Source organism: Callithrix jacchus, chromosome 2 (genome assembly GCF_049354715.1).
Source record: "Callithrix jacchus isolate 240 chromosome 2, calJac240_pri, whole genome shotgun sequence".
In the NCBI taxonomy this organism is placed as follows: domain Eukaryota; kingdom Metazoa; phylum Chordata; class Mammalia; order Primates; family Cebidae; genus Callithrix; species Callithrix jacchus.
Genome location: NC_133503.1, coordinates 124,280,584 through 124,424,762, shown reverse-complemented (window position 1 = coordinate 124,424,762; position 144,179 = coordinate 124,280,584). Strand labels below are relative to the sequence as shown.

At 34.8% G+C, this 144,179-nt stretch overlaps 1 protein-coding gene, 1 long non-coding RNA gene and 1 other non-coding gene across 3 annotated transcripts; 2 read left to right on the top strand and 1 right to left on the bottom strand.

The window, feature by feature from the left end:
• Positions 1 to 83,422: 83,422 nt before the first annotated feature.
• LOC144581581 (uncharacterized) lies at positions 83,423 to 141,364 on the bottom strand. The gene is made up of 2 exons (XR_013532590.1): positions 140,682 to 141,364; positions 83,423 to 83,624 (listed from the first exon to the last, which is right to left on the bottom strand). It is a non-coding gene; the product is annotated as an uncharacterized LOC144581581 (long non-coding RNA).
• Positions 140,357 to 143,967, top strand: COX7C (cytochrome c oxidase subunit 7C). The gene is made up of 3 exons (XM_002744779.7): positions 140,357 to 140,545; positions 141,754 to 141,897; positions 143,034 to 143,967. The coding sequence occupies exons 1-2, from the start codon at positions 140,471 to 140,473 to the stop codon at positions 141,868 to 141,870; spliced, it is 192 nt and encodes a 63-aa protein (XP_002744825.1). The 5' UTR covers positions 140,357 to 140,470; the 3' UTR covers positions 141,871 to 141,897; positions 143,034 to 143,967.
• Positions 142,872 to 142,934, top strand: LOC118151938 (small nucleolar RNA Z39). Its single transcript, XR_004740330.1, has one exon. It is a non-coding gene; the product is annotated as a small nucleolar RNA Z39 (small nucleolar RNA).
• Positions 143,968 to 144,179: the final 212 nt, after the last annotated feature.

Here is a 144,179-nt window from a genome sequence, read left to right as displayed (position 1 = left end):
GTAGAAAACACTTGACAAAGGCAAGTCGAGCCTAACCACACTTTAATAGAGACTGTAAAAAGTTCGTGATCTGGCCAAATCTCTTGGAGTGCCATTTGCCCTTTCCGTAAGCCCATCTTGCCGCTTCTGTGTACCTTGCTTCTAACAACCTGCAGCTGTGATTCTCTTTAGAGACCTGCCTTTGAGCCCCTGGACCACTTTCTCTCTCAAGCACAGAGAGCTAGAGATGCCCAAGAGTGAGTTTACGTTATATCCCCAGGGTGGCCTTAGCGAATGGCCAACTACTACAGTAGACAGAAAGCCTAAGGACCTTATTTCAAATCAAGACAGACTGTGAAGGCATAAGTTTCACTTTAAAGTTTCCCCAGGAATCAGACTGGGGTTTTTGTGTGTGTGGGTGTGTGAAATTATACCTCTGTTTGGCTTCCTCTGCTTCCCTTTCTTGATTCTTCCATCGCTTTAAAGATTTCTCCTGGATCATTTCCTTAGTCAATCATTAACAAATCCTCCTAACAAAAGCTGTCTCAGTGTCAGTTTTTGGAGAATCTGACTCCAAAGAAGGAGACTGTGAAAATTTTGGTTGATTTTTAGTAACTTTGTACATTTCCTCATACCTGTTATTTTTGTTGCACTCACCTTCCTTGTCCTGATGTATTTCTCAATGGTGAATGTTAATTTAAAATAAATAAATAAATAAATAATGAAAATCAGTCAGATAGAAATTGGAGATGTTAGAAAACATACCATACTTTGTACTCAACTGTACCTGAGAATGGGGAAAGGAAGAGTGGAAGAACCAAATCTCAGAGAAGACAGTGCAGGGAGTTAATCAGAAAAAAAAAAAAAAAAAGTCATCTAGCTAAATGCGTAGGACCTACAAAGTAGAGGCAGTTCATGTGGTCTTGGTGCAGCATTGCTATGTGGCCAGAGATTTCATTGGCTGAAGTTCTGTCATGATCCTGTTGAAAAATGAATCAAGGAGAAGAGGTCTGCAACATGCCAGAAATCAGGCATCTAATAATTTGGCAGTCGCTCATAAAGATGATTATGTAGAGCTAGAAAGGACCTAAGGGACATTTACATCTATTTAAATGGAATGCCCCAACATGCCTAAATTGAATGGAATTGTTCTTTCCAATTTTCACCTTATGTTTTCTCATATTTAAAATAACTTATTTTATCTTTAGTTCAACATTCATCTAATTTATGTAACTCAATTTCACTAACATTTTTGAAGGCCAGTGAGTGTTGGAATTGGTGGGTGTGGGGCAGAGTACAAAGGGAAGGATATGATATGATTTTTATCAGAACCTGAATCTCCTTACAAATCTCTGATAGAAATTACCATAGAAATGTTATTTATTATTTGCTACAGACCTACAAAAAGCAGCTAGAGACAAATAAAGATTAAAAATCACCCACAAGAGAACAAGATCAACTCATTGACCTGGCATCCTTGGAAGAAATTCAAATTTTCAATGTCTTAGTGAATACACTCATGCTGATACAGTTCCAGTTCTAGTGAATATTCTCATGTAGATACAGGCCCATCTGAACGGGTAATACATCAAAGGCTAGAATCTGTCAATGCCTCTACTATTATGCTAGCTTGTTATGATTGCTCTGTAAGAGTTTGAGAATCAACACACTGCCATTGGCTGGTTGCAGATAACACAGTATAGTTTGTATTATATGTCCCTTATGCTAAAGAATTCACAATCAGGTTCTTGAATGTATTTCAATTGGTTGCAATGCTCAGTTGGTAATATTCATGTCACATATACATTATATTTTCTAAGAAATATAGACATTCAAATTAATTTACATCTTAGCTACTTTGAGCATTAGAGATTTTCACTCATGATTATAATCAAGTACTTTACTTAAAAGTAAAATTATTTTTATGTAGGTGATGAAATATAGGAGGAATATCTTTAGCACATAAGGAATCACTTTCCCATATAATTCATAAATACTATCCAGGAGGACTACTTCCTTTCAAGGAAGAGTTTATCAATAATTAATAATTTTCTCCTAAGTTAAAAATGTTTTATATATTCAAAAAGTAAAAAAGAATAGAAAATCCCTGAGAAAATACTCAAATATATAAACTTACATAAAGTGAGAAAAAAAGACTCAATCACCTCTAGAAGAAAACCCTGATTGACATCTGGATTTGTATACTTCAGTATAATTGTCCAAATTCATTTGTGCATTATTTTATATTGTCTATATTTTTGTACAAGTCACTGTTTTAAAAAAAATAATATATTGTGGTCATTAATCCACTCTCATTATGTATACAGGTTAACTGTCCCTTTTCACAATTGCATAACACTTTATCGAAGATTATCTTTTATTTATGGTCTTCTAAATTATTTCCAATATTGTTTTTAGATATTCAGTGTATATGTGTGCATGTATGAATGCATAATGTATATGTATATGAAATAAGCATATTCACAAAGGTAATGTTCTATATAAATGTAAATCTATATTCTTATATCTTATCTAATATATATGTATTAATATATGTATACATACTATATAAAACATATATACAATCTAAGTTTTGTTCATTACAACATGCCTGTACACATATATGTCTTGCCTCTCTTAAAATGTCTTTGAAGCATATTATAAAAAGCCTAATTGCATGTCATCAATAAAGATACACTTGATTCTAGAACTATATATATATATTTACTTATGTAAAGAAAAATACTGCTTTTCACAGATATATATAATTACAGTTAAATAAAGCAAAGAGCAAATGATTTCTAAAGAGCCTTGTTCAAGGAGAGTAACAACAGATTCTCTGCAAGATAATAATCCTCTAAATATGTTTATTTCACTAAGTACCATGATTTACACATCTCTTGGGTAGTGCACTTACTTATAATAAAGAATAAATCAGATCAAAATTACTGTAAATCAAGTTTCTGCAGATGAATTTCTCTAGCTGTAGAAATGCTAATATGAGCACCTGCTTCATTTTATCAAGATGGTTTGCATTATCTACAGATGTTATTTTTCCAGTGCACACTATTTGAGAAATGATTGTGACTGGGTGACTGTCACTTTGACTTTGGAGAAGCCACACCACCTGTTTACTAGAAAAATACACACAAAAATATTTTCTTTTAAAGGAATAGCTGCAGAATAAATTTTGAAACATCAATGTGAGAGTAATAAATCATACTTTATGCAAAATTAAAATATATAGAAGGAGACTATGAAAGCCATATGTTTAAAAAAATTAACATTAATGGGAAAAATGACTAATGTTAAAAAAATAGCTAAAAATAGGAAGTCAAATATTGGGAATATTTTTATTATTATCATTTTGAGTTGCTTTCAGAAAGATTCAATATAAGAAAGCCTTCATCTAAATTTATCTCTAATTCGGCCATTTTTTGCCAAAAGAAATTAAAATATATCAAGGAAATATATAAAAAAGATTCACTTCATACATTTTTTCATATTTAGTAAAAGATTAATATTCGAAATGTAGAGATTTTATGTGTAATGTCATAACCATAGATTAGAATTAAGAAATCTGCCAATGTTGCTTAATTTTTGCATATTTTAAACAAATACTTACTAAATAATAATGATCATTTGCCCTGTGCATAAGCAATAGTGTATAACTAAATGTAAGAATTGCCAATTTTCAGAAGTCTTTATACAGCCAGTTGAATGGACCTCATTATATGCCTCATTATATGAAACACATGTATTTCCTTTAGCACCCATCTAAAAATATATGAGATTTCCTAATTTATATTCATTTTAAAAATATCTCTGTATGTATTCAGAATGTTAACACATACGAAGATTTATCCTTTTGAGCCACATTCAATTTACACTCCATCAGATATATACTCATGCTTATGGTTTGAGGTAGGGGTTAAGTTCATTTTGTTTTAATGTGACTATCCAGTTATTCAGAAAAATTGTTAAAATGAATATCCATTTCCTCTGCACCACAGTGTCATCTCTGTCATAAATTATATGACTAAATTTTCAGGCCTATTTCTGAATTTTTTATTCTGTTTTATTTGTTTTCCTATCCTTTTAATAATAACACACTGTCTTAATATTGCATATATAGTTTTGTAGAATATAGTAGTGTAAATTCTTCAACTTCATTCTTTTTCAAGATGTTCTCTGCTATTGTAGACCCTTTGTATCTTCACATACCTTTTAGCATTACTTGACAAATTTTCACAAAGATATCCTTACTGTAACTTTGACTGGAATGGCATTAAACTATACACCACTTGGGGAAGAACTGAGCTCTTTATAACATTGAGTCTACCAATCCACAGCCAAAATATGTTCCTCCAATGTGTTGTTGTTATTTTTTAAATTTATCTCAATACAGTTTGCTTTCTGTTAAAATCCTTGTACATTTGTGTATTTTAAAATTGTTTCTAGATGATTGATATTTTAAATACTATTGTACTAGTATTTAAATAACTAATCATGTTCTTTAAATTTTATTAAACATTTTTACTCATATATAAAGCATAATGTTTTTTGAAAATACTTTTGAACTTACTAATTTTACTTATGATTTATAATATTTTCTCTGTAAGCTGTTTTGATGTTTTTCTATGCATATAATAATTTCATCTGAAAATAACCATTTTTTTTTCTTTCTTATCTCATGTTTCTTTTTCTTGCTAGTACTTACTATACAATATTAAATAGAAGCATCAATTGCAAGTATCTCTACTTCCTCAAAAATCTAATTGGATAGCTTTTAATATTTTACTATTAAGTATTTTTGCCATGATATTTTTGTGGGTACTCTTTATTAAATTAAGGAAGTCTCCAATTATATCTGAGTTGGTAAAAATATTCTTATCAATGAGTACTGAATTATATTAAAAGTTTTTTCTGCATTCATTGGGATAAATATATGGTTTTTCCCCTTCAGTCTGTTAATCTGGTGAATTATACTAATTGTCATTCAAATACTAAATTAAACATCCATTTCCAAAATAAACCACTTCAGTTATTATTTATTATATTTTATGTATTTCACATTTACTTAGGATTTGATTTTGTTAAAATTGCATACATATTAATGAAAAGCATTGGTCTATAAATAGTCTTTTTGTAATAACTGTTCCAGTTTTCAAGTCTTCTTAAAAATTGAATATTACAAATAAATTTCAAATCCTCACTGCCATGACTAGAAGAGTAATTAATATATAATTTTTATATAAATAACATGTAAGATGGAAATATAATTTTTAAATAGCATATCACATGAGATTATATATGTCAAACTACATGTAGAATATTGGCAATTGCATGTAGATCAAGAAAATTATCAGTTTTTACCAAAATATAAAACAGGATTTTACACGATCAAAAAAGTATAAAGAAATTTTCTCTAAAGTTGTGTAATAGTGTAGTAAACTGACAGAAAAAAAACAAAATGTCTTTAAAAATACAGTCAGCCCTCTGTATCCATGGGTTTCACATAGTGGATTCAACCAAACATGGATTGAAAATATTTGAGAATAAAGTGGATTTTTGTGTCCATACTGAACATAAACAGATTTTTGCTGTCATTATTCCCTACACAGCACAGTATAACAACTATAAGCATAGTATTTACACTGTATTAGTTGTTATAGATAATCTAGGGATAATTTAAACTATACAGGAGTGAAGACTGTATGCAAATACTATGCCACTTTACATAAGGAACTTGAGTATCCAACGATTCTAGTTTCTAGAGAAGGTCCTGGGACCAATACGGATACTAAAAGACGAGTGTACAAAGATTCAGAGTAGTGCCTTATTTTACATACCCCTCTATATGTACATACCGTAAAACCAGAACACATATCCTCCAAACCTAATTCCTTAGGAAAACTCTAATTATTTTTGAGAAACACCAGAAATAATAAGATAAGCTGAAAACCTAACCAGTTTGTATTATAGCTTGTTATGATACCCTTCTGGCATATGGCATGTGCTCAATGGATATTTGCTGGATCAGTGAATGGTTTTTGAACACTTGGCTCATGTTAGGTATCATATTTGTACTTCTAGAATTGAAAACCAGTATGGCCTACAATATTTTGATATAATTTTCTTTCCTCTGGATAAAGTACACATGCATATTATCTCCAATGTGCACAAGCATTTTCCTCTATGAAACTAACATTTTGCCCTCAAACAAGGAGTTTTTTATTCAACACGAAGACCCATATATAATTTTGACTCATAGATATATGAAGTTCTTCTTTATGTCCTAACTACCAGGCTTTTTAAATTTGTTAATCCAAATAGTTTCTTATAAAATATTTCCCACAAAATGCCAAACATTATTATGTTTACCTATGTGTGTTTTTAAGATGCAAGATATGTTGAAAAGTCTTCTATTTCACAGGTTTGTAAATTGTTAAAGCACATTCTCCTATTATCTGAGAGTACACACATTCCTATATCTATTAATAGAAATATATATCTTGTGAAAATTTAATGTAGGGGACTAAATATCCAGCACCTTTGACCGTAAAATAGCCTGTTCTTCCATCTTAGCACCTTAAACAAAATATCTTCCTTTCATTCTGCAAACTGTCAAACCTCAAACCCCTTTTGTCAGGGCTTGAGGATAGATACCTGATGAAATCTATCTCTCTGGGTTAATGCTACTATTTCTAAATGAAAGTTGAAATGATGCCTAATAACCAATACTGAGAGAAATAACATAAGATCAATACAGTGACTTTTCTCCATCAACTTATCAATATAAGAGTTAAGAGTCAAGGTTCTAAAATAATAATGTTTGGCTTTACATTCTGCTCTTCCTGGAATATGGCAAATTGCCTTACCTCTGTGCACCTCAGTTTCCTTGTTTATAAAATGACAATGATAATAGTTACTAGTTGTAAATATCTATTCATAATCTTCTATGCACCAGCACATGGGATGTGGCAATCAATGAAAGAGATGTAATCAACTGCATTTTGTTCATTACAACCTTGTCTTCTTTCCAGTACTGTTGAAATCAGACATGACCATCTGAGATTCTTTGCCTAATGAAATGTAAGTGGAAATAGCATATGTTACCTCTTGGTAGAAACTTTAAGCCCAAGTGAGCAATACATCACATTTTCTTTTCCCAGCCTCTGTGATCATGGAGGCATGTTTTGAGACGAAGTCTCTATATTCATGAGGTTTTATATGACACACTGTGTTGGACCTCCTACAGATTGATGATGTACATATCACATGAGTGAAAAATAAACTTCATAATTTTTAATTATTGAGATTTGGCACTGTTTGTTACCCAGCAACAACTAACCTACTCTATTAAAACAAAGATGTACATCCTTGAGGAGCACTCATTCTAGGAGAGATAGATGATGGGGAAAAGCATAATAAAGCAGGTAAGGAGTGTTAAAATTAAAAGAAGAAAGCAAGTGTGGAGGAAGCAGTTGTAGAACTAGAGAGGCCAACTAATTAATGAACTTAGAAAAGCATCAGGTGCACAGTAAGCACTTGATAAAAGTTAAATGTTTTCATTTTTATGTTATCTACATTTAATGCATACATTTGTTGACTACATAGTACTGTTGTTTAACCTTTTTCTTCCCATTACTTCTCTGAAATCTAAAGCAAAACTTCTCAGGCTGTTTTACAAGTTAGGACAGATAGCATTATATTGCCGGGGTTCTAAACCTTCCTTATTTAGCTTCAGGATATACAAGTCTTATTAATATTAGGTCTTAAGGTACCAATGCTACCAAACGTGTGCTATTGGAAGAATTATTTTTAATACCACTGAGAAAACCCAGATGCAGCATGCTTGTTAATTCACACAACACATTTATCTGCTTCGCAGGTACAGCCTGTGAGGAAGCTTGGCATGTTAATGTTGCTGTAATGCTCCTTTTCTCATCCAACTGTCAGTGGGAATACTGCATGCAATGGCAAAAACAGTGAAACAGAAAAGACATTGCCTATGCTAGATTTGCTCTTCCTTGTTTTATCTAAGCTTTAACAGGAAAGGCTTTGTAATAAATATTTAATCATCTTCAAAGTGATGTTTTAAAGGGAATATATATTTTATAAATTTATTACAGAAATCACTTCCATAAGAAAATAATAGCAGTAAATAAATTACTTCTAGATAGTGAAAATAGGATATTTAAATTAAAAAAGATCAAGTGATAGCTGTGTTTTCCTCAATTTTACAAATACTTAACCCTATCATCTTAGAGAACTTGTCAAACTCAGATGAAATGAAGCAATAAGCAGGTAAAGAAAATTTACTTAGAAAAATTCTAAATAAATGGCTGTAATCATGATGAGAGTCAAGTTAATTAATAAGTGAACAAGGCCTGCTATTTGATTTAAATGCACTGTTTTATTTGATTGGTTAAATTTAAGTTAGAAGAGATTGCTGTGAAGTAAGAAATATTGAAACAACCATGCTTATTTAAGTTTTTCTGATGCTGTTCCTTCCAAGTATTCATTCCAAGAATTTATTGAACTTGGACGATTTACCAGACATTATTGGAAAAGTTAATAAACAAAACAAATAAGGTCTCTGCTTTTGTGGTGCTTTCATCCTAGAGAAGAGGAGACAGAAAATAAAGTGACTATAAATGACTGAGATTATTTCAGGCAGAAATGATAATAAGAAATAAAATGTAATTTATGATATCAAAGAGTAATTACTTGTTAAAACAGGCTGAGAAAAAAGGAAAAGCCTTCTCAGAAACAAATGTGATGGGAGGCTGTTTGATCATAACTCTAAGTTCCAAAAACAATGGAACCTTAGAAAGTTCTGAGAACATAGCATTCCTAGTATAAAGAATAACTTCTCTAGAAGACCCTAGGTAGAATGAGCTCCCTTCAGTTGAAGGACAGAAAGGCCAGTGTGACCAGAATTTGTATCAAATCAGTCTGACTTATAATTGAGAGTGGATTAATAAAATGACAAAAATAGCAAAAATTAGACCAGTTTGGAAAGTACCACGTGTGAGATGATGGTGTGAACTAAAGTAGAAAGTATGCAGGCCAGGAAAACGTGGAAAGATGCAGGATATCGTTGTACACAGAGCCACGTGACTTGTTGAAGGACTGGAGGTTGAGTTCATGAGAAAAAGGAAGATATTGAGTATGCTAATGTAGGCTGGAATCTGAATTGCCAAGTTTCATTTTCTAAAAAAGAAAAAAAATAACTGGATGTGTTAAGTACCTGATATGAATCAAGCATTCTTCTAATCACTTTAAACATTTGGCTCTTTAAAAATTGTCACATAGTCATGTAGTCACTTTAAAAGGTTTAACTCATGTACTCTTTATAACAACTTTATAAATGGAGTACTATTTGATTCCCATTTTATAAATTAGAAAATTGAAACAGGAGAGAGTACTTAATACAAGCTAATTGATATCAAGTAATACAGCCAGTAAGTGTTAAGGTCTTTCACTATAATTCATGGCTTTAACCCATGTAAGGATAAGTACATAGGTCTACCAAACACTTATACTAGACTATTTATAGTGGCAATATTAGTAATAAATAAAAACTGCAACCAAGTACATACATGGAAATAGGGATAAATAAATTGTGGTACTTTCACACAATGGAACACTCCATAGAAATAGTAATAAATGGATAATAACTTACAGACACAGCATTGACTAAAATAATCTACTCCAAAAGAAAATGCAGTAACCTGTTACATAATGACATTTTGGTCATCAAGGGACCCATATATCACGGTGATCCCATAAGATTATAGTAATGTATTTTCAACATACCTTATCTATGTTTAGAGATGTTTAGATCCACAAATTCCATTGTGTTACAGTTGCCTACAATATTCAGTATAGTAACATGCTGTACAACTTTGTATCCTAGGAGTAATAGGCTATATACTGTAGAGCCTAAATGTGCAGTAGACTATACAATCTAGGTTTATGTAAGTACACTATATGATGTTCCCACAATGATGAAATCACTTAATGATACATTTCTCAGAACTTATCCCCATTGATAAGGAAGGCTTGACTACATATTGTGCTGTATTATGCTATTTCATTATATGAAGTATAGAAACAGACCAAACTTTTAAGATAGTATGGTAACTTTAAAAAACAGTATGAGAATGGCTCCTGTGTTGTTGACAATATTTTATTTCTTGTTCTGAGTGCTGGTTACACAAATGCACTCATTCTGAACATTTAGTGTACATGAGCATTCATCTACATTCCTTGTAATTACAATGTACTAAGATGAAAAGTTGACATAAGATAAAATAGATTTCATCCCAAAAATATTATAATAAAAAGAGATCCAGGATCCAGCCCTGGCATCTACAATCCAGAGATGTAAATAGGAATAAGAACCCACAAAACTCACTGAAAAGGTGCACTGCTGCCTATATAATATGAAGAATACTAAGAGGACTGTAGATTGTGTTATCAATTGTGGCAATTGTTGCTGAGAGATGAAGAAATAGGAGGACAGAAAAGTGACCATAACATTTAATATTCAAGATTCTTTCCTAAATTTAATTTTTTGAATCAGTCTGTTTTTTAAGCTGATGTACTGTTACCTGTGTATCATTCTCATATAATTTATTTGTGATCCTAGTAGCAGATAAAAATTAATCTTAATTTCAGGGTTAAAATTAAATTTTAATCTCAAGGTTTCAACTATAAAACTCAACATGGCCATTTCCATACTTCCGATGAAGACTGCTACAAAATCAGAACAACGATTATTAAATGATACCATGAATGTAGCATTATCATCATAAAATGAATAATTTAAACTTTTGATTGTGAGAGAACCTGAAGTAGAGAACTGGGTTACATGGTGCCCTCAATTCCTGACCAAAGCATTTGTGAGATAATAAATGTGTGCTGTTTTAAGCTGCTCGATGTTGGGGTCATTTGTTATGTGTTAATAGGTAACTAACATGTGAGCTATACTCTTTAAAACTTAAAGTAAACAAATAAAAAAATTGCCTCATATGAGACAGAATATTTGTTTTTAAATCATAAACCATTTCTATTGATGAGAATTAAACTGAGAAATTAGCTTTTATGATGTGTGAAATACATACAATATGATGGCATTTTTGGCACTACTGTCATCACTCAGTATACCTGAGGGATTAGTTCTAAGAATCACTTATACAAAAAGTTGTTCACAGTCAAGTCCCAAAGTCAGCCCTGCAGAAATGTGTGCTTCAGCCCTGCAAAAATAAGTCAGCCTTCCTTATATGCAGGTTTTAAATTTCTTGTCTATCATTTTCTATCTGTATTTGAATGAAAACTACTGGCGTTTAAGTGGACCTGTGCTCAAGGGTCAACTATCCTTGCACAAATGTGTAACTTACTGTTAAACTATATACAAGAATATCAACCAATAAAATATCCCCACATATTATTTTCAGTTTGATAAAACAAAATCATCACAGCTACTTTTAATTTCCTTTTTTTGATGTTAGTAGTATGTGTTTCCTAGAGCCATTTTACTTCTCTAAAACATAGATATATGGCATTCTAAAATGATTACATGTTTGTTAAAGATGTGTGTTTTGGAAGGATAAAGGCAGGTAATGATATCCAGCATTAACACTGAAGGGTACAAATCACAAACACACAATTATTTTATCCGAAGTCATGTTTTCTAAGTGGAATATCTCAAATTTAGAGGACTCCGTCATAGATCTGAAAATGGATTGTCACATGTAACTGACCGAGGAGATAAAGTGAATTTACTTGGATTAGCAGGATTAAAAGAAAGCATTCTATCCTTTGTAGAATGGCATATCCTGCTCTTCCAAAGGAAAGTGCTTTAGCCCTTTAGCACCAAATTCCATTTCCTATCTTGAAAAGAAGAGACCACTTCAGAGGATATAAAACCACTCCTACCTTAAAATTTAGACACTTTGCAGTTTTCAAAATCCCAGAAACAATAGTGTTATATCTCTAATAGAACTTCTAAGTTCTTATAAAAGGATATTTAAGGAAGCGAGTCACTCAAAATGGCATTTCAATTTTTACTTTCCTCTGCATATTGATGGGTATTAACTGCATATAAATAAATGTTTTAACATAGAATTATCTGCAATACGCATATGTTTTTAAATTCTGTAAGTGTCTCAAACTTGAAATATGAGTGTATGAGTCAAATTGAAATCTTTTTAACTTCTCTGAAACAAACTACAGATACAAAAATTTTCTCAGTACAACCGAGACCATTTCTCTTCTATTTTTAAGCCAAAGAAAATAAATACACCTACTGATCAAAATTTTAGCAGACAAGCATCACTTACGTGATAAACAGAAGATATGGGCCAAATAGAGACCAATACTAGAAGAGTTACCACCTGTCAATTACCTCTTTCTACATAATAGGTAAATGCTATTTTGTTAATAAAAGCAGGATGAGTGGATATATTAGATTTTTAATACCTAAGCTTACTCTACCTAGGAAATATCCATTCCACAAATTCAGGTAGGTTTCTTAACTGCATGTAATGAAATTACACTCTGGATCCCGGCCAAAAAAAAAAAAAGAAAGAAATTTGTTGGATGGATTTTAAGTATTCAAGGTATTGCTTGGAACTTGTATGGCTAAGCTTGGACCACATTAAAAAATCAGCAAAGAATATGTACAGACACTTCTCGAAAGAAGACATGCAAGCAGCCAACAAACATATGAAATGATGCTCAGCATTGCTAATCATCAGAGAAATGCAAATCAAAACCACGATGAGATACCATCTCACATCAGTCAGAATGCCTATTATTAAAAAGTCCAAAACAACAGATGCTGGCAAGGCTGGGGAGAGAATGCAGCACCTATACACCCTTGGTAAAATGTAAATTAGTACAGCCACTGAGGAAAACAGTTTGGAAATTTCTCAAAGAATTTGAAACAGAGCTACTTAATTCCAGTACTTTGGGAGGCCCAGGCAGGCAGATCACCTGAGGTCAGGAGTTTGAGATCATCCTGACCAACATGGAGAAACCCCGTCTCTACTAAAAATAAAAAAAATTAGCTGGGCATGGTGGCACATGCCTGTAATCCCAGCTACTTGGGAGGCTGAGGCAGAAGATTAGCTTGAACCTGTGAGGCGGAGGTTACAGTGAGGCAAGATCACACCATTGCACTTCAGACTGGGCAACAAGAGCGAAACTCTGTCTCAAAAAAAAAAAAACAGCTACCATTCAACCCAGTAATTCCATTACTGGGTATATACCCAAAGGAAAATAGATCATTATACGAAAAAGACACAAGCACTCATATGTTCATTGCCAGGCTGTTCACAATAGTAAAGAAGTGGAATCAACCTAGGTGTCTGTCAATGGTGGACTGGATTTTCTAAATGTATATATAGGCCATGAAATAATACACAGCCATAACAAAGAATAAAATCGTGTCCTTTGCACCAACATGGATGGAGCTGAAGACCATAATCCTAAGCAAATTAAAATAGAAAAAGAAAACCAAATACTGTATGTTCTCACTCATAAGTTGGAGCTAAACATTGTGCACACATGGACATAAGCATTCAGTGTCCATTGTAAGAATAATAGACAATGAAGACTACTAGAGAGCAGAGGGAGGGAGGGGTTGTGGGATAAAAACTACCTACCGGGTACCAAAAGTGCAATATTTCCATGTAACAAACCGGCTCATATATCCCTTGTATCTAAAAGCTGAATTAAAAAAAATACAGAGTGAGAGAGAGGCATCAAAACAAATGCTGAAGTGAGAGGAGGCAGGAAATGAGATCATTGGCTGTAGAAAAAGCAGTGTGTTCAGGACATGGCGATCGGCCATTACCCACAGTCGCAAGTACACGTGAATTCTGACCATACCCTGATGTTCGTTTGATCAGCTTAGTATTGCAGATCCTGACCTGGAACATCTGATAGGCAGAATTTAAATTACATGCCAATACCTTATCCACCAATGGGCAGAGAATGGAATATGTGACTCTTCTATTTTTGATGCTGGAAAAAGTATACCAAGACTATATATACTAAGGAGTTCCTTATTATAGATAATAGAAAATATGTGAGGCAGACAAAGCAAAAGAAACAAGTTATCAAACAAAAACTAGAACATATTCACTCATCCCTCTTAATACCAATGCAGGATTATGAAGAACAACTTTAGTAACTATCTTTGTTATTAGAATTTTGCTACAGGATTGATATGCGGCAATTGATCTCATTAGGTAAGTAAGTAAGACGCTAGGTAACAATCTTTTTCATTCTAAATAGGTCCTGCTCTTGGGTGGAAAACTGCTTAGATTAAGTTCTCATTGTTAGTTCATCTCAGGCACTTACTGCATACTTTTTTCTCAATGTGCTTGTAAAATTGATTTTAATTGCTAAATATCTAAACATCTTGCTAATAGTAGATTTTTTCTCTCTTTTTAGTATTTTATTCACATACACCACTCTTCCCATATTCTTTTCTGAGCTCCCATTTGTCAACTGTGTTGACCATCTCTTCAGTTTTTTACCCTTCCAAAACCACTGGCAGTAAAATTTTAACTGATTCAATCATAACAGCACTTCTGTTCCTTGCTGCCCACAGCATAATTTTGACCTATACCCATACAATGGAAATAATGTAAGATAGGGCCCAGAAAAGAAATGTCCTTTAAAAGACAGAGATTGGATTCTTGGGAATGGAGAGGAGAATGGGGGAGGGAAAATACAAAGAAAAAAAAGCCCTTCAGCAGCTTCTCTACTTCTGTTTTCATATTAACCTATTAAGCTTATTATATGTTCGCTTCAGTTCAGGACAACTATATTTCATAAGAAACTATGGTCTGCCTTAAGGTTTGTCAGAGTAACGTCAAAAAATTGCAGTCATTCATTGATCAATGGAAAGCAAATGTTTAATTTCAGGAAACAAAACTAAATTAAAGTTGAGTCAACTTTATTCAGAGCTCTCGTCTGAAAAGCTTTAGCAGCCTATAAATTGAAGACTGGATTCATGGAGCACGTTCAAATTATGGAGACTTCTTCCTCATAGGCAATATACTTCAAGGAGTCTTATAAATCATCAGAAAATTTGTGGTCTTTTAGAAACACTTGCTGGAGAGTTTAGTTCTCCTTGTTAGAGGAGGGAAAAGCCTATCAAATCCTGGCTGAAGTTTAAAATAAAGATTTCAATATTGCTTTAGGGTTTAGGGACCAAAGCAAAAAGGAAAAAAAAGTGTTCACATTCAATATCACCTACACATTCAAAAGAAGAAACCATCATTGAATTTAGCTACTGAAGTAAGAAAATATTCTTACTTTTCAGTAGTAATGGAAGTTGGGGTCTCACAGCCTAGCAACTACTAAAAAATTTAGAGGCAAATATCATCCTTGAGAAGGAAAAAAATCCAGTATTAAAGTAAGGAGGGTGGAAGTAATTGTCTAAAAAGACAGCGAAGGGAAAGAAATGTGAAACCTATGAAAGAGAAAAGTAGTTACAATCCATTATCTTAAAAGGCAGTTAAAGTGGAACTGATAATGCATAATTATCTAAAGGTCATATAATCTCTCTCCAGGTAAAAGCTGCAAAACTAATAAAGTCCATCATGTGTCCAAGGTACACACTCCAGGAACATCAAGGAAGGCCTGTCTGTGATGATAGTTCATGTGAGCTATCACCTGTTCTGAATGTCTAGCCCTTGAAAAATAATCAGTACTTTTAAAAAAAAGATGTTTATTTTCATATAAAGATGGTGACAGACAGAAAACCCAAAGGAGTCAAATAACATTTCTATAAAACACATCTAAAAAGGTTTTCATTTCAGCCTTTACAAGGACTCTGCATACATAACCTGGAGGGGATAGGACATGCTTACTTTCAAGCAGGTGTCTCAGAATAGATACTTAGATGCCAGCAAAACAAAATTTCCTAGTCACCTCTGGAGAGGCAATACTTGAGTAATGAAAAAGCAAACTACAAACATAAAGAGAATATGTGAATAAGAAGGGAAAAAATTGATGTTCTCATTTACTCTTTTCATACCACACTATAGAAAAACATTTCGCTTTACTCAGAATCCAAAGAAAGACATTTATCTCAATAGTACAGATGCTTACCTGTTACATTTAGTGTCCATCACATGAACCCTTGAGAATTTATACAGTATTCACTATGTAGATTTAGAAATGTTATAAGAGAAAACGGAGTTCTGAATGTTTTACTTCAGATACATACTAAGTTCAAAAGTCATTTTTAGATGTAGCTTCCATCCTTCCTATGCTCCTTTACAAACTAGAAAGTCATGTTAAATGTACACACCAAAGAATCAAATCAAATTTAATTTCAGGAATATGTGAATCCTCAAAATGCAATGATGCTTCCTTTCCAATGATGAAGCATAATTTATGCAAGCATAGTTTGTACAAGCCAAGGGAAAAACTTCACAGCCTGCTTTCTGCAAATGTATTAGCGGTTTACCTTTTAAACAGCTTCTGGGGTTATTCATGATCCTACAATTTTCTCTAAAAAAAACCAAAGAATATTATTTTCCAAAAATTAACTCTGTTGCTAAAATTAACATACAGTAAAATTGACTTTTGGGCAAACAGTTCTGTGAATTTTCATATATGCATACATTGATATAACCACCATCATGATCAGGACATGATTAGGAAAAGTATTCAACCACCCCAAAATTGTCATGTTATCCCTAGGTAGTCACTTCCTCCTTTCATCTTGATTCCTGGCAGTCACTAATCTGTTCTCTCTTATAGTTTTATCTGAGCAAAAATTGTATGCAAAAATATTTGCTCAGATAAAACTATAAGAGAGAACAGATACACAGTATATATCTGATTAAAAGTTGTATTTTGTTCAGTTATTATGTTTTTGAAATACATACAGGTTAGTGTATGTGTCAATATTCATTCTTTTTAATTGCTGTATAGTATCTCATTGTGTGGGTGTACCACAGTTTGTTTATTCATTCACCAGTTGAAAGCCATTTAATTCCTGCTTTTGGTGGTTCTATGTAGAGCTACTAAAACATTCATCCGCAGAGAACATAAGTTTTCATTTCTCCACGGTAAGTAATCAGTGGTAAGACTGCTGGGAAGCAAAGGTTAACTTTATAGTAAACTGCAAAACTGTTTTCTACAGTGGCTATTTATTTGTATTTTCACCAGCAATGTGTGGGAATTCTAGTTGCTCTGCAACCTTACCGGACCTTGGTATTATCAATAATTTTTATTTTGGCCATTCAAAGACGTATGTAGCAATATTTCATTATGGTTTTAATCTGCAATTTCTTAATGACTAAAATGGTTTTCAATATTTCTCCTGTTATTATATGTCAAGCTCATCTCCTCTGGTAAAGGGTCTATTCAAATGTTTGCCCATTTTTAGGCTGTTATATTTTTACTGTTGTATTTTGAGACTTATTTATACATTTTTAACATAATGCTTTGTCAACTGTAAAATATTCATAAAATAACAAATATTTAACCTAGTCTGTGGCTTACATTGTAACCTCTTAATGTGTCTTAATGTGGCTAAAAAAGCACAGAACAAAAGTGCTTTTTTTGTTTAACATTTTGATTAAGCCTATTGTGTGTGTGTGTGTGTGTGTGTGTGTGCGTGCGTGTGTGTATGTGCATGATTTTGCTTTTGGTTTCGTGTCTAAGAATTCTGACAAATGCAAGGTCACAAAAATGTTGTCCAGTGTTGTATTCTAAGAGTTTTACTGTTATGTTTTACATGCAGTCTATGACTGAGTTTGAGTTAGTTTTTGCACTTAGTTTGAAATTTAAACTAAGCTCCTTTTTTGCATATAGATGTTTAATTGTTCTCAAACACCATCATTTAAAGACTGCACTTTCTTCATTGTTTTGCATTTGTACTTTGCCAAAAATCAATTAATTAATTAATTTTAATATAGCCATATATGTGAGCCTATTTCTGCCCTCTCTATTCTTTCCTATAATCTACACATCTACATATAGAAAATACCACATCACCTTGATTAATTTAATATTACAATGTCTCTTTATTGTATAATTCCTTTATTTTTTATTCTTTTCCAAAATTGTTTTAGCTATTCTGTCCTTTTGCTTTTCTACATAAAAGTTTGAAATCAGCTTGTCTATCTCTACAAAAACAATCAAACATCCTGCTGAGGATTGAATTATGTGAAATCTATAGATCAAAGTGGGCAGAACTGACTTCTTTACCGTATTGACTCTTTCAATCCATGCATACAATATGACTCTCCATTTATTTAGGTATTCTTTGACTACTTTCATTAGCCTTTTGTAGTTTTCAGCACACAAATCCAGTATATGATTTGACAGATTATATAAAAATATTTCATATGAGGGAGCTTTTGTAAATGGTATTTTTAAACAATGTAACCATTGCTAATTGTCCACTGCTAGAATATTAAATAAAATTAATTATTTTGCGTCTCAATTTTATATTTTGTGATCTTCCCAAACTTATTTATTAGTTCTAAGAAGTTTCATTTTGTTTTTTGGTACATTCCTTGATATTTTCCATGTGGACAATCTTGTAATCTGTGAATAAGCATTCCTTCCTTTTTTCCTTCCTTCCTTCCATTCTTTCCTCCCTCCCTTCCTCACTCCCTCCCTCCCTCCCTTGCCTTCCTTTCTTCCTTCCTTCTTCCCTTCTCTCCATTCTCTTGTTTGTCCCTCCCTCCCTTACCTATCTTACCCCCTTCTGTCCTTCCTCTGTCCCTCCCTCCCTCCCTCCCTTCCTTCCATCTTCCTTCCTTCCTTCCTTCCTTCCTTCCTTCCTTCCTTCCTTCCTTCCTTCCTTCCTTCCTTCCTTCTTTCCTTCCTTCCCTCCCTCCCTGCTTCCCTTCCTCCCTCCCTTGCCTATCTTTCCCCCTTCCTCTTTTTTCCTTCCTTCCTTCCTTCCCTCCCTCCCTCCTCCTTTTTTTTTCAATCTATATAAACTTGAATTCTTTTTATTGCCTTATTGCCCTGACAAAAAAAGTCCCAGTGAAATCATTAATATTAGTCCTGATAGTGGACATCCTTAACTTATTCCCAATTTTAGGGTAAAAGCACTCAGTTTTCACCATTACATATGAAGTCATCTATGAAATTTTGTAGACAATCTTTACTGAGTAAAGGAAATCCTCTAACTGCAGATTACAGAAAACTTTTATCATAAAAACGTTGCATTTTCTCAAATGCTTTTTCTGCATATATATTTTTTAGACTGTTAAGTGATAGATTATAGTAACTGATTATTTACATTTAATGAGCCTTGCTTACTTTTCTGAGATAAAGCACATTTTGTTTGGTGTACTATTCTTTTTCTATATTGCTAGATTCAATTTGCTAATATCTTATAAAAAATTTTTGCATTTATGTTTATAAAAATAATTTTAGTTGTTCCTTTAATTTCTCTTTGTCTTGCTTTTTAAATTTTTTATTTAAATACATAGTAAGTATACATATTTGGAAAGTATATACGGTAATTTGATACACTCATAATCAAATCAGGGTAATTGGGATATCTATCACCTTAAATACATTTTTTTTACTCTAAAAACATTCTAATTATCCTCTTCTACTTATTCTTTATGTTCAACAGATGAATATTAACTGTAGTCCCCCTACTGATCTGTTGACCACCAAGTCTTATTTCTTCTAACTGCTTTCTCTAATTTTGATGTTACAGTTATGCTTGGCACATAACATTATTAAGAAAATGTTCTCTCTTCTTATCTGTATAATTGGTGTCATTTCTTCCATAAATAGTTTATAGAAATAAACTAATATCACCTGGGCCTGAAGATTTCGTTTTAGGGGGAAATATTGAGTCAATTTCTTATTAGTTATAGAAATTAGGTTAAAATATTGAGTCAATTTCTTATTAGTTATAGGACTATTCAAATTATCTACTTTATTTTGGATTAGTTATGATAGCTTACGGTTGTCAATGAATTAACTGATTTTAACTAAGTTACTAAATTTATGTGCAAAGAATGGTTGATAGTATTTTTTATACTTGTATTAATATCTGGAGGGTCTACAGGTATATTTCCTCTTTTAATTCTAATATTGATAATTCACGTCTTTACTATTCTCATTTACTTTGTCAGTGTTGTTAGAGGTTTATCACTTTTATTAACTTTTGGAAAGAAAAAGATTGGCTTCATTGATTATCTTTAGTTTTTTCTGTTTTCAATTTCATCAATCTCTGCTTTTATTTTACTTTTCTTCAGTTTGCATTGTTTATTTTTCTCTTCTTTTTACCATTCCCCAAGATGAAAACAAATTATTGATTTGACAACTTTCTTTTCTAAAGAAAGCATGAAATGGTAAAAACTTCTAAGTACTACATAAGCTACTTACCACAATTTTTATATCTTATATATTCATTTTTGTTCAAATTTCTTTAAGAGTCCTTCTGGCCCATGAATTATTAAGTGTATTTTTAAGATATTTTTCTTTTTTAAAAAAAAACTAAGTAAGTTCTGAGATACATGTGCCATTAGTGGTTTGCTGCACCCATCAACCCGTCATCTACAATAAGTATTTCTCCCTCATGATATCCCTCCCCTAGCACCCCTACCATGAGACAGGCCCCAGTGTGTGATGTTCCCCTCCCTGTGTCCATGTGTTCTCATTGTTCAACTCCCACTTATGAGTGAGAACATGTGGTGTTTGGTTTTTTGTTCCTGTGTTAGTTTGCTGAGAATGTTGGTTTCCAGCTTTATCCATGTCCCTGCAAAGGACATGAACTTATTCTTTTTATGGCTGCATAGTATTCCATGGTGTATATATGCCATATTTTCTTTATCCAGTCTATCATTGATGGGCATTTGGGTTGGTTCCAGGTCTTTGCTATTGTGAACAGTGCTGCAATAAACATATGTGTACATGTGTTTTTATAGTAGAATGATTTATAATGCTTGGGGTATATATTCAGTAATAGGATTGCTGGGTCAAATGGTATTTCTGGTTCTAGATTCTTGAAGAATCACCACACTGTCTTCCATGAAGGTTGCACTAATTTACACTTCCACCAACAGTGTAAAAATGTTCCTATTTCTTCGCATCCTCTCCAGCATGTGTTGTTTCCTGACTTTTCAATGATCGCCATTCTAACTGGAGTGAGATGGTATCTCATTGTGGTTTTCATTTTCATTCTCTAATGACCACGATGTTGAGCTTTTTTCCATATTTGTTGGCCACATAAATGTCTTATTTTGAGAAGTACCTGTTCATAGCCTTCACCCACTTTTTGTTGAGTTGTTTCTTTATTATAAATGAGTTTAAGTTCCTGCACTTTGGGAGGCCGAGGCGGGTGGATCATGAGGTCAAGAGATTGAGGTCAACATGGTGAAACCCCGTCTCTACTAAAAATACAAAAAATTAGCTGGGCATGGTGGTGCGTGCCTGTAATCCCAGCTCCTCAGGAGGCTGAGGCAGGAGAATTGCCTGAACCCAGGAGGCGGAGGTTGCGGTGAGCCGAGATCGAGCCATTGTACTCCAGCCTGGGTAACAAGAGCAAAACTCCATCTCAAAAAAAAAAAAAAAGTTCCTTATAGATTCTGAATATTAGCCCTTTGTCAGATGAATATATTGCAAAAATTTTCTCTCATTCTATAGATTTCCTGTTAACTCATAATAGTTTCTTTTGCTGTGAAGAAGCTCTTTAGTATAATTAGATTCCATGTATCAATTTTGGCTTTTGTTGCCACTGCTTCTGGTATTTTAGTCATTAAGTCTTTGTCCACGACTACGTCTTGAATGGTATTGCCCAGGTTTTCTTCTAGGAATTTTATGGGTTTAGGTTTTACATTTGTATCTTTAATTCACCTTGAGTTAATTTTTGTATAAGGTGTAAAAAAGGGGGTCCAGTTTTGTTTTCTGCATATGCCTAGCCAGTTTTCTCAAGGCCATTTAGAAATTAAGGAATCCTTTCCTCATTGCTTGTTTTTGTCAGGTTTGTTGAAGAACAGATGGTTTTAGATGTGTGGCATTATTTCTGAGGCTTCTGTTCTGTTCCATTGGTCTATATCCCTGTTTTGGTACCAGTACCATGCTGTTTTGGTTACTGTAGCCTTCTAGTATAGTTTGAAGTCAGGTAGTGTGATGCCTATAGCTTTGTGTTTTTTTGTTTGTTTCTTTTGGGATAGCATTGAATCTATCAATTACTTTGGGCAGTATGGCCATTTATAATAAATACAGCCATACCAATTTTCTTTGAATTAGTTTTTGTATGGTATCACTTCTTCTATCCCTTTACTTTTAACCTATATACATCATTGTATTTGAAGTTCTATTTATTATAGGTAGCATATACTTAGGTCATTTTTCATCCAATCTGATTAGCTCTGTCTTTAAATTGGTGTCATTTAAAGTTTTTTTTTATTTTTGTATGTTTGCATTTAGGTCTATTATTTTATTCTTCAGTTTTTAGTTTGTTCCTATGATATTTTATAACTTTGTTACCCATTCCTCATTTTCTTTATCTCACAGTCAACTTAGAATCAATATTTTATCACTTCCAGTGCACTATAGAAACCTTACCACTATACATGTCCCATACCCCTTTGCCTCTTATTTTTGCAGTTGACTTCTATATTGTGTCTATATACACTGAAAATTAAACAATGTTATTTTTGCTTTCACCTACCAAATATCTTTTAAAGAACTTAAAAAAGAAGAAATTATTACTGAGACAGCTTTCACTTCTGTTGCTGTCCTTTTATTCTTCATGTTCTGAGTACTTTTCTGCTATTCCCCCTAATCTTTTTATGAAGACTGGGCCTCACTCTGCTGCCCAGTTTGGAGTGCAGTGGTGGGAACATGGCTTACTGCAGCCTCGACCTCCTGTAATCAAGACATCCTCCCACCTCAGCTTCCTGAGTAGCTGGGACTACAGGTTCACGCCACTATGCTCGACTAATATTTTTATTTTTTCTAGAGGCAGGGTTTCATCATGTTGCCCAACTTGGTCTTCAACTCCTGGGCTCAAGGAATCCACCCACTTCAACTTCCCAAAGTGCTGGGATTACAGGCATGAGCCACTGTGCCCAGCCAGTGTTTGCCTTTTGTCCTAGAAACTGCCTTTTAAAAAAATTTTAGAGTAAACCAGCTGACAATGAATTATCTTGGTTTTCCTTCCTCTGATAATGTCTTTTTATGTCATCTTTATTTCTGATTAATATTTTCACTGGATACAGATTTGTGAATTGACAGTTGTTTTCTTCAGCATTTTAGGAATGTAACATTTCCTCCGGCCTTCATAGAATTCTCAGTCATCCCAGCTGAATTTTATCTCTGATAAGTAATGCATTGGCTTTCTCTTGCAGCTTTCAGATTGTGTGAGTACACTTACTCTGTTTTATCTAGAATCGAAACTCTTCAGAGTACATTCTATAGTGTCAATAATCCTATTTAACTTTCTCTTCAGTAATAGTTAACGTTCAAATAACTGATTGAAATGTATTTTTTTCAGTGGTGGTTGCCATTTTTCATTATAGTCTCACAGAAACTTAAGCATATCCACAACTGATACATTAATGACAATGACTTTCTATACTAATGTAAAAATACATAAAATAAACTACCAGTTGGTACCAAAAAAAATGTATAGATTTTTAATTGTGTTACTCTTTCTTTTAGCACATAACAGGCATTTTTATTAACGGCTTAAATAAGTGTGTGATTCATGAGCAATATGACTTGGCAACTTGAGCACGTTTCAGTATTAACAACGCGCTAAGTAAACTACTATACTGTAAAGGCACAAAATGTATTAACTTTTACTCTTTCCTACATTGTCTTTCAATTCAGCACTACGTGAAGTTCAAGAAAAGTAAAAATATGCCATTAAATTACTCCCCAAAGACTTCAAATTAAACAGCTAGAATCCTTGGGATTTAGAATATATCTCAGTATTATCCAAAATGGCTTGTATTGAATCTCTTTTGACAGAGAGGTTCAACTATTACAGTGACCTGCTCTTATCAAGCTGCCAGCTACTGTCAGTATACTCCGTTTTCTTTAGAAATAGTTAGATACAGTTTAACTTGAAACAATTGAAAGCTCTGTCCAAAATAACTTTATAATAACATGTGATCAACATGTTAAAAATGCTTCACAATTGCTAATAATAATAGCAAATTCACAGCAGGTTTTTGGGAGGATTTTGTGGGGATTTTTTAATCAATTCAGCTACAACTTTAAAAATGCATTTTGCTGTCCGAAGAAATTTTGACTGAAAGTAAATGTTTTAATTATTGAAATGTAATATAATTTAAAATGTGGTTTGTAACTAGAGAATTCTCTAATTTTTGCCAGTATACATAATTGTTTATCCCATTTCTCCATTATATTTCTTTGGTTTTAGGAAATATTTATTTTAAAAATCTACATAATTTATTAAAAAATTAGTTTGATGGAGCTCATATTTCCATAATGGGAAATAATTTTAGAAATCATACCATTCTCATCTTAGAGGTGAAAATTCTCAAACTCAGAGACTCAGCCTGCACCATGCAAAAGTCAGGGATCACAGTTCAATAAATCTGCTGGTATTATTTCTATAATAAAGAAATTATTTTATGAATCTCCTGTCCCTCTAAGCCAAATGCACAATACTGCAAAAAACTGATGAAACTTTAAGCTTTCATTTAGCACTCATGGATGTTATGAGAGTTTCTAAATTAGAAAACTCTGCAGAAAGACAATTTACTGGCCATGTGGACAAAGAAAAGGCAGGTCTGTGCCACACATCTTAAACTAAGGTAACTTCCAAATGGATTAAATTTTAAAGGTAAAAATGGAAAAATTAATGTTCTAGAATCAAACATGGCTGAATAATTTCATTTTCTTGAAATGAAGAGTTGAGTCTAACTGTACCTCAAAAATCCACAAACTAAAAACTAAGGAGTAATAACTTTGACTAAACAAATGATAAACATCAAAAGACAAATTTAGAAATATATTCAACTCTACACATATTAAGGGCCATGCTAGCATGGCAGGCAGAATGGCTCTCAAATGAGGTTCCTGTCCCAGTTTCCAGATTCTATAAATATGTTACATTGCAAAAGAAACTTTTCTGATATAATCAGCATTATTTTAAGAAGTTACATTTGTGGTAATTTATTACAGTAGTATTAGAAAACTTATAAAACTATCCAGTATTTAAGAGTAAAGTTTAGCCTGCAGATATAGCTGAAAATATATTAAATAATTTTTGCAAATTTTTGCTTATTGAAACAGTTTGTGACTCTTTCCAGTAAAAGACTGAAAAACACCTAAATGTCCGTAAGTAGGAATTTGTTAAATAAATTGAGTTACATCCAAATTATGAAATACTTCTCAGCTACAAATAAGAACAAAAAAGCTTTTTATACTGTTATAAAAAATATCCAACCTATACTGTTTAATGAAAAATGCAAGCTCATTACTATGTGTGAAAAGATAGAAAAAATTACACCTTTGTTGATATTTACTTGTATATGCATAAAATGCTTTGCAAAGATATAGAAGAAAGTGACAACTATTTTTACATATATCAGTGGGTATTGTCAGTTGTCAGAACTATTTTGTGAGTGTCCAGTCCCTCTAAGACAAATGCACAGTAATGCAAATTTTGATGAAATTTTAAGGGTTCATTTAATACTCATGGATGTCATGAGAATCTCTAGATTGGAAAACTCTGCAGAGGGACAATTTACTGGCCATCTGGACAAAGAAAAGGCAGGTCTGTACCACACATCTTACACTAAGGTAACTTCCAAATTCATTAAAATTTTAAAGGTAAAAATGGAAAAGTTAATGTTCTGGAATCAAACATGGCTGAATATCATTTTCTTGAAATGAAGAGTTAAGTCTAACTGTACCTCAACAATCCACAAACTAAGGAAAGGAATATTTCTCTGTGTATATTTTAATAATTTTTAACCATGCATTGTTATTCTAATGTATATTTAAATGATGATGATAGATAAATAGATGATAGCTAGATTGATGATAGAATACAAAAATAATATTTAAAGTTTTCTTACACTACCATTTGTTTTCTTTCATATATATAACTGCTTAATGGTTGATTCCCTAATAAGGAGAAAACATGTCCTGTCCAAAGGAAGAAAGAAGAAGAGAAAAGAAATTAAAGTAAGAAAAAACATTATTTTTAATTTGTCATTAACATACCATGTTCTGTTATTGGAAATAAAAATTTTGGCTTTCCCAGTTTCACTGGAGCTGTAATACAAATTCATCTTGAAAAGCTAGCAATATTTTCTGAATATCACACATGAATAGATGTGACATACAGAGGCTAATGACACATTACATATTTTTAAAGGAGAGAGGAAGACAGAAAATTAATGACTAAAACAATCAGCATCAAATATTGAAAAGCGTACCAAAAAACAAGCCATTTTTCTTACAGCTGTTCCTTTCCTCCCCTACATTTAGCATCTCTTTTCTCTGATCACTTCCCTCAGAAGCAAAATTCTCTCTCTCTGCATCTCAGAAAATGTGTTTAATAGTAGGAGTCATGAAAGTAAAAGCAGAGTTTGCTAACATGCAAAGAGTAAATTTGAGACCAAGGACATGGTAGAAATCCAGACCTGCTAGTTCTCTGCCAGATTTTTAGAGGGTCTCACCCTAATGCAGGCTTGACTGGTTGGTAAAGACCATATGTGTAGGTCTGGAGTTCTTTCGAATTAATAGGGAAGCATTTAGAATGAGGTGGGACAGTTGATATCCAACAAAATTAGGAAAGTTTTAAAGACTAAGTAATTCTAATTGAGCAATCAAGCATCTTTACAGATTGTTGGGAAAATAATGATAGCATCGGAGACGTGCTCTGAAGATTAATCTGGCAGAGTGTTGCACAATATGAATGGGTTAAGGAAGACAGGAGGCCAGAAAAATTGTAAGCAAGAGCATGAGAGAAAACACTTTTAGATGCGAAATCTATTTTATCCTCTAAAAATTAGTGAGGCCAGTTGTCAGTTGCATTATTTACTGCTAAATCTGATTAAATCCCAGATGCATTTCTTAAAGGAAAGATTAAAGGAAGTGAAATCAGAAGTTAGAACCAAATGAGAGTATCTACAATTTTTCAAAAAATTCATTTCCAAAGGCCATCCAGTTAATTTAAGAAACACTCTGATGCATCCATGGCTAAAACTCCAATATTTCTTATAAGAAGTGTCATTTCTAAAGTGTAATTGCATAACACTTGCTAAAACAGTAATGAAAGAATTTTAGAGCATCCATCAAAGGTCATCGAATGTGAAATAAACAGCATTTGTTTAGGAGTCATGGGACTGTTGTACAGGACATTAGACAGCACTGCCCTCTGCAGTCAAATGTGCTCTACTAGCTGAGCCCTGTAGCATTTGTTATAAACCCACGCCTGAAACCACACAGATATTTTGTCATTTCATTTACTGTAGCCAATAAGCTGACAGCATTACCGAAGTCTCCCACCTGATTACCTGCAAAAAGAATTACTTCTAGTAATGAAAGATAGTAGAATGAAAAGTAAGAAGTGAGGAGGACAAATCCAGTTTTGTTTACTGAATCCTATGTACTAGACTTTGTTCTTGGTGCACAAGATTGGCAATATTCTTGAATCTTTGGTGCTTCAACTCTATAGAAGGCTGGAATCATGCAATAAAGAAGTAATCAAACAGTCAAATAAAAAATAGTTGTAAATTGTGACAAATGCCATGAAATAAACCAATTCTAAGATACAATTTCTGGTAGATCTCATCCAAGGAGGTGATGTATCAATTAAAATCTGAGGGATACAAGAAGACATAAATATATAAAGAGTAGGGAAAAGTAGAGGAAATGGCATATACAAATGTTCTGTGATGAGGAAAGAGAGTAGCATATTCCAAGACCAGAAAAAGACAGTGTTGTAAGAGAATACTGAGCAAATGGGACAAAGCTAACATAAGAGTTAATTGCGAAGCAGAGACAGATTTTAAATATTTTACCTACATTTAGGATCTGGTAAGAAAACAATTTTTTTTTCTAAATGCAATAAGAATCTTTCCAAGGGCTTTGAGTGAAAAATAATTGTAAAGTGGTCATGTTGTTACTAGATCATTTTGGTTGTTCTGTGGTGATTACATTCAAAGGGAGAAGAAAATACAGCATTCCAGCTAGTTTTCAGAGAACTTGTCTATCATATAACAAACTTATTCTACTGCAGTCTTTGTTTTGTAGTGTTAGAAGAGTATTAAGGAAGAAAAAAGTTACGTTCATTTATAACCAATCCATTCATAGCCTTACATTGGTAAACACTTGCCCTGAAATAACATCACTGTCCTCAGCAAAAGAGGATAGTTTAATGACTCTTTAATTGTAACTCATAATATAGGATTAAGTTCAGAAAATCATAGGTGAAATTTCAAACAAGAAGAGTTCACAATGATTTATCACCTTCTTTGAGATGGAAAGGCCTACCATGTGCTAATATTCTGTACTCTACAGATAGGACCTCACATTTGAACATTCATAGATGGTAAATAGCTCCTCTATTATCTTTGTGAGGTCAGGAGGTTGTTTTAACATGAACTATCAATCCCTTTCATATGTTAACATAAGGCATGTTCAAAAATTCCACAAATAACTAGTATTTCTCAACAAAGAAGCCCCTTCTTATTCATTTCTCAGTCCTTCTTATTCATTTGTCCACTCTGATCTAGAATAAGAGAATGGAAATAAAACTACTGATTCTTTTCCAGGAAATTGAACTGTTAATTTACTCAGTTTGAGCCTTTATGATCTTTTCTCCCTGAAGTGGAAAAAAAGAGAGACAATTTTGATCACTATACCTTATTCAGGATCCCTTTTTGTACTTTAAAACAACTCAGCAGTACTATCTGTAATACAGTTCTACAGATAGAAAAATTATTTTCTATAAAAAGTAATACATTAACCATTCAAGTTTCTGGCTGCAGCATTAATGAACAGCTTAAGGACTTCTAGAATTGAATTAAATGCCCCAGTAATTTGAAGTTTTTCAGATTTCTTAGTCTAGGTTTTCATAGCTTACAAGTACCTGTGTGAAAATGAAATCATGAATGGAATATTAACAGACTGATAAAAAGCCTTCCAACTGGTGACACAGAATCCACTGCTACAAATAACTAAATGAGATTAATATTACTGATAATATTCTCTATACTTTGATGCACACCATTATCTATTTCAATTTCTAACATATCTGTCATGCTTTATTTACTTTTATTCTTAAATTAATATAAATAGAAAGCTGGTGCCTATGTAATATAAATGCCTTTTATGTAGCAATAAGTAAAAAATTGGCTCTTTGAATATTCAATTCACTTATCAAATTTCAGAGTGCGTGTGTGTTAGATTAACCAATTCAGAGTCTGAGTAATGATTAATATTTAAAGAATATTTGAGGCCTAACAAAAATATCAACACGTGTACAAATTCACCTTCTTTGCAGAATTGGAAGCAATGATTTATTTCTAGTTTTGTGTGTTTGTTTGTTTGTTTGTCTGTTTGTTTTAGAGACAGAGTCTTGCTCTGTCACCCAGGCTGGAGTTCAGTGATGCAATCACAGCTGACTGCAGCCACTAACTTTTGGGTTCAAGAGTTTCTCTCACCTCAGCCTCCCAAATAGATAGGACTACAAGTACAAGCCATCATGCTCAGCTAACTTCTTAATTTTTTGTAGAGATGGGGTTTTAATATGTTGCCCAACGTGGTCTTGAACTTTTGGCCTAAAGTAACCCTCCTGTCACAACCTCCTAAATGGTGCCCAGCACATTCTTAGTTTTCAATTAGATATATTTAATACTCAAGAATTATCTAATGCTATGTAAGGGTATTTTTTTACCACAAGAGATGGATAAACTATTACAATTCTGTTCAGCCTGGCAAATACTCACTGCATCAAGGTAGGCTGAAGTCAAGCTTCTGAGACTATTGTGGCTTCATTAGCAGTATAATATTTGTTTAAGTTTCCCCTTCATGGTTTCTGCCATTAGAAACTAAACACCATGAAAATGGTTTTTGTAAAGTAACATTTCTTCATTCTTGTATTTTTCTTCTGTCTCTCACCTAAATAATGATTCTACAAATGCAATGTCTCTCTTTCCTTTTACTAATAGAAATTATAAAATGTACTTTTTAAGAGAGCTGGGTGCAGTGGCTCACACTTGTAATCCCAGCACTTTGGAAGGCCGAGATGGGTGGATCACCTGAGGTCAGGAGTTCGAGACCAGCCTGGCCAACATGGTGAAACTCCCCATCTAGTAAAAATATCAAAAAATTAGCTGGGCATGGTGACTGGCACCTGTAATTTCAGTGACTTGAGAGGCTGAGGCATGAGAATTGCTTGAATTCAGGAGGCGGAGGTTGCAGTGAGCCGAGACTGCACCATTGGACTCCAGCCTGGGCAACAAGAATAAAATTCCATCTCAGAGAGAGAGCGAGAGAGAGAGAGAGAGAGAGAGAGAGAGACCCAACAAGTAAACTGAAATTAGGCCTAATTCAAGTTTACCAGGAAAAAAAAAAGCTATAGATCTGGAACCCATTGCTTAATAATGAGCTAAAGGCAGGTTGTAAAGTTGGGGGATTTCATTAAGTATTTCATTCAGATCATGCACAATCATAAGCATTGGAACTGCAGTAAAGTGACAAAAGTCTGTATATCTTTAATGGAATCCATTAATAACTGACATTTATCGAGTACTTTATGGGAAGTCTCAACATCCAGTACATTCCTTGATGGTTTAATTTATTCTTACAAGAACCCAGTTAAATTTCTACTTTTTAAAAATGTTATTTTAAGTTCCAAGATACATGAGCAGGATGTGCAGGTTTGTTACATAGGCAAACATGTACCATGGTGGTTTGCTGCATGCATTATTCACAATAACAAAGACATGCCATCAACCCAAATGGCCATCAATGATAGACTGGATAAAGAAAATGCGGTACATATACACCATGGAATACTATGCAGCCATAAGAAGGAATGAGATCATGTCCTTTGCAGGGACATGGATGGAGCTGGAAGCCATTATCCTCAGTGAACTAAATTTCTGCTTTTAAACTCCCTATTTGATACATGAGAAAATTAGGTTAGAGAGTTTTAATGACTTGCTCAAGGTCCTAAAACTCACAAGTGCTGGGTCAGGGATTTGAAGGTAAGCTGGCTCAGTCTTACTACTCCTTATTTTCTAAAAATATTTTTTCAGCACTTATTATAAGTTTCTATATTTCTGGAGGCATGATGGTTGTTATTCTCCTCCATGATGGAGGAAACAGAGACTAGAGAAAAAAGAAGTAACATACTTAAAATTACGCAGAAGTCCAATGCCAGATCTAAATGTTTAAGCCAAGAGTTTGTCTCTTCAGAATAAAACTGCAGAGAGACTATATAAATACATTCTTAAAGCAGTTAGTCTTAACTTTACTTGACTTTCTATAATAATTATGTATATTTTTTAAAAAAACTATAATATAGAATATGCAGTAGATATTGACCTGTATGATCATTTTGAATATATATATCATTGCGTTTGCTGCAAATCAGAAGCTTGAATTATTCCAGGAGAAGGAAAGGGTAACCTGTGAGGACAGTGGCTTATTTCATATACACATATAATATAACCAGAAAAAGGAGAATCAAAATTCCATATCTGTGCAGGAGCAGGGATGATATGGGAAATCTCTGTATCTTTCTCTAAATTTTGCTGTGAATCTAAACTGGTTCTTGAAATACTCAGAAGATGACAAGTTTTTGCATATTATGTCATCTGCCCAGGTGACATCAATTGTTCTGGCATCAAAGAAAATGTAGAACCATTTGCAACTGTAATTCATTTGTAGAAATAGAGTTGGCTCTTTGCTTCTGAACATTGCTATCTATTGATAGCCTGAGCCTCAGATTCAGGCTCACCTAATCCATACACTATTAGCCCTGAGGTGCACCACATTTATGACCCCTGTGTTACAAACCAAGAAGTTGGAAAGCTAAAGGTCATATTAGACTTCCGTTTGGGCTCTGTCAAAATAAAATCAGTTTGAGTTACAAAAATTTTTAAGTTTATTGTCACACAGAAAAGAAAGTACAGATTGCAACCCGGGAGACTCAACCCAAAAAAGGTGAGTAATTCAACTCACGGCAGTTATAGGATGGCTTATAAATGAAAATAAGAAAGTTTGACACCTTTATTATGATTGGATGTTACAAGCATTGGATGCTTCCGGATGGTAGAGGATTGGTTAAAAGTGATTATCTTGCACAATTTTTCGAAGGCAATTTAGGCCTCATTTATAATTTCAGAAGGACTACAAGAAATATCCTAAGTTTCACTTACATTCTGAAAAATAGGCTAAGTTTTTATTATGTGGCCTACCTGGTCTTGTCTGCTTGGGAAACTCTCAGGCCTGATCTCCATTTTATTTTATTTCAGCAGTTTCACAAGTGATCAAACTTTCACCAAGGGAACTAACATCTACAACAATTGAAATAAGGTCCAGTCAGGTTCCACCTCTGCTGTTTCTGTTTTTATTGGCTGCAGTATCACAATGTCTGGGCCCCGTTTTTTTGAGGCATAGAACATTCATTTTGCTGGCATAGAAGCAGTGGAAATAGTGTGGTCATAGACCTAGCAATCTGGGCAGCTAGTTACTAATTTTTTAAATCCTTGGTCTTAGGACAAATGACCACTTACTGTTGCTAGGTCAGTAACTATGGCAACAGAAGAGCACAATGGTTAGGAATATGAATGTAGGAGCTGCATTGCCTGGGTTCAAATGCCAGCTCTGACCCTTACTTGTTGTGATGGTAGAAAAGTGGTGAGGAACAAATCTGTAGTGAGAATTGATATATTTAAAAAATTTAGAATGATGCCTAGACCATAGAAAGTGCTATCTCTTCTGGGAATAATTCCTTTAAGCTCAACCTAGAGGCTGTATCTCCTCCATCCCTTTACACAACTACATAGACATACAATTTTCTGTATTCAATCTCTTTTGGCTCAAACCAAATAAAGTGCTTTTTACTGCCTTGTATTGAACCTTGACTGATACACGGGCCATTTTCTGTTTCTTCTTGTGTACTGGTTATTACATTACAAAAAAAATTAAGAAATTAGAGGATGTGAGGCAGTTTAAAAGCTAAAGGATATTCTTTTATTTAGTTATAAAGGCAAGTACCACACAAATGTGGGATTTGGATCCACAGAAGTATGTAAATTATTTCTAAAAAACTATTTGCTAAAAGCTTTGAGTGCATTTCTAGTCATGCTTCTTCAGGCACAATACTTTAAAGCAATTGTCCTTAATAGCTCACACCTCTAGCTCTTTTTCTTCTTGTTGCTAAATTGACAATAGACAGCATCCAGAAAATCCTGTTGAAAAATCAGACCACTGCAGTGAAACTTTCTTCACCTCATAAAGTTACTTATTTATCTAGATAATTTATTTCATAATTCATTATTTATTTATCTAGTTCATTTAGCCTTAAATGATTAGAGATTTAAAAGTTTCCAAAAGTTTTCAGTGCTCTCTAGACCCATATATTTCACTGCATAAGCCACATCTCCATTTAGAATTAAATAAGCATCTTAATCTTACCAGGAAGGTCCTTGCTCAGTCTCAACATCCAGTAAATGGTTCTATTATTCATCCAGTTGCTAGAATCCCAAATCCATAAGTCATCCTTAGCCCTTCTTTTCCTCACACTCCAGACAGAACTCATTAGACTTTGCCCTGACTCCCAAAATATGTCTCAAACGAGTTCCTTTTATAACCGCACTCTCAGTAAAGTAGTCAGGTTCAGTGAAGGAAACAGACACACTATGCATTTCAAGGAGAAAACCTATACTGAGTACTGCATATTCTTCAAAAATCCTGAAACCTCACTTGTTGGCTTTGAAATTTCTGACCCCTTTGCCTTCAAAGTTCTTTCCAGTCTTGTATGGCTGGCTCCCTCACTTTGCTACAAATGGTTCTCAAATGGCACCTTCTCCAAGAGTCCTTCCCTGAGAGCCCCTCCTAAAAGAGCACCCCAATCTATCACCCTCTGCATTCTCTAGATTCTTTCATCTCCTCTTTTCTTAGGATACTTGACATAGTATTATATATATATTTTTATTCAGTTGTTCATCTTGCATTTTACTAACTAGAATAACAGTGCCATAAAAAGAATAATTCTGTGGTTTTCACCACTAAATCCCACCTAGAATGGTAAGGAATGTCAGTATGAGCTCCAAAAAATACTTGTAGAAAGGCAGAAATACCATTTCTTCTTTGAGTGCCTTAAGGGTTATAATCCTAATCAGATGTACTCAAATTTTAGATTGCTCGGATCTTCCGCATCACAGCATTAATCAGACAACTGACCCTGGACTATATGTGGTATTTTTATGGCCATTCCATGCATTCTATATAGTAGTCACCATTGCATTCAAGATAAAGCTCAAAAGAAAGCTAAGAAAAGCTCAAAAGGGAATGCTTAAAGTGAGGCATTTATCATTTCTGAAAAAGTTCTTCACATAGACTTAGAGCAGTGAAGAAATATCCTAAAAGAAGGATATCAATCATTGCACTAGATTTAAAACTAAAAGCTCAGAGAATTGTTCCACTATACATTCTATATGAAGTCTTGATAGCTGTGGAAATTAGCTTGTGACTTCAAAATTAATTACTAGCCTTCTTCTGATTTACTGCAATTGTGAATACAATGATGAATAATTTGCATATAGCTATCATGTTATAAGTCTCAGATAGCCAAAAATGGAGGCTCTAATTTTTTCTTTGTCATTTGTTTGGTCTCTAAAATTGCAATATAATATTGAATATTGGGTTCTTTCCTTTAATACAATATTCTTAATATATTTTCATTATTATTAGCCATTAAAATATTATGTTAACTGTCACAAATCCTTTGAATTAATAAAATATATTATTTTGAAGCCCATGTGTAAATACATTTCTTAATTCTATTAATAATTTGTGAGGTATATATTTTTTCCATTTTGCAGATTAAAAATAACACATTGAAAAGTTAAGTGGTTTCCACAAATTCCTAAGAAAAAATAATCTCCGACCATTTGATAATAGTTTTAGTATTTTTTTTCCATTGTTAAAAAAGTCATAGACAGAAACAGACACCCAAAGACAGAGCCCTTCAAGATACTAACAAGACAGCTAAAGACATAAAATGAATACATCACATGAATTGAACTGAATAATAATATAAATGGGAGAGAAGCAGTAGCTACTATTTTGCAGGCTAACTCTGCCACACAATGTGGTAGATCCTTGATGCTAACCTCACTTAATATTGAACACAAAGACATAAGGCATGTAGTGTCATCATCAATTCAAAAATAAGGAGACTTTGCCTCAGAGTTCAAGTTTACATAGATGATAAGCATTGAAGCGAAAACCAACGTCCACATGTATGTGATTCTAAAGCCCATACTCTAACACTGTGCTTTACTGTTTTATAAAAAGAAACACACACACTTCCCTAGGTTTCAGATAATGAGTAGTTTTATCCTTGGATAGAGGTGTCATGGAGTTTTAAATAGTTATATAAACAAAGAATGGAATTGGGGGAAGACAGAACAACAACCTAAGTAGAGTGGTAATATGAACTTAAAAATGAGCACAGCAACTTCTGGAAAGAGTGAGGAGATTAGCATACCGTAGGAAATACTAAATTAAGAAGTAAAGAAAGAAGAAAAAAGATAAGGTGATGGAGGCCTAGAAAATTCAAATAGAAAAATTGACCTTTTTCTATTAAGAACAGGAGATGACTTCCATGAAATTTGTGTATAAAATCAGTCTAACTGAGATTTATGAGTGAAAAGAATACAAGACCAGGTGCACATACTAATCAAGAGACATAGCACAGTGCAAAGGAGAATGTATAGAAACCTGGAAAAATGAGGAACCAATAAAATATGATTTTAAAATACCAAAGACAGCAGGGTGAAGAAAAAGAATGGATTTGCGTTAATACGGTTTGGATGACAAAAAAGCAAATTGAGGAAGTAAGATTTTACTGAATTATTGGAAGAGAATGGAATATCAGGTCTGGATAATGAATAGGCCTTTGTAAACAGAAGAAGAACCTCTTCTTCCCCAAATAAGCCCTGTGAGTAGATGGGCTAATGAACCAAATGGTGATTTTCAGGGGACAAAACCCTAAGCAGAATCCAGGGCATGTTAATTCTTCAAGCCAAAAGACTGGTATTCTATTTCCATCTCTGTCAGTTAACAGCAATGTCAGGGAGCAAACTGGTACCATTTTGTAAAACAAGTTGTTCAAGGTAAATTATCTCAAGGATTTTTTCATCTATTAAAAAATGAAGTCAGTTTGTCTTGCCATCATAAGTAACACAGGACAGCATGATTTATATCAGCACCATCGATCTTTTTACAAAATGCATTTAACATCCCAGCTCATATCATAACATCTGGGAAAAGTGCACAGCTAAGAATTAGCCAGATAAATAAAAAATAAATATAAAATAATATATGTGTGAAAGATTTTTTTGAGACTGTATTATATATAGAATCTTGGTGAGAGAATTTTGCCAGCAAATTATGGCTGATAGGTATCATATGACCTATTTTATAGAGTAACTAGGCTTCATCTGTTGTGTTCCAATACCCATTATCAATAATAATAATGCTACATTCTGATCTCTGTTATTTATATTTTTCTGCTAGCTTTCGATTTAGTTTGTTTTTGTTTTTCTAGTTCCTTGAGGTGTGATTATAGGTTGTTAACTTGAGATCTTTCTATGTTATTGATGTAGGCATTTAACACTCTAAATTTTTCTGTTACGGGATCCCAGAGGTTTCGGTACGTTGTATCTCTATTTTTATCCATTTCCAATTTTCTTTTTGTTTCTGCCTTAATTTCCTTGTTTATCCAAAAGTCATTCCAAAAGAGTGAGTTATTTTATTTCCACGTATTTGTGTAGTCCTGAGACTTCCTCTTGATATTTTTTTCTGTCGTCATTGTAAATGAGAGTGAGTTCTTGCGGTTCTTAGCTCCCATTTATGTTGTTATTAGTTCAGTTAGTGCAATGTATATATTTTATTTCTTTAGCTGTCTTGTTAGTATCTTGAAGGCTCTATCTTTTGTGTCTCTGCCTGGGTCTGTGACTTTTTCTCCAATGGAAAAAAGTACTAAAACTATTATGAAATGGTTGGGGAATATTTTCCCTTATGAGTTTGTGTAAACAGCTTATCTTTTTAGTGTTTTTTTAAATCTATAAAATGGAAACAGTACATACCTAAGTTATTAATAGAATTAAGAAATATATGTTTACACACAGCCTTCAAAATAATATATTTTATAAATTCAAAAGATTTGTGACAGGTTAATATTTAATATTTTAATGGCTGATAATAATGAAATAAAACACATTACAAATATTGGATTAAAGCAAAGAACCCAATATTCAATATTATATTGCAACTTTAGAGACCAAACAACTGACAAAGAAAAAATTAGAGCCTCCTTTTTTTGGCTATCTGAGATTTATAACATGATGTCTATATGTAAATTATTCATAACTGTATTCATAATTACAGTAATACAGAAGAATGCTAGTAATTAATTTTGAAGTCACAGGCTAATTACCACAGATATCAAGCCTTCATGTAGAATGCATAGTGGAACAATTCTCTGAGTTTTTAGTTTTAAATCCAGTGCAATGATTGATATCCATCTTTTAGTATGCTTCTCCACTGCTCTAAGTCTATGTGAATAACTTTTTCAGAAATAATAAATGCCTCACTTTAAGCATTCCATTTTGAGCTTTTCTGGTCCTTTATCCTGAATGCAGTGGTGACTCTAGAATGCATGGAATGGCCATAAAAAATATCACATATGGCCCAGGGTCAGTTGTCTGATTAATGCTGTGATGCTGAAGGTGGTACAATCTAAAATTTGAGTACTTTTGATTAGGATAATAATAAAATATCTAGTGATACATTTAACCAAGAAGGGGAAAGATCTTTACAAGGAGAACTACAAAACGCTGATGAAATACATTGTAGATGATACAAATAGAAAAACATCCCATGCTCATATACTGGAAGAATCAATATTATTAAAATGACCATATTTCTCAGAGATATCCACAAATTCAAATTATTTCTATCAAATCACCTACGTCAGTTTCACAGAATTAGAACAAACAATTCTAAAGTTCATATATAACCAAAAGAGAGCCCAAATAGCCAAAGCCATTCTAACAATAACAACAACTAAAGAAGCCAGAGACATTGCATTACCAGACTCAAAAAATGTTACTATAAAAAATTATAGTAACTAAATCAGCATGCTCCTGGTACAAAAATAGATACACAGATCAATAGAATAGAATAGAGAACCCCAACATAAGGCCACATACCTACACAACTGATCTGCAACAAAGTTGACAAAAATAATAGGGAAAGACCCTACTCAATAATGGTGCTGGGGAAATTGACTAGCCATATGAAAAAGAATGAACTGGACCCCTATCTTTCACCACATACAAAAATTAACTCAAGATAGAATAAATGCTTAAACATAAGACCTGAGAGTACAAAAATCTTAGAAACAAACCTAGAAATAAACTTTTCTGGACTTTGGCCTAGAAAGAGAATTTATAACAAAGACCCCAAAAACAAATGCAACAAAAACAACAATAGATAAATAAGGCTTAATTAAACTAAGAAGCTTTTGCACAGCAAAAGAAATAATCAACAGAATAAACAGGCAACCTACAGAATGTGAGAAAATATTAGCAAATTATGCCTCCCACAAAAGACTAATATCTAGCATCTACGAGGAACTCAAACAAGAAAAAAAACAAACAACCCCATTAAAAAATAAGCAAAGGATATGAACAGATAGTTCTGAAAATAAGACACACAAACAGCCAACAAACACATGAAAAAAAAGTTTAATATCACTAATCATCAGACGGATGCAAATTAAAACCCAATGATACATCATTCTATGCTAGTCAGTGAGGCTATTCATAGAAAGCCAAAAAAACAACAGATGTTGGCATGGATGTGGATGAAAGGGAACACTTATACACTGTTGGTGGAAATGTAAATTAATTCAACCTTTATGGAAAACTGTATGGAGGTTTCTCAAAGATTTACAGAAAGAACTACCACCTGCCACAACAATTCCACTACTGGGTATCTACCCAAAGGAAAAGAAATAATTATATTAAAAAGATACCTACATGTCACAGCAGGTATATATTTATTACAGCACTATTCACAATAGCAAAGTCATGGAACCATGGTAAGTGTCCATCAGCAGTTGACTGGATTAAAAAATGTGAGATCTATATTTATATGTATGGTATTTTTTATGGCTGTATGGTATTTATATGGTATAGCCCCATCTCAAAGTAAATGAAGCCATAAAAAATAATAAAATTATGTCTTGCAGCAACATGTAACATAACTCAGAAGCTGAAAATCAAATACTGCATGTTCTCACTTGTAAGTGAAAGCTTATAAATTGGTATGTATGGACATAAAGATGGAAATAATGGACACTGGAGACACCAGAAGGGGAAAAGAGTGAGAGGGTTGAATAATTGGGTACAATGTTTGCTATTTTGGGGATCAATATACTAGAAGCCTAATCCCCACCATTATGCAATATCCTCAGGTAAAAATCTTGCACATGTACTCCCTGAATCTAAAATAAAATTAAATGGAAAAATAAAAATAATAATAGCGATGCTGTTTTAAGGATGAATCTAAGCCTAAATTCTGCTTACCTTTAAAAAAATAGCACGATTAGTTTGCAATGTCTGCCATGTCTGTGGGTGGGAGATCTATTTATCATTCTGACATTCTGTATATTTTGATCCCTGAGTTATATTCTATATTCTGACTAAAAATACTTTTAAAATCTAACCTGTCCTAATCCAGGGAGTCAACTCTTCTTTAATTCATAGTTAACCGTTGAGTTTCAGTGTTCTAAATACCTACGTTTTTCTTTTTCATTTTTAATAATCATCTTTACCATCTTAAATAGTAATACTTTCTCAGTATGAAAAATATTGTCAATAAAAAGTGACTAGATCTCTGAAAGCAATTGCAACCTTTAGGCTGAATTATGTTTTGGATTATCTATTAACTCTATTTACTCATACTAAAGTGATTTGTATTAGTGTAGAAAACAAAATGTTTCAGTCAGCATTATTTCTTCACAATCTTTTAAAGTTATTTTCCTTGATAGGTTTTTATTTCTAAGATTTACCTATATATCAGAAGTTACAATAATATAGAAAGTTTTAGTATAATCACAATAAAAATATAGATATATGAAAAGTATATTTAGTAGTAAGGAACATTCTCAGATAAAAGTTTAATTATTTTAGCAGCCAAAGAATCTGCCTTTTTAAGCTGAACTCAGAACAGAAAATTTACTACATAAAGCTCAATCTAATTGGGTATTCAGGGTGAATTACTTCATTAAGACTTCAGGATAAAGATATTATTTTCCAGCAGGGTCAGAGGGATAAATTAGGTAACAAAGAAAGTGATTAACTGGAAGTAGTCGTCTTAACTTACTTTAATCATAATTATTATTAATAAAACACCCAATCTACAGGATTAATTTCTCATAATCAATTAGGCTAGCAAAAAAAGGTTTATTAGAAGGTCAGGTATCTAAAGGGTAACATCTTCCAAATAATTATTCAGCAAATATTTATTTAATACCAACTGTATACAAGGTACTGTGGAGAATACAAAGAGCGATAAAACACATTCTCTATCCTCAAGAGACTTAAGGTTATAGTAAAAACCATAAAATTTATAAAAGAATATTTTTATGACTGTCTACTTAGGTGAATATGCCAAAAAATTGGCACAGCTATAGGAGTTCTCAGGGAAATCAGAATATTCTTCATGGAGAAGGTAGTTATTGAAAAGTCTGGGAAACATGGACAGAACTTACTTGTGGAAAATGAAAGAAGTCAGTTTCCAAAGAGAAATAAAATTATTCACAAAGATATAAAAATATGTGAGAAAGATCTGAGATTAATTTGGCCAGAGCCTACGGTTAATGAAAGAACATAGCAGAGGGTAATATAAGAAAGTTTTGATGCAAATTATGTTAACACTTTATACATCTAAATTGCTTCTTATTTAAGAGATCCTAAGAAGCCAATGAAAGATGCTGAGTAATGGAGTTGCAATGATCATAACTGTGCCTTAAGATAATGGCAAAGTCAGGTGGTGGAGGTACAAGAAGCAGGGATTTCTGTTAAGAGACTTTTATAAGAGATTGATGGAGAGAAAATTAGGGCTTGAGTTAGAAAAAGAACATGCAGAAACTGAAGACAAAGTAGTTCTCATCATATGTCATTATCAATAAGAAAAAATATTTTTTAGTCCTCCTTTGTAGGTAGAACAAGAATATAGCCTCTAAGATTCTTGCCCTCTAGCTCTTTATCATCCACAAGATAGTGAATATAATGAAACAGTTCTCTGGTGATTCAGTTATTATAAAAGGCTTAATTTAAGAATGGGAGATTGTCTTTGGTGGGTCTGACCTAATCAGTTGAGCCCTCAAAAGAGATGGAGCTATTCTTATGGAAAGATTCAATTGGGCAAAGATTGTGATACCAAGGAGACCCTCTATTGCTGTACATGAAGTGAAAAAGAATTACAGGGTCATGAATACAAATGACTCTAAGATCTAAGAATGGCTCCTGGCTGCCACCATATGGCAATGTGCTACAACCACAGCCCTCTGACCACAGGGACCGGAAATGGCTAACAAGGCTGGATCAGCTTGAATGCTGATTCTTACACAGAGCTTTCAGAATGGACACAGAAAAACCAAAACTCTGATTTCAATCTGAGCAAGGAATTTAGCCACACCATACCTGGACTTCTAATGTAATAAACAGTTGTTTGTTTAAGCCACAAAGAGTTTGGTAGTTTTTAACACATTAGAAAACTAACACATCCTGAGAAATAATTAAAATATCCCATAATGTGAAGTAGGAAGTGTTTTATATCAAGGAAAGCTACATGCAAAGAAAAAAAATCAGCATAAATGGTCATTAATCCTAAACTAGACCTCTTAAAAAGGTGGAAATTAGAAATTCTCACCTATTTGTGATGTGCTACAAAATAAAAATCATCTGTTGGCTTTGAGAATACTTTGCCCTCCTTTTCTTAAAAAATGGCTTCTTTTTTTTTTAAGTTCATGTGATTTTCCTTATGTATTTCTTTGGTTTTGATATAAATTTATAAAGTCAAAATGCAACAAAATGGTAAAGTAGGCTATATTGTCTCTTGTGCACTCATTTTTATTTAAATCTTCTTTCCTAAGATTCCCTGAGGGCTATGGGCCAACAAGTCTGAGCATCACAAAGTGGTACCTGTACTAGAGCCCCAGCCCAGAATCTCCTCCTCAATTCCCCTAGTAGATTTGGCCTGTACTTTTCTTTTTTTCCAAGATCTGCAACTCTCTCTGGCAATCACACATAATCCGCGCTAAAATGTTTAAGTGCCATTCTTCAAATGAATGTTTTCAATTAATAAGAGCTTTGTGGAAAGAATGACTTTGACTATGTAAATGATTTTAATATTTAAGAGCAGAGACCAAAATCACTGGACAGTGGAAAAAAATACATGAGACTATGGATTATCTGATGGCTGGTTGTCTAAATTTACTTACTTTGCCTTTGAATAGAAGCCTTCACGGTGATTCTACTCATCAATAGATATCTTTAATAGAGTATTTCTTCATCAATATATGAAATAACTAAACAATAAATAGTGCTTTATGTGGCCAAAAAACATGAAAAGTGCTCATCATCACTGGTCATTAGAGAAATACAAATCATAACCACATTGAGATACCACCTCACGCCAGTTAGAATGGCAATCATTAAAAAATCTGGAGACAACAGATGCTGGAGAGGATGTGGAGAAAAAGGGAAACTTCTAGACTGTTGGTGGGAGTGTAAATTAGTTCAATCATTATGGAAGACAGTGTGGCGATTCCTCAAGCATCTAGAAATAGAAATTCCATTTGACCCAGCAATCCCATTACTGGGTGTATACTCAAAGGATTATAAATCATTCTATTGTAAAGACACATGCACACCTATGTTCGTTGCGGCACTGTTTACAAGAGCAAAGACCTGAAACCAACCCAAATGCCCATCAATGATAAACCAAAGAAAATGTGGCACATTGACACCAAGGAATATTCAGTCATAAAAAACAATGAGTTTGTGTCCTTTGTAGAGACATGGATCAATCTAGAAACCATCATTCTCAGCAAACTAACACAAGAACAGAAAACCAAATACGGAATGTTTTTACTCATAGGCGGGTGATGAACAATGAGAACACTTGGGCACAGGAAAGGGAACAACGCTCACTGGGCTAGGTGGGGGGTGGAGGGGAGGGGAGGGGAGGGGAGGGACAGCAGGGGATGGGGATGATGGGGAGGGATAACACCAGGAGAAATGCCTGATGTAGGGGACGGCAGAGTGGGTGGGGGGAGAGAAATGGAGACAGCAAACCAGCATGGCATATAGGTATATGGGCAACTGTCCTGCAGGATGCAAGGTGTGCACATGTACCCCAGAGCCAAAAGCACAATTTAAAAAAAAGGCCTTTTAATATTTGAATTAAAATCTCTGAATCAAAAAATGTTTTTCCTAATCATGGCACCATTGCGGTAAGTGATAAGAAACTGATTTTTAATGCTATTTAGTGGGGGCAACTCGTGCATTATAAACTACAAAACGTTATAAAGGTAGTGAAAAATGTAAATTCTATTTAGATGAATAATCTAGGTTAGGAAACTAGAAAAAAAATAAACAAACCAGTGATAATTATTAACATACAAACCCAGCAATTGCTGGTCAGGAATGTACAAAAATACAAAGCATTTTATTCCTCCGTGTATTTCTGTGTCTACTAGGTAGTCCTTCCTTCAGCAGACTGTGAGAAAGAATCTGTTCTATGCTTGGCTTGTAGTAATTTTCTGGCAGTCTTTGACATTCCTTGGCTTGTAGAAACATCACACTGATCTCTGCTTTTGTCTTCATCTGGCATTCTCTCTCAGCTTGTGTGTGTGAATTTGCCGGTGTATGTAACAAAAAAAAATTCTATATTTTTTCATAAGGACATTAGCCTTATTGGATTGGGGGTCCACCGTACTTCAGTGTAACCTCATTTTAACTGTTCACATCTGCCATGGCCCCATTTCCTAATATGATCACATGCTGAGGATTCGGGTTTTGATATATGAATTTGGGGAGGACATGATGCAACCCAAAACTCACAGGAAACACAAACATGTATGACATGAATTCTGTTCTCTCTAAATAAATTTACAATCAAGAGAAGAACAAAAAACACATGCAAATAAATGCAAGATACTGAGATAAGTGTCATTAACAATCTGAAAGCAATACTTATGAGAACATACAAAAAGAATGATTAGTGTGAATGAGAAACACACCACAGAAGACGAACTCTATCGTTTAAACTCTTTTCAAAGAACAAAATAGTCCTAAAAAGAGAAAGATAAAAGGGTATTTCAAACACAGGAAAAAATATACACAAATGAAGAGAAGTCGTTATCTTTGAGAATCCCAGAGCAACAGCCAGTTAGGGACTCCGGGGTATTGCAGAATGCACCTGGCAAAAGGTGAGACTAAAGGAAGTTGGTGTTCATTTGCTGAGGAATCTTGAGAGACACCCTAAAAAACTTTTAATGTATTCAGTATAACAACTATCGCAATGCTGGAATTTGATGCAAGACCATCAGATATTTTTCAGTGAGAAAATTAAAACTTCCCATTTGTATTTTATTTTAAAATTTCAGGGAATGAGGGACAAAGGATATAAAGAGTTCAGGGAAGTTGTTTTTACTGGAATTACAAGAGCTAGAGACGACACTGGTCTAAATTTTTCCACTTTTCATTTTGGTTTACGTTAATGTGATTTTTGATGCCTACATTTCTAAGGGATTGGATACATTACCTATGTCCCCACAAATTACTTATTAAGAAAAAAGTATAGAGTACTATCACGTCAGGTTCTAATCTACCTAGTTGTGCTATGATGGAGGTGGGGGTCATGGTGCTAGCAGGTTTCACAATGACTTAATGGCAAATTAAATGCTTTCAAATTCATGATTTTTGCAAAGTTTTCACACACCAAAAATTATGCAAGTATATTCAACACATAGTCAGTAATAAGTTGGGGTAGGGTGTGCAAGTGAACCACAGTGAGTAACTCAGGAGATCAGTACCCCAGGGTGGGGCTGGGAAAGTGTTGCTGCTCTTTGCCCAACAGAGCTTCCAGCCACTGATACTGGTGGAAAAGAGTCCTCAGACTTACAGGCAGAAATTCCGCAGGTGCCTTAGCCACAGTTTCTTTGTGGCTTTTATGGCCCTCCACAGCAGTGGCTGTAGCCATTATATCTGCTGCTTTCAGCTTCACTTTCTTGTCAGGCCACAGCAGGTGTTCCCTTATTACCTTTGTCCGCTATACATACGCTTATCACTTTGAGGGGGTCAGCAATTTCACTGTAGGCTGAGTCACTCGTCATAAGTGACTTCATTTTGAGACACTTAAGATTACAAAATATTGTTATATATCAAATACTCACTTTACAGTGGAGAAACTGGCAGATACCACCTTGACAAAGTGATGAAAGTTAACATCATGTATCAGTTATCATTATACAGCCTCTGATGTGGTTCACTGAGAAAATACCACTTTTGCATATTCCTGCCTAAACTCTATAACCTGTTCTAATCAAAAGGAAACATCACAGACAAGCTCAAACTGAGGAATGTTCTACAAAACAACAAACCTGTACTTTAACAGTAAAGTCAATATCTTGAAAGACAAATGGAGCTAAAGAACTATCTCAAAATAAAGAAGACAAAACAGGCAATGATACTCAAACATGGATTGGATGATTGAGCAGGAAAAATAAGAGGTATTGAGATAATTTCAAAGTTTGAATATGGATTGCACATCAGAAAATGGTATTATATTTGTGTTAAATTGCCTGACTTTGATAATGACAAAACAATAACCTGCTTTTATAAAATACAGCCTGAAGTAAAAGGGCATGATGTCACTCTCAAGTGATTCAGAAAAAAATAGGATCTATTACATGTATAAAATGCCACTCAGCTCTTGAATTTTATAGTTGCTAGTGATTGTTTTTGCTGTTATACTTTGCTAGGATGTAATAAACACATGTACCCTGGGTGTTCCATGGGTACTTTGTATACTCTAGAATCCTAGATAATAATTCCACCACTTTGAGTGGCTGAAGCTTCCCTCATCTACACAACCTCCCTACTAATTATTAACCTCTTTTTTTCTATTATTATACCTCACACATATGTTGATCATATTTCATATTAAGCATTTGCACATCCATTTTACCCTCTAGACTAGGGTCTCCTTGAAAATGGATTCTACATTTCATCTAACTTTGTATCACCACTACCTAAAATGAGCCAGGAATACAACAATAATTGCTCCTGAAATGACTTAAGGAGTGACAAGAACTATTTATAATTTTTAGTGATAATTGTAATTGAAATTCTAGGTCCAATGTTTGTCTAGACATGCACACTTTCATTCCAAAACGGTAAGTTAAAGATGTTATCACAAGTGAAATTTAGTACACGATAAAAAGACATATATCTTTTCATTATTCTACCTTTGATAAGTAAATATATTTAAAGTCTATCATTCCTAAAGTGACTTACTTATCTTTGGCAAGTATTATTCTATCAAATAAAAAAAGATCCAGTATTTTTAAAAACATCCAAGCCAGGGCCACTTCATAACATGATAAACACTATATTTACAATGAAATTACTTGGCTCCAGTTGGTTAGCTATGTGTTGTTACTTTTTCAGTTGGAATAAATAAGAAAATTCCCACATGCACCTATAATATGTTTCCAATTATGCTCTTGGAAATCTGATCAAATGATTTATAAAATCCGTGAATTGGAGCTTTCTCTCTTGACATGAATCCTCAATTTCCTCAAAGCTAGAGTGATGGCATGTAATTATTCTGCTTTGCTACTCTGACAAGAAACATATTCAATCATCAATTAGGAATTAGCACACGTATGGTTTCAATTATATTGATTGATCACCAGTAACTTTTTAATACACAATTTAGTTACAGTCTATCATGCCTTGATAATTAAAATGCGCTTTGGTTTGTTGTTTCTTACTGACTTGTAGAAAAACAAGTCAAGTCATAAAATCTTCTTGCATTGTTTGTTATTTAATTCTACTAATCATGAGTCATAGTTTGCCTATATTTAGAGCATTATAAAATCTAGACAAATATTATCACTATCATTACCACTTCCACCTCTATTTATCATTTCTCTACTACACTGTAATTATGAGGAACATTTTTCTAAACTACATCATGGATAGGAAAACATAACTCCTGCAAAAATTTGGTTTGCCTTTAAGATAAGAAAGCATAACATGGGAAACATTTGACACTTTAAAGCAAGTCTTCACAGTTTCAGTATTCTGTTTTTGTACTTGTTCCCCTCCCTTTGATAGTATCCACCATACACCCAACTCAGGGTGTGTACAGGGTTGCTCTACTAATCTTTATCACCAGGAAAAGTGAGAAAACATCTGAATTCACTCATTGTGTCTGCTGACTTATTCAATATACTTGAGATACAAGGATAATGCCAGCAGTTGCACATGACAGGGCAATAAGTGTGTGCCAGGGTCTTAGTCAAATTCTTCACATCTGTTGACTATTTAATTTTCACACTTTCAAGTATCAAGTAGGTATCAGGTTCATCCCACGTTTTGCAGAAAAAGAAACTGAGACTCAAGAGGTGATATATGGTTCAGTTTTACCCAATTAGGGAGTAGCAGAGAGTAAACTCAAGGCCAGATCTGCCTTACTCCATAGTCCACGCTTTTCAAATATATGTTATATTGTCTTTTTAGGTGGAGCAAGATTGCATAAAGGGACAACGGGTCTTAACTCCAGGATGTGGGTGCAGAAATACAGCAAGAGGAGAGACTTGTATTAGTTGAATCCTAACAGCAGAGAAGTCATATTTAGAACATGGTGGGTGTGGGTGGTAGCTATGAGGTTAGAGTGTGGTTGTGACGAATAAGGATTAAGTTTTATGTGGTATCAGATAAAATTTTCAGCACCACTGATTATGAAAATATTGAAGAAATAACACAAAAAAAAAGAGAAGAGCTATAAAATTTTAGCTTGGCTTTGTAAAATTATAATCATCTGTTGTCCATTCAGGCTTAATTACCAAGTAGCACAACAGCAATTATGCATATCATTAAATAGATGCTAGATTAACTTACGTACATTTTACTTGATCAAAGCAGTAAAGTGCAGTTAGCAGTACATTCAGGCTTTACAGTTTGTGGCTCATGTAACATAATAATCTACTCAAAGTTTTAAAATACTAGGAGATATGTTGATTAGGAAGCTTTACAATATCATATTGGCCCATCAATTTTATAATCATATATAAACAGTGGAAATGCAGCTGTTAATCTGGCTATATGCTACATACTCTGCTAAAATATTTCACAGAAGGAAAATATCTTCCTTAATGGCAGAAGGAAAGTCTGGCAATTATCTTTAAACTTCAGCTTTTAACACCGTTATCATGCTATGTTATCACCCCAAATTCAGAATTTATTTTATCTAGAAAAATAGCCTATAAAAATATAATTAAGTTAATTTTGGTTAATGCTATCTGGAAGGTACAGATTCCTGTAGCTATATATACTTCTGTATTTTAAATGTTTGGCTTAATTTTTTAGCTTTATAATAAAATATTGAAAACTGACATATTTGTGCTATTATCAATTGAATGAGGCATTACATTGGAGTAGTTTAAACCTGTGAGCCTGAAGAGCCTTCTGAGATTACATCTTCCTTCTCACACTTCGAACTATGTTCCCTTCATATATCTGGACCACAGTTTCCTCATCTATAAAATGTGCATTAAAAATGGTACTGAATAGTACTTACTGCATAATGTTACTGAGAAGACTGCATGAGATAACCCATTTAATACACTCCACTAGGTTCCTGACACATTATGAGTATTCAAATAAGGTAATCAACTGTTATTGAGTGGCCCCATTTTTCTATTTTTTCTTTTTTTACTTAATCCTTTTTAGGGCTGCCCATTTTACAAATTAAAAACTGGTCAACTGGCAGGTATTTATCTAAAAATTCTTTTTTTTTTTTTTTAAATTCTTAATATATAGCTATTTGTAATATCTTTAAAAAAAATTGGATGAAATCTGGCCATTTCAAAGCTACTACAAACTCCACTGCCTGCTGCCCAAGCCACAGATGAAGTCTGGTGACAGATTCCTGGTGCCATGCATTTGAAGAGCCTTGAGAAATGCGATTAGGACTAGGGAAAGGCAAAGAATCATATGGAGAATCTGCTTTAACGTGAGGTTAAAGGCACACAGGGCATTCAGGTAAAATATTTTTAGGAAACACAAAACATATCTTTATTATTTTTTGTCTCAATTTTATTATTTGCAAATGGAGTGACTTAATCTAAACTGATTTTAAGGGCCATTCTTTCTTTCAAAGAACTAAGTGTCTAAGAAAAACCTAAAAATCTATGAACTGAAAGAAGAAAGACAGTTGTAGATTATTTCACAGATCAGCATTAGAAAGAATTAACAAAAGTTAGAAAGAGGCAGATTTTTAATATGTTACAAAGAACTTTCAGACAACCAAAGCAGAAAACGAGAACTAGATAATCAACTATTAGGGATTTTTAAACACATGAGCAGGGCTTTATGTAGGCAAATGGAAAGATAAGCTCTACCATCCCATCCAAATTCCAACATTGTTACTCATGTTAAATAAAATATTTCTAGCATTTTCTATAAGTTTACTTTCAATAAGAGCTTTTTAAATTTGAGATCCTAGAGCCAGGCAGGGTGTCTCACACTTATAATCCAAGCACTTTGGGAGGCTGAGTTGGGTGGATCACCTGAGATCAGGAGTTCAACACCAGCCTGACCAACATGGTGAAACCCCATCTCTACTAAAAATACAAAAATTAGTTGGGTGTGATGGTGCATGCCTGAAGTCCCAGCTATTCAAGAGGCTGAGACAGGAGAATCCCTTGAACCCAGGAGGCGGAGGTTGCAGTGAGCATTTCCTGAACCCAGGAGGTGGAGGTTACAGGGAGGAGTTTGAGATTGCACCACTCTACTCCAGCCTGGGCAACAGAGCACGACTCTGTCTTAAAAAAAAAAAAAAAAAAAAAAAAACAAATTGAGATCCAGGGGCTTCCAGTATATGGCTTCAGAGGCTAAACTTTATGAAAATTATTTTTAAAATTCTGTGTGTAGGTGCATTTTTTCAGGGAGAAATTGCCTTCCTTTTTATCAGACTTTCAAAGAAGTCAATATTACGGTCAGAGTCATTGATTTTAATAATAATTCCTTTACTGTATAAAAAGCTAGAAATAAAGCTAGCACATAAAGCAAGATGGTTCTAAAAATAGTTGTGTTAAAAACATTTATCTGCAGGATTTTTTTTTTACTAAATGTTTTTTATAAATCCTATTTTAAAATGGATTTATAGATTAGATGTAAAAAATGGCTAGGTAAATGTAGTGATTAAATACCTAATAGTTCTTTAAATCCTATCAGACAAATCAAAGATATATGATGGAAATGTTTCTGGCATCACTTGGTTATCTTACTATGGCTGACTTTCTTATCTGGTTTGGATATGTACTGTAGAAAAAGATTTATGTAATTATTCCTGAATCTTTATATTCAACTCTGAGTTGAATATAAAATTTTTTAAGCTTCATGTAATAAAGATATTTAGAACAGGGCCGGGCACAGTGGCTCACACCTGTAATCCCAGCACTTTGGGAGGCCGAGGCAGGTGGATCACGAAGTCAAGAGATCAAGACCATCCTGATTCAACATGGTGAAACCCCATCTCTACTAAAAATACAAAAAATTAGCTGGATATAGTGGCGCATGCCTGTTATCCCAGCTACTAAGGAGGCTGAGGCAGGAGAATTGCCTGAACCCAGGAGGCGGAGGTTGCGGTGAGCCGAGATTGCGCCATTGCACTCCAGCCTGGGTAATAAGAGTGAAATTCCGTCTCAATTAAAAAAAAAAAAAAGATATTTAGAACAATTTTCACTTTGAATCAATATTGCCAAAAGAAAGCAAAGTGCCAATATGTCAATACTGTTTCTTCTAACATATGTACATATGCGTGTATAATATCAGATATAGAGATGTCTCACCTATGTCTTAAATTATCTGAGAGCATGCAATTGGCCACCTATTTAAAGAGCGTGAATGGAACCAAAGGAATGTTAGGCAAGTAGTCAACCCTCCTGGATATTCCATTCAATTTTAATAACATCACTGGCAATGCAAAGTAAAGACAGTACTGTCAAAGTCAATATCCTATATCTCTAAGTCTACACAACAGCTTTCTCTATGCTAACAGTGTTGAAGCCATCTGTCTGTTTCCATTTAAAGTCCATTTTTGATTCAATGACCAGCTGTTGCATATTGGGGGCTCTGTTGTTACCTCTCTCTCTGCCTCAAAATTAGTATGGTTATTCCAGTGTTGATACTGTTTTTCCTTCTTTTTCTTTTTATATTTCTGATCTCATTGGTTATTATGTCCTACATTTTTTTGCAAGTTGTGGGGTAGATTTTTCACTTCTTTCTTTAGGTTTTGTTGTCCACAAGTCAGGTCTCTGAATGTGTTCACATTTCTAATTTGAGTTAGATGTTTGTTCATCATTTTGCCTGTTTATCTAATTTCTTATATAATAAATATACGAATAAAATTTTCAAGTGTAAATAACCTACATAATAAATTTTAAATTAAAACACTATATGATTCTTCAGGGAAGAGCAAATTACTGTCTAACACTATTTTCTGTTCTTTGTAACTTTAAAGTATTTTTAAGTTCTTTTCATATATCTTGCATACTTCCAGTCCTAGCTCAATGCAAAGTCAACTTTGTTCATTTTTAGTTGAGAAAAGAAAAACTAAATTTAATAAATTAGATTAGATTTCCATCTCATAATTTATTCAGGTTTTATTAATTATTTCCATCCTGGAGGAAAACATTCAAAACCTCTCTTAATGGTTTCACGGTGTTACCACTCTAATCTCGGCATGCTGCCCTTTCATGAAAGATAGATGAATAACAGCTACAGTTTTTAATCTTCTGTTTTGTCATTGACATTGGGGAACAGGTTGGAAACTTCTTTGACAATGTCCCCAAGCTTGCTATATTGTCATGGACAGCTTGAATAAATTAGAACCAGGTTCTAATTTTTCTTACATCTATAAATAACAGGCTCTAGAAAAGGTGTTATTTTAGTTAGAAATCAAAAATAGTAATATTTTATCTCCTGCACCAATGAAGAAATAATAAACTTTCAAGGACACATGCCTGCTTACTATGGTAGTGGCCACCTGAAGTTAGCTACTTTATGGTGAAGCTTTTGACTAGATCGGGACTATGAATTTACACACCCTCGTTAAGAAATAAACAAAGGGTCATATGTCATAGTCAGTAGCAGGAACTTGAATTTTTAATATTCCCTGGAAGCAGTATATCTGTATTCAGTCTGAAATTTCATTTTTATGTCTGAGAAGTATTTTTGGACATTTGATAAGGTTTCCAAAATGCAATATTTGTATCTGCAAACAACTGAACATAAATAAAATGTTTGATATCAAGAAAAAATATGTATTCTGTTACCAGTGTTCATCCTATTCCTTAATCTAGGCTTTTGTACTCTTGGTGAACACTCAGTTCCTCTAACATCTATCCCCAGTCACATCAGATTCTCTCCTGGAGTTTTCATATATCTACATTCTATCTATTTTAAAGGTCAAGATTAAATGTTAGGTCCTCCAAGAAACCTTATAAGCTATTGCAAATAACTTCCTTCTTTGTCCTCTTCATGTATGTCTTGTGGCAGTTTATATTTAATATAATGGAATGTTTGGGTACATATATTACCCCTTTTACGTATTTTAAATTACACGATGAAAGATAACGAGGCTTATCTCTGTTCTTTCTTACATCTAACACAATTATCAAGACTAATTTCTGAATTGAATTAATTACTCAACCTGCACTAAGCCAAGTTTCCTTGTTCTCTGAACCCTCTCCACAAATAAAACTCAATTATTTCTGCTTCAATCATTCAGGTCCTGCTTTTTCCACAAATTAATCTAGTAATAGAATTCATGGTAAAATTTTTAATAGCTGTAAACTATTTCTTTCCTAAATAGACATTTTAATTTTAATCCAATCTTGATTTTTATTAAACCTAAAAGATCCGTAATAAAGGACTCTCAAGTTCAAAAATAAGGTTAATAAGAGAGCTTTTGGGGTTGCCATAGCACCTGTCACATAATGTTGCTTACTGTGTTTCAGGTAAAGCTGTTCCTATTCATATTGAATCAAACTATACTTTTAACACTGTATGAAGTATTTATATGAAGACCACTAAAGTCTGCTTTGAATGATTTCATTGAACTTCATTACAAACAGATATTCATTCTCAAACCTTGGAGTACATAAATTAAATCACCTAGAGTGTTGTTTGTTTGTTTGGGGAATTTTGTTTTGTTTTTTGTTTTTGTTTTTTTGAGACAGGGTCTCATTCTGTCGCCCAGGCTAGAGTGTAATGGTGCAAAGTTGGCTCACTGCAGCCGGCCTCCTGGGCTCAAGTGATCCTCTCACTGCAGCCTCTGGAGTAGCTGGGACCACACGCACACAACACCACACCTGGCTTATTTTTTTATTTTGATTTGTAAAGATAGGGTTTCCCCATGTTGCTCAGTCTAGTCTGGACCTCCTGGGCTGAAGCAATCCCCTCCCACCTCAGCCTCCCAAAGTGCTGGTATTACAGGCATGAGCCACTACACCCAGCCTTGAGTGTTTTCTTTTAATGTAGATTTCTATGTGCCTTCCTTGGAGATTTCATTTTATGGATATTAGTTTTAGGAATGTGATTTCATATACACCCAGTTGATTCTCATGCTGTTAGTCAGAGAACCAGACAGGAAGAAATGCTGCTCTAGATAATCTAAAGACTACTGCCCCAAAGTTAAAATGTATTGCCCAAGAACAATGATAAAGACTTGTTTATATCCACTGATGTGGCCTTATTTTTATCTCATCCCATTCCATAAAATATGAACAGAGTATACTTTAAAATTTTGATGCAGAAAGAAAAGGAGTATATGAAATTTTAAGAATAGAAATGTTAAAAGAAGACAAGTTATGCATTTACCTACCTTTTCATACAAATTTATTCCATAATTAAGAGTAAAATGTTTGAAAGATATTAAGAATATTGAGAACATACACTGTATTAATTGCCTAACTTTATTTATGTTTATGTTCAGTAAGTATAAATTATTTATAAAATTAAAAATGAGATAAAGTTGAATTTTATCTTTAAGAACTTTTTTACATTTTGTATTTCCTTTATAAGATGTCTTATTATAGATATGAAAGAAAAACTCATTAAAAATTGTTTTCAACAATGTTATGGTGACCCTTATGGGGTATTTTGTTTTTATTTGCAAGGGAAAACTAGCACTGTTCCATGACTCAGGAAATTATGAGTAAATAAACGAACAACTGAAACTTTCTGGAAGTCTCATTTCAGTTGCATCAACTATTGTTATTTCTAATCTTAACTGGGGAGATCAAAACACCACACTCTTGCTTACATCTTATTTCAATTTCATAAATCATAGATAAAATCAAAAGAAACATCCAGAAAGTCAAAATTCTTTTCCTTTTCATAGTTCTTCCATTTCACAACATTACCTGTCATGTGAATTCAGTGGAAAATCGATATTTATCCTCTGCTATGTACAGGTACTTGTTTGAGCATGGAGATAAAGTGGCAACAAAAATAATATTCTGGTTCTCATGGAAATTAAATTCTAGTTAGAGAAATAAAGAATTAAATACACATTATCTAAACTAAAATAGAATTGAAAACAAAAGCTATGCAGTTAATTAAGAAAAGTTACATGGCCCAACTCTAGAAAAGGGTCCAGAGGTTACTCTTGATTTGGTCGGTTACAGGAAGCAGTTCTAAGCTGAGATATCGGTACCTAGAAAGAGGCAGCCATGGTATGACCAGAAAACAGAGCATCCCAGATAGAGAAAACAGCTTGAGAAATACACCTAACATGGGATAAGTTTGGTCTGCTTTGTTCCAAAAAGAAAAGGAGAAACAGTGTTTAGTTAAAGCATAGCGTGTGAGGGGCACCTATTAAATAAGGCCAGGAGGTAGGCAGCAGCCAGGTTCTACTGAACATGTGAACCAAGATAAGAAGTTTAGACTTTGTTCTATGAGCATTAAGTCATTAAGGAATTTAGATTTAAAGCAAATGGGTAACATGACAATTTATATTTTAAAATAAATCCTCTTGGCTCCTCTGCAAAGAAACAGTTTAAAAGGGACTAGGTTGGAAGATAAGCAGAAAGACAATAGTGGTTTTAACAAAGCTGATAATTCAGGAGTTAAAAAAAATTAGAGAATATTACTACACACATATGAATGTGTGTATATATGTATATATACATGCGCACACACACACAAATTTTAAATATGTCTGTGTATATAAGTGAGTGTGTGTATATATACATATATATATATAAGACTATCCTAAATTCATAAATATAGGTACATACACACACACACACACACACACACACACACACACATATATATATATGAATTTAGTTAGTCTTTAATTCCTTGAATAAAACACATAATTTTCCATATCTTTCCACGGAATAATATGCAGCCATAAAAAATGAATGAGATTATGTCATCTGCAGCAATATAGATGGAGCTGGAGGCCATTATCTTTAGCAAACTAACATAACAGAAAACCAAACCTCACATCATCTCACTTACAAGTGGGAGCTAAATGATAAGAACACATGAATCCATAGAGGGGAACAGCACACACTGGGGTCTTTTGGAGGGTGGAGGGTAGGAGGAGGGAGAGGATAGGAAAAAATAACTAATGGCTACTAGACTTAATACCTGGGTGATGGAGCAATCTGTATGACAAGCCCCCAAGATACAAGTTTACCTATGTAACAAAACTGCATTTGTACTTCTGAGCTTAAAATTACATTTTAAAATATATACATAATTTTGATAGAGTAGATAGGACCTGAGATGCATAGTGAGGGAAAGACAAGTATAAATCATGTAGATGAGCACCATTCAATAGAGCTTTCTGCAATAATGGAATGTTCTGTATGTCAGCTAACTACTATGGTAGCCATGAGCCATATGTGCCTGTTGAGCACTTGAAATATAATTAGTACAAGTAAGAAACTGAATTTGGAATTTTTAAACTTGTATTAATTTGAATTTAAATAACTGCATGCAACTGACAGCTACCTGTTCAACAACACATCTCTAGATGCTTGACTTGAGCAAATGGATGAATGACAGTGCCATTTTCTGAAGTGGAAAAGAGTAAGAGAAAGCAGATATGGAATGAAAATCAAGAGTTCTATTTGAATCATGTTAAGTTTGAGATGTCTAATGCATATCCATGTGAAAATATCAAATAGAATGCAAAATAAGGAACTCGAGGTTCCTGGGGATATCAGGAATATAGCTTAGGTTTGAGAATTATCCTGACATAGATCATATTTAGACCCTGTGAAACACAATGGGCTAACCTAGAGAGACTGCATAGAATAGAGACCTATAGTATTCTAACATACAGTAAGCAAGTAAAATACAATCCAGAGGAAAGTACTTTTTATTTCTCTGAAATGAAGTCTCGCTTTGTTGCCCAGGCTGTAGTGCAGTGATGCAATTTCGGTTCACTAATACCTCTGCCTCCCTGGTTAAAGCAACTCTCTTGCCTCAACATTCCAAGTAGCTGGGACTACAAGTGTGTGCCACCATGCCTGGCTAATTTTTGTATTTTTAGTAGAGACAGCATCTCACCATGTTGGCCAGGCTGGTCTTGAACTCCCGATCTTGTGATCCAACCGCCTCAGCCTCTCAAAGTGCTGGGAATACAGGCGTGATCCAAGCCCAGCCAAAAAGAGTTTTTAAAATGTCGACTTGAAGAGATTAATGTTAAAATGGCACAAGCCAAACAAGATAAGGTGCATATTTCTTCAAGAAGGGTCCTCTCTTTCATATCAATTTTGGAAAGTACGCTTGACCTAGAAATGTGGAGCAGGTCCAGAGTAGGGTCCAGGGAGAAAAAACCTTAGCCTGATCACCTTAAGGTGGTGAATTTTGGTAGAGATTTGGACCTGTTGCTGAGTCTAAATATAAATGTGTAATGTTCATTTTCTATAGATAATTCTGGAAACATGATGGAGAAACATTTGTGGTTTCAGAATCAAGAAGGAAGCAGCTACTAGAAAATTTAAAACTTGCACCATTTCTCTTTCAGAAATACTACTGTAAATTTCTAATAATAATAAAATCAATCACTTTAACAAAAATGTTGTAGTATTAATTTAAGAACAAATCCTATGAAGGTGAACATCACCCCTGAGTTTGCATTATGCTTTAAAGTTTCAAGAAGGTAAACTGTATACACTAAGAATTGTATCAGATATAAAGAAGATATAAGACCCTTTGAAAATAATTAAAAAGAGGTAAAATGATATTTAAAAAGTAGAAAATAGTTTTATCTTTTACAGATATGTTTTTCTTCGAATTTTTTATAATTTTCTCTCAAGTAATTCAACCTAGGTTTAATCCAAGGTTGTTTCAAGATTCACGATTGTATAATTTTGTTTGAGGTTGATAGAAGAGAGGGATTTTTTACTCTAAGGACTTCTGTATCTGCTTTAATCTGTCTCCAGAAAAAAAAATGCATATATAAAACCAGTAGCAAAGGAAGACAGGCTAAAAACTGCCACCACAGATTAATGAGCTGCATAAATTGCTCTATATTGATAAACTATCATTTGCACATACACAAAACCTTTTTTCTATGGTTGTAAATGAGGGTTCATAATACATTCAGGAGCTGTTGCTCATTTTGGTGCCTCTGTATAGGAAATAACAAAATCAAATCATGTTTGGAGGAAAAATATATCTTATTATCCTTTACTTGTTAGACCACTGATTTTTTGTGAGAGGAGAAAGTCCTCAGTTAGTTATATCCTTCCATGCTACACACACACACACATACACACACACACACACAAACAGATACACACATACACATACACATATTTATAAAAACACATTAATAATTAAAATATAGAGAGAAATATAAATATAAAAGGTAGGTAAATGAAAATTTAATTTCTAACTTTACAAGGTTACCAGGTTTTGAAAGTGAAAACATGGAAGAGTGTTCTCATGATCTCCACAAGAGTGAGCATGAAAAGATTAAACAGTAATACTCCATGAAGCTACAGCCAGAGGTCATGTTTAATTCCATAATGCAAGATATATTTTTCTATGACTCCATCTAATAAAATTATGTTATACATCTGATTCAAATTGGAAGTCCTTCTCTACCCACAAAATGAGTGAAATGAAAAACTCCTGATTATTTTAGAACAACAGAGCAGATTGATCAGGCAGTGCATAAACAGATCAGAAGGAATCAATGGAAGGCAGAGCTATGGCAGGCTTTTGCCAAGTTGCAGAAATGCAGATCAAAGCACAATTGAGAGAGAGAGAAAAGCGATAGGCCCAAGAAAAAGGCATAAAGCCGTGTCATAATCATACGGAAAGTTTTCACAATTTTGAAAGAAGCAAAACTCCAAAAGTCCTGTTGACTTAGACTCAAATTAAAAATCTAAACTCAAGTAATTGGAGGCAAGGAAGCATAGTTTCCTTTACTGTTATAAGAATGTTGAAATAAAAATGGCATCCAAGCAACCCAGTGGTCTGATGTAGTAAGAGACACAAGAAGAGAATCTCTAGAACGTGAATATGAGGAGAAAGAACAAAGCTTTTATTTATTCACATCTGGTTAAGGGTATTTCAGCTTTTTTTATTAAAAACAATTAAAATTTGGTAGTGTTTCTATTTAGATATTTGAATTTTACTTTTAAAATTGTATAAAAATCTGAATATATTATTATTATGTGTGTTATCATTATAGACAATGAAAATGATATAATGATTTTAATCAGGCATCTTCAACTCTATATGAAAGAAGCCTACAGATAGACAAATACATTAGAAGTCCTCCCATTATACAAGAGCCAGAGTCACAGTGTGCCAGTAAATCAAAAGAGATAGTTTTAGTGGCAATTCTTAAAAACATACACCTGGATACATAAAAAGTAATAAACAGATAAAATATCATAAGCATTATATTTTTATTTAAAAACATAAGCAACCATTCACCAACTTGAAATTGCCCAAAGATTAATTGGAATATTGACCAGTCTTTACTACATAAACTGTTTCTAACGCACTCCAATATCCAGTTTCCATTTCTTTACAGTAAAAACAGAGCCTAGGGACATTAGTAAATAATATGAGTGTCAAACTTCTTGTTTTTACTGTTTCTCCAGTTTTTTAAAATAATCACACAATTCTTAGCCATTTACATATATGAAGTCCTTCTCAAAGTATTCAACTTAATTTTCAGCACATTACTGTCCATTTACATACATGTTTCACCAACTTGTGTTATGTTTAACTTTTGTGTTTGTAGTAACAAGCCCTACTGACTTAAACCTGTTAGAGCCAATCTTCATTTCAGTTGATGAGTAATTTTTTTTTGCAAAGTGGAGCATATGCTATGGGCAATGAACTTACAGATCGTCAAGGGCACTAAACGTATGTTTATATGGAAAACATAATTCATCTGTTAAATCAATTAAGAAAAGGTTGAGTAAGAGGTCTACTACAGATGATTGATGGATGCATGGATGGATGGATATATAAATTCCTATTGACAAGAGTCTTATGTAAATAATAGGTAGAAATGGAAAATATTATAGTATAAAAAACTGCCAAAATTTTTAATTTAGAAAAAAAATACAATAGCAAAGACCTGGAACCAATCCAAATGCCCATTAATGATAGACTGGACAAGGAAAATGTGGTACATATGCACCATGGAATACTATGCAGCCACAAAAAAAGATGAGTTTGTGTCCTTTGTAGGGACATGGATGAATCTGGAAACCATAATTTTCAGCAAACTGACACAAGAACAGAATATCATATACCACGTGTTCTCACTCATAGGCAGATGATGAACAATGAGAACACATGGACACAGGTTGGGGAGCATCACACACTGGGGTCTGTTGTGGGGGCCAAGAGAGGGACAGTGGGGGGGTGGGGATGTTGGGGAGGGATAACATGGGGAGAAATGCCAGATGTAGGTGACGGGGGGATGGAGGCAGCAAATCACAGTGCCAAGTGTGTACCTATGCAATAATCCTGCATAATCTGCTCATGTATCCCAGAACCTAAAGTACAATCAATCAATCAATCAATCAATAAAATAAGAATTTTCAAAATTCTGATTCAATTTATTTTAATCTTTTTTTAAAAAGCAGAAAATATGCTGGGTGCAGTGGCTCATGCCTGTAATCCTAGCACTTTGGGAGGCCAAGCTGGTAAATCACAATGTTAGGAGATTGAGACCATCCTGGCCATGGTGAAACCCCATCCCTATTAAAATACAAAAAATTAGCCAGGTACGGTGGTGGGTGCCTGTAGTCCCAGCTACTCAGGAGGCTGGAACCCGGGAGACAGAGGTTATAGTGAGCCGAGATCATACCACTGTACTCCAGCCTGGCAACAGAGCAAGTTTCCATCTCAAAGAAAAGACAAAGAAAAGCAGAAAATACATATGATCTTGCTTTGTTTATAGATCATAAAATTATATAAATGATAAATATAGAAAAGGAGAAATATTGTTTTATTTCTGAATAAATGAATCCACATGTATCTCACAATTTATTGTTAATTTGTGCAAACGTAAAAGGCAATTCAAAAGTAAATTGTGTAACAAGCTTACTACTTAGAATGTTAGGTTTCATGTGATTATTCTTTCTTTCTAATCAAAGTACACACATGCACACAAACACCCTTCCATGGTTGGTTTAGCCTCTTTGAGCCTTTGTGATTAATCAGGGGAATGTTTATTTGTTTTACACGGAGATCATTTTCTCTTGACTGAAGATAGTCCATAGAACAATTTATCTACCTGATTAAAAAAATACTAATTAGACAAACGTTCAGCCCTAGCATTTCATCTGCAATTGGCAAATAGGAGAAAGCCACGGAATATTAAGCACCAAGATATGTTAATAACATTTTATATTCAAGATGCTACTTAGAGTAACAAAGGACAGGATGGGAGTAAAAGTGGTAATTAGTTTATTAACAGGCATTATCAAGCCTGTCCCCAGTTCAAATACACACATATCTAGATTTTTTTTTCCCACCGCTTATACAGGGGAGTAAGATAAATAAGAATACTAGTATCTTTAAGGTATCTAATTTACTATTGACAAGTTTAAAGGTTTTATTCTGGCTCTGAGATGATAAGCAGTGGAGTAAAGAAAAGTTATGCTAAATTTACAGTTAATTCATTTCAATTCTGGCAGTATAACTTAATTCAAGTTGGATGAGACCAGCATAAAGAAAGTCAATTGTTTATTTCTAATCTATAAATTTGGATAGCTCTCATTTCTTTATTCATATATATACCCCCTTCAATCTCTTTATGTAAAATTCCAAGATAAAGTGCTATAGACTGAAGCAAGGACAGTGCACCTGCCCCAGCCGCACATGTATTAAAATGTGACAGCAGCAATTAGTCCAGGTCAGACCTGTCATTTGGTGCTCCAAGTCTCTGACCGAGGTTTATCAACACCCTACCCCCCCAAAAACATCATGTATCTAAAAGTGTGTGTCCCATTTTCCATAGACTAGTAGGATCACAGCCAGAAATCAGAGAAGAAACTTTCCCTTTCCCAAAGGACTAATGGTTTTCTGTCATAAAAGGAAACAAATCTTTAAAAGTTAGAATGCCTCTTAAGACCAAGAAAAAAGGCTTAGCCAACTCAAAGGCAAAGAAAAGCTTTATAAAGCTGCCTGCTCTAGGCTAGAGCTGAACCCATTTATGTCCACCATGAACTCTCAGGATTCTCATGATAACCAAGAAGGTGATGGCCCCTGGGCTCACTTAGATCTGCTGTCTACCTCTCATCTGAAGCCTGTCCCTAGGCTGTGCCTTTCACACATTAGTGTCTGTTAGACATTTGGGTCCCATCTCACTAGATATTATCATCATGTTTTCAGTTTTCATATGATTGTTGAAGCAGGTATAGCCATGAAAAAGAAGCATTAAGTTTAAAGACATTGAAAAACTTAGGCTGTTAAAGAGAGTCTATCTTACTTTTACTCTATAAAGTAAAATAGCAGATAACACCCACACTGTAAATAATTTTCATCCATATGAAACATCTAGTCTCCTTACTAATGCAAAATGAGAACATTCAAAAAAGAGGGTGGAATCTGAGGATGTTACCAATATTTAACAGTCAGTACCATGAAATGAAATATCTTAACTCGTGTGTTAATAAACACACACACCAAATGATTGTTATAATTCACCCATGAAGAAGGACACAATGAACCTTTAAGAAAATAAGGATCCAACAAACTTTCAGCAAAAGACTTTTAGAAACTACATGACACTCCTTTTCTTGAAAGAAAACTTCTTTCACTAAGATAAACAGTCTATCTTGGAATGGATATGTAGGCCTTGATATTCTTTGTTTTAAAATAATAACTTCAGCCTATTAAACTGATTTTCTTCCTACAGAAAGGAAACAAAGCCACCTTCAGTTTGAGATATTTTCCCGAGATCTGCCCGAAACAATTACATTATTCAAAGTTTTCTATGCCCTTATTTGTTTTTATCAACTTGGTCTGTCAAAGCTGTCAAAACAGAGTTGAAGATTCCCACTGCTATTGTATTGAATTCCTCCTATAATGTTTGGGATCACTGGGTTGTTTGACATAGTAGAAAGGGCATAGGCTACAGAAACAGAGCTTACCTTGTCTACTGGTTTATTCTCTGTGAGGTGCGTGACTAGAGACTTTAGTTTTGTAATCAGTGAAAGAGTCTTAGAAATAAAATTTTTGTAAAAATAAGATAATGCATTCATCATAATGCCTGACATATGTTAAACATTCATATTAAGCTATTACCATTACATATGCTAATTATACTCTTTGAACATAAAGGTTTATGAATTTTCTAACTTGCATTGTATATTTCATTTTATCACTTAAAGAAAACCTTTAATCACTATTTGATTGTCTTGAATTTTATCTTGCTTAAAATTAATATTCCCACTCTGGTTCTATTTATTTATTTATTTATTTTGCCCTTAATAATTTTATTGTTAATCTTTCTGTGCTTTTTGATTGGATTATATTCTAAGTGCAATGGGAAGGAATTAAAAGTGTTTAGGTACATTATTTGATTTATATGTTTAGAAAATTGCTCTGGCTGATTGTTAGCAAACGAATTACCAATAAAGAACAATAAGAAACCACAAAACATTTGCACCAGCAAAAAAAAAGATAGCGACTTGGACTAGGACAGAAGTTATGTTTTGGTTAGACATGGGGAGGAGGTCAGGCAAGGAAAGAAAAAAATTCTAGATTAACTGCAGGTTTGTCAAAGTGAGCAATTGGAAGGCTAGTGGTAACATTTATTAAAGTGTGAACCATTCAGGAAGGAATATACATTTAGAGGAAGAAATAGAATCTTCTTTTGGCCATGTTGATTTTGAGGGTTTATTTTTACTTCCTAGACAAATCAAGAGTCAGACCAACAAAAACAAATGTAAATTAAAGATGGAGAACTAAATTTGGCAGTAACATCACTAGGGAGATATTTAGATGATTGCTGATAAAGATGGAGACTCAGGACCAAGCATTCCAATATTTGGTGGTTGAACAAAAGTGGAGCTCTCAAAGGACACTGGAAAAAAAGGAGCCAGAAAAGTGGAATATTCAGTAGTGGGGTATCACGGAAGCCAAGAGAAGGAAGTATTTCAAGAAAGAAGTAGTAAACTGTGTCAAGTGATGCTGATAAGTAGGCTTAGATGAGCTCTGCAATGTGACTATCGAATTGAGACTAAGGAAATAGATATGGTCTTAATTCTAGCAGATTCAGAGGAATTACGGTGAAAGAAGTCTGGGTTGAGAGAGTTAAGTGGAGAACAGGAGTCATTTGAACAGAATGAAATGAAAACATTAGAAAAGAATGAGTAGACCCTTTCCATGTGTTTCCTCTCTTAGATCATTTACGTATCTTAAGTCATCACTTAATTCTTTTTTCTCCATGTCTACCATCATCTTATACATTTTATCCTTATGTTTCACATTCTAGGAAAGTTCACCCCCACCATGACTGATTATATTTTAACATTATTTTTGCTCTTTGGACAAAAAGAGCAGGACCAGGACACACTTTGGTTCTACAACTGAAAATCAAATTATCCTAATATTACTTTTTAAACCTCAACCAGATCACTTTTAACCTCAACTAATAGCCCATAAAACTCATCTGGCTGTAGTACCATCTTAGCCTCTCTTATTTTTGCCTCAGCTTCTATATCATAATGAGCATATCTCGTTTCAAAAATATTTTTTAATTTCCTATTATAAATCATTTCAAAGATTTATATTTCTTCTGAATCTTCAAGATAACTTTCTCTTTATTTTCACCTATGGTAATTTTCCTGTAGGCCGCCTGGTACATCTAGCAAAACGCTATGTTTGACAAGATAAAATAGGCGGGGCTAACTCTTTTGACTCCACTTATTTGTCTATTTGGGGACTAGTTGAAACCCCATGTTAGATCTACAGCCTGTGGCTCCATGTACATGAATTTTAATCTAACTTCTAATACTAACAATTTTCATAATTTTTATATATTTTTAATTGAATTTACCCTAAGTCCAGAATCATAGTATTCTGATTTTGAAAGTTTCATAGAGCTGTTTGTTATTCTGACTCACACTTAAGCAGATGTTCACTTTGGCAGAAATAGTCTATTGTTAACTGCGCATTGTGTGACTTCAAAGCTCCATGTTGGTCATTCTGTCATACTGTCAGTGTCTACTTTTATTTTCAAATGAGAACTGTTATCAGCCTTCTGCAATAAGATTCTTCTTGAAGAGAAAACTTACATTAGCTGTTGAACAGCTCTGCCCAGAAAGAGTCAAATCTGAATTTTAAGATTATACATACCTCCCGAAATCACTGACATACTTTCCTTATCACTGGGGCAAAATTTCAGTTTCTAAAAACAATTTCATAGTGCATAACTTGGGATCCATAGTGACAAGAGAATGCACATCTGCTTAAGAGTATGTATGTATGTGATAAATTTACCAGAGCCTAACAAAAATCAAAGAACAAATTGATAATTGGTATAGAAAACACAAAATGTGCCAAATTGTTCTTCTAAATATTGAGGGAAAGAGGTTAAACATAATGTCGTACTTTACACTAATGAAAATGTCCAGTATATTCTTTTCCCAGAACAAAATAACATGTTAATGACTCTGCTCAATGTCATTTTTGTTAATATGACATCCAAGGAAGCACTCCTCCTGGATCCATAAATTGTGTTCAAGGACAAAGATCAAAACTGTTTATCTCCTGCTTCTCACTGGCGGCTGTAACTGAAGCCCTGTGTCACAGTGACCATCATTACCATAAGTGGCGGCTTAGCCAGTTAGAATTAGGGCTGTAGCCTAACCTCACGGTTTCCTCTCCTGGGGAATAGCAAACCATGTGCTGAAATTTTTTACTACAGCATTCCAGGACTTACAAAATGGAAGACTCCTTTCCTTTAGCCTGACAACTCCTGAATATTTAATTCCTACTTATTCTTTAAAATTCACATGTCATGCTTTCACAAAAGCGTTCTTTTTTTCAGTGAGAGAAGGGAATTTCAGAATCAGTGTAGAGGCGGAGCAGATTAGGATAATAATAAGACCTGAGAAGTAGTTAAGCACAGCGTTAAGAGAAAGGAGATGGGAGTGGTGGTATAAAAATCTTCATCCTAATGTCTTCATTGTGAAGACTGATGATATGGGCCAAGGGACCCGTTAGGCAGATGCTCTAGTAAGATTTTGGACACGGAGCTGAATCATAAGGTCTACGGCAAACTGTCCTGCTTTTCGAGATGGCCGGATATTGCAACATTGTCCACAAGGGGGCAGTAATCCAACCCACCCAGCCTTATTCAGGACTTTGGTATTCCTTAAAAGCACCTTGATAGAGCCTGTCCCTAGCTTCTTGATCTCATTTATCAACCTGTGTGCTGAATGTTTCCTAGTATACTCTCCCAGTGTCTGCTCTATGTCTATTAGCTATTTGATTATTTAAGACATAAGTTAAAATATATGTATTTCTTAATTTATGCTAGGAAATTTAGATATGACAGGATTGATTAATTTAATTTTAGTAACAACTTTCTGAGGCAAGATTATTGTTCCCATTTTAAAGGTTAGGGCATTAAATAACAGTTTAAGTAATGTGCCTAACTTAGTAAGAAATAGAGCCAAGCCTCAAAATCAAGTTGATTTTGCAATAAAGCCTGTTACACCATTTTGCATACAGCCCCATCCGCTCAATTTGACCAAAAGAGAACATCTCTCAGATACATAATAGCTTTGGCCAGTAGAAGAGTTTGCTCTTCTTCCATATTCAGAGAAGCAAAGCAGCTACAGGTGTGTGTGTGTGTGTGTGTATGTGTGTGTGTGTTTAAATTTATAGATCCAGCATTTCAATCTAAAAAAGTATTCCCACAGAATAAGAGAACATAATGAAAATTTTAGCCCCTTTGCAAATATTTCAATCTTAATTTCAATTTCTAATTTTAATTGTTAGAGCCTTGCTAAAATCCATTACTCTTTGCATTTTAAAACATGTTTAATATCATGTATGATATGTATTATATAGCTGTTGGTTGGTTTTTAAAAAGGAGCCATGTATAATAACAATAGGACAGTGAGATAAAAAGTTGTGTTCACACCATGTGTCTGATTTGGGTGAGGTAAGCATAATGAGAATTTCTGCTCATGAGGAAATAATCATATTTGGACAAATGTTGCATTCAGTTATTCTAATATACAATTAAACACAATCAATGTTAATATGTAAAACAGAAGTTTGTGGGTCAAGGCAATTCTTGAAAACTATTTCCCTTATGCTTTAACACTGTGGACATTCAAATGTTAGTAAATATCAATCATGAGAATCATTAGTAATAAAAATAATAGCAATTTTTACTATTAACAGTATAAATAGCTTAATAGTACAGAATTACTCTCTTAGTTTTATTGTACAATAATTACAAGTACAGTGGAAATCCCAGTAATTATTGTATCACTATTATTACATTCCCATCATTAAATGCTTATTATGTGTCTACTAAATATTAATTATTGCCACAGCTTTAAGTGGTAGGTAGTTTTTATCCCCATTTTATAAACAAAAAGCTCAAGACAGCAAATGAATCATTGAAGATCACACAGTAAGTGGAGAAGTCTATATGGTTAACTAATTCATGTGTGGGTGTATGTGTAAAATAAGCGGAGCTTTTACAGAAGTTGGTATTCAAAAAAACTTCTACATTTATTTTGCCTACATGTAAAGCTAGCTCAATCCAAACATATAGAAACGTTCACTGCATTTACAAATATATCACATTTTTCCTAAATGTCATAGTAGATTTTCTGTATAGCATGTCATTCTTACCATCCCATTTGGAATTTAAGCAATTTGGTTTTAATTAATGTAACTGCATGTTAATTTTAAGTATTATTATAATAAATACACATCAGAGAGATATATTATGATTATAAAAGTATTTTGTGGCCAACAATAATAAAGCCAGGCATTAAACACAGAATTTAGAGATTTTTAAATAAAGATCATTAGTTAGGTTTGTCTAGATAGAAAGTGACTAAAAAAATCATTACCTTACAGCTTCCTCTTCACAGTTCTATGTGAAAGGAGTAGGTGAGACACTTCATTTCGTTAAAAATAATACGCTGTCAAAATCATAAAACTTCGCTATTACAACTGACACTAATTGGCATCCTTGTTAGCACTCTCAAAAGAGAGGTCAAAACTGGATGTTCACAGAAGCTGAATTGCCCCTTCTTGTAAGTGGTTCCTCTAGGTTAAACAGAAGAGACATGGAAACCTTAGAAAAAGTTTGACATGTACCTTTATAATAAGAAAAACAGGAGACATTCATGTTGATCTGTGAGCACTGATTGACATCTTGGAAGAGCATTGTATATGAAACTTACAGATAGATGTCTAAGATAACTAAAAAGATCAGATAATAGTAATACAGTTCCCCAGTTTTGTACCCAAAGTCTTTTGTAGAGAATTTCAGAGAGGTTTGTGGAAGGTGGACATTTTATAAGGGGAAAAGAGTGTATATACCTTATGTTATGTAACAGCCCTAAAGGGTAAAAGGCAGCATTCTGTAAATATTTCTAAAGAAAAACAAATGAGTATGCATACCAAGCAAATAAAGAAGGGCTATAAACATCCTCATGTCAACTCAGATCAAAGTTTGCCACCAAAACAATGAGTTCAAGCAAGGTTAAAATTTGCTGCCAAATACATTATGAAAAAAATACTATTTTAAGAGATTTTATAATTTCTGAATTGCAGATTCAGTATTGTAAAATTGTAAAAAAAAATGGGATTATTTGGCTCTAAGGAAAAGAATATTGAAAAGTCATTAAATATAGACTTTATTTGTTAATTTATATTTTCAACAAATGGTTATCAAGCACTACTACATGCCAGTTACTATGACAGGAAGACTGCACTGGCAAGACAAATGTGTCCCTACATTTCAGCAGTGTTTTATGACCAGCTTTATTCAGCTCCACTGAAGCCAGAAAAGAAAGCAAACATTTTAAATGTACCTAAGAAAAATGAAGCAAAATAAAAAATAATGCTTCTCATTTCCATGATTTTTAAATGCAGGAAAATGTTATCAAAGAAGCTTATGGAATCTACTCTCCTTGGGAAATCTTAAAAGCTGTATCATCTGTCTTAGATGATTTGGAATCAATTGAATCAACAATGTGGCTCCTTAAAGCTCCACATCAACCAAGATGCTATACTTCAAAATTAATTTTCCAAACTCTGATTTTTATTAATTCTTATAGTGTAATAGTTTTTTACAGTACCATCAATGCTTACAGAAATCGTTATTCCGCACAGATAGAAACAAATCTGCATAACCACAAATCAAGAGCTGCACATAAATCAACAAAAATCCAGCTAGCTAAACTGACTAAAAGTAAAAAAAAAATGTAAATAGCAGATGAAGAAGTCAATGTATTAATTCTGAATGCTCTCCTTTTCAATTAAGAATTTTATGACAAATGGAAATAAAGCACTATTGTTGCCATTTGAAATATAATAATGAGGACACTGGTGGTAGTGATAGCGTTTTAATATCCACAACCCCGTGACTCTGACAGCCAACAATATAGGCACCTGTGCCGTTGATAATTATATGAAAAAAACATTTTCTATTTTGCATCCTTCTTCTGTAAACATTATCATGCTCTCACTGAGATTTTCAAAGGATCAGTATGTGCCATTTATTAAATAATAGTGTATGTAATAATTACTATAGTTTTCCTAAAGAATTTTTTTCCTCAACATTCAGTAAATAACATTTTCTGTAGCCATGCACAAACAAATGATTAAACCCAACAGTTCAAATGAGTAGTCGTTTCTCAAAGGTAATGGGGAATGGAGACAGCAAACCACGTTGTCATGTGTGCATCTATGCAACAATCCTGCATGATCTGTACATGTACCCTAGAACCTTAAATACAATAAAAAAAGAAGAAGAAGAAGAAGAGGAAAAAACACTTTGGCAAGCATCTTTGTACATACCTTCCTCTATATGGTAGATAAATAAAAATTAGATTTTATTTGCTGAGAATGATCAAAGATGTAATGCAATCATCGTGTAGTGCTTTGCTCCAGCAGGCTGAGATGTGATAAGACATCTTTCCAAATACATACACTAAATATGCTAGAATATGAATTATCCTTGTAGAAAAAATAATGATTAGTACCTCTAGAGCAAAATAGAACTTTTTGGGAATGGGTCAGGTTTGAAGTCATTCTATAAAAAAGATGTTCCCATATAATTGGAAATTGAAACTTTCCTTAGCCTATATTTCACCAGCATAGGAAAATTTGAGGCTGTTTATATTGAGATGTGTGTTCTGAACCACCTGAGAAAATTAAACCACAATAATTCTAAAATTCTTTTAGGCCATTAATCTACCCCTTCTCACTTGTAGGAGAGGTAAAACTAGTAGGACAATAATTTAATGTGGTTTTTTTTACTATGTCACCAAAAAAATTATTTAACCAGTGTACAAGGAAAGTCTATGTAATATAAGCAAGTGGTTACTGTGTTCAGCCATCTTGTTTCTCAGAATGAGCCACCAAAATTCAAGAGCTCACAGGGAGACGATAAAAAGGGACTTCCCAAGACAAATATCAAAGATTGCAAGACCAAGATGATTAATCCTGAACCCCCTAAAACTGTTTTTAGGGGGTTTTTTGACTACCTCGCATGGGTGTGTACAATATTAAAAAAGAGTTATATTCAAATACTATTTAATTTTGTATTGGGAAAAGGTATTTCTTCTGATACTCTTTCTAAAATATATCCATCATTAATAACAACTTGAGCTGCTAGACTGCCTGTCTCTCTTTGTCTTCTATTCTTCACAAAGATAAACATAGGTAACTTCTGACTGATTGGTTTTTGTCTTATCTCAAGTTAACCCAGTAGTTGTTACCTCAAAGAGCCAAAACTACAAAAATGAGAAATGGATTCTGTATGGTATAATAGATTTACCCTCTCTGAAAGCTAGTCTTAGCACATATAAAATAAGGGAATTAATAAAATCTACACCATAGGATTGTTGTGATAAATTATTAAAACAATCCAATGTGGAAAGCTTAGTATAGTTCACAGAAAAAGTTTAGTAAATTTTACAGTTATCAGTATTTTAAAGAATGGCCTGGTATGCTGCATTGCACACACATGGAATGCACTTCTCTTTTACGTAACTGTCATTTTTTCTAACTTAAGTTTATCCATTAAGGGACTATACTGTGTTTCAAAAGCTTTAGACTGAAGATAGTTAAAATTCCATTGTGGTTCCTGCCTTGCAGGAACTGATTTTTTATATGGTCTGGTAACATTTACTTAATCATTATAAAATTTAGTTTTCTTGTCTGTGATATATATAGATATATAGAATTGGGCTCAACAGCTCTAAATTGTCTTCTTGACCTTTGGGATCATTTTATTCCCATGAGAAAGATATTCTTTGTTCACAGTGAACATCATGCTCAATGGGGAAAAGTTGAAAGCTTTTCTATAACAAGGCAAGGATGCCCATCCTCAGCACATCTAATCAACATAGAGTAATGAAAGTCCTAGCCAGAGCAATTAGGCAAGAGGAAAAAAAAAGGCAACCAAACTGGAAAGGAAGAAGTTAAATTGTCTCTGTTTATACATGACATAATCATATACATAGAAAACCCTAAAAACTGTTGGAATTATCAAATAAATTCAATGAAGTTGCAGAGTCAACACAGAAAAATCAGTAGTGTTTCTACACACTAACAGCAATAATCTGAAGCCATTTTTCTAAATCCCATTTAAAATAGCTACAAAAAAATAAATACTTATGAATAAATTTAACCAAAGAGGTAAAAGATCTCTACATTAAAAAGTATAAAACGTTAATGAAATAGGCTGAAGAAGAAAGAAATAAATAGAAAGACATCCCAAGTCCATGGATTGGAAGATTAATAGTATTAAAATGTTCATCTGCCCAAAGCAATCTAGAGAGTCAATGCAATTCCTACCAAATACCAACAACAGTCTTCACGTATAGAGAAATAGATCCTAAAATTCATATGGAACCATAAAAGACTCAAAATAGCCAAAGAAATCTTAAGCAAAAAGAACAAAGCTAAAGGCACTACATTACCTGACTTCAAAATATACTACAAAGCTATAGCAATGTAAACAGCATGGTAGAAGCAAAAAATGAAACCAGATACATAGACTAATGAAACAGTATCCAATGCCCAGAAATTAATCCCTGCATTTACAGCCAAATGATTTTGGCACCAACAACACAGAATAGGGAAAGGACAGACTTACCAATAAATGATATTGGGAAAACTGAATATCCAAATGCAAAATAATTAAATTAGACTCTTATTTCATATCATATACAAAAATCAACTTGAAATCGGTTTAAGACTTAAATGTAAGACCAAACACTATAAATAAAACTACTAGAATAAAACACAGAATAAAAGTTCCATCACATTGGTCTGGGCAATGTCTTTTAGGAAAAGATCCAAAATGCACAGGCAACAAAAGCAATAATGGAAAACTAGATTGTGCCTAACTAAAAAGCTTCTGCACAGCAATGGAAACAATCAACAGAGTGAGGAGACAACCTATAGAATGGGAGAAAATATTTACAAACTCTACATCTGATAAGGGGTTAATATCCAAAATAAATAAGAAACTCAAAACAAGTTGATAGCAAAAAAATTATAACCCAATTAAAATATGGGCAAAGGGCCTGACTAGGCATTCCCCAAAAGAACACATGCAAATAGCCAACAGGTATATGAAAAATGCTCAACATCACTAATCATCAGGAAAATGCCAAATAAAGCCAGAGTGAGATATTATCTCACATCTGTTAGAATGACTATTATCAAAAAGATGAGAAAGGCCAGCCATGGTGGCTCATGCTTGTAATCCGACCACTTTGAGTGGCTGAAGCAGGAGGATGGTTTAAGCCCAGAAGTTCAAGACCAGTCTGGGCAACATATGAGATCTCATCTTTATAAAAACAAGAAAAGAATTAGCTTGACATGATGGCACACACCTGTAGTCCCAGTTACTTGGGACACTAACGTGGGAGGATTGCTTTAGCCCAGGAGGTCAAGGCTGCAGTGAGCCGTGATGACACCACTGCACTCCAGCCTGGGTGCCAGAATGAGACCCCGTCTCTAAGAAATAAGAAGATACACCACAACAAGTGTTGGCAAGGATGTAGAAAAAAGGGAACATTTGCATACTGTGAGAATGCAAATTAGTATAGCCATTAAAAAACTGTATGTAGGTTCCTCAAAAAACTAAAAATAGAACTACCATAAGACCAGCAAGCCCACTACTATGTACATATCCAAAGAATTGAAATCAGTATGTCAAAGAGATAGCTTCACTCTCATGTTCATTACAGCACCACTCCCAATAGCCAAGATATAGACTTCAGTGTCCATTAATGAATAAATGGATTTTTAATGTGATATATATACACAATGGAATACAATTCAGCCATAAACAGAAAGAAATACTGTCACTTGCAACATGGATGAACCTGGAAGACATTACGTTAAGTGAAATAAGCCAGGTACAGGCAGACAAGAGCTGTTTGATTTCCCTCATATATGGAATCTGAAAAAGTTGATCTCATAGAAGTAGAGGGTAGAATGGTGGTTACCGAGGCTAGGGTGGTTGTGGAAGGTAGTTGAGGAGATGTTGGTCAGAGGATTCAAAACTTCAGTTAGACCGAAAGAGCAAATTCAAGAGATACATTGTATAACATGATGACTACAGTTAATAATAAACTGTATTCTTGAAAAATGCTAAGATAATGGATGTTAGTTTTTGTCACAAAAGAATGATAACTTCGTGAGGTAATGCACGTTAACTAGCTGTATTTAGTCATTCCACAATGTATATATACTTCAAAACAACAAGTTGTACATGGTAAATACATACTATTTCATCTGTCAACTTAAAAATTAAAGTGTATATATATATATATACACTTTATTCCATATAAAGCCATAAACTAAGCTGAGTAAATGTATTCCTCAATTCCAGTTTTCTGGATGAGAAGACTTGAATTTATATAGTTTTCTTCTTTTCCACATCTATCTGTAAATTTTTAAATTCTTAGTTATCATGTCTTTACATAAATGCCAAAGTGTCTAGTAATAGCATCTGCACCAATATCACCCTCCTATAAAATGAAATGGGTGCCTTTAATGCTATGTAAGTTGAATATTGAATACTACACAAATCGAATATAATTTTTTACTATAAACTTTATATGATCTGAGTATATACTATTGTTTACAAAGTAACCCATTTTCATTTTCCTCTTTGCTCTTCCCGCTTTTTTTCAGATACTACTGCCCAGCTATGTATCTCGGAAAAGACTAAGTTCCCACAGATGAATCTTAATAGTCTACACCATTGCCCCATCAAGTGATTGGTTTGGAAAAAGGCTTAGAAATGATATATTCAAAAAAAATCTACAGAGTAGTTTCTGGGAAAGATTTTTTTTTAATTCTTAAAAGAGAAACATGAGGGGAAATGTCATTTTACTGCCTTTGGTCGTTACTTTTTCTGTGTGATGTCTGACATTGCAGGAGCTGTTTTGTGATGAAGAAGAAAGGCCGTCTAAAAAAAACAAGAGTGGAAAAATGGAAAAGTCTGGACCTTTCGTGACATTACTGAATAATTGAATTTGTGAACACTACAATTTCACCTATTCTGGACTTCTTGTTATGTGAGATTATAAATGTTCTTATTAAGTCACTTCAAGTTGGTCTTTTCATGACATCTGAAAGCATCCTGCCTAGAACGTAATACATGAGTCAGAAAAGCTAGCTGCTTTAACAAACATTCTAGATTTTAGTGGCTTAACCATAGAAATTGATGTCTTGTTCACTTCACAGTCAGATTTGGGTCAGCAGGGTCTCTGCTGTGTGCAGACATTCACAGCCCCAGCTTTTTTCAGTGTAATACCACATCCTTATACATAGTCTGGTAGGAAAGAAAGAGCATGGAGGCCATACTCCAGCACCTTGACTTTTGCCATATATCCCTACCTAATCTATTGGGAAATGCAGTCAAACAACAGCCCCAAAAGGAAGAGAAAGAGGTTTGGGAAACACATAGTATTGTCTCTAATATATCCAATTACTTTAACAATTCTGATACAATAGATTTTTTTTCCAAAATAATCAGTGTTGGCTTAATCACTTGTCTTAAGTGCAAACATCACCTGCTAAACCTCCTACTAAAAATGTTTACCTTAACAGTGTCAAATTAATGATTCATATATAGCCCATAAAGTCCCCTTATTTTTATCTCATTAAAACTAGGAATATTTTCTCTAAACATTAGAAAGTGATACAAAATGAATGGAATTAATTTTATATCTTTCAAAAGATTGAGCTTTTTTCTGAATGGAAAGAATTCAGTTCAATTAGACTGAGTTTGTAATAAAGTTGATAATAAAAAGAATAACTTGGATTTTGGGCTAGAATGCAAGAGTAAATGCTAGGCTGATTTATTAAGTGAATCCTAGCCAATTGAATTCACTTTCTGTGGATGGATTTTCAAAACCTATAAAGCATCTCTAATAGCACTGCTGATTTGTTTCTCCTTTAATGTTCCTTTGCTATACTGGAATGATTAAAAATTTAAAAGAATTGTTAACTATCCTGTTGACAGTCTCTTGTTTATATCCTTAGGGGTGTGTGTGTGTGTGTGTGTGTGTGTGTGTGTGTGTTCTCAGTTGCCTAATTTTACCTACTATATTTTAGAAATAAAGTTTCTGGTGCAACAGAGCAGTCCACAGATCAATCACAAACACTATCCAGTTGTTGTCAGTAGCCAATATCTAATACTTATGGGAGAAACAAAAACTCAGGAAAAAAGATAACACTGAGCCTCTTGTGGGAGATTTCTCATGTCTGGTGGGTGACAGAGAAAGTGAAGCAAGACCAATCCCATTACCACTAGTTATGCTTCAGCCATTTCAATTTCATTCATTTTGCTTTTATTTCTGATATGCAGAGGCTGTTTGATGAATTCCCTTATGGGAACAGGCAAGTCTTGGAAGAATGTACATTAAAAAGTTATGAAGAGTACATAATTTATTAAATCCAACTCATTATTGGGAACTGTTAGCATACAATTCATTTAATAGGAATCATTGGTGGAGAAAATGACTGTTGTTTTGATCTGATCACATAAGCTATCTAATTTTGCTTGTCTGTGGTGATTTACCTAATCTTGAACAACATGCGTACTCACTTAAACTCTGCTTGCTGCTGGCAAATAGACACATAGGTTTTGTTATTTATTAATGGCAATGGCTTTACATTTTTATTATGTTCTGTAACAAACAGACTCTCCATGTTTTCAGAAAATAATTGAATAATTGAATAGAGTAGCTATACCCCTGAGTGCAAAACGGACAAGAATAGGAAACCATTTTACTGACAAATACCAAGGTCTATGGACCTGTCATCTATTAACAAGCTTCACTTAATGAAACAATCAATCAAACAAAAAAGATGATTGCCTGCCTACTATGCACAAAGAGTAAGCCTTAATAGTGTACAAAAAAATGTCAAGGGGCTAAAAAGACAATATACACATGAAAACAGCTAGCTACAGATAGAAGGCAGCATGTTATCAAACACTAGAGAATACAGACAAATACAAGAGGCCAAAGGAGACGAAATCTCAATGACAAGGGACGGGCAAGGGATAATCTTAATCCTACAGCCCCATGTCTAAACCTAGGCAGAATTTCTGCATGTAATTTTATAACATTATTTTCCAAACCAAATGTGTTAGAACTAACACTTAATGCCAGGATAATTTAAAATACTATATTAAATTTGTTTAACCATTCTTTTATTTAGCCTATAGGAATAGTTACTTTATTTCTAGTTTTTCCCACTACAAAGGTACTGTAATCATCACTCTCACAGTATTTTCCCCCTACAGAACTACGTTAATATTTGCTCTCACAGTATTTTTGCTCTTATCTCTATAGAATACATCCCCAGAAATGGAATTACTGGGTGAAAAGTTGTTTATATATACACACACACACACATATATATTTTATTTTATATATATACACACATATACACACACATATATAAATATATATACACACACAGACACATATACATACAGCTTTTATATACAGAGACACACAGCTATATATATATGATAGTGTGTATATATATATATGTACACAACATATATGTAGACACAGCTTATATATGTATATATACACACACCATATACACACATATATATAGTGTATGTATGTGCATATATGGTGTGTGTATATATACATGTATAAGCTGTGTAAGAATATATATATATACACACATACACACACACATAGTGTTACGTGTGTGTGTGTGTGTGTGTGTTCTTAATACATTGTCATATAGCTTTCCAAGAAAACATTTAAGCTCACTTCTCCCACAGCAAACTCATGGCATACATTTTGCCCACATCATTGTTGAAGGTAATGCTGTTGGTCTTTTGAAGTTTTGCCAATCTAATGGTAGGAAGTAGTCTAACATTGTGACTTTCATTTTCATTACCCCAAACTCTCAGTGAGTTTGGTATCCTTTCACATATATTCAATGACCATTTTTATTTGCTCTTTAATAAAATAATGTTTTCATCCTTTGCCTATTTTTATATTGGGTTGTATTTCTTCTAATAAATAATAAATCTGAAAGCATACTTACAGATTTTTAAATTTTAGTTTTCTGTTCAAAGACAAAAATTATGAATTTATTAGTGTTGCTTATGTTCTGCTTCATACAATGCATGGTGCTAGAGAGCCATGGGAATTACAACATGGTTAAATTTGGTAGTAGAACTGAGATACATATGGAAATAAAATAAAATACATCACATAATTAATAAAATTAAGAAGGAGAATTTGGTTTTTTGTTAATATGTCAAGGAAAAATTTTCAGCAAGAAGAATAGTAGCTTGGATTTAATGGGTTAGTATGATTTTGGTAAATGTTATTTAAAAAAAGAGTAATCTATGTACAAGAAATAATAGATTTTTAAAAGCAAATAAATAATTTAAATACCAGAATAGTTGACCTATGGTCTTGCTCTGTCATCCAGGCTGTAGTGCAGTGGTGCGATCATGGCTCACTATATCCTTAACCTCCTTGGTTCAAGCGATCTTCCTACTTCACCCTCCTGAGTAGCTGGGACCACAGACGTGCACTACTATGCCTGGCTAATTTTTCCAGGTTTTGTAGAGATGTGGCCTCACTATGTTGTTCATGCTGGTCCTGAACTCCTAGGTTCAATCCATCCTACCTCCTCAGCCTCCCAAAGTACTGAGATTATAGGTGTGATCCATCATGGCCAATTGCAAATGCCTTCTAAGTGCAGTAATTTTTAAAAAAAATAATGTAATGCTTCTTGTTAAGAAATACAGGGAAATCTCTGTTTCTTCGTTTCAAATTTAAAATGTTAGCAATCACTTATAGTTGCCACTTATTATGTACAGTCTTAAGCTGTAATTTTTTAAAAATCAGGAAAACCTGGGAGCTACACTAATACTTTACTTCCTGTAAGAACAGTAAAGTTACTAAATAATAGCTTAATGTTATAAAAATTAATACTTCCTAAAACATCTAATTTAAAATGAGAGAAAATCTCTGATTCAATGTGATTGTGGTTATATTTGACTTTGAACATACTGTAATCTATTCTGTGTACTGTCTGTGGATTATTAAATCTACATATAACCCATGTTTCTGAAAAGCCTTATCAGTTATATGAAACAAGGTACTGTTGATGCTTGAACAACATGGGTTGGAACTTCATGAGTCCATTTTTAGATGAATTTTCTTTTGCTTCTGCCACTCTTGAGACAGCAAGACTAATTCCTCCTTTTCCTCCTCCTCAGCCTACCCAACTTGAAGATAACAAGGAAGAAGACCTTTATCATGATCCACTTTCACTTAATGAACAGTAAATATATTTTCTCTTTCTTATCATTTTCTTAATGACATTTTCTTTTTTCTGGCTTACATTGTTATAAGAATGCAGTATGTAATAAATATTGCATGCAAAATATATGTTAATCAACTGTGTTATCAGTAAGGCTTCTGGTCAATAGCTAGTGGTTACATTTTTGGGAAGTCAAAAGTTATATACAGATTTTATTTTTACTACACAGGAGGTCAGCACCACTAACCTCCACGTTGCTCAAGGTACCATTGTAAGAAACAGCAATATCAATGACTCACTTTGAGGGGAGGGAGTGTTACTCCTTTCTCTCTGCTGTACAATTCTAAATATATAGGTACTTCAAAGTCTCCCAAAATAAACATAGAAGTCCCTGAGGTCACCTGACCTACTCTCAAAACAGGTGTAGAGTTCATTTTACCTGCTGCCTTCACTGAGCATTGCAGCCCCTCCCCTATGGTGCCATGACTTCCATCCAGCACTCTGCATTTTTCTTTTTTTAAAAAAATTATTTATTGTACTTCAAGTTCTGGAGTACATGTGCAGATCGTGCAGGTGTGTTACATAGGTATACATGTGCCATGGTGGTGGTTTGCTGCATCCATCACCCTGTCATCTACATTAGGTATTTCTCCTAATTCTATCCCTCCCCAATTCCCCCACCCCCTGCTGCTGTTTCTCCCCTCGGCCCCCAACCCCCAGTCCCCAGTGTGTGATGTTCCCCTCCAATATCCACATATTCTCATTGTTCAACACCCACTTATGAGTGAGAACATGTGGCATTTGGTTTTCTGTTCTTGTGTAAGTTTGCAGAGAATGATGATTGCCAGTTTCATCCACGTGCCTGCAAAGGACATTAACTCATCCTTTTTATGGCTGTATAGTATTCCATGGTGTATATGTGCCATATTTTTCTTATCCAGTCTATCATTGATGGGCATTTGGGTTGGTTCCAAGTCTTTGCTATTGTGAACAGTGCTGCAATAAACATACATGTGCATGTGTCTTTATAATTAAATGATTTATAATCCTTTGGTTATATACCCAGTAATGGAATTGCTGGGTCAAATGGTATCTCTATTTCTAGATCCTTGAGGAATGGTCACACTGTCTTCCACAATGGTTGAACTAATTTACATTCCCACCAACAGCATAAAAGCCTTCCTATTTCTCCACATCCTCTCCAGCATCTGTCGTCTCCAGACTTTTTAATGATCACCATTCTAACTGGCATGAAATGGTATCTCAATATGGTTTCGATTTGCATTTTGCTAATGATCAGTGATAATGAACTTTTTTTCATACGTTTGTTATATGCATAAATGTCTTCGTTCGAAAGTGTCTGTTCATATATTTTGCATACTTTTTGATGGGGTTGTTTTTTGCTTATAAATTTGCTTAAGTTCTTCATAGATTCTGAATATTAGCCCTTTGCAAATGGGTAGATTACAAAAATTTTTCCCATTGTGTTGGTTGCCAGTTCACTCTATTGATAGTTTCATTGATACTTTCTTTTGCTGTGCAGAAGCTCTTAAGTTTAATTAGATCCCATTTGTCTATTTTGGCGTTTGTTGCCATTGCTTTTGATATTTTAATCATGAAGTCCTTGCCCATGCCTACAACCTGAATGGTATTGCCTAGGTTTTCTTCTAGTGCTTTTATAGTGTTAGGTCTCATATTTAAATATTTAATTCATCTAGAGTTAATTTTTGTATAAGATGTAAGGAATGGATTCAGTTTCAGCTTTCTGCATATGGCTAGCCAGTTTTCCCAACACCATTAATTAAATAGGAAATCCTTTCCCCATTGCTTGTTTTTGTCAGGTTTGTCAAATATCTTTGATCTTTGATCTTTGGCACTCTGCATTTTTCATATGCTATTGCTGCTTCAACAATCACAAGTAGGTGCTATTGTTTCTGCCCTGAACACCCCATTTTTCCAGGCAAGGTTACTTCTTGTCTCATGTCTGTTAAGCAATGTTGTTTTCAGCATCTAGCATCAGAATCTCCCACCATCTTCTTCCAGACAACATACACTCCTGTAAGGCACTGCCACCAAAACAATGGAGAGCATGAGGTACCAACACTGTGTAAAGGCTAATGGTAAAGACTAAAATGATGCTTCTCCTCCTTCTTGGTGTTACAGACTCTTATGGGAGTCCCAAACATCTGCTGCCTGTAGTAATGGATCTATTAGTTATTAATTAAAACCCTCTCTTTTGGTAACTCAGATAGGATGAACGCTGCAGAGTGGATGCCAATTATTATAATGCCTTCACTGTAGAACCTAAAACTTCTTCCCCTTTTGGGCAAGATGAGGTTGGGGAGTGTCCAGGATGCACTAGAAGGTCATTCAGCTGGAGCTATGTTGGAGGAGCACCGCCTCAAAATGGTTCTGACCTGACAAAGTGAGGGGGCCCTAACAAGCTTCTGATCCTCAGGAGGAGTGGAAAACCAAGAGTTTTAGGTAAAGTTCTATGTTCAAGTTAGTGAAACCTGCAGTGCAGAAGTCCCTGTGAGCAACTTCCGAAGAACTCCTGCTTGCCAAGAAAGCAAGTCCATTTGAACATCTGTATGCCCAGAAAGCTCTAATAGTGTGTTACAAGAGAATTACCTCATTAAGACCTTTCCTTCAGGATAGTTCTTCTCACTCACCTGCTATAGCTTCAGATCTCAACCCCGGACAGATCAGAAACTGAACCAGAAGGCAAGGATGAAGGAGAAGATCACAAAGCTCTGGAAATATGAAAGATGCTGACAATCCTACCTTTCTGCTATGGACTTCCTTCCTGAAGCAGGCCTAAGCTGGGGGAAGGGAGAAGCTTTGGCTCCACATGCAGGTGTAAAACATTTCAATTCTTAAAATGAGATTATATGGTTAAAATTGCCAGAAAATTGTTTTAACTATCATAGAGTGACCAGAAAAAATTACATAAGATATGCACTAGTCCTACAGAGCAAGTTAGAATGGGTAAAAAAATAAAACATTTTTCTCCTGGAGACCAATATATGTTCTTTGTTCTCAAAACAATAATTATTGAATTTTTACTATGTGCCATACACTCTTCTTAGCCATGAGAATGAAGAACAATATATTGATTGACTTAATATTTAGTACAGCTCTATGAGATCAACACTATTATTAATCCCACTTTGTAGAAAAAGAAATTTAGGTACAGAAATCTGAAATAACTTGTTAAAAAAAACCCTCAAATAGTGAGTGACAGAGTTGGCATAGACTTTTCCCCATAAAAGTCAGTAAAGTCAGAAGCATTGAGGACCAAAGAGAAATTCTGAATTTCAAAGAATGCAATCTTCACTTCCATAAAGACTGCGCGCTGTTTTCCTTTCAAATATAGGCTGCAAGAACAGAAAAAAGCTTATAAAATATATTTTTATGTTATCACAAAGGTTCTACACATATGAACCTAAAATAAATTACCAGTAAAATGGAAAGTTAAGATAAGGACTGGCTGAGCATATTTTATTTATTTCTAAACTATATTTTCTGAATGTTATATAAAGAGGAAAACTGATACTACAGAAAATCAAATTAATGATGTAGAAGAAACTATGAGAAATTTTTCTAAAACATAAAGAGACTGAATAAAAGGAATTTAAATCAGAATAAAGAAAACAAACCATGTGGAGAACAGATTCCCAAAGCTTAATCAAAATATGAAAGAGAAGATAGATCAGAAACAATAATCAAATTAATGAGAAACTTCCTTCATCTAATAAAACTTCATTTTTATGGTCTGAGTAAGTGTTACATTTCAGGAAATCAATAAAAAGAAAACAATATCAAAATATATCTAGTAGAGTTATCACAGCTAAAAGGCAAAAAAAAGAATCCTATAACCACCTAGGGAAAAAAATAATACTAGGTACAAACAAGTAAGATACATTCTGCCCAGATTGCTCTGCAACACTAAATCCCAGGAGACTGTGAGGCAATATTTATCAAAGTTTGAAGAAGTTATCCATGTATTTTGTTTCAAGAGAAACTGTCAATTTATGTATGAAGGCAGAAGAAAGATACTGGGTATGCAAGATGGAGAAAACATTTCCCAGGTGTGTTATCTGACCATACGAATCAAAGACACTCTGAAGGACAAGAATTAAAACCTAGGAATAAGCATGTCATGCCTATAAAGGACTGGTGGTGAGCACTGACAACCAGTTAATCATATTGAGATACTTACAAATGTAATAGAAACTCTTAACTGAAAGCAATTAACCAGGGTCTCTATTCCCCCTTCTAAGTCTACTGATTCTCACTATGTGTTTAGTCTGTTAGAGCTCCCATAACAAAGTATCATGGACTGAGTGGCTAAAGCAACAGAAGTTAATTTGCTCACAGTTCTGGAGGCTTGAAGTCCAAGATCAAGGTGCTAGCAGAGCAGGTTTTCAGTGAGCCTTCTTTTCCTGGCTTGGAGATGTCCACCTTCTCCCTGTGTCCTCACATGTCCTTTTCTCCTTGAATGTGTATTCCTGGTGTCTCTTCTTCTTCCTATAAAAACATCAGTCTTATTGGATTAGTGCCCCAACTTAAAAACCAGATTTAATGTTAACTACCTCCTTAAAAGGCCCTGTCTTCAAATACAATCACAAAGGATGTCATAAGCTTCAGTATATGAATGTGAGGGAGGACACGATTGTTACTATAGAGTTCATAACTAACAGGCTACTCTTAATTCCCACTATAAAACCTACTAACTCTGAATGCTTATTGGGTAAGGGTTACCCTTAGGGCAACAGGTCACCTCCAATTTTGCTTCTATTAAGATGTAAAATGATGAACTGAGAGTCAGCCATGATAAATTTCCAAATAACACCTATAATTACCTTCAATAATTTATCTAAATATTGTGCAGACCAATGGAATGGGTGTTTGAAAAGTCTAGAGAGTTTTTGTATCTAAGACCAATTCTAATGTTTGGAAAATCTCAGTAAAGGAAAATTATATAACAAAATTTCTTTATATAACCAAATTGTATAATAAATTTATATATATAACAAATTATATATATATATATATATATAAACAAAAATATATAACAAAATTAAATAACAAAATTGTGGCTGAAGCACCTATAAAAAAATGAGGGTAAAACTTATAAACATCAAAAAGGATTCTGTTCTCAAATTATTTCAAAAGTGTCTAATTTATTACTTCAAATGAATGAAACAGAAACCAAAAACTATGAATGATATTTTCAGAATGTTGTATATGTAAGAAAGACAAAGTGGAACTACAATTAGCAGAAATATCCTCAAAAGGATGTCTCAATCCTACATCTAAAGATAAAAATGAAATATACGTAGTTTATGTTAAAATAAAGCCTTAATTATATGTGTATTATTTTAATGAGTCAACTTTTTTATTACTCAAGCAATTATGAATCACAATCACGTTATATAAGGATTCTTCTATACTTGTTTAAATAATAGTAGAAATGTGACTATAAATAATTTTAATTAAATTTTTATTTATATATTCATGTAAACAATAGGTTTATAACCCCAATTTTTCTTAAAATTAGGTTACTGGAGTGACTGGATAGGTTGCATAACTTTCCATTTATTTGTAAGTATTATAATCCATGTAGGGGTTTCAGATAATTAGGGGGTCTGATCTAGGAAGATGAGATGACCAGGGACAGTGGCGGACGGAGGATCTACTGGGCTATGCTGGGACAGAGTTTCACAAAAGGGGAACCTTTCACAGAATAAGGCTATTCAGAGGCTAGGCAAAGGGGCCATCACCCTGAGTGGAAGGAGGGCAGGAGAACTACTGGAGAAGAGGGAAATCAGAGAGGGGGCAAACATGTTAGGTGATTTCCACTCAGCAATAAAGCTGAAATTGTGTGGCTCCAAACACTGCAAAGGGAAATAGGAAATTGGGGTACTCTAACCACAAGACTATGTAATCAATGACCCACAGAAGCAGGGTGAGGCTTCTCATTGTATGCAGAGTAGACAGACTCTAAGGCTAAAGGTCTGTTTCTTGGGCTGGGCTAATTTTATAATCTGAGTTTGGTACCAGGGGCTTCTGAGTTAATGTGTCTCAACTGCAATAAAGAAATAAAAAACCTAGGGACCAAAGCTCAATAGCTATCTTTGGATCTTTTATATAACAATTATAATATAAGTAGTATATACTTATAGATATATAAGTATTACATATCCCTATACACATATGTGTATATATAGATACACACTGATACTGTTTCATGCTGATATTGGTGACATTCAACCATGAAACTGCCAGACTAGAATTGCCATTAGTGACCATGAAAAAGAAGGGGTTGAATATTTATTTCCCCCAGTAAAAATAATTCAAATGAACAAAAGCTCTATATAGACAAAATCACTATTTAATCATTTTACCAAGTATAAATGTATATTTTAATGTAATTGCACATAAATTATTTTAGCTTATATAAAATTGCCAAAGGAATGGATTATTGGCATGATTTTCAGAGGAAATTTTAAGTATTTTCTGCTCTCTCATCCTTATTTTTATTCTTCTGCTAGTTAGAGTCACTCTGGCATGGCTTCAAGGGAAAGTCAATTGAAATAGATATTGATGTTACATTAACAGACTCCACAGCTAGCGATGTGAACCATGAATATACCCACATAAAATACAAATGGCTTCAATGATGGGGGGAGGAGGGAAATAATAAATAATAGCTTTAAAATTGTGCAAAATAAAAATAAATCATCATTTCAATAAATTAACAAACAGGACCCACTAGACTTATAAAAATGCAAGGCACTATGCACTTTAAATGAAGTTAATAAAACCAGATGGGGAATATTTTATTAAGAAGCCATTAAACAATAAAATAAAATTGTAAGATAACTGTGGGTTGAAAGCTTGCTCTGAAAGTAAAATAAGAGTAATAAGATGGATTGGGTTATATGTTAGGGAAAGGAGAAGCAAAATAGCTTAATTCAATAAACTATCATTAGGAACCTAGGTGCCCAAGATATCAAGGTGAATACAAAAATGTTTGTTCAAGGGTCACCACATATGGCTAGCCATTGTAATTACCTTAAAGTAATTCAAAGTCTAGTAGATAAGAAATAAAATAAAGTACTATATTGGTCTTCTTCTTCATAATTATCATAGTATCTGTCTTTCCCAAGGCTTTTTGGATATAAAAACTATATTTTCAGGTTTTCTACTGTATTACTAACATTTGAGCAATGATGTTTGCATTCCCAGGCACTCATTAAGCATATGCAAGCATTAAATTGCTTAATAAACAATATGGGAAGAGCGCCAACTTGGATTCTTGTTTTGCCTCAAACATAAAACCAGAGTTTAGCCTAGTAACCCTACTACCTGCATTGTATTTTGCCATGTAAAGTGTTTTTTTTTTCCTTCCTGAAAACTCATTCCAAGCTTAGAGGTCCCCAAACCTCAACACTTTTCTTTATCTGTAGATAGAGAACCCACCTTATGTAGGAATTGGAAAAATGTTTCACAGTTTTCATCAAAGCAAAGGGTAAACTTCTGAGTATAAATCTGAAGCCCAGTTAAAAACCTAGAGAGATCTAAGAGAGTGTGCTGGATAGACTTTAGCCAATCTGGTGTTTCCACTACCCCATTTCAAGATCTCTTTTGGGACTCAGAAGAGATGCCAGAATCCATGTTTCACAAACTTCCCTTCCATATTTGATTCCGTTGCATTTTCAGATGACAGGCACTGGTAAAGAAACTGAATTCCTGCAGGCACTTCCAGCCTGAACAGAACTAAGATGCACAGCAGCTTACTGACAAGTTTTTACAAAGCACCTATTTCACTAATGCAGAATGGGTAAATTGGTGGGAATTTCCTAGGAATTTTATAGTATTAAAAGACTTTCCAGACAAATTATTAAGAACCACCCACTTTGATATTTTGAGCTAAAATCTTGGGTAGAAGTCTTGCTGACCTTTGTTCCCTCAGCTTCTCTAACAGTTGTATGAGCCTCTATTTCCTATATCCTAATCACTTAGTGAATGAATAATTGATTACGTGAGTAATATCAGACAATAAATACTATCTTCACCACTTCTTTTTTTTTTTTTTTTTTCTTTTTGAGACAGAGTCTCACTCTGTCATCAGGCGCCAGGCTGGAGTGCAGTGGCATGACATCAACTCACTGCAAACTCCGCCTCCCAGGTTCAAGCAATTCTGCCTCAGCCTCCTGAGTAGCTGGGACTACAGGCACGTGCCACCATGCCCAGCTAATTATTTTTTGTATTTTTAGTAGAGACAGGGTTTCACCATGTTGGCCAGGATGGTTTCGATCTCTTGACCTTGTGATCCGCCCGCCACGGCCTCCTAAAGTGCTGGAACTACAGGCGTGAGCCACTGCGCCCAGCATCACCACTTCTTAAATACAGACAAAAGCCTAGAGTGGAAGACTTCAGATAATTATCTTTGCATCTATATTAGCAAATGGCAACATTAGTTCTTTATGTAGTAAAGAACCCATCTGTGGTTCATGATTTTACTGGCATTTGCTAACAATGAAATCTGATACGAATGATAGGACTGATTCAAAAAAATTTCTGGGCTCATAGGCAAATAAATTCACATCGTGGTGTTCCTCATCCATTTTGAGATCAAAGCACAATCTGTAAACTTGCTTCTGGTTCAGTGCTTTCATTATTTCAAATGCATGTCATTGTGGTACGTTAAAAGAGACTACTTCTCCTAGCTATGAACACCCTGCTCAGATTGGACTTCTTCACATCTGTACATGGCGCATCTGTATCATTTTTTAGACTCAGAGCCACCTGCCTTGACATAAACTTCAGTTTGAATTCAAGAGACTGCTTAACATTTTTGGCTTTTTCTCTTCTCTATCATTATCTTCTGAGGTTTATAGAAATAAAATTAGGCTATATAAACATACATTCTGACTAATATAAATGTTGAAAGTGTGTGAACTAGAGTAACTCCATCTTAAATAGGAGCTGAGTAAAATGAGGCTGAAACCTACTAGGCTGCATTCCCAGAGGGTTAAGACATTTTAAGACATAGGATGAAATAGGAGGTCAGCACAAGATACAGGTCATAAAGACCTTGCTGTTAAACAAGTTACAGTAAAGAAACTGGCTAAATCCCACCAAAACCAAAATGGCCACAAGGGTGACCTCTGGTCTTCCTCACTACTACACTCCCATCAGCACCATGACAGTTTACGAATGCCATGGCAATGTCAGGAAGTTACCATATATGGTCTAAAAAGGGGAGGCATGAATAATCTACCCCTTGTTTAGCATATCATTATGAAATATCCATAAAAATGGGCAACCAGTAGCCCTGATGGCTGCTCTGTTTATGGAGTAGTCATTCTTTTATTCCTTTACTCTCTTAATACATTTGCTTTCACTTTGCACTGCAGACTTGCCCTGAATTCTTTCTTGTGTGAGAACCAAGAACCCTCTCTAGGGGTCTGAATTGGGACCCCTTTCCTGTAACACAAAAAGAGCTTACTTCATAATTTTCATAAACCATATTTTAAATAATATTTTTGTTGTACCTCTGAATTAGAAATACAATAATTTTTTAAATGCTGTGGGTAGAAATATGAGTGGAAACATTTTGCTGTAGACCTCTCTGTAACCAGGTTCTAAATGGTCTACTCTGGACTGTTGAATGAGTCTCTTAATTGGCCTTTCCACCTCTAACTACTATTTGTCTTCCATTTTCAATTTCTTCCATACGAACTGTTCTACATTCTCTAAGATTATGCTGGGACTATATGGATCAGTTCTGAGATAATGTGGGCAGAAGTGAAATGTTCTTTTAGGCTTGCCTTACAAAAACTTCCCAAACAGTAAGTTAGGTGCAGAGGACCCAGTAGGATACATGGAAGCCCTAGGAGCTTACAGAAGGAGTCTAGGTCTTTGAAGAAGTAGAGCTTCCCCACTGACCTACTGGATTATAAGTAGGAAAAATATATATTTCTTTGTTAAACCATAGATTTTAGAGGTTAATGGTTAAGAGCATATTAGCCTAATCTGATTAAATAAGTTAGCTTAGTCTATTTAATTTCATCTCTGAAACCTCTCTATGGAACAGAAGCTTAATATTTTAGAATTATTTTCTAAGACATTCCTCCAGAAAACTGTTCTAGTATACTCTCATCTCCTTCCTTTCACAGACTTCACATATAAAATTACACTTTGGATTAACTGAACTAACTTTAACATGATCTAAATAATCTAAAATATACTTACCTTTTTATCTCCATTTAAATTACTTTTCTCAAAGATTTGCATCTTGAAATCCTACATATAAATCCATTAAGATGACGAAATTGTCAGAATTACTATATTTTTGTGAATGTGTGATTTGGAGGATACGGAATAAAATAAGGTCTGTCTGGTAAAAATAAATGTATTATATCATACAAAAATAGAAACTTTCATCTGTGAACTAGATTTTTAGCATTTTGATTTTTAAATTATAGATTTCACTTAAAGATATTCTGGTTTCAAATATAAAGCCAAGCCTCACAATCTATTTTATACTCTTAAACCAGTACCATGGTTTATTAGACAAAATATTAAACAAATAGTTGAATGTTAATCCTAATTTTTGAAACTGTCTCTGATTTTCTTTACTGACATGGGTAATGTATTGTGGCTATGGCATTGTTTTGCTGGTTAGTTTTGCCCCAATAAAAGTAAGATCCATAAACAAAATTAAAAACATCCCCCTCTGAAGAGTGATGGTTTATCGTTGTTATAAGATCATGTGGAAAATCTATATAAATGATCTTACACAGCTCGAGTCAGGTTTATAGATAATTATCCTAAGACTTTCTAAAATATATGTATTTACCAATCAGTCAGCATTCTAAAGCATGAAAGTCATCTCCTTTATGCTGTGTAAGAGTTGACTTCATGCATGGGAAAACATGAAGCCTTAAGGCTCAATTGACATTTGGAAGAGACAATTTGTCTACACAGAACACCATCTGTTTATGGTTATTGTCTATCAAAAGAATATAAGAAGCATTATCTTGCATATGATCACACAGAAGTCATTGTTGTACCATCCTCATTGAGTAGCTGAGTAGCAGAAAAATACCACCTGGAAAAAAACATGGAATCTTGATTTCCCCCTTTCAAAGTCAAAGTCATTTCTTGTCAATGCTTAAATTATATGGCAACTAAACAGTCAGTTTTACTTCTTGTTTTCTTTATCATCTGAAATTATTAGAAATGACCAAAAATGGTTTGAGTGTAGTGTCTATCTTTAAACCCCACCTGATATAGTACAGAGTTTTTAACGGACAGTAAGTAGGTAAGTATTCCCTGAATTTAACTGGAGAAACTGATATGGCATCTAAATACAGAAATTGAAATTTAAATATATATATATATATATACACGTATATATATACACACTGTATTTTGACTAAGTGAATTGTTTGCTTCCTATCTTGTTTTGGCATAAACAAAACACAATGAAAATCAGAAAATATGAATGTCTAGTATCTATAATTTTGGACAGGGGCAAATGCAATATAAATCCTACTGTTTATAAACATAAAAGAAAATTTCTTATCTGACTTAGAAAGAAGTTGGACTAACTCTAAAAACCTTATTCCTTTTATATCTGAAAACCTTATTCCTTTTAGATCTTTCTTTCTCTTCACGAAGTCTTGATGTTTTTATAGATTTCTACCCTCACATTAGGTGGTATCAAGGTACTACTCCTTCTCTTTGCTGGGTTAGCATCACAGGAGGCCTATCAGGGAGTCAGGATTTTAGCACTACCCAGTTTTACAAGGCCATCCCTCCCACAGAGTGTAAGATACTCTACTTGAGGATCATAAACCATGCACCCCAGCCCCTCCAAGCCAGTGTAATGTCAAAAGAGGCCTAGTGGAGAGCTGGAATTCCTGCTCCCAACTAGCAATGACAAGGAGTAACTCCTTCCCCACCAAATGTTAATGGAGGATGGATGGAGAAGGCCACAACTGGCAGGAAAAAGGTGACTTGCCTCTTAAAGAGCCCTGCTGTAACACAAGACTTAGATAAGACCTAGAGTTTTACAATATGAAATGCAAAATGTCCAGGCTTCAATTGAAAATCACTAATCATACCAACAACCAGAAAAATCTCAACTTGAAGGCCAAAAAGCTATCAACAGATGGAAACATTGAAATGACACATATGATACATATCTGACAAGATTTTAAAGTGATGTTCATATAACTAACAAGCAATTATGAACATGCTTGAAACAAATGAAGGAAAATGTAAGTCTCAGAAAAGAAATAAAACATTTAAACATGAATGAAATGAAAATTTTAGAAGTGAAGTTCATAAGTCAATAGATATGTCAACAGCATAATGGAGAGGAGAGTAGAAAGAATCAGTAAATTGACAGGAGACATTAGAAAGTATTCAATCTGCACAACAAAGAGGAAGTAAGGAATGAAAATAAAGTCACAGAAAACTGAGCAGCCATAATAATAGATCTAACATTTGTACCATTGAAGTGCCAGAAAAAGAAGCGAAAAAGGGTGAAATTTTTAAAGTACTAAAAGAAATTTGACTGAAAATTTCCCAAATTTGATGAAAGATATAAACTTACAGATTGAAAAAGCTGAACAAACAAACCTTAAACAGGGTAAAGTCAAGAAATCTATGCAAAGGCACATCATAATTAAGCTTCTGAGAATGAAAGGCAAAGAAAAAAATCCTGAGAGCATCCTGAGAGAGATGAGAGACTACATATAGAGTAACACTAAATCAAATGACATTGGATTTCTCATCTGGAATCATGAAGGCCAGAAGTGGCATATTGTTTTTCAAATGCTGAAAGAACTATCAGTGCAGAATTCAACATCTAGTGAAAATATTCTTCAGAAATAAAGATAAATTCAAAGTATTCTTAGATGAAAGAAAACTAATTTGTTTCTAGAAAGCCATACATGTAAAAGCTTGAGTACAACATCAAAAGATAGAGATTGGATAGATGGATAAAATCAATGACGGAACTATATGCTGTCAACAGAAAACTCTCTTCAAATATGACATGTGTGGGTTGAAAATAAATGATGGAAAAATGTATACCATGAAAACAATCAAAATAAGGCAGGAATGGCATCATTAGTATCTCTCAAAGTACACTTCAGCGCAAAGAAAATTACCAGCAAAAGAAAAAGATGTTACATCATAATTAAAGGGTCAGCTCACTCAGAAAATACAGCAATCCTAAATGTGTACACACAAATAACAGAGGGAAAAAAATAAAGCAAAAATGGATAGAACAGAAGGGATAACTGGACAAATTCACAATTATAGTTACAGACTTCAACATACTTCTCTCAACAATTTATAGAACCAGACAAAAAATCAGTAAGGACATAGAACTCAAAACATCATCAACCAATACAATTTAATTGACATTTATAAAACACACCACATAATAACAGAATACACATTCTTTTCAAGTGTTTACAGAATATATATCAACCTCAACTATATCCTGATTTTCAAAACTTCAACAAATTTAAAAGAATTGAAATTCTGTATGATGTGTTCTTGATGACAATCAACATAAACTAGAAATAAATATCAAAAAATGTAAATCCCCAAACACATGAAAACTGAATAATACATGTCTAAATAATCTGCAACAGAATTTCTAAAAGTGCACTGAAGTGAATGAAAATGAAAATGCAGTATATCAAAATTTGTGCCACACAGCTAAAGCAGTGCTAAGGGAAAATTTTATAGTACTAAATATTTATAACAGAAAAAAATGGAAACTTCCAAGTCAATAATCTAAGCTCTCATTTTACCTTTTATGATGTTAGTATTGTCCTAGTACCCAACTCAGACTAAGATAACACCAAAGGAAAAACTAAAACTACAGCCCATAATCCCTTGTAAATATAGATGTAAATTTGAAATCAAACTAATTCACCATATTAAAAGACTGAAGAAGAAAATCACATAATCATATAATTGATGCAGAAAATCACATTAAATACATTTGACAAAATTTCACAGCCATTCATGACAAAAACTTTCAGAAAGTTAGGATTATTAGAAAACTTCTTCACCTTGATAAAGAACGTCTACAAAAATCAACAGCTAAAATCATACCTAAAGATGATGTGTGATACCTAATTCTTAGCCTCTAAAATCAGAAAAAGGCATTGATGCCAACTTTCACCACGGTTATTAAACATTACTGAAAGTTTTATCCAATGCCATCAAGCAAGAAAAGGTAATACAAGGCAAATAAATGGAAAGAAATAAAACTGCCCCATTAAAAGACATTATAATCTACATAGAAATTTATGCTAAGCACAAAAACTTGATCTCAAAAGTTCACGGACAATATGATTTCATTTATATTACTTTCACAAAGTAATAAAATAGAGATAAATAACAGATTAGTGGTTGCCAGGGTTTAGGGATAATGGAGAAGGAAGGGGATGGGTATGACAATAAAAGGAGAACATGAAGGAGATGCTTATCTTAATGGAATTGTTCTCCTTATTGTGGCAGTGGCTCGTGACTCTATATATGATAAATGGCACAAAACTACATACATACATTGTATCAATGGCAAATTACTGGTTTTACTTTGTACTATAGTTACAACCTGGGTCAACAGAATTTCTCTATATTGTTTTGCAACTTTTCGTGAATCTACAAAATACACAGGCAAAAAAAGGGCCACAGACTAGAAGACACTAAGAGTAGTCACAAATAATTTTTATATGAAATTTATGGACTACTATATAAAATTATGTTATATGAAATTTAACAGTGGTGACAAATAATTATATGAAATTTATGAAGAATCTAAAAGTCAATAAGGAAAAGCAAACAACCAATTAAAAAATACACAAAGGATGAAAGGAAATTTCTAAAGGAAGGAAAGATGCTGGAAGACATCATCAATCCACCACTATTCATTAAGCTCATCTCTGTTTCCTGCACATTCAGAAGATCCCATTAATAAAGACATGAAATGCCCCTGCAGCAAGCTTGTCCAACCCACAGCCGTGGTCTGCATGCAGCCCAGGACAGCTTTAAATGGAACCCAACACAAATTTATAAACTATCTTAAAACGTTATGAGATTTTCTTGTGATTTTTTTTTTTTTTTTAGATCATAGCTATTGTTAGTGTATTTTATGTGTAGCCCAAGAAAATTCTTCCAATGTGACCCAGAGAAGCCAAAAAATTTGACACCTCTGCCCAACAGTATTAAGGAAGGGGGAGGACCTCAACTCTGAAGGCAGGGGCTCAGACACTAGACCAAATTGAGGACTGGCCAAAAAACATTGGGTAGGAAGCACCTCCCCAAAGACACACCCACCAATGTGCCATATCAGTTTACCATTGCCATGGCAACACCCAGAGGTTACATCCCTTTTCAAGCCAATGACCCAACAACCAGGAAGTTACCACCCTTATCCTAGAAATTTTTGCATAAACTGTTTCTTAATTTGCATGTAATTAAAAGTGGAGATACACACACACACACACACACACACACACACACACACAGTTGTCCCCAATGTTTTTGGCAGCAGGGACTGGTTTCGTGGAAGACAACTTTTCCACAGACAGGGAGTAGGGGTGGTTTTGGGATAAAACTGTTCCACCTTGGATCATCAGGCATTAGATTCTCACCTAGATCCTTCCCATGCACGGTTCATAATAGAGTACACATTCCTGTGAGAATCTAATGCTGCCACTCACCTGACAGGAGGCAGAGCTCAGGCAGTAAGGCTCACCTGCCCTCCACTCACCTCCTGCTGTGCAGCTGGATTCCTAACAGGCCACTGACCTTATTAGTCATGGCCAGGGAGGTTAAGACCCTCTGCCTCTGAGGGCCTACTCTGGGCACACTATGAATGGAGTATCCCTGCTCAGCAAGGAGCAGTACTTCTGCTGCTGCTGTATGCTGCCACTTCAATGAAAGTTGCTGTCAAACACAACCAGGTGACTCTGGTTGGCCCTTGAATTCTTACCCGGGTGAAGCCAAGAATCCTCCTGGGCTAAACCCCAATTTTGGGGTTTGCCTGTCCTGCATCAGTATAAATGGGAAGTTCAAAACATAGATTTGCCCAGGTAGTTATTATTTGAATTCTTCATTTTATCTTTTTAAAAATTTTCAGACTTCAGAATAAAAGTTATTTTGATCAGAAATTCTTTGAAATATTAAACTTCAGTATATACCATAACACCATTTCTGACCTCCTAGTAGGAAAGTAAGGATCTCTTGCTTTCTAACTGGTTGAAAACAGCAAATATGAAATAAGACCATGTTATTTAATATATTGCATAAATTGTATGTGTAGACAGTAGAGTAAATTTTAAAATAAATGGGGACATGAGAGCAGGAGTAAGGGTGGAGAAGGTAGTTTACAGAGCTCAAAAAAACCCCAGAATAGCCAGGTTATATAGAGTTTAGTAACTCAGACTGACAAGAAATATTTTTAATCAATTTCAGGGAGTCATTTTGAGCAATATTTCTAAGATTTCTGCATCAATTCAACCAAATTACCATCTGTATCTACTTCTGAACTGAAGGGATGTAAACCTTCTACTAAGATGTCAAAGCTACTTTCTATTATAACCAGATATATCTCAGAGCTCAAGATTAATGAAAAAATAAACCTCAGAATAAACCAAAAGAAAAGAAATATTCTATTCAAGAAACTTAAAAAATTTGATTTTTAGTCTAGCTTCATAACACACCTGAGATGAATACATATTTTCTGCCACAGTATATATATATATATATATGTGTGTGTTTGTGTGTGTGTGTGTGTGTGTGTGTGTGTGTGTATGAAGAATGCATACCCAGAAAATAAAGATATGGGCTTTTCAGTGGGAAAATTACCCTCAGGAACCTACTTAGCAGGACTGTCCCTGAATTTTCTGAGCCCTAGAGCAGCTTCCAAATTCAGGATGGTACTCAGGTCACAGAGTTAAAATTTCTTTCCTTACAGTACCTGACTTTTCAGTGTAGTATTTTAGGTTTGCATATCATACATTCAAGAAGTAATCTTAGAAAATTAATGCATTAGAAGAAAGAAGTAGCCTTATTTGGGAAAAAACAGTATTTGCTTTTTGCAATTTCATAAAATTTATAGTTGGACTGTACAGTTTGTTTTATTAGTAATAGTATAAAAGTAAAGATGTTTCAGATATTTTTGATTTTACACATGTTGAAATAAATTATTTCAGCTTAATATGAATTTATTTACAGTACACAATTAGTGAATCTTTAGCAAAATTTTGAAAAAATGAATTTCCCAATATATTTTTATAGTCTAGAACAATTCTTCATTCCAGACTATATCCACCATAAATAAAATTCATGTATAGTATAGCATTTTAAATTTATCAACAATTACTTACAAAGTAAAGGTCCTTCATCATTAATTACTTAGCAATTTATCATTTTCTCAAAAAGCCAGGATGGAAAATCTCATTATCAACTATGGTTTCAAAATATAAATTAAAATCAAAGGATCAATAACAACCATTTCCTTCTCCCTACCTAAATATCAAGAACTTGAATAAATTAAATCATCAATATTAAAGAAATTTAATCACATTCTCTTTTGTTCACAGAAGTGAACAAATGTATATTATTAAAAGATGATTCTCAAGCAAAAGAATAATTTTAAGGTTATCAGTTTTCTACTTTTAAGATTATTAAGTTTATTCCTGTTTATATGCCTTCTTATACCCCTTTGTTCTCGACCTAGTAAAAGTATATTCCAAGAAAGGTTATCCAGATTAATAATACAAATAAATTAGTAGTAATGGACTATTATGAAGGTACTAGTGTAAATAAGAACTTAATAATAAAATGGATATTTTTTATTTTCTTATTCTCTTATTCTATATGTATTAAAACTACCATATTTTCTATATAAATATATGCCTCTTTCCCAATGCAAGGATGATATACTTTTATTTTGTTATTTAGTTTTCTGTCTTTGATTTACACATTTACATTGACATTTTTTAAAACTCTATTTGCTTAAGGTACAAAAAAAACTTATTATTTACTGCAATCTCAAGTGTCAAAGCTAAAGCATTTCAGAAGCAGCTAAGCCAAAAAAATAGATGTGATATTCTCAGACAACAGCAAAGCACTAAATGAATTTCATAGCTATAGCCAAACTTTTCTTTTAAAATAGCAAAAAGATATTTATATCAAACTGCATCATCATAATCAAATACAGCTGAATATTGACTTTGTACATCATGCAATACTTCACAATTGCTACAATATATTAAAAATCAAATGACAGATGTAACGAAATCTACTGCTTGTGTGCCTTCAACTACATTAAGTCTCATCACAAACTGAAAGAAAAATGTATCACATGAGATAAAGAATAAAAAGAACAACTCCAAGGGTTATTACCTTGTCAATTCCTATAAATCCAGACTTAAACAATAGCCATTCTTTTAAGCGAATGAAGAACTAGAATACATCACAGACCAGAGCTGATTTCTTGCTAAGACCTCTCTTTCAATTTGCCCTTCTGTCTTTGTGATCAGTCCAAATTCATGGCCTCAAAATAATTCATACATTGGTGATGCTATAGATTAGCTCTATTTCAGGATTCTTCTATTAGGTTTATATCTATTATGGACAATGCCCATTCACTATTTTATTTGGATGTCTCAGGAGCTCTTCAATTTTAACATATCCATAATTGAACAAAAGTTTATTATTTACCAAGAAATCTAATTTTACCTCCTAAATATTATTTTCTCTATTATTTCTCTCTTTCTGTCTCCACTGCAAAACACCACAGTTTAATCTATTATGATCTGTCATCAACTGTACTGTGACCAACACTCTTCCTATTGGTCTCCCAGACTTTATTCTTGGTCCTAGTCTATCCATTCTTCATTCAACAACCAGAAGCATCGTTTTTAAGGACAAAAATAATAAAAATGACCTTTAGGAAAATAAGTGGTCAAATATATGTTGTACTATTTTCAAATAAAATGACAAGCAACTAGGGAAAAATGAATACAGGTGTTGAAAAAATATCAAACAATAGTCTTGTCAGTAGTGACACTGACAAGATCAGATTCAGTGGAGAGGTAGAAATGGAAGTCAGAGGAAGCAAATGACAGGTGAGGAAATGAAAATACCATAGGAAGACAACCATTTTAAGGAGTTTAAAAACTGAAGCAGAGGAATGGGGCAGCAGCAGCATTAAAATATTGGATCAAGAGAGGAATTTCTTAAGGTGCACAGTAATGAAAAACATTATGGTAAGGGATCCATCATGCCCCAGTAGGACAGAGCAAGGAAGGAAGAAAAAGTCAGGTTTCTATTTTATGAGTGGAAAAATATTTAGATCAGATCTGTAGTTCATAGATTTCTTCAGCCAAAACTTTAGCTCTTTAGGCAACACTGTAGTTAAGAAGGGACAGTAGGCCGGGCGCGGTGGCTCAAGCCTGTAATCCCAGCACTTTGGGAGGCCGAGGCGGGTGGATCACGAGGTCAAGAGATCGAGACCATCCTGGTCAACATGGTGAAACCCCGTCTCTACTAAAGATACAAAAAATTAGCTGGGCATGGTGGTGCGTGCCTGTAATCCCAGCTACTCAGGAGGCTGAGGCAGGAGAATTGCCTGAACCCAGGAGGCGGAGGTTGCGGTGAGTCGAGACCGCGCCATTGCACTCCAGCCTGGGTAACAAGAGCGAAACTCCGTCTCAAAAAAAAAAAAAAAAAAAAAAAAAGAAAGAAAGAAAGAAGGGACAGTAACTGGAGTGATAGTTTCTTGTGTTTTTTTCTCCTCTCATCATAAGGTACTTATGATGTATGTAAAGTATCCAGCTGTTTGAAATCAAGTACTCTAACCAAAAGACATTAGAGAATGGTCACTGTAGGCTGGGCACAGTGACTCATGCCTATAATTCCAGCACTTTGGGAGGTCAAGACAGGCACCTGAAGTCAGGAGTTTGAGACTAGCCTGGTCAACATGGTGAAACCTCGTCTCTACTAAAAATGCCGAAATTAGCCAGGCATGGTGGCAGGCACTTGTAATCCCAGCTACTCAGGAGGCTGAGGCAGGAGAATAACTTGAATCCAGAAGGCAGAGGTTACAGTGAGCCGAGAGTGAGCCACTACACCCCAGCCTGGGTAACAGAGTGAGACTCCATCTCAAAAAAAAAGAAAAAAGAATACTCACTGTTAGTCGCTGTAGAGCTCTGCCAGAGTTGGGACTGCTGCCACTTGTTCCTTAAAAATTCAACAGACTACAGTGAGAGACAATTAGTGTCAGCCAAATGAAGTGTCCAATGACCAAATTTTCTCGAATTTCTGGGTGAAGGAGTCACACTCCTCACATCCACAAGCTTTCTGACATGAAATTATACCAGAATGTGAAAATAAATGTTAGTGGAGCCCCGGAGACCAGTGACAAAGAGTACATGGAAAGATGAAATAAGGATAGCAGTACTAAAGTGTCCCTATTTGCATCATTACATCTATCATGGATTTTTATGTAAAAGCCCAGGCTCTAGAGTTAAACTAATTGAGTTCAAAACCCATGTAGACCTCACGATTACTAGCAGGGTGATTCTGAGCCATCAGTGTTCTGGAAAGGATAATTTTCTTCAAACAATATAACCAAAATTATAAGACTTTGTAAGATTTAAATTAAAAACCATATGAAAGATACTTAGCAAAATGTGTCACATGAAGTATTCAGTGGTCACTACTATTATTATTATTTCCACTAATAAGAATGAAACACAGCAACAGTGAGTTAAATTTGCCAGCCACCAATAGAAAGTGTGTGCACAGAATGGCTAGTGTAGTTAAATCTAAATTTATAAATAAGTAGACTCCCATTCTCACCATTTCTATCAACATCATATAGAAGGCCTTAGACAGTACTATAGATATACAAAATATGTAAAAGGCACAAATATTTGAAATGGTAAATTAAAACTGTCTTTATTTGAAGACAACGTAATTGCTTATATACAAAAATCTAAAGCAATCTATAAAGCAAGTAATGTAGCTAATACATACCTTTATCAAGAACATAGGATATAAATTTAAGATATCACAGCCAATCATTTACTATATATGAGCTGGAAACAATTGAAAATAAAATTTTAATTATCTTTTCATTTAAATCTAAAATTGTAAGTATAAACTTAATTATAATAAATATAAAATGTCATGTAAAACCTGGGAATAAATTTAACAAAATACATGCAAGAACTTTTACTCCAAAAAGAAAAGTACAAATATTTGCTAAGGAAATTAAAGAAAGTTAAACAAATAGAAGGATATACCATGTTCATTAAATATAAAACACAGTATTTTAAAATGTCTATAGATTCAATGTAAACCTAGTGAAAACCTTAATTTTTTAGTATTAGTATGAAAGTAGTAAAAGAATGCTGTAAAATAGAACAGAGAGCCTAGAAATTGATCCTCACCAAAATGTCAATAAATTTTTATCAAAGGAAAATCTTTTCAACAAATAGTATTGTACCAATATGATAAATATATGAACAGAAAAATGAATCTTGACCTAGCACCTCACACCATGCCAAAAAATTATTTGAGGTGAAACATACTTAAAAGCCAAACCTTTAAGGATTATAGTATAAAATGTAGAAAAATATCTTCACATCCAGAATGGGCAAAGATTTACTAGAAAGATGGAAAAAAGCAATCAATTAGATTTCATCAAAATTTTAAAATTTTGCTCTCGATAGACATAATTAAGAAAATAAAAAGGCAAGCCACAGAGTGGGAGAAAATATTCACAGAACTTGTCTAACAAAAACATATATCCATAATATAAAAATATCTATTTATATTTTTATTAATTATATAAATATATTTGTATTACTTTTATGTAATAAACATAAATATTCATTTATAAATTCATTTTGTATATATTATTTGTTAGATATTTCTGTGACCATATGAATATATATGCATGTAATTTTTAAATCCCCCATCTCAATGATAAAATCACAAACCATTCAATAAAATAGAGCAAAAGAGATGTATAAACACTTCATAAAGAAACATAAATGCTCAATAAGCACAATAAAAGTGCTTAATATTACTATTCGTCAGGAAAACCACAGTGAGATAGATTCCACTTCTTATCCATTAGAATGCCTAAAATTCTAAGATATAGCAACAAAGGTTGGAAAGACATTGAAGCAACTGGAACCCTTACGCATTGCTGCTGTTGAGAATGTAAGACATACCATCACTTTTTAAAATTTTTGGCCTTTTACATAATTAGAAACAACTATTACCCAGAAATTTCACTCATAAGTATTTTTACAAGAGAAATTAAAATATATGTCCTCAAAAAGACCTGTGCAAGAATTTTCACAGCAGTTTCTTTCATAATAACCCCATAGTGGAAACCAGCCAAATATCTATCAATGGAAAATGGAAAAATAAATTGTGTTGTATTAATACAATGAAATACTATTCAGACTTCTGAAGAATGAGGTTGTGAACTAGCCATATAATATGAAGACAATTATAACAGTGCAGTTATTAAGACAATGTGGTGATGACACAGAGATAGACAGTGAAATATCTAGATCATGAAACAGGGCAGTCCCATGAGCCAGAACACAGAGTCCAGATCGCAGCCGCTATACTTGATGTTTAGCTGAAGTGGGAAAGGAAGTCAGTATGAAAAGAAGGGAGCAACTCAATAAATGGTACTGGGACAAGAAACATAGAACTAACAACTGAATGTGGCAAGTGGTAAGAAGTGCTTGAGAGAAAATTAAAGCAAGGCAAGGGGAGCTGTCCCAGGGTGGGTGAAGAAGTCATGATTTTACAGGGTAGGCCTCACTGAGATATTACTAGGCCAATGGAAAAAAGTAAATTTCACACCATGTACAAATTCAATGTCAGATGAAGTTAAAGATTTAAATGTAAAAGAAAAAGAATCATAAAAGGAAATGTACAAACATGTTTTCAAGACCCTGGGGCAAGAAACCTTTCTTTAAATCTCAGTAATTGTTAAAAATTTTAAAAATTTATATGTTTGATTATGTTAAAATCAGGAACTTTGTTTATCAATAGAAAACACAAATACAGTGAAAATATAAGACACAAATCCTAATAGTGTACTTGTGACACACAAATACACACATGTAACTGATAAAAAAATTAGTATTAGAATATATCAAGATATAAGTAATTCTTACTCATTTTAAAGGCACAAAAGATTTTTTAATGTGCCATAAATGTAAACAGAGCTTTCACAGAGAGAAAATATAAATGGATAAAAGATGTTCAATTTCATCAGTAATAAAAAAATGAAAATTAAAAAAAAAAAGAAAGAAATACTATTCAGCAATAAGAAAGAAACTGCTGGTACATATGGCAGCATGGCTGAATGTTATAGACATTAAGCTCAACCAAAGAAACCTGACACAAAAGTCTACAGCAGGTAAAACTAAGATATGGTGAAACAAAATATGAAAAACAAAAGAGCAGTTGCCTCTAGATGATGAGGAATACACTGCCTGAAAAGGGGCACAAGGGAACATTCTGGTGTGATAGAAATGTTCTACACTTGGTTGGGGTGATTGTCACACAGGCGTATGTATTTATCAAAAGTCATAAATTATGGTGCACTTAAGGTTTGTGCATTTCCCTGCACATAAACTTTATTTCAATAAACATGGGAAAAATAAAAAAAGCATGAGGAAGGGGGAACTTTGAGGACAGCCATTTAGAATGTAATCTGTTTGGAAATTAGAGTCCCTCTGTTGAAGGAGATTAGTATTGGTGTGACAGTTCTTTCTACTGGATTCAAATTGCAAAGTAATGACTCATCCATTCATTTATTCATTCATTCCTGCACTAGTTTTTTTGACCAAACATCATGTTAGACACCATAACTAGATCTGTGGATATGCAGAGAGGTGAGTTTCCTACATTTGAGGTGCTCAGTGCATTCAAAGGCCATTTCACAAGGGCACTCTGTGACCTCCTCCACACAAGTTTGTGAACATGTATGTGCATGTGTGCAGGCACACACACCACACACACACACACACACAGCTGTTTTATAAAGTTTCTTTTGCAATAATTTTACTTGAGGAAACAAACATGATGTTTCTCTAAAGTGCTAGACAGCCTATATAACCATATTTTTCCTCTTACGTTTTAATATTATAAAACAAATGCAAAGAAAAAAAGAGATGGGATTTATTTTGGTAAAGCATTTCATAGGATATTCAGTCAGCACAACTCGCTTGAACTTACACGCCTGTAAAATATAACCTTTTTACCTGTGCTACCAGCTTACCCTGAACATTTGTGTAACACAGATTACATCACTGTCTTAACATCATTTTATCTTTTTAATATTTAAAATGGCTACACAAAATAGCAAATAATTATATTTCATTGAAGATGTTTAAATTATGTTAGGTAATTGGTTAAAAATGTGATTTATTGAGATAAATATTTTAATTAGATTTTTTTCTCTAAATAAAACTATTTCCCGATATTTAGTTTATATTATTTACAAGGGCAAAGAAAGCAACAAAATATGAACATTGTGTTTTTTAGAAGGCTATATGTATCAAGTGAAGAATTTCTAGAGCCCAAAAGATGCCTAGTGATTCCAGATCTCAGGCATTAAAACTGTCACCCTACTTAAAAATTAATTAGTTGCAGAACATTTAATTAGCCATATGTTTCTTCAGTGAAATTATTTGACTATATCAATTTTATATAACTGTCTTACCAGCTGTGTATATTACATTGCATAAACATTTTTAACTTACAGAAAGATTTTTTCCAAAATAAGAATAACTATAAATCTTCTCTAAATAAAAGATATGGGTATAATAAAAAGAAGTCAACTAAAGTTAGTCACTTTTTAGGTAATTTTGTATGAATATCTGAAAGGGGATATGCTGGTAAAAATCGCTCTATTTTGCTATGCTATTGTTGTGGTATGAAAGATGTAGGTTAATGACACTTTGCCACACTAGAATCTTCAAAGCAAGAAGCACAAAGAAATGTCTGATTGAAATTGGTGGTTGATCACAGGGGAGACATTCATATTTGTAAGTTTTCATTGAGGTAGACAGAAATTATGTGCATGTAAAGAGTAGCTAGGTTGCATGTAAACAGACGTTTGGGAGTTGCAGGCATTAAAGTTTCAAATAAAAAATGATGTTATTAATTACTAACTAGGAAGATTTACACATTTCTCTATTTCAATAAAAAAGTATTCATAAAATAACTTTTATACTACTTGCTTTCCCTTGACATTACATTTACAAAAATGTTTCGGTTTGTTTTCGAAATAATCTGAGATGGTTTTGCATAGTCATTGATTTAGAAATGAGTTAAGCCTAATTACTTTGTAAGATTTTTCATAAGATATATTCTTATTTAGTATGTGTAATTTGCAAAAGAAGGAGGACAGATGTTAGAAGCAGGCGTTTCTTCTAAAATCAGTAAAAATGTTTAGATATTAACCATGATGACATGTTATTATAGAAAGAGCACTGGATTGGGAATCAGAAGACCAAGGTTCTGGTCTCAATTCTCTCATTTCCTATATGATTTAAGAAAAAAAAATTACTTAAACATCCAGAGAATCATTTTTCTCAAATATAAAACAAGAGTGGGTAAAAGGTACAATAAAACATTTTATCTAGTCCAACATTTTACAATTTCTAAGGGAAAACACTAGATTCTTGGAAGATTTCTACATTAACCCTCACTTGGTTCCAAAGTCACATTATACCTCAGGGCCATCTGGAAACATGCTTGTGGCTCAAAGCCTTAAAACTAAATGAATACAGGGTAACTCTATGCCTAAAATATTACAGCCTTTTCTCCAAATTTTACAGAAACATTTAGTGAATAACTATATATTATACTATACTCATTAGTGATTTATTCAGTAAGGATTCATTGATTTTCATTTTTGTTAGGCCCAGTGCTGGATACCTTGCTATGACAAAAACAGACTTGTTAAAGATAAATTTAGTTTTATTTATTTTATCTTAATCTCTTCCTTTAGACAAATAATATTAATAACTTGGATGTATTAGTAATTACTGGGTTTCAAGGCCCTGTATGAAGTATTTCACATATATTATACACTTTAGCTTTCACAACTGTCCTATGAAGAATACTTTTACTTGACAAATTATGGCCCACAGCCCAAATATGATCTTCCCCATGTTTTTATGAAGAAAATTTTATTGGAATACAGCCACATTCTTTCAATAAGAATTGTCTCACCGCATATTCTCACTCATAGGCGGGTGATGAAAAATGGGAACACATGGACACAGAGAGGGGAGTACGAAACACTGGGGTTTATAGGGGGGAAAAAGGGGAGGGCCAGTGGGAGGGGGAGGTGGGGAGGGATTGCCTGTGGAGAAATGCCAAAAGTGGGTGAAGGGGAGAAAGCAAACAAAGCACACTGCCATGTGTGTACCTATGCAACTGTATTGCATGCTCTGCACATGTACCCCAAAACCTAAAATGCAATAAAAATATATATAAAAAAAAAAGAATTGTCTATGGCTGCATTTTTTTCCTACAGTGTCAGAGTTAAATAGTTGTAGAAGAGATCACATGGCCCACAAAATGAAAATATTTGCTACTATGTGACCTTTCACAGAAAATTTTGCCAAACACTGAGACTGATTCAGAAAGAAAAAGCTACCACCCCTTCTGTTAACCAATTAACCTGATATTTCTCATCATGATTGCATTCTCTAAATATGAGTATAGCTAGAGTAAGGGTAAGTCAACTAAAGTTACTCCTTTATTATGTAATTATTTGTGAATGTGAGAAATATGATGAGCTAGCAAAATAATAAAATTCATGTTAATATTAATAGTATGAATGGATATACCCCGAAATTGCTATTTTAAGGGTAAGGATATCAAAACCAACCATCAAACTTCACTATGGATTTTTATTTTATTATTTTTAAAATTTATTACACTTTAAGTTCTGGGGTACATGTGCAGAGTGTGCAGGTTTGTTACATGGTGCTTTGCAGCACCCATCACCCCATCATCTACATTAGGTATTTCTCCATCTTCCCTCACATTTAATACACTGTCAGTAAGGAGTATTTTATCAGCTTGTGGAGAAAAGGCAGCATTCTAAACAGGAATTATGGGTAACAAAGTTTTTTTAAAATAATGAACAGCTTATTGCCATTAAGACAAGAAAATTACTATTGTAGACAATCATTAATTGCAACTCTAATTGCAGGCATCTTAAATTGTCTGTTTAGGAAAATTACCTTTAGGATATTTAAGGACTGCTTTGAGATGTACAAATTGCAGATTGACAATTTTTTGCTAGGAAATTAATCAATTATAAATAAGTATAGCTTGATCAACAGTTCAAAATAAGAAGTTGTTACATTAACTTTAAAGAAGGTAAACATGTTTTATTCTATTTCCTGTACATAATGTTTGTTTTAAAACAGTTCTGACATGTGTCTGATGGAACTTAACTCAGTGCCTTACTCAGAAATAACTGTCAGATTTAATGAATAACAAAACAGTTAAATCTAGTAGAGAATATTTGTAGAGTTAAAATTAGGTGCTTTATTAAAGGACTTATTTGAAACTACCTTTTTATATTCTACATTGTAAACCTTTCTCTCTTTCTTTCTCTCTCTCTCTCTCTCTCTCTCTCTCTCTCTCTCTCTCTCTCTCTCTCTTTCTTTCTTTCTTGATGGAGTCTTGTTCTGTTGCCTGGCTAGAGTGCAGTGGCACAATCTTGGTTCACTGTAACCTCCAACTCCCTAGTTCATGTGATTCTCCTGCCTCAGCCTCCCAAGTGGGCTCCACACGCACCACCCCACCCAGCTAATTTTTGTATTTTTAGTAGAGACGGGATTTCACCATGTTGGTCAGGATGATCTCAATCTCTTGACTTCGTGATCTGCCTGCCTTAGCCTCCCAAAGTGCTTGGATTACAGGTGTGAGCCACTGTGCCTGACCCATTTTAACCTTTAGCGTCACCCCTTACATTCTTGCCATTGCTTAAATTCGATGCTCTTTTTCTCAGTAACCATAGAATACTGTGAATATATTATCATTTATTGAACTTTGTTTCAATTATGTATATTAATATTTTATATCCCCTACTGGGCTGTAACCCACCTTAGACCAAGGTCTATATTCCTGATAATCTTAGCACCATATTTAATATATAGCTTCGTGCCACATAATGTGCATTAAAAGTTATTGAATGAATGAATAACCAAACACATCTGGAATGAAGAGATGTTCACCAAGCAGAAGGGGGCCAGGGAGAGAGTTCAGGCAAGAAGAGTATGCAATGACATGAAAATTGCAACTTGAAAATTTTTCAGTATATCAATAGTTCAGTATATTGAAGTCCAAACTCATGAGGAAAATGTCAAGTTGGAAAGATACTTGTAGTCTATACTATTGGTGCATTGGGCAGAAGCCCTTTATTTCCTTATGACCCATTGTTATGGGTTGAACTGTACCTCCCAAAAAGGTATGTTGGGGTCTAAGCCCTGGTACCTATAAACATGACTACATGGAAATAATGTATTTGAAGATGTAATCAAATTAAGATGACTCTATTAGGCAAGTTGAAATCCAATATGGCCAATGTCCCTGTAATAGTAAGGAAATTTGGACACTGATAATTAAGGGAAATGCCATGTGACAACAGACACATACACAAGAAGACAGCTACGTGACAACAAAGGCAGGTATGGAAGTGTTGCAGCAGCAAACCAAGCACCACTAAGAATTACTACAAACACCAGAGGCTGGAACTGGCAAGAAAAAATCTCTACTAGTTTCAAAGAGAGTATGGCCCTAATGACACCTTTATTTTGGACTTTTAGCCTCCATAACTGTGATACAATCAATTTCTGTTGTTGTAAGCCACAATACATGTATGGTACTTTATCATGGTAGCCCTATGACTCTAATACACACATCAACCATTAGCTATGAACATCGTACAGCTGTCCCCTTCTCAGAAGAATTTCCTTAACCTGATGGGAGTCTCAAAGTTGGATAACTCTGGTGCTATTTTTACTCCAAGTTTCCTACAGGCTCAGGCTGAGGTTAGACTTTATCTGAAAGCACATCTCTGTTAAGCTTCTTTCTTTCCCTGTCCTGCTTGCCTTCATTCCTCCAATGATTTTCCTGAGAGTATTCTCTCAATAAAGCTTACAGAAGAATGCCCACCATAGGCTCTGATTTTAAGTGATCTACTCTAAAACAATCCCATGATATTGAATCTTCTGTATGTTTAAGAACTAAGACAGTCTTCTATAAGTAAGTTGACTATATGCACAAGTTTGTCTGAGATGCTTGATTTATTCCTGCTGTGCCACCAGATTATTAATGTCTTCCTTTCATTCTCAAGAATTTGAATTATAACTCTGTACTCACCCTGAGTAAAACTGTACAAACTGACTGAAGATGGTTAAGCAGCGATAATGTGATTTGACTTTTGTTCTAGAATTGAAAAGTTCAACAGAGTTCACTCTAAGGCTCAAAAACCTCCTTAAGAGTCTATTGCAATACCCTAGACATGAGAGGTTATGAGAGATAAAGGAAGGAAGCAAAATGCTAGGTTGACAAAGCTTGCTGACTAGTGAATGTGAGGAAGAGTAAGTCAATAGGGATGCCCAATTTCTTTTAGTCTGAAAGTTCAAGAAAAAGAATGATTTTGGAAATAGGGAAGAAGTAAGTTGTACTTGGTCAGGAGTTGGAGATCCCTGCTGAACATCCAGATGGATAAGCCAAGTAGCTTAAGTAGCAAGTCTTACAGGAAAATAGTTATGTGTGGGTAGTCACTGTTAAGACTTTTCCTACCTTCATCCTCCTGTACAACTGTGACACAATGTCTGTGTTTCTTTTAGAAGTCCTTTTATCTAATGCAACAGATTGAGGAGATACTCCTTTAATTATTCTGAGGTCTAAAAGACACAGTAATCATACTCTTGTCTTCACCTTTACCCTAAGACTTCTTGTCTTTATCGTTACCCAAGCTCCCTGGATTTGATCCTCGTCTTAAGGCCTTTTTTTATTTGGGGACCACTTACTGGCTGAAAAAAACTATCTGAGCCTCTTACAGTTTCTCTAAATTTTGCTTGAAATTGAAAAAAAAAGTTCACTTTTCATCTCTCACATTTAATTTTTAGCAGCTAGAGAAAAACTGAAAGTATTTCCAATAATCTGCTCAGAAATCTTCCCAGCTAATCAAGGTTTTACATGCATTTATAATTTCCACATTACCACACAAAACAGTATTACCAAACTTTCTCTCACTATATAATAAGTACATCTTTTCCTCTAGTTTTCAATAACATTTTCTTCACTTTCTTTTGCACTTTTACTAATAGCCTCCTCAAAGCCTACAGGTCCTGCCTACCCACTGCCTGATCCCCAAAACAATATTGGCACCCAACTTCCAGGTACCAAATTCTGTTCTAGTTATCTACTGATGCGTAAAAGAGCACCCCAAATTTAGTGACATAAATAATCATACCACTATGCTCATGGAAGTAAGACATATTCCTGAATAAGTTTTACCTAACAAAATTCATACAGCCCCGATCCTTAAGAATTGTATTCATGTACTTCACAAAAATGACTGGGTATTGTTACCAGAGAGATATTTCTGGGCTAGGTAAATCAATGGCCTCACAAGTCTGAAGGCTGCTTTGGCTATAGCTTGTATCTTCACATCTATGACTTATCCTTAGAAAACAGGATTTAACATCAGCAAGAAAAACTGAAATCTGAATTGCTATCAGGTAGAACATGCTCCTGCTACAAAAATTCTGCTTCCCTACTATAGTTAATTTTTTGCTTAATCTCACTAAATTGTTTTATGGTTCAAAGTTTCACACAGCTGTAATCAAAATCCTATAACTACATCCATCATTCTTCATGATTTCTAGTACTATTTATGCATACACAGGCAAGAATATTCACAGACTTAGCAGACTGGGTATTTTTTTTTAATGTGCTAGTAGAAGAGAAAGAGAATGTTAAGGAAATATTAGCCATTTTCCTTCTTTCATTTACATTTTGTATTAGTTCTGACATATTCTGTGTACTACATAGTATAAACTAAGCATTTGAATTTAATTGATTACAAGTATTGACATTCATTAGGAAAAATCAGAATTTAGGTAATTAAACATTGAGCATCTTCCAAAACAGTCTCTTCTACCCTCTGGCTGCAAAAGAATAAACTCGAAAGAAATATTGCAATTAGCTCTCTGCTCTCACTGTGGTGCTGAAAATCAGCACATATTTTATAACAAAATGGGATCAATTTTTTTTAAGTTATATGATTTTGGAGATTTTTTTCAGTCCTTTTATATTTTGATCAATCCATTCTGTCATATTTAAAAAGTTACTTCATAATTAAGGAAATACCTTTTGGTTAAAAAAATTGCCCTAGATAAAAAAATGAAATTTTATACTCCATTTTTGTGTTTTAATACTGAATACCTTTCTGCTTATCTTATTTGCTAGGACACAACACACATTACAGATTTTACCAATAAAATCTGAAAAAGAACAAGTTTAAGCAACATCATCTTTTTTTCTCATCAACTAAAATCCAAAGAATTTAGAAACTGTAACATTGGTTGTTATGCCAATGGTTATTCAAAGAAAATCTATGCATTATTTTAAAATTTTTGTTTTTTTGAGATGGAATCTCACTCTGTTGCCAGGCTGGAGTGCAATAGCGCAATCTCAGCTCACTGCAACCTCCACCTCCTGGGTTCAAGCAATTCTCCTGCCTCAGCCTCTCTAGTAGTTGGGATGACAGGTGCCTGTCACCATGCCCAGACAATTTTTATTTTTTTTTTTTAGTAGAAATTAGGTTTCATCACGTTGGTTGGGCTGGTCTTGAACTCCTAACGTCAGGTGATTCAGGAGTTCAAGAAATTTTAGATAAAGCTGGAAACCTTCTATGTACTCCAACTTTAAAATTAGCTTATCACTAATAAATACTTAAAATATTACATCCTATTAAATAAAAATTAATATTTTGATTGATCACTTTCTCCTTCAAAATCAATATTTATATTTAATTTCTATTATTTTTTAAACAACAAATTTTTTAAATTCCTAATATGGTTATCTCTACAGACACAAAGTTAAGTGGAACATTAAGGCTTGTGCCAAAAATCTAATTTTAGTTTCATTTTCTGTATGTTGTTATTTCACAAAAAAAAGATTTGACCTAGTCTGATTTCACTTTAGCCGCTTTTTGATATTTGAAGAATGTTCTATTATTTGCTTAAAGTTATCTAGTTCTATACCATAACAAAAGCTTAGATTTTTTAATATTACTAAAAACAACAAAATTATGTTAAAATTTAAAACATATTATGTTTTCTTGTATTTTTAAGTTTAATAACACCTTTTTATCCATTATGAAGAGATTGAAACGATTGTGTTGTTTCAATATTGTTATTGCTAATTTCAACTATCTTAAAAACTTATAAATCTAGAATCCAACATGTAAGTTATATAGTTGTACCCATGACAAGGAAAAAAGTCCATTATCTAAAACCTTTAATAACTTTATAACACTTACATGGTTCAGAAACCACACAAATGTTTTAAATATGTCCAAAACAGTTTTCCTGATTAAACACAAACAAATATGAAGAATCCTTTTCCTTCATGTCATCTGAAATTATCCCTAGAAAATAGAATTTAATCATTAGCAAGAAAAACTGAAATGTGAATTGCCTATAGCAGGTAGAATTCAGATTTGCTATACTTCCTTAATAGTCCTCCACATTCAGATTTTCCTACATGATTTAGGTACCCCTCTATGCAACCTCATTTCTTTTGTTGAGGTCTTAATTACCGTTCACTTGGAAAGTCTTCAGATAACAACACCCTCATAGAATGTCAACTGTTTATAGATTTAAAATGTAGTAACTTTAGATTTCACAAAAGTCTTCTTTTTTCCCAAAGAAAAAGAGAGTATTTTTCTTGGAATCCTGGAGAGGGATGTTCAGAAAAGAAGGGTCGGAATGGTAGAAACTGGAGTAGAGTTCAGAGGCTGAAAGATCCAATAGCAACATTTTTTTCTACCTAAAAGATTGGTTTAATGTAAGTCATGTTTTCATATACAAGGTGTGGCCTTGAAGTTAGAAGCTAGAAAATCAAGTATAAAGATCCTGACTTTCTTCGAGCAATGCAGGAAGAATACTTTCCTTTCATCCTTCCTGTAAACTAAGAAATAAACAGCTATTGTTTGCTCTGAGATATCCACTTAAAATCATTACCACTGCAACAATGGGCATGAAGTGTGTGCATGAAGTGAAGAAAAGAACATCCAGCCTCATGTCTAGGCTCTTTATGTTTCTAATAATTAAAAGACTCTAAAGCATTTTTGTTTGTTTGTTTGTTTGTTTTTGTTTTTGAGAAGGAGTTTCGCTCTTGTTACCAGGCTGGAGTGCAATGGCGCGATTCAGCTCACCACAACCTCTGCCTCCTGGGTTCAGGCAATTCTCCTGCCTCAGCCTCCTGAGTAGCTGGGATTACAGGCACGCGCCACCATGCCCAGCTAATTTTTTGTATTTTTAGTAGAGATGGGGTTTCACCATGTTGACCAGGACGGTCTCGATCTCTTGACCTTGTGATCCACCCGCCTCGGCCTCCCAAAGTTCTGAGATTACAGGTTTGAGCCACCGCGCCCAGCCCCAGCGTCTTTTTTTTTTTTTTTTTTTTTTTATCAATTTTGATTTTCATCTTCACTCCACCCCCACAAAGTTCTGAGTGCCTAGAAAAGGGAGATAAAATAGGCCAACACAACTCGCAGATTCTAGGCTGGGAAGTTCAGGAAATAGGAATGGCATCAGTGAAAAGGAAAATTAGAAGGATGAGTTTGTGGTGGAGGATGGAGTTTCATCAAGGTAACAAATTCACTTTTATGCAGGCTGAGTTTGTGGTGTCACTGTGACATTCCTGGGAGAGATTATCACTGAAATTCTCCAATAACAGCATCATTGACAGAAGTCAGGTTAAGTACAGAAGATAGAGGCATCATCTTCAGTAAAAGGATGGCCAATTTGGTACCTAAGAGGGAAAAAAATGAGAATTTTCCCCATTACTAAAACTGTTAAATCACCTTGTCAGACTTCACTGGTCTTATGTTTTCAGACCTTGGAATCTATCATATTATTTTCCCAATGTAGTGAGATTTGGCATCCCTAATCTTCGCTTTTTTTTTTTTCCTTCTGAATTCCAGCTTCTCTAAAGTTTTAAGATGGTGTTCACCTTGGAGATTTATATTTGCCACCAAATTCTCACTGCTCATATGAAAAAAAAAATACAGAGAGACAAAAGAAAGGGGAAGGAAGGAAGGGAGGGAGGGAGAAAGGGAAGGAAGGAAGGAAGGAAAATCTTGTCCTAAACAAAATTATGCAGGTCAGCAACAGTATGTTTCTTCATCTTGAGTATGGCTCTAACCACTCCCTCTCCAATCATTTTCTTCTTCCCGGTATAAATCCCGCCCACCTTTCCTATATAATGTTGCTTGTTGCATTGTAAATTTAAGTCCAATTCTTACTTCTTTTCTTAATATGTATCTAAGCCTTTATCTCTAATTTTTAAATCAAAGGTTTTACTTTCCTCTTGGGAATGATAGGAAAAGTTGTTGGATTCTTTTATTTCCCTGAAGTCAGGTTTGTCTACTTCCTCAGTATATACTGAGGACTGCTCTCAGAGGGGATATAACTCAAATCAGTGATTTTACTTCAGATGATAAAAGCCTATGTCCTGGGAAAATAACTTAAATTCATTACCTATGTTTTTTAACTATACATGGCCTTTCACTGTACCTTCTGCATAATTTTCTTCCTTCAGAATAGAATTTCTACAGCAGAGGTGAGGCATAGTGGTTCACGCCTATAATCCCAGCACTTTGGGTAGCCGAGGTGGGAGGATCATGAGGTCAGGAGTTTGAGACCAGCCTGACCAATATGGCAAAACCTTGTCTCTACTAAAAATACAAAAATACAAAAGCTGGGCATGTGACAGCGCCTGTAATCCCAGCTACCTGGGAGGCTGAGGCAGGAGAATCACTTGAACCTGGGAGTTGTAGTTTGCAGTAAGCTGTGATCACACCATCACACTCCAGCCTGGGCAGCAGATTGAGACCCTGTCTAAAAAATGAAGAAGAAAAGACAAAATAAGAAAAAAAAAAAAAAAGAAAAAGAAAGAAATGCAAAGAGAAAGGAAGAAATTTTCAGCTTTTGATTTTCTGAAAAGACACTGAAAACCTATTGTGTTTGAGCAATAGGGATTTTGTATCCCACTCTCCTGGATATTGAGTTTCAAAAACCAAGTGTATGTTGATGGCTATGCTGTAAGAATATAAAATTAAGGGTTTTTTTTCCAACAATCATTACAATAAACTTGCTTGAGTTTATAATAATCCATACAGATTATTTAAAATACCAAAAAAAATTAATACAGAATCAGTAATATAGAATACAATAATATAAAATATAATAAACTAAGAAAAATATAATAAGAATCTATATTTCTTTAATAGTCCTCCACATTCAAATTTTCCTACATGATTTAGGTTCCTCTCTATGCAGTAAATGAACAGTATTTTGGTTTCTACATTTGGAGAGTAAGAGAGATGTTCTCTCACATCTTACATTTTTATTATATTTAAATTATTTACCTTAAATGAACTTAAAGATGTCCTTAATCAAATACTCTGTTTATCTTTGTTAGTTAAAATGTATTCAAGATACAACTTCAGAGCCTCCATAGCTCTTCTAGGCAATGAGAGAAAGAAAATTAGGAAACTGTCAGAGATCAAATGTCTCAGAATGTCTTTTTCTCTTTGCCTTCAGAAGATTATCTTTCTAGTGCCATGTAGGAAAGCAGTTTCTTTGCATCCTAAAAATGATAACGGGGTTCCCTAAGGAGCTGATTTAAAGAAGAGAAAAAATGAAAAATTAAAATATAACACACAACAAAATCTGAGAAATTTGTGATTGGTGACCCCAGAGATTAGGTGCCCTGGTGGCCTGAGTGGTTTGAGAAGTATCCTTGGGTAATATGTCCTTAACATAAAAGCAAATGACACAAATAAAGACAGTGCAGTAAATAGGAAGAAGGTAAGATCGTCTTAACACAAACTGATCCCAGCACAGCAGAGAAACAATGATATGGAACAAATACTGACTGCTATGTATTGAGCATTGCTGCTTTCCAGATACAGTGATAAGCACATGTGTTCACTGAATTACAAACTAATTGTCTATTTCTGAAGGTAGACGTAAGGATAGGTTCATTACCTTCTAAATGAGTGTGTCTCTGAGAGAACACATTCACAAGATAGGAATAAAACAAAAGCGAGCTTTAATACTACATCCCATCTGCCCCAGACCCAATATGGAACAGAGGGGAGGACCAACAGAAGCTATAAATGTTCATCACTCCAGGAAGTGGATGGCACACACTGATGGCAGAGAATGGAGTGGGCACTAAGCCAGAGGATTGCAGGATCCCAAGGCAGTAGGGCCTTACCTTGCTTAGTCAGGTGAGGCACAGCAACTCAGACCAAGTACATATTCTGTTGACTCATATTGCCCTGAACAGATGGCTATAGGACAATGATTTTCAGCCCAGAGGGATTTTGCCATCAGAGGATGTATGGCAATGTCGGGAGACATGTTTGGTTGTCATAGGGTAAGAGGAGAGAGGTGAAGTTACTGGCATTTAATGAATACATGCCAGGGATGAAACTAAACAGTCTGTAATACACAGAACATTTTCCTCAACAAAAAAACTACCTGAGGCAGAATGTCAGCAGTGCAGTTGTTGAGAAACCCTACAGTAGGGCCTCACTTTTAGAAGGATGAGTGCAGTTCAGCCCTTAATTGAGGATAGTCAGTCATCAAGGGCTAAGGTGCTCGGTGGCAATTAATACATCAATCCCTTGAGTTCATATCCTTTGCAGGGACATGGATGAATCTGGAAACCATTGTTCTCAGCAAACTGATGCAAGAACAGAAAACCAAACATGGCATGTTCTCACTCATATGTGGGTGTTGAACAATAAGAACACATGGACACAGGGAAGGGGAACATCATACAGTGGGGTCAGTTGGGGGGTGGGGAGCTAGGGGAGGAATACCAGGGGGTGGGGAGATTGGGGAGGGATAACATTGGGAGAAATACCTAATGTAGAAGGTGTCAGGATGGAGGCAGCAAACCACCATGGCAAGTGTATACCTATGTAACAATCCTGCAAAATCTGCACATGTACCTCAGAAATTAAAGTATAATAAAAAATAAATAAGTGAATTTTAATCTATGACAAAATCTATATAGGAAATAAAATGGGTGCTGTGACAACAGTTAAAAATGGAGTACAGACTAGGACAGCCTATTTGAAATAAAGGAGTCATTAATAAATATGCTCAAATGGGCAAACATTCTTCAACTTATAAAAAACTTAAATGTAATCTCAGCTACTCAGGAGGCTATGGCAGGAGAATTGCCTGAACCCAGGAGGCAGAGGTTGCAATGAGCTGGGATCGCGCCATTGCACTCCAGCCTGGGTAACAAGAGCGAAACTCCGTCTCAAAATAAATAAATAAATAGAAACTTAAATGAAATTTATGTTAATATATATCAGAAATTATTACATTGGAGGACGATAGGTCCCAGATAAGAACTAATTTTAGCCTCTCAGTCTAGCAGTTAGATGAGAAAGGATGTGGTCACATTGAAATTATTATATGCTCAGAATTGATTATGTTGTGTAGTATTGTTTACTTACCTTAGAAAACATGGGGCAAGCATTAAATGGAATACCTCTTCTAGACTTCTCCACAAGATGAGTTCTTGTAAGAAGTTAAAGAAAATAACAATCACATGAATAATTGCCACAAGGTAATAGAACTAAAGATGTTTCACACAACTTTATGATGTTTACATCTTTATATTAATAAATGTTGTTTTTTGAAAATTAATAAAAATATCAGTCCTTTATAATATATTGGGTGACTGAAATGTGCTGTATCTTAATTATGGTATTTGTTAATGGTTATATATAATTGTCAAATTCATTGACCAGTGTACTGAAAAAATATGTTTTATTGCATGTAAATTGTACCCTGATAAAGTTAATTTAAGAAACTAAGTGGAGAAGGCTTCAAGATGGCTTCCACTAAGAAGAGCCAAAATAGTGAGTGGAAAATCACACTTGGAATAGATCATCTCAAAGAAAACACTGGAATTCAACAGAAAAGTGACAGGATATACCTAAAGCAAAAAGAAGAAAGCTAGGCAGCCTACTTGGCCAGAATCAGGCAGAAGTCAAGAAAGACTCCCTAATATGGAGAAAAGGTAACTGAGAAGCCCTGAGTGGTTCCTATTCCAACCATGGACTCCTGCAATCCTAGGCACTAGAGAGCTCCTCAGCCCTCACCGGCCCTGAAACTAAGTAGAGGGAGATGACAAGAGATTATGCAAAAGCACTGCTCCATGAAGGAAGCTCACACTATTATCCCATACACTCCCTGAGACCTAAGCAGCTACAGCAAGACACCATTGTAGAGGTCCAACCCCAAAAGACTGTGCACTGTCCTGAAGCCCAGTAGTAGCACTGAAGCTGAGGCACAAGAGAAATGCAGCTGACACGCCCGACTCCTCCCCAGTTTAGGCTTAGACGGAAGCAACCATGGGCTACCTCATCAGGGTCCTGAGCTCAGACTGAGGCATGAGCAAGGCACTGGTTACCAAAGCAGATCCCAAGACGTGAGTTTTACCAGGGCTGAAGTATGAGCAGCAAGCATGTTCCCTACTCACTGGCCTAGGCTGCCCACCACTGATGGAGTCATCATCTTCCCCATTGGCAGAGTAGCAATGCAGCTGCTGCTCCCCAACACAAGCAATCCAGTGGTAGCCTGGGAATCACTCCACCAGAGCCCACCACAACTGGTTCCTGCACTTACCATCAGTGGGCCTGATGACAAGCCTGCCCTACCTGGCTTCAACACCCACCATGTTCCAGAGCATACAGGCTGGGCCTAGGGGAGTTTCTACTCCAGGCCACTATCTTTTTTTCCTGAATACTTCCACCAAGGGTCTGAGTTTGAACCTATAAATCAGCTGCTAACCATCACAGCTGTCACTAACCTGTATGTGCCACCTGCAGGCCTAGAGACTGACTCGCCCAGCCCACAGCAGCCATTGCTAACCAGCATGCACTGCTCAGGACCTAAAAAGTCATCCTACTACTGCCACTGTCATTGCCCATGCCACACAAGCTTCCCAGGGGACCAAGAACTCACCCACCCACTGCTACCACTATTGGCATCTGAAAGGGCACCTAGAGGCCCCAAAATTGGCCCACCTGGACCTCCTAACACCAGTGCCAGTATACACTACCATGGTGCTCAATGACAGACAAGCTCAGCCAACCATTGCCAGCACTGTGGCTCAAAGACTAACTTACCTGGCCTCCCAGTTGCCAGCAAAACCTCATCACAGTCACCATTAATAACTGCACTATATGTCACCATGAAAATCACAAATATCACTGATGCTGTTTACAACTGAGTAAATTACACAGAGACTACACACTACTGCAGGTGCCCAGAATGAAAGCCAAAGTGTCCAACTACTGCAGAATAAACATTATTCTGATCAGTACACGGAACATTCTCCAGGACAGACCATATGTTAGGCCACAGAATGAGTCTCACCAAGTTCTTAAAAAATCAAAATTATATTAAACAGTTCAGGACATTGGTCTAGGTAAATATTTTATGGCTCAGACCTCAAAAGCACAGATTACATTCTGAAAGTGAATCAGCCTTTTAAAAAATATTTTAGACCTACCTACTTCAATGGCCAATCTAGACAATGAAGCAAAAGGAGAAAACTAATTTAAAAATGGTATAAAGAAAGATAATTCCAAAAGGGATTATTATAGGGACATTTACTAATAGCATCGAATATTTCAATTAACCCTCGTAACAAGTCTATAAAGTAGTTAACATTATTGTCTCCATTTGAAAGATACGGAAATGTTATGCAACTGGCCCAAAGCTAAATATGATAGATCTTGTATTGAACCCAGGTCAGTCTGATTCCAGGTATAGTGTGTTGCCTGGAGTGTGCAACTCTGGGAAAATGTGTAGGAGCAAGAAATCCACAGAAGGATTGGGAGGATTTTTCAGCAACTGTAACAAAACCCCAAGATTATATTTAGTCACTGGATATTAAATTCCTGTGAAGGTACTCCATAAGACTCCAGCAAGAAATTAGAAAGTCTCTGAAGAAAATAGTATGTATTAAACGAAGCCATTTACAATTACCTCTCAGGCACACAGAAATCTTGTATTTCTTAGACCCCCATCTTCTAGGTAGTAGTGGGTGAACTGAGTAGAAGACTCCAAAGAGAACCAAGAATACGATGGTACTTAAATTGTCACGTGGAAGATCACAAGCTTAACATCTGGTTCAGATTATGATATGAGTGAGAAATAAATTGTGTTAAGTCACTAAATTTAGGGATTGTATTTTACATTAGCTAGCTTCAATTATCTTGTCTAGCCCAGGCTCCATAAAGCATAGAAGAGGAAACTTGATAAAATAACACTGCGACAAATTTCTCTGTAAGGAAAATTTATGATTTACTAGATTTACATGTTAATATTGTTTCAGAAAACATGTGAGGTGCAGAAGAAAGACACACACTATCTAACAAGATAAAATAAATTTTAAATTGAGGAGAAAAGTGAAGCAAAAGTAAATTTAGAAAAGAAAATAGAGCCAGGAATAGGGTACACAAAATACATTCATCGTCTCCACTAGAGATGGATTACATATTTGGCTCTAACTTTTCTAGATACCTAAAGAGGAAATCACAATGAAGTTTATTATTAACAGTACCCATAAGGCAAAAGCAAATCAGCTACTCGGGAGAAGTCTGTTTATTCTCATCTAAGACCAGAGAGAAATTTTTCCTATGGGTCCTCATAAAAATGACACTGTGAAGTGTAATGAAGCACATCCTCAGAAAAAAAAAATCCTCACAGTAAACCCATAAATGAGTTTTATAAGTCTGTTGTTTATAAAAATGCCTTAGCACAAGTTGTGAAGAAGATGGCCAAGCACAATTCAGGGACAATAACACAGTTTTCAAATGCTGTTCAATGAGGGATGTGAAAAGAACTGGTAATTAAACCTAACCCACTTTGTGTAATAGTTTTATAATTAGCTGACATGTTTAAAACAACTCTTCAGTGAATGCAGAGATAATTTACTGAAAGAGCATAGATATTATTCTCAAGTAAATTCCATTTTTTCTAAGTTGTAAGTTGAAATAGAAAAGCCAGACACAGAAACTGTTACAGCACAAATATGTTTTGATGGACTATATGCATTAGTTCATTCTCACACTGCTATAACGACATACTCGAGACTGGGAAATTTATAAAGGAAAGAAGTTTAATTGGCTCACAGTTACCTAGAGCTGGGGAAGCCACAGGAAACTTACAATCATGGCAGAAAGAAAAGCAAACACATCCTTCTTCACATGGCAGAAGCATGGAGAACTGCAGAGTGAAGGAAGGTAAAATCCATCATAAAACCATCAGATTTCATGAGAACTCACTATCATGAGAACAGCATGGAGATAACCATCCCCATGATTCAATTACTTCCCACTGTGTTCCTCCCACGACGATATGTGGGGAACCTGAGAACTACAGTTCAAGATGAGATTTGGATAGGGACACAACCAAACCCTATCACTATATTAACAATGTAGTTGCCAACAAAAACATTGTTTAGAGGATCAGAGTGCCTCCAGTTGAATTCCTGTAGTCTCACCTGAATAATAGAAATATGGCAGCAGTTTATATACATTGATTAATAATGTTGGACCTGGTTATGAATCATGATTTTCAGGTAGTTATTTGCACAACTGTTTACTTTCATCATATAGAATACAAGAAAGTTAGGTCTACTCTCAAATTTCTCCTATATTTCTTTTGCTTCTACTCTTGAAAAAACCTTCCTTTTTGGAACAACGTATCAAATTTATTATCAAAATCACCTTCTTCATTTAAAACATATTTTAAAAAAGGATAAATGAAGCTATTTAATCATTCAGTATTCTAGTTATAAAACAAAGCAGAAGATTCTATAGCATTTTTTTTTTTTTTTTGAGACACAGTCTAACTCTGTCACCCACATTGGAGTGCAGTAGCATGATTTCGGCTCACTGCAACCTCTGCCGCCTGGGTTCAAGTGATTCTCCTGCCTCAGCCTCCCGAGTAACTGGGATTACAGGAAACTACCCCTGTGCCTGGCTACTTTTTTTGTATTTTAAATAGAGACAGGGTTTCACCATCTTGGCCAGGCTGGTCTTGAACTCCTGACCTCATGATCCATCTGCCTCAGCCTCAAGAAGTGCTGGGATTACAGGCCTAAGCCACTGCAGTGCCCAATCATAGCAATTTAACAGGAAATGGTCAAAAAAATGACCACTATCATAGAAAGTTAAGCTAAAATGAAGATGGAATATTAATATAACTAGACTTGGTGATTTTCAAATTGAGAAACATTAGTTTCTGTATTTATTGTATAAATATGTATCTACCAATAATTGGTAATTCTCAATGACAAATGATTTTATTATGAGATGATCCAAGAAAAGCAAACCATTCTTAAACCTAAATTAAGGTAAGACAAATAAGTTGGAATGAAAAACACAAAACACTTAAGGGAAAAAAAGGTATCCAAAGGTAATGAGACATATTTTTATTTTGTTTTTTGTCTATTGTTTGGTTTAGCTTCTCATATTCCCAATCATTTCATTTTCTCATACTCTCCTGATACTTACTAAGACTTTTCAGATCTGTTTGGGATAAATTTGATATTTGGAAACACACAGAACTTATTTTGGAGACCAAACTGTTGAATAAAGTCATCATGTATCATATATATTTTGAAATACTGGGGGAAAAAAAAATCACATTTTAAAAATTTATCTTATAATTGAAAGAACATCATTCTCTAACAATTTCTGTCTCCTTGGACATTAATTTATGTAATTGTGCTAGGTGACAAGCAGAGGTAGAACATAGGGAGACACTTTTTAGATTGAAAAAAAAAAACAGAGTGTTAAATATAAAACATTAGGTGTTGAAGTGAAGTGAGGTGGTTACCTCAATGCTGTTCTCACCAGAGTGAGTTCTCAGGAGATCTGGTGGTTATATAAGAAGGGTTTTATCCCCCTTCACTCTTTACTTCTCCTTGATGCTGCCACGTGAAAGACAAAAACAGAAAAGTAAAATAATATTTTAATCATTAATTGCCTGATACATTTCTATAAGACAGTTTCCTATAGCTTTTTGTTACATATCTTTTGATCACCTCTTCATGTGACGATTTTGTAATATTTCTATAGAGGAACTATAAAGATAATCCATTATTTCTCAAGAAAGATAGAAAAGACTTGGAGCAGGATAAAGTAAGAAAGAGCCCTTTGGGGATGGATTAAAATTTGAGGTATTGGTGAAAGATTTTTTTTTTTTTTTTGAGTCGGAGTCTCGCTCTGTCACCAGGCTAGAGTACAGTGGCGTGATCTTGGATGCCTGCAATCTCTGCCTCCCAGGTTCTAGCAATTCTCTTGCCTCGGTCTCCCAAGTAGCTGGGATTACAGGCATGTGCCACCAAGCCCAGCTAGTTTTTGTATATTTTTAGTAGAGATGGGGTTTCTCTTGACCTGGTGATCTGACCACATCGGCCTCCTAAAGTGCTAGGATTACAGGCATGAGCCACCACACCCAGCCAGATATGATTTCTAAAATGTGTATATGCATCTGAATTTTCATGTTAATGTACACATATATGTCTACTGTGTAGATGCATAACTTCTAGGATGCAAAGGCATCCTAGTAGCAGTGAGCATACTTAACAGATAGACCATGATCTTTATTACAATTTACCACTAACAGAAGAAACCAGTGAGCATTCTTCATAGACATGCTGGTTTCCAGAACTGAGACAAGGTCATAAATGAGCCAGGAATAACTTGTTATGAAATAAAATAAGAAATATTAAAAAATAAAAAGTGATGACACATAACAAACACGTGGCAGCTTGAAGGAGCTACAAAATTTGAAACAATGTAAGCACTAAAATATTTAAGTAGAGTATTGAATTACAGACCATTTAAAAATTAATTAGTATAGGCCAGGTACAGTGACTCAGACCTGTAATCCCAATAGTTTGAGAGGCTGAGGCAGGCAGATCATGAGGTCAAGAGATCAAGACCATCCTGACCAACATGGTAAAACCCTGTCTCTACTAAAATTACAAAAAATTAGCTGGGTGTGGTGGCATGAGCCTGCAGTCCCAGCTACTGGGGAATTAAGGCAGGAGAATCTCTTGAACCCGGGAGGCAGCAGTTGCAGTGAGCCAAGACTGTGCCACTGCACTCCAGCCTGGCAACTGGGCGAGACACTGTCTCAAAAAAAAAATTCATTATGTATACTAATAATAAATAGATTAAGTGAATACATAGAGAAGGAAGAAGGTCTTTTGCATATAGTTGAATGTAAAAAGACAGTAAATATGGTGGGAAAACTGGAGTTAGAAAATCATTATTTCCCAACTATTATGATAATGATCCAGAAAGAATAATCAATAGAGGCTATATCCAAAGAAAGTTTTTGTGAGGAGTAGGATATTGGCATGGTCTTAACATGTCTTTCCATGGGGTGTGTATCAATTGCAAGAGAGAAACAATAATTGTACAGTGGAAATGTCACACAACACCTTGACTATGTGATAAACATTAATGTCACCAGTGAGAGACAGATGGACATACTGTGCCTCCATGTGATGCCCTAAAATGACACAAGATCACCTATGTAGAATTTGCCCAAGAATACATAGGCTCAGTCTACTCCTAAGGAAACACTGGACAAATGCAAAATGAGAAATGTTCTGTGTTTTTCAAAATGTAGAGATGGCTGTATTACTCAGACATGTTAGTGTTATAAAAGACCAATAAAAGCTATGAAAATTGTTTTAGTCTGTTTTCACACTGCAGTGAAAAACTGCCCAAGACTGGGTCATTTATAAAGAAAAGAGATTTAATTGACTCACAGTTCAGCCTGGCTGGGGAGGCCTCAGGACCTTAGAATAATGGCATAGGGAAAGCAGGCACATCTTACATAGCGGCAGGTGAGAGAGAAAATATCGGGTGAAGAAGAAACTGTCAAACATTTATAAAGTCATCAGATCTCATGAGAACTCACTCACTATCATGAGAACAGCATGGGGGGAAATGGTCCCCATGATCCAATCACCTCCCTCCCTCAACATGTGGGGATTACAGGTCCCTCCCTCAACATGTGGGGATTACATGTCCCTCCCTCAACACATTGGGATTACAATTCAAGATGAGATTTGGGTGGGGACACAGCTCCAAACCATATCAAAAATTCTCCAGCTTATAGAAGACTAAGGAGATAAAGAAATATAATGGCTAAATACAGTATTTGCCTCTATATATTATTAGTAGATATCTGCTAACAAAACTGGAATATGCATATATAAAAATATTATATCAGTATATATTCATGAGGTTGATACTGCACTGTAGTTATACAAGAGAATAGCCCTGTTCTTAGGAAATATTGACAGAAGCACTTAGGGATCAAGTGCTATAAAGTAAGTTAGGCTCAAACGACTCAGAAAAAAAAATATGTATAAATAAAAAGTATAAATGATAAAAGAAAGTTTTTTAAATAGGCAAATCTAGTTAAAAATACATAAATGTTTCTTGTTCTAATTTTGTTTATGCAAGTTTATTTGTGCTAGCTTGAAATTATTTCCAAATATTTTTAATTACATTTTATTATATTTAAATATTTATATATTTTTATTAAATATGTTTATGTTTATAAATACATATATAAAAATACATATATTTTATGTATTTTTGTATATATTCTAAATATATTATTTTCAAATCAATATAGTTTGAATTTTTGTCTTTTCTAAATCTCATGTTGACATGTAGTTCCCAGTGTTGGAGGTGAGGCCTAATGGGAGGTGATTGGATGATGTGGGCTGAACCCTTATGAATGGTTTAGCACTATCATGTTGAGGACATTAGTTCTTGCTCAGTTAGTTCACATAACATCTGATTTTGCAGAAAAGTCTGGCATCTCCCCTTCTCTCTCCTTCTCCCATTTCTGTCATGTGATGGGCCTGCTTCCCCTTTGCCTTCTGCCATAATTATAAGCTCCCTGAGGCCCTTACACAAAGTCGATGCTGGTGCCATATTTCCTGTACAGCCTGCAGAATTTTAAGCCAATTAAGTCCCTTTTCTTTATAAATTATCCAGTTTCAGGTATTGCTTTACAGCAGAGCAAAACCATCTAATGCACAAATATTTTTAAATAAATTTTTTTTGTATAAATTTAGAAGACACAGTGAAGTTTTGATACATGGTTATATTGTGTAATAGTGAAGTCTGAGTTTTAGTGTAACCATTACCTGAATAGTATACATTGTACACATTACATAATTTTTCATCCCTTAACCACTTCCCACATGTATGCTTTTAAGTTTCCAATTCTATTATTCCACACATTATGTCCATGTGTACACACTATTTAGCTCCCACTTATGCATGAGAATATGTGGCATTTGACTTCCTGTTTCTGAGTTATTTCACTTATGATAATGGCCTCTAATTCCATCGATGTTGCTGCAAAAGATAAGATTTTATTCTCATGAAACTAATAAGTGGTATTCCTAAAGCATTCATATATATATATATATATATATATATGCATATATATATAAACACACATTCATATATATATGAATGTTTATATATACATAAACACACATACATATATATATATTTTCATTATCCAATTACGCATTGGTGGACATTTAGGTTGATTCTCTCATCCTTGCTATTGTAAATAGTGCTACAATAAACATATGAGCACAGATATCTTTCTAAAATCATGATTTATATTCCTTTGGTTAGATACACAGCTGTGGGATTGCTGGATGAAATGATAGTTCTATTTCCAGTTCTTTGAGAAACCTCCATGATGGTTTTCATAGAGGTTGTACTAATTTACATTTCCACCAACAGGGTATAAGCATTTCATTTCTCCGCATCCTCACTAATATCTGTCATTGTTTAACTTTTAAATAACAAGTATTCTGACTGGTGTAAGGTAATATCCCATTATGGTTTTAATTTGAATTTGTCTGATGATTAATAATGACCATTTTTTCATATGCTTCTGTCTATTTGTATGTCTTCTTTTGAAAAATGTCCAGGCCACTGGTACACCTGGGAGAGTCAACTGCTCAACTTAAAAAAAAAAAAAAGGGCTCTGAGGCAGGGAGCCAGGTGATCAGACTCGGCGGGTCCCACCCCCACAAAGACAAACAAAACAGCAATTGGAAACACTCGGGGTTGAGAGTTTCACGGCAAGCACAGCGGAACCCAGGATGGTGCAGCTCGGAGGGGGAGGGGTGTCTGCCATTACCAAGGCACTCGACCCCTACAGAGCTACACTGCCATTGCTGATGCAGCCTGCCATTCCTGAGGTAACCCGCAATAACAGAGAGAGTCCACCACTACAGAGGCGAGCACACCCATATAAACAGGACTACAGGGAATTACACACAGCAGCAGGGCGGAGCCCACAGCAACAGGGAGGAGCCCATGACAGCAGGGCGGAGCCCACGGCAACAGGGCAGAGCCCACAGTAGCAGGGTGGAGCCCATGGCAGTTCAGCATAGCCACTGCAGGCAAGCAGTGATTAGACTACCCCCTTGCTGGGCAGGACAGAGCAACGAATACTCATAAATGGAGCCCTAACTCCCCAGGACAGAGCACCTGAGGGAAAAAAAGGGGCTCTATGAGTTCTGCTGCAGCAGACTTAAACATTCCTGCCTAGCAGCCCTGAATGAACAATGGAGCTCACAGCTCAGCACTTGAGCTCCTATAAAGTACAGACAGTCTCCTCAAGCAGCTCCCTGACCCCTGTATAGCCAAAGAGTCACCTCACAAAGGACTGATTAGACTGATATTTGGCGGGCATCATTCAGGGTCGAAGAGAGCAGAAGAAGAATCTGGTAGCAACCCTCATGGTTCCGCAGCTGCTACAGGAGTTCCCCAGGCAAGAAGAGCCTGGAGTGGACCTCAGCAATCCTACAGCAGTGGGGCCAGACTGTTAGAAGGGAAACTAAGAAACAAAAATACTTCATCATCAACAATCTGGATGTCCACTCAGAGACCCAATTAGAAAATCAGCAACCACTCAGAAGACAGGTGGATAAATCCACAAAGATGGGAAGAAACCAGTGCAAAAAGGAGGAAAACACCCGAAACCAGAACACCTCACCTCCTACAAAGGACCAAAACTCCTCACCAGCAAAGGAACAAAGCTGGACACAGAATGAGTGTGATGAAATTATGGAATCAGACTTCAGAAGGTGGGTAATGAGAAACTTCCATGAGCTAAAAGAACATGTTCTAAATCAATGCAAAGAGACTAAGAACCTTGAAAAAAGATTTAAGGAAATGATAACAAGAATGGACCACGTAGAGAGGAATATGAGTGAACTGAAGGAGCTGAAAAACACAACACGAGAATTTCGCGAAGCATGCACAAGTTTCAACAGCCGAATTGACCAGGCAGAAGAAAGGATATGAGAAGTTGAAGATCAACTCAATGAAATAAAATGAGAAGTCAAGATTAGAGACAAAAGCAAAAAAACGAATGAACAAAGTCTCCAACAAATGTGGGACTATGGAAAGAGACCTAATCTACGTTTGATAGGTGTACCTGAATGTGACAAAGAGAATGAATCCAAGCTGGAAAATACTCTTCAGGATATTATCCAGGAGAATTTCCCCAACCTAGAAAGGCAGGTCAATATTTAGGCCAGGAGATACAGAGAACACCTCAAAGATATTCCGCAAGAGCAACCCCAAGGCACATAATCGTCAGATTCACCAGGGTTGAAATGAAGGAGAAAATACTAAGGGCAGCCAGAGAGAAAGGTCGGGTCGCCCACAAAGGGAAGCACATCAGACTCACAGCAGATCTCTTGGCAGAAACCCTACAAACAAGAAGAGAGTGGGGGTCAATATTCAACATCCTTAAAGAAAAGAACTTTCAACCCAAAATTTCATATCCAGCCAAACTGAGCTTCATAAGTGAAGGAAAAATAAAATCCTTTGCAAACAAAGAAGTACTCAGAGATTTTGTCACCACCAGGCCTGCTTTACAAAAGCTCCTGAAAAAGGCACTACACATAGAAAGTAACAACCAGTACCAGCCATTCCAAAAACATACGAAATGCTAAAGAGCATCAGCAAAATGAAGAATCTGCATCAACTAATGGGCAAAACAGCCAGCTAGCATCAAAATGGCAGTATCAAATTCACACATAACAATATTAACCCTAAATGTAAATGGGCTAAATTCACCAATCGAAAGACACAGACTGGCAAATTGGATAAAAAGACAAAACCCATCTGTGTGCTGTATCCAGGAAACCCATCTCACATGCAAGGATACACAAAGGCTCAAAATAAAGGGATGGAGGAAGATTTACCAAGCAAATGGAGAGCAAAAAAAGCAGGAGTTGCAATTCTCGTCTCTGATAAAATAGACTTTAAAGCAACAAAGATCAAAAGAGACAAAGAAGGCCATTACATAATGGTAAAAGGATTGATACAACAAGAAGAGCTAACGATCCTAAATATATATGGACCCAATACAGGAGCACTCAGATATATAAGGCAAGTTCTTAATGACTTACAAAGAGACTTAGACGACCACACAATAATAGTGGGAGACTTTAACACTCCACTGTCAATATTAGACAGATCAACCAGACAGAAAATTAACAAGGATATCCATAACTTGAACTCAGACCTGGAACAAGCAAACCTGATAGATATTTACAGAACTCTCCACCTCAAATCCACAGAATATGCATTCTTAGCACCACATCACACCTACTCTAAAATTGACCACATAATTGGAAGTAAAGCACTCCTCAGCAAATGCAAAGCAACTGACATAATAACAAACAGTCTCTCAGACCATAGTGCAATTAAGTTAGAACTCAGAATTCAGAAACTAACTCAGAACTGCACAGCTTCATGGAAACTGAACAACTGGCTCCTGAATGCTGATTGGATAAACAATGAAATGAAGGTAGAAATAAAGAAGTTCTTAGAAACCAACGAGAATGAAGACACAACATACCAGAATCTCTGGGACACATTTAAAGCAGTCTCTAGAGGAAAATATATAGCAATAAGTGCCCACATGAGAAGAGTGGAGAGATCCAAAATTGACACCCTATCATCAAAATTGAAAGAGCTAGAGGAGCAAGATCAAAAAAACTCAAAACCTAGAAAAAGACAAGAAATAACTAAGATCAGAGCAGAACTGAAGGAGATAGAGACATGAAAAATCCTTCAAAAAATCAATAAATCCCAGAGCTGGATTTTTTAAAAGATCAACAAAATAGACCACTAGACAGACTGATAAAAAAGAAAAGAGAGAATAACCAAATAGATGCAATAAAAAACGATAAAGGGGAAATCACCACAGATTCCACAGAAATTCAAACCATCATCAGAGAATATTACAAACAACTCTATGAACATAAACTAGTAAACCTGGAAGAAAATGATAAATTCCTGGACACTTTAGTCCTCCCAAGCCTAAACCAGGAGGAAGCTGAAACTATGAGCAGACCAATAATAAGGTCTGAAGTTGAGGAAGCAATTAAGAGCCTACCACCAAAAAAAAGTCCAGATCCAGATGGGTTCACAGCTGAATTCTACCAGACACACAAAGAGGAGCTGGTACCATTCCTTCTGAAACTATTCCAAATAATCCAAAAAGAGGGAATCCTTCCCAAATCATTTTATGAGACCAACATCATCCTGATACCAAAACCTGGCAGAGATCCAACAAGAAAAGAAAGCTTCTGGCCAATATCCATGATGAACATAGATGCAAAAATCTTCAATAAAATACTGGTAAGCCGATTGCAACAGCAAATCAAAAAGCTTATCCATCATGATCAAGTAGGATTCTTCACAGGGATGCAAGGCTGGTTCAACATACACAAGTCTATAAACGTAATTCACCTCAAAAACAGAACCAAAAACAAAAACCACATGATTATCTCAATTGACACAGAGAAGGCTTTTGACAAAATTCAACAACCCATTATGCTAAAAAATCCTCAATAAACTCGGTATTCATGGAATATATCTCAAAATAATAAAAGCTATTTACAACAAACCAACAGCCAATATCATACTGAATGGGCAAAAACTGAAAGAATTCCCTTTGAAATCTGGCACTAGACAACCCTCTCTCATCACTCCTATTCAATATAGTACTGGAAGTTCTAGCCAGAGCAATCAGGCAAGAAAAAGACATAAAGGGTATTCAAATAGGAAAGGAGGAAGCCAAATTGTCTCTATTTGCAGATGACATGATAGTATATCTAGAAGACCCCATCATCTCAGCCCAAAACTCCTGAAATTGATAAGCAACTTCAGCAAAGTCTCAGGATATAAAATCAATGTGCAAAAATCACAAGCATTCCTATACACCAATAACAGACTTAAAGAGAGCCAAATCAAGAATGAACTGCCATTCACAATTGCTACAAAGAGAATAAAATACCTAGGAATACAACTTACAAGGAACGTAAGGGACCTCTTCAAGGAAACCTACAAACCACTGCTCAACAAAATAAGAGAGGACACAAACAGATGGAGAAACATTCCATGTTCATGGTTAAGAACAATCAATATCATAAAAATGGCCATACTGCCCAAAGTAATTTACAGACTCAACGCTATCCCCATCAAGCTACCATTGACTTTCTTCACAGAACTGGAAAAAACCACCTTGAACTTCATATGGAACCAAAAGAGAGCCCACATAGCCAAGTTCATTCTAAGGAAAAAGAACACAGCAGGAGGCATCACACTACTGGACTTCAAACTATACTACAAGGCTACAGTAATCAAAACAGCATGGTACTGGTACCAAAACAGATATATACACCAATGGAACAAACAGAGGCATCGGAGTCAACACAACATATCTACAACCATACAATCTTTGATAAACCTGACAAAAACAAGCAATGGGGAAAGGACTTCGTATTTAATAAATGGTGTTGGGAAAACTGGCTAGCCATGTGCAGAAAGCAGAAACTGGACCCCTTCCTGACACCTTACACTAAAATTAACTCCAGATGGATTAAAGACTTAAACATAAGACCTGGCACCATAAAAACCCTAGAAGAAAATCTAGGCAAAACCATTCAGAACATAGGAGTAGGTAAGGACTTCATGACGAAAACACCAAAAGCATTGGCAACAAAAGCCAAAATAGACAAATGGGACCTAATCAAACTCCACAGCTTCTGCACGGCAAAAGAAACAATCACTAGAGTGAATCGGCAACCAACAGAATGGGAAAAAATCTTTGCAGTTTACCCATCTGACAAAGGGCTGATATCCAGAATTGACAAAGAATTCAAACAGATTTACAAGAAAAAAACAAACAAGCCCATTCAAAAATGGGCATAGGATCTGAACAGACACTTTACAAAAGAAGACATACATAAGGCCAACAAACATATGAAAAAATGCTCATCATCAGTGGTCATTAGAGAGATGCAAATGAAAACCACATTGAGATACCACCTCATGCCAGTTAGAATGACGATCATTAAAAAATCTGGAGACAACAGATGCTGGAGAGGATATGGAGAAATAGGAACACTTCTACTCTGCTGGTGGGAGAGTAAATTAGTTCAACCATTGTGGAAAACAGTGTGGTGATTCCTCAAGGACCTAGAAATAGAAATTCCATTTGACCCAGCAATCCCATTACTGGGTATATATCCAAAGGACTATAAATCGTTCTACTATAAGGACACATGCACACGAATGTTCATTGCAGCACTGTTTACAATAGCAAAGATCTGGAAGGAACCCAAATGCCCATCGATGATAGACTGGACTGGGAAAATGTGGCACATATCCACCATGGAATATTATGCAGCAATCAAAAATGATGAGTTTGTGTCCTTTGTAGGGACATGGATGAATCTGGAGAACATCATTCTCAGCAAACTGACACAAGAACAGAAAATGAAATACCAGATATTCTCACTCATAGGCGGGTGATGGACAATGAGAACACATGGACACAGGGAAGGGAGCACTACACACTGTGATCTATTCGGGGGAATAGGGGAGGGACAGTGGAGGGGGGGGAGCTGGGGAGGAATAGCATGGGGAGAAATGCCAAATGTGGGTGAAGGGGAGGAAGGCAGCAAAACACACTGCCATGTGTGTACCTATGCAACTATCTTGCATGTTCTGCATATGTACCCCAAAACCTAAAATGCAATAAAAAAAAGAAAAAGAAGGAAAAGAAAAAGAAAAATGTCTATTTATGTCCTTTGCCCACTTTTGATGAGTTTTGGAAATTTTTCTTGTGGAGCTCTTTGAGTTCTTTCTAAATTTTGGACATCAGGCTGCCAATGGATGCATTATTTGCAAATATTTTCTCTCAGTCTGGAAGTTTCCTATTCACTCTATTGATTATTATTCTTCACAGTGCTAAAGCTTTTTAGTTTAATTAAGTCCTATTTGTCTCATACTAGATTTGTTGCTTGTGTTTTTGAGGTCTTACTCATGAATTCTTTGCCAAGGCCAATGTGCAGAAAGATTTTTCCAAGGCTTTCTTCTAGTATTTTTATAGTTAGGGGTCTTTTAAGTCTTTAACTCATTTTGACTTATTTTTTGTATATGATGAGATATACGGGTCCAGTTTCATTCTTTCACATAAAAATATTCAATTTTCCCAGCACCATTTATTGAATAGGTTGTCCTTTCCACAGTGTATGTTTTTATTGACTTCATTGAAGATCAGTTGGGTGTAGTTATGTGGCTTCATTTCTAGGTTCTCTATTCTGTTCCATTGATCTATCTATGTTTATTACAGAACCATGCTGTTTTAGTTACTGTAGACTTATAGTATGATTTCAAGTCAGGAAATATGACATCTTTAGCTTTGTTCTTTTTGCTTAGGATTGCCTTGTCTATTCAGGTTCTGTTTTGGTTACCTTCAAATTTTAGGATTGTGGTTTCTAATTCTGTGATAAATTATGTTGCAAGTTTGATAGGGATTGCATTAAATCTCTATAGTTCATTGGGCAGTATGGTCATTTTAATATCATTAATTCTTCTGATGCAGGAGAAAGGAATGTGTTTCCACTTGTTTATCTACAATGTTTTTCTCAGTGTTTCATAGTATTATTTATAGAACTCTTTCATTTTCTTCTTAAATATACTCCTATGTATTTTATTATTCTTAGAGCTATTGTAAACAGGATTCAGTTTCTGATTTACTTCTTGGATTGATCATTACTGGTGTATAGAAACACTACTGATTTTTATATGCTAATTTTGTATCCTAAAACTTTACTGAATTTATTTATCAAATATAGGTATCTTTTCAGGGTTTTCTAGGTATAATATTATATCATCAGCAAACAGAAATAATTATTTTAAAATTTGGATGCCTTTTATTTTTCTCTTGCCTGACTGCTCTGGTTAGGACTGCTAATTCTATTTTGAATAAGAGTGGTGAAAGGGGGCATTCTTATCTTCTTCCAGACCTTAGAAGGAATATTTTCAGCTTTTCACATTTATTATGATGTTACCTATGGGTTTGTCTTACATGGTTTTTGTTATTTTCAGGTATGGTCCTTCTATTTTTAATTTGTTAAAGATATTTATCCTGAAGAAATACTGAATTTTATCAAATGTTTTGTCTACATTGAGATGATCATGTGGTTTTATTTTTAATTCTCTTTATGTATAAATCACATTTATTGATTTGCGTACATCGAACCATCTTTGAATCTCTGGAATAAATTCCACTTAATTATGTTGTATCTTTTCTTACACTCTGTTGAATTCCATTTGCTGTTATGTTTTGAGGATTGTTGCATCTATGATCATCAGGGATACTGGTGTGTGGGTTTCTTCTTTTGTTGAGTCCTTGTCTAACTTTGGTATCATGGTGATACTGGCTTCATAGAATGAGTTAGGGAGAATTCCTTCCTCCTAAATTTTTAAGTAGAAATAATAACCAAGGGATAATCCAGGCATTTATTATTCCTTTCTAGCAGTATAAAACCACGATAAATGTGGTAGGATCTAGCAGTCCCCCGCAAAGGAGATCCAACCCCAGGCCAGCTAAGTAGCTGAGAGAGGACAATGATGAGGCAGTCTGCATGCAAATTATCCCATTGCAATCCCAAGCCCTGGCAGATTTGGATTTTCTGAGAATATTTCCAAAGGTGCATTTCTACAATGTTTTTAAAACCAGTGACATCAAATCTACTAGAAGACAATTTAGATGTGTTAGAAGCACAAGTTCAGAGCCCTGGTGATAGTCAACAAACACAGGACCTGGCCATCTGCCATGCTATTCTACCACCCAGCCATGCTGTCTCTGGAACCTGAAGAATAGTCCAACTCAAATTCCCTCTGCAATCTGAGAGTTCTATTCAGCCTAATGCAGCAGAAGATGCAGCTAGCTGTAAGTCATGAAGAGCCTACACACAGTGTATTAGTCTGTTCTCATGCTGCTAATAAAGACACACCCAAGACTGGGTAATTTACAAAGAAAAGATGTTTAATTGACTTATAATTCAGTATGGCTGAGGAGGCCTCAGAAAGCTTACAATCATGGTCGAAGGTGAAGAAGAAGCAAGGCACCTTCTTCACAAGGCTGTAGGAAGGAGAAGTGCAAGCAGAGGAAATGCCAGATCCTGATAAAACCATTAGATCTCATGAGAACTCACTCACTATCAGGAGAATAGCATGGGTGAAACCACCCCCATGATTCAGTTCCCTCCCACAAAATGTGGGGATTATGCCATTACAATTCAAGATGAGTTTTGGATGGGGGCAGAGGCAAACCATATCACAAACACACACCGACATGCACACTTAAATCCATATATTATCATGTAAAACCATATCTCACACACACACACACACACTTAAATCTATATATGATCATGTATAAAGTGAATTCTCACCTGCCTTCCCTTAGGATATGAGCAACATGTCTTCCAAGCAACTCATTTAGACTATGGTATGCAATAACTATGAGTAGAACTTTGAAATCAGTTAAAACTTGGTTTAACTTCCAGTTTTGCTACTTTGACTATTATGAAGATTAAATGAGATCTTATATGTAAAGTCTATAGTAAGAACTGGATGTTAGTTTCTATTAATGATTTTTAAAAGTTTAAGTAGAATTAAGGACATAATAAGCCACTGATAAAATATGTATTCTACACCAGGGGCCACTCTGTTGAAGAGACACTGAACCACTTTGTATTGAATACAACATTATGTATCCATCTATTCATAAAACATAAATTTATTGAGTACTTACTATATGAGAGGATAAAATGACAATTGAACACTGTCTTTTTTTTTAAGCATAGGGTAAAAAGATAGAGATATACATAGCTAATTACAATGCACGATATTGCTACCATAAGAGTATTATAAATTAAATTCTAGTGATTTTGAAGGAAAGATAAATTGATTTCTTTTAAGAGTTTTAGGAAGGCTTCTTAGAGAAAGTGACATGGATGTAGAATTTTGAAATCTACAACAGAAAAAAGAGAAAGGAAGTGAGGGCACTTTAAAAAGAAGAAACAGTTTAAAGAGTTAAATATATATTATAGGTTGATCAGTAAGTAAGCATTATTTGCAAAATTTTCTCTTTCAGTGGGTCACCACTAAGTCATTCAGAAGACTAACAGAATGTTTCACAACCCTAAGTGCTTCAAAAGAATCTCATTTTCTCCTTTTCCTGAAGCCAGTTTCCCCTCCACCCTTCCCCCAACAAATATATAAAATTTCAAATAGATATTAACACAGAGGCCAGATTCTAATGCTACAATAACAAGAAGTTATAAAAACTTAAAAAGAAACTTATTAACTTGAGTTTTGAAATGTAGGATGGAAATATATAATTTATCCACAAAACAATTTTTTTTTTAAATCTTAAACCTAGTCCTTAAAAATCTAATATAGCAGCTGCTGAGAAAAATGACAAATATTGTACTTTAATTTTTGGATATATTGTTCTATATAATAGCAAGAAAAATGACAAATACTGTAATTTTTGGATATACTGTTTTATATAATGTAATTTCAGTTTCTAAAGCCTCTTGTGGATATAGAAAGTACATTGCTCATTCTTTGATATACACCCTACTCACTACTTAAAATAATTGGATTTTATTTTTAAGATATAATGCTGAAGTAAACCTCATGTCTCTAAAGACATTTTCTATTTTGTATCCATCAATTCATGAAATGTCTCATTTCTCTTTAAATGCACTTTATAGTGAAAGAGTACCACACTGAATCCAAAGTTGCTCTAGAATTATTCACATTTTTCTTGCCAGCTATTATGACATGAATATATATTGTTAGGCTACTTACATAAAAAATAATATATATTCCAGGTTTATACTCCTGTATAAAAAACGACCCCAAAACTTAGTGACATAAGGAAACAATTTACTATCTTCTCTTACAGTTCTGGGAGCTAATGGGCTCAGTTGAGCAGTTCTTGTTTAACATGCTTCATAAAGTTGCAGGCAAATATAACTGTGGCTAGAGTCACCTGAAGGCACCTTTACAAATACATCTGATGCCTGGGCTGAGATGGCAAGAAGAGCTGGGTGCTGGTCAGTCTGTCCCTTTCTCTGTCTCCCTCTCCCTACTAACACTCTCCTTCTCCTGTCCTTCCTCCCTCTCCCCTTCTGCACGTAGCACCTCCTCCCCCCAGGTCATGTGGCTTCTCCATACAATTAGTTTGGTTTTCCTCTTAGTCCAGAAAGTGTCTGGATAGTTAGACTTCTTACGTGGAAGTTGACTCCTCCTAAAGAAAATATTCCAAGTTGCTAAAAGAAACCACAAGGCTTTTGATTTGCTAACCTCAGAAGTCTCAGATTGTCACTCTGTTGCATTCTATTGGTCAAGTCGGTCACTAAGGTCAAGAAAAGGGATGTTAATCTCCACCACTCAATAAAAAGAGTTTCCAAATATTGTGGCTATCTTTAATTTCCCATTATGCCTATCCAAAAATAGAATATTGCCAGATTTATTTAAACTTTTTCTTCTTCTATAGTGAATTTAAAAGAGACCAAGATTTGCATAAAACTCCTAAACTCAGACTACATTCATTAGTTAACTAATTTGTTAATTGCTTTCTACTTAGTAATTAAGAAAAAAACATATAGCAACTAGTATAAAATTTTCTTTTTTGCCCAGTTTGGCTTAATGACAAAAATATTCTTTAGAAAATAATTAAAATAACTATCAAGTGTGCTCTACAGGTGATTATCTAGGCACTAATACAAAAGTCAGTAATCTGCCAAGAATAAGTGATCTCAGCCACTTTGAATCCCACTTCAATTTGCCTCCTGCCTCATCAGGAGCATCAAAAAGCTGTAAAGTGCATTTCTGAGTGTGTAGCACGCTCAAAAATATGCCAGCTGCTACACCAACTTCAAATGGAACCACTCTACCTCTCATATTTCCAGTGTTTTCGCATGTTTGGCACATCCATCTTCATTATTTCTGAAGAGCTATCACAGAAACATGACTCCAGAGAAAGATATATTTGAAGCTAAGATAATATTTTACATGATACAGCCAAATTCTCATCTACAGATTGGTAATGAGAAACTGTGTTCTCCTCAGGGCAGCTAGAAGAAAGGCTAATTTCCGTAAATAAAGCTGCTGTGTTACTTCTAGGTCTCTCTTTCTTGCTCCATAAAAAACTTAATAGGCCGGGCGCGGTGGCTCAAGCCTGTAATCCCAGCACTTTGGGAGGCCGAGGTGGGTGGATCACGAGGTCAACAGATCGAGACCATCCGGGTCAACATGGTGAAACCCCGTCTCTACTAAAAATTACAAAAAAATTAGCTGGGCACGGTAGCGTGTGCCTGTAATCCCAGCTACTCAGGAGGCTGAGGCAGGAGAATTGCCTGAACCCAGGAGGCGGAGGTTGTGGTGAGCCGAGATCGCGCCATTGCACTCCAGCCTGGGTAACAGGAGCGAAACTCCTTCTCAAAAAAAAAAAAAAAAAACAACTTAATAACTTGAAAAAAACAACCATTTTACTATAACACACAAATCTCTAGAACAACATTTTGGGTAGCGGTCAACTGGACAACTCTGCTGTACACAGTGGTGACTGTGGTCACTCAGCAACATTCAGCTGGGGCAGGGCTGGGCTGAAGGGTCCAAGATAGCTTCACTCACATGCCACTTGAATGTGACCACCCCCTACCCATGTTTACATAGGTGTAAACATAATTTTTTTTAATGTTTAATTTACCACATAGTTCATGAGAAGGCCAACAAATCTCTAGCCTGCAGGTCTTTAAAGAGTTATCTCAAAGCCAGATACCCAGAGACTCAATTAATGTGAATTAGAAGCAACAATGAACCAACAGATAACATTACTTACACTACATTGAAAAAGTATAATCCAGAAATATTAAGTGTGAAAAAGTTTCTCAATTACAGTTAAATCAGAATCTTTTAATATGTAAAGGTAGTGAATGGAAGGTTAAAAAAAATGAACGCCACATAATTTCTATAAATTAGGTGGTGGGGGACACCAGTTATAATCCATGCATCCCTATTCAAAAAGAAGCTACTTGTTGAAACAAAATATTAATTTGTTGTTTTTTTTTTTTTTTTTTTTTTTTTTGAGAGGGGCATGGTTTTTCTCTTCCAAAGACTGAAAAAAAAAAAAAAAGATGACAAAATAAAACATATATGTTATGCCTGCTTTTCAAAGCAAACCTTAGGTCTCATTTGAATTGTTTCCTAATGGTCTATAAATGAGACATGTGAGGCAGTATACATTCTCCCATACATGAATAACTTAACAGTTAGGTTAGGAGGGTCTTTCACAGTCTAACCTAACACCACTTTCCCAGGTTCATTTATCCCTGATTTCTTCTCAAAGACTTCTTCTAGTCAAAGACCACCATAAGCACACCTGTAATTGACAATCAGAGTTTATTATTCATTGCGGTGAGAGAGACCACATACTATGAGGAACTACGATGTCTGAGGGTTCCCTGTAAAATATCAGAAAATGCTTATTGGATTTGGGATTTCCCCCCCTAAATTTTGGCTATCTTACTAAATCTTAGTAGGAAGAAAGGTTAGACCAAGGCTAAGATTGTAATTGGTAAAGAAGCAGAAGTCATCATATTAAACCAGATAGAGTGATGTTCAGTCATTTTTGTGGCTTGGACAATGTTTTATCTGTGTTCAGGTATGATTACACAGTGATCATATTCTTTTCTTGATGAACACTGTCAGAGTGGTCTTGTTGGATGTGAATGCTTGCTGAAATTGTGTGCCTTCATCTGGAGGACACCAGTTCTTTGTCCAGGCTAGCTCCAGTTGTCAGAGGCTGCTTTTCTCTTCTACTCCCCACACATGCTGTACTCATATCAGCCTTGAGTTTTCTTTGCCCTTTGATCTTCATTCTGTTCCCTTTATCGTTCGTGATTATTCCCTTAGCACTTCAGTTCAGTTTCCTCTGAAGTCCTTTGTGCTGCATATTGTTTGGTTACTTATGTTTATGCTTTGTTTTCTCCACTAAGATCATAGCACATATCTCTCAGCGTTAGCAAGGGTCCTGGAAATCATTGACACCTAGCATATACTTTATGCAAATAAGAAAAGGGATGGGTTTCTTGTTCTGTTCAACAGACTACAGCACACTGATGAAACTGCTTAACTTGATTCATTAAAATCATTTCCGGTACAGGCCCCCAAGAACTCTAGCCGTAAGTCTGGCGCGAAACTATATTTCCCACAATCCTTAGGGGCCGATACGGAGCCTCAATGATCTGAACTACAATTCCCACAATTCATGGAGCTCTCCGCTGTGTCGCGTTTCCTCAAGGCTCCGCCCCCATTTCCCATCTTTCTTTTCGGTCCGGGCGCACAGGGGAACAAGGTCGTGAAAAAAAGGTTTTCGTGAGGTGTCGCCATTTCTTCTGTCCTCGATCTCTGCGCCTTTCGCAGAGCTTCCAGCGGCGCTATGTTGGGCCAGAGCATCCGGAGGTTCACAACCTCTGTGGTCCGTAGGAGCCACTATGAGGAGGGTCCTGGGAAGGTTAGTAAGGGGCTCGGCTTCGTTGGGGGAGGGGAGGCTTGGCTCTGTCTTGCTCACCTGCAAGCCGCCTTCGGGCTCTGGAGACGGAGATGATAACCAGGAACCGGGAAGAGACCCAGACTAGCATTCCACTTACCTCAGGGGCCAGTGAGGAAGCTGGGGATCCCAGCGCGTAGCAGCGAAAGGAATGGACAGGTAGATCCGGAAGCCCTGCCTCCGTCAGTCGCCTGACGCCCCCTCCACCGCCCCGCAGAAAGCCCTGGGATGGCTCCGAAAAACCGAGGATGCAGGTGCTGTGGCTTAAAGCCGAATTGGAGGTCATCAGACCCGAAATGAAGGTCATTGGGAAATCCTGAGGAAATCGGGGCCTGTGGTTATGGATCAAGCTTTTTAAACTAGTTGGCAGTGTTAAGAGGTATTAACCCTTCTCAGTTAAGGCTGGCGTCAGGTGTAAATAATTTAAGCCAGATAGCAGTAATAATTTCGGAGGATCACACGAGGCCTAGTCGTAAAGGACAAAGAAGGTGCTTCGCAATGAAAACGAAAACAACTCTGGGCCGGGTGTGATGGCCCGCGCCTGTAATCCCAGCCCTTTGGGAGGCCGAGGCGGGCAAATCACCTGATGTCAGGAGGTCGAGACCAGCCTGGCCAACATGGTGAAACACTGTCTCTACTAAAAAGTACAGAAAAATTAGCCGGGCATAGTGAGGTGTGTCTATTCCCAGCCAATTCGGAGACTGAGGCAGGAGAATCGCTTGAACCCGGAAGGGAGGTTGCCATGGGCAGAGATCGCGCCACTGCACTCCAGGCTGGGCGACAGAGCGGGACTCCATCTCATAATGAAAAAGAAAAAAAAATAATAACTTTGTATTGCGCTTAACATTGCCATGTATCTTCTTCTAAAGTGACTACTTAGGACAGTAGTGTTTTCGATTTTCTAAAATAAACTTCTCATCATTTGAAAAGAGTTCTTCAGACCGTTGCCTAGTGCTCAGTAAAGCCAGATTATTTTTCTTACCTTCTAGTGTTGTATGATGAAGATCATAGAATTTGAACGATAAATGTTCAAATTAAAAAGATATTAGCATATATGGCATATATAACCTGATGATGTAAAACATGTAACTAGCAGTTCCTTTATACTTGTATTATGATTTATTAAGAAGATGGTCTGAGGTTCTTTTTCTATTTCTTTCTTTTTCCAACAGAATTTGCCATTTTCAGTGGAAAACAAGTGGCGGTTGCTAGCCATGATGTGTTTGTACTTTGGATCTGCATTTGCTACACCTTTCTTAATATTAAGACACCAACTCCTTAAAAAATAAGGATGTTTCAGCTCATCCATTTAACAGGTAGTTAATGGGTTTCTAATCTTTGTAAAGCAGTGCATTTATTCAGGAGCCTTTTCCTCCTCACCCAGAACATGCACACAAATACATCGTTGTATGGGGCTGATGCCTGCGGTTATGTGTAGATGTGATTGGCATTGGCAGAGCCTGGCTGTAAACCTATGTACAGATATTTCAATAATCAGTAACGGCCAGTGTTTATTGAATACTACTTACCAGGTACTCTCTACATCACTATCTCATGTGGTTCCCTAGCAAGCTTGTGAGGTGGATGATAGTAACCCCATCTGAGACACAAAGATGTTAAGTTGTTTGGGATCTCATAGCTAGTAATGGTGGACCCGGACTTTTGCCCAGTCAGTTTCTTGTTCCAGAGCTCACACTTTTAACCAAGTAAAGCTCTGATAAGCTGATTAATGTTATTCTATCTTGAACACTGTTACTAGAACAGCGGCTGAGGACGTGTCTTTTAAAACGCTATAAACTTTTCCATTCCTTTTAGAAAGTGGTTACTGTGGTCCCAGTTCTTAAAATCTAGGCTTACAATTCTTAAATTGTGAAAAACCCCTGAAGATAAAGGAAATCCTTCTAGTGCTCCTTGATATGTAAGTCTCAGATAATGATGCAGTTGTAAATCTGTGCCTCACCAACTCAGCAATGTTGGGAAACTCAAACTTATGAACATACTTCTCTCATTAAGGCAGTGGCTTTTAACATGAGAATGACTTTACAACACTGTGGAGCGTTTGACAATGTGAGACATTTTTGATCGAACCAACTTGGGGGCAAAATACCAGTGGTGCTGAGGTTGAGAAGCCTTGTGTCAAGGGGATATGTTATTGCATGCTCAAAGGAGTTTTTCGTATTGATAAAGTATTTATTTAGTTTAATTGTGATCAAATTTTCTCAGAGTAATACTAGAGAACACTGGGATGATTGGAAAGACTCACAGCTAGAGGCGGAATAACTTGGTTTCGGTGCATGTGATGAAGCAAATCAGTATGAATGATGTCATGATACTGTAAACGCTTTCTGATGTACCACTCAAACTGACAGAAAATATTTTAATCAAACTACATGATTTCTGTTACATGAATGGGATTTTTAAAATGCCATTAATTTTTGTTTTTATTTTGCAGATATGAAGAGCATTTTAAGAGGTGCAGTCTCTGGAAAATGGATCAAACTCACATGGCATGCTAGATATGTGTGTAAATAAACTTATGACATGAATGCTTAATGCCTCTTTTCTGAAATAGGGAATGTAATTGACCATCTGCCTACTTTATTATTTGAGAAATATTCAAGTATTACTCTTTGTGATTTAGATTATTTAATGGTGTTAAACTGAGGGTTATATTAAGGGAAATACAAATTGATCTTAGGTTTTCCTGTGATTTTTTTTTTTTTTGTCATTAACTTGGAGGAAAGAATACTTTTGCTCTTGCTCTTTACTTTGCTGTGGTAAAAGTTTTTTTTCCCTGTGATTAATCATTAGGAAAACTATTAGTTTATTCAAATTGAAGTTCTGGTTAATCAGATATTTAGGAGCTTCATTTTTATTTTCTTCTAGACCTGTAACCTAAAACAGAAATGTTTGCCTCACTAAGTGTTCTGGTGACCAGTATTAGTCTTATTAAGCATGAATAAAAGAATATTTGAAATGAAATGTAATAACAAGTAATAATGTAGTGTAGGAAATATTCCCAGTTTATTTTGGTGCTTTGACTATCATATAGCGTAGTAGAAATGGGACAAAAGTTAGTTCTGATTACTAATTGTATATGTGAATCAAATTTATAAGTAGTGAAATGCTGCTTGCCATTTAAATTTGTGAGAAATCATTACATTCTAGGGCTTTTCGTAAGATGTGGGACAGTAATCAGCTACTGAATATTTTCATCTGCTCACTGTTAAAATACCACTGGTGTTAAAAATCCTGTAAAGCAGACTGCAAACTGGTAGTAGTCTGTATGGCCTCCAGACTTTGGTGAAAGGGTGGTGCTCTGTTTTTAAACCAACATTCAAAAAAACAGTATTTCCATAAAAGTTTATTTCTGGATTTTTGAAAAATTGCTCTGAGTAGTTCAACATCTCTTCATTGAAGAAAATAGCTGCCTTGGCCATTCCCCACTATATCATAGGATTTCTTACATGGCCCTTCTGTACAATTACTGATTTGCTAAAACCTTCAATTTTTATTTTTCTGTTTCTCTTCTAGTGCCTCACTTTAGGCTCAACAATCACCTGACAACTACTTTATATGACTTTACTCAGATACCCCT

Excerpts from the sequence above, each read along its gene's own strand:
- COX7C (XM_002744779.7), top strand. The coding sequence starts at position 140,471 with ATGTTGGGCCAGAGCATCCGGAGGTTCACAACCTCTGTGGTCCGTAGG. Across the intron at positions 140,546-141,753 it reads ATGAGGAGGGTCCTGGGAAG|AATTTGCCATTTTCAGTGGA; the intron begins GTTAGTAAGGGG and ends TTTTTCCAACAG.